Source organism: Sorex araneus, chromosome 1 (genome assembly GCF_027595985.1).
Source record: "Sorex araneus isolate mSorAra2 chromosome 1, mSorAra2.pri, whole genome shotgun sequence".
Lineage (NCBI taxonomy): Eukaryota > Metazoa > Chordata > Mammalia > Eulipotyphla > Soricidae > Sorex > Sorex araneus.
The window spans coordinates 156,056,940-156,167,813 of record NC_073302.1 but is presented as its reverse complement, the minus strand read 5'-3'; the positions used below and the strand labels follow the sequence as shown (position 1 = coordinate 156,167,813).

The 110,874-nt window shown below is 40.6% G+C and overlaps 3 protein-coding genes across 6 annotated transcripts in view; 2 read left to right on the top strand and 1 right to left on the bottom strand.

Moving 5' to 3' along the window:
- Positions 1-5,995: 5,995 nt before the first annotated feature.
- On the bottom strand, positions 5,996-29,323 carry BHMT2 (betaine--homocysteine S-methyltransferase 2). Of its 3 annotated transcripts, none has more exons than XM_055123709.1 (8): positions 22,956-23,047; positions 17,339-17,471; positions 15,515-15,606; positions 13,947-14,138; positions 11,269-11,416; positions 10,877-11,059; positions 10,384-10,612; positions 5,996-6,327 (listed from the first exon to the last, which is right to left on the bottom strand). In XM_055123709.1, the coding sequence occupies exons 1-8, from the start codon at positions 23,034-23,036 to the stop codon at positions 6,240-6,242; spliced, it is 1,146 nt and encodes a 381-aa protein (XP_054979684.1). In that variant the 5' UTR covers positions 23,037-23,047; the 3' UTR covers positions 5,996-6,239. The 3 variants fall into 3 exon arrangements, with proteins under 3 accessions (XP_054979684.1, XP_012789209.2, XP_054979685.1); XM_012933755.2 differs by lacking the exon at positions 22,956-23,047 and adding an exon at positions 22,695-22,852 and having other exon boundaries at positions 5,997-6,327; XM_055123710.1 differs by lacking the exon at positions 22,956-23,047 and adding an exon at positions 29,185-29,323 and having other exon boundaries at positions 5,998-6,327.
- Positions 22,721-97,865, top strand: DMGDH (dimethylglycine dehydrogenase). The gene is made up of 16 exons (XM_004613214.2): positions 22,721-22,973; positions 29,165-29,339; positions 36,145-36,243; positions 38,582-38,746; positions 42,706-42,910; positions 51,760-52,008; positions 53,722-53,920; positions 55,854-56,023; positions 57,167-57,320; positions 59,048-59,213; positions 59,696-59,826; positions 61,088-61,305; positions 62,703-62,860; positions 65,297-65,356; positions 86,528-86,662; positions 96,576-97,865. The coding sequence occupies exons 1-16, from the start codon at positions 22,873-22,875 to the stop codon at positions 96,789-96,791; spliced, it is 2,601 nt and encodes an 866-aa protein (XP_004613271.1). The 5' UTR covers positions 22,721-22,872; the 3' UTR covers positions 96,792-97,865.
- A 12,447-nt stretch (positions 97,866-110,312) lies between these two features.
- ARSB (arylsulfatase B) overlaps positions 110,313-110,874 on the top strand; it is a 203,098-nt gene continuing 202,536 nt past the window's right edge. The window contains exon 1 of one of the 2 annotated variants that reach the window (XM_055118452.1): positions 110,313-110,874. This exon is cut by the window's right edge and continues 19 nt beyond it. In XM_055118452.1, the coding sequence (XP_054974427.1) occupies positions 110,603-110,874 (272 nt within the window). In that variant the 5' untranslated portion in view covers positions 110,313-110,602. The other variant, XM_004613146.2, reaches the window with a different exon arrangement.

Here is a 110,874-nt window from a genome sequence, read left to right as displayed (position 1 = left end):
GACATTTAAAATTATTATTATTATTATTATTATTATTCCTCTTTGCTTGCATGGGCAATGTACAATACACTTTTCCCTCCCACCTCCAACAAGCGTGCTTTTGAGGAAAGAAGGCATAATTTTCCACCCATTACTTTTGGTCTAATGTTCTGTTACAATAGCAGTGCAAGAAGAAAGAGGGTTTTTCAGGAAATCTTAAAGGTTAAAAAAACTTTCAGGGGACTGTAGAGATAGCATAGTGTGTAAGATGCTCGCCTTGCACGCGGCTGACCTCAGTTTGATCACAAGCACCTTATATAGATCCCTAAGCCCCACCAGGAGTAATCCATGAATGTAGAGGCAAAAGTAAGCCCTGAGCACCACTGAGTATAGCCCAAACAAAACAAGCAAGCAAACAAAACCCCCTTTCATGTATATGCATATATTATATATCACTGTCACCGTCATTCCGTTGCTCATCGATTTGTTCAAGCAGGCACCAGTAACGTTTCCATTGTGAGACTTATTGTTACTGTGTTTGGCATATCGAATATGCCACGGGTAGCTTGCCAGGCTCTGCCATTCGGACGAGATACTCTTGGTAGCTTGCCAGACTCTCCGAGAGGGGTGGAGGAATCAAACCCGGGTCAGCCCTGTGCAAGGCGAACGCCCTACCCGCTGCAGTATCACTCCAGCCCATATATATATATATATGGGCTGGAGTGATACTGTTTGTAACATATATATATACTTTATATATAAATATAATAATAAAATAATAATAAAAATATATATAAATATATGTTATTTTATATATATTTTTGTAAAGTATATATATATGTTTACAAACAGCAATTTTCATGGACGTTATTTATACCATAAAAAGTTATTTATGGCCAAGATGTGATCCCGGGGGCCGCACGCATGTGCGGCCTCTCCGCAGCTGCATGAGTGTGAATCCAGACCCAGCAAAACCTCTTTCAGCATGGGCAACTCCTCGCAGAATGTCTCCAGCCTGAGAACTAAGCCTCGGCCCCGTGCCCGCCCAGGAGGGGAAAGGTATTTCTCTCTCTCGCCTCTTTCTCTCCGGGGATGAAGGGCGAGGTGTGCGCCATATTAAACAGTTATTTATAGTCAAGAAAATAAGAATTCCAAATGAAATTAAGCAGCACTGAAATATTCGTGTCATAAATCTAAAATAAAATGTGTACAAAAGTAAATATCATTTGACTAAATATTCTTAAATCCAGGCTATAAAATAATCTTCAGGGAAGACACGGGGTGAGATAAGTGCAGAGGATGGAGGATATCAGAGCTGATCTCCAGAAGTTGCCCAAGAAGAGAGAAGACCCATTTCTGGAAAGTAAAGAGTTGTGGGAAGCCATGCAGGTAACAGGGTTGATATGTCAATGCTCAGAAGCCACCTGAGCTCCACACACTTGCCTCTGTGGCATCTCACATCACTATACTTCCTGAAGCAACAGCCCAGTTGTCCTACTCCACACCAGAACAATGACTGTCAACAGGGTGATGCTGTATGCTGACCCTAGGCTCTACTTGGTCCTCATGTGGGTGTAGCTTCTCTTGTAAGACCTCTAAGTCCAAGAAAATGTATATGCTTGAATATATAAATACATTAATCTGCCACTTTACTGAATTCTCCTATTTTCTGCTAAAGCTTTTCTAATGATCCTTGGATTTTCAGCTAAAAAATATTTCATCAGCATAAAAAAAATTTATCATTACTTTCTCACTATGCAATGGTCTAAATGTATGCACAAATATTGCAATATAAGGATAAATTAGAGTGAGTGGTTGAATAAATTTCCTTGATTTTATTTTGGCACAACTATTAAATTGAAGTTGGATTTGAAATACTTTCCCAAAAAATGTTTAATATTTAAAAAAATTATCCAACATTGTTTAAATTTTGAAGGCTTTCAGTGTATAAAATTTACCTCTTAAAGACTTGATTTATTGATCACTTTCCTGACACTCAACTTCCATTTCATCAACAACTTACTCCAGGTTTTGCATTTACTATTTTCTTTTTTTTTTCTTTTTGGGTCACACCCCTGTGATGCACAGGGGTTACTCCTGGCTCTGCACTCAGGAATTACTCCTGGCGGTGCTCAGGAGACCATATGGGATGCTGGGAATCGAACCCGGGTTAGCTGTGTGCAAGGCAAATGCCCTACCTGCTGTGCTATCACTCAAGCACCTGAATTTACTATTTTTAAAAGGAATAATATTTGTCTTGTTCATAATGTTCATCAATGCACAAACAATTAATTCAAAGTGATTGAGTCTTCTTTTAAAAAATATTTATTTTGGAGAAGTGATACAGTGATCGTAATTGCTAATCTGAAAAGTGAATGACTTACTTTAATCTTTCAAAGATGAGGTGCTCAGGATGGAGGTACAATACAGGAGGCACTTGCCTTGCATGTGACTGTGGCAGCCATAACCCTGATTCAAGTCCTTCGCACCACACATGGATCCCTGAGCACCTCCTGAGCACAAAGCCAGGAATAACTCTTGAAAACTTCTGAATGTGGCCAAAAGAAAAGAAAAAGAATAAATTATTTCAAGAACAGGTGACTTACTGCTGGAAAAGTTCAGAGACTGAATGACCTGGGAGAGGGAGTGGGGCCAAAGATAATCAGGCATTTAGTGGTTTGGATTAGTCCTTTAAGGTTTTGTGTGGATAATAAGTGGCTAGCTTTATTGCAGCAGGTTGAGCTTGTGTATTAACAGGTAAGTGGTCCCACTGAATGAATTCCAAGTTATCTACATTATAGAGACAAGAATATAGGGGTTGAAGGGTAGGTTCACATTAAGTAAGGTTGATTTAAACATTTATGCAACAGAAAAATTTGAATAAATTCATAAAAGCAGCAGCCATGTGTATGAAAAGAAATTGTGCAGTATAGAGACTGCGAAAACAAATTCCAGAGCCAGGGCATGTGGGCAGTTCTATTACTTACATTTATGTGCCCTCAGATAAATCACTGAGCTATGTTTTGCTTCATTTCCTTCTTATGTAAATACTGCATTAAAAACATTATCTTTCTTTTTAGTATATAAGTTAATATAAATAGGTGAGAGGGAGGAAAGCAAATAATACATGTTTTTTATTATTTTTAAATATCCATAGGGTTGGAGCAACAGCACAGCGGGTAGGGCATTTGCCTTGCATGCGGCCAATCTGGGTTCGATTCCTCCGCCCCTCTCGGAGAGCCCAGCAAGCTACCGAGAGTATCTTGTTGGCATGGCAGGGCCTGGCAAGATCCCCGTGGCATATTCAATATGCCAAAAACAGTAACAAGTCTCACAACGGAGATGTTACTGGTGCCCGCTCGAACAAATCCATGAGCAACGGGATGACAGTGACAGTGAAAGTGATCCATAAAATTTTAAATATTTAAGCACTGAAAAGGTAAATTATCCCTTAATATTATAAATTAATACATTATTTAAGGGCTGGAGCGATAGCACAGCGGTTGGGCGTTCGCCTTTCACGCAGCTGACCAGAGTTCGATTCCTCCGCCCCTCTCAGAGAGCCCGGCAAGCTACCAAGAGTATCGAGCCCGAGCGGCAGAGCCTGGCAAGCTACCCGTGCGTATTGGATATGCCAAAAACAGTAACAATAAGTCTCTCAATGAGAGACGTTACTGGTGCCCGCTCAAACAAATTGATGAGCAATGGGATGACAGTGACAGTGACATTGTTTAAAAATTTAGAGAAATTAACACATGGTGAGTAATAAATATAAATAAAATATTAGACCAAGACAGATTTGAACTTTGAAAGTTTTCACTTTTTATTGATTTACAATATTATGGAAGTTTAGGAATTCAGCTCTCATTGCTACATGTGTGTAGTACTCACCATTCCCACTACCAAAGTCCCAGTACCACCCCATCACCAAGAAGACCCCTGTGCTCCTTCCTCCACCCATCTCCACTTTTCTCTGGCAATAACATCATAGCACTGAGTCTGAAAGTCAGGTTTGTTGTGTTTTATGCCAGTTCATTTTTTTTTTTTTTTTGCTGTTTTGGGTCACACACAGGGTTTACTCCTGGCTCTGCACTCAGGAATTACTCCTGGCGGTGCTCAGGGGACCATATGGGATGCTGGGAATCGAACCCAGGTCTGCCGCGTGCAAGACCTACCCGCTGTGCTATCGCTCCAGCCCCTATGCCAGTTCATTTTGATTTAGTTGATCATGGTCCACAGAAAAACCGTCCAGTGATTGTCTTCTATTTTCTTAGTCACATCCTTTAACTTCATCATCTCTAGGTCCGTTAATTTTCTTCAAGAAGGCATGACTTCATCTTTTTAATGATGTAGTAGTATTCTAGTGTGTGTGTGTATGTGTGTGTGTGAATTCCAGGGAATATATACCACAGTTTCTTTATCCAGTTATCTGTTTATGGGCATTTAGGTTGATTCTATGTTCCCATTATTGTGGAATGATGCTGCTATGAGCAGAGGGATGCAGACATCCTTTCATTAGTGCTTTCAGAGCCTTCTCACATCTTCCTAGGAGAGGAATTGTTAGATCATATGAAATTTTCATTTTTATTAAAGTTAAAAAAATTTTTTGCCTTTTTTGGGCTACACCCAGTTGTGCTCATGGTTCTGTGCTCAGAAATCACTCCTGGTGGAGCTTACGTGACCATACATGGTGCTGGGGATTGAACCTAAGTTAGTCACATGAAAGACAAACATCCTACCTGCTGTACTATCTTTCAGGCCTTATATTTTTATTTTTTGAGAATGTCCATATTATTCCCCACAGAGGCTGTGCCAATTTACATTCCCTCCAAGAGTACCAGAGTTATTTTCCCAATGTTCTTGTCAACACTTATTGATATAGGTCATTATAACTTATGTGAGGTGACATTTTGTTATAGTTTTGTTCCATATGGGATGCTGGGAATTGAACCCAGGTCAGCTGTGTGCAAGGCAAACACCCTACCTGCTGTGCTATCGCTCCAGCCCCCGGTATTGAGCATTTTTATGTGTTTGTGAGTCATCTGTATATCTTCTTTTGGGAAGCATTAATTCAAAATTTTTGTTCATTTAAAAATTGAGTTATTTACAATTCTCTTTGAATTATTATTCTTAAAAAGGTTATTTAAACTTTTAGTATTATACCCAGCTTCCTTCCTTCCTTCCTTCTTTTCTTCCTTCCTTCTTTTCTTCCTTCCTTCCTTCCTTCCTTCCTTCCTTCCTTCCTTCCTTCCTTCCTTCCTTCCTTCCTTCCTTCCTTTCTCCCTTCCTTCCTTATTTCCTCCCTCCCTTTCTCCCTTCCTTCCTTCTTTCCTCCCTCTCTCCCTCTCTCCCTCCCTCCCTCCCTCCCTCTCTCCCTCCCTCCCTCCCTCCCTCCCTCCCTCCCTTCCTTCCTTCCTTCCTTCCTTCCTTCCTTCCTTCCTTCCTTCCTTCCTTCCTTCCTTCCTTCCTTCCTTCCTTCCTTCCTTCCTTCTTTCATTCTTGGAATTAAAGCTAGTACCTCACACAAGCAAGGTAAGCATTCTGTTGCTGTGCTACAGTCTCAGCTTCCTAAATACTTTAAGGAAAAAGATAAGGTTCATACCAGAGTCTTTCTCCTCAGATCGTTTGTGATCTAGCTCTCTGTAACTACAAAAACACATTAAACCCGTTCTAGGACCTAACTTCATTAAGTAAACTCATCTTCGAAAGCAATCATGTTGGAGAGTTATACAGTGATTTAATAGTCCTTCCATTGATAAAAGCATTGCTGAAACTTTTGCTCTTTGCCATTGGGATGCCTTTGGAGTCATAATACAAATAATTTAAGCAAAACAGTCTCATTGCTTTATTTTTTGTGTGTCTTCTATATTTTTTAATTAAATTTTATTTATTTATTTATTTATTTATTAGTGAATCACCATGAGGGTACAGTTACAGATTTACACATTTTCGTGCTTGTATTTTCCTCATACAATGTTCGAGAACCCATCCCTGCACCAGTGTCTATTCTCCACCACCTATGAACCCAGTATCCCTCCCACCCTCATTGCTTTAGTATAGAATTAGCTTAACAGCAGCAGGAGCACACAATTGAGTGTTGAGCATCGTGGACCTGTGGCATCTTAATTGTTAAGTCACTGAGGGAGTAGCAAGTAGATAGAGGACCAAGGCAGGGAAGGGCTCTAGGACGGATGCAGGGTTTTCTTTGTTGTTCCTCCATGACTGTGCCACTACTCCATCACTACTCCTTCATTACTTCCTTACTCTGAGGCATCAGGCTTTGAGAGTGAAGGACAAAATGGTCTGCCTGTAGCTGGCAGCAGATTTTCCCAATACTCACGCCTCGCCCTGCAATTAAAACAATAAGTAATGAAAGAGTCATCTTTACCTGAGAAGTCCCATACATACATACACACATAAATGTATATATTTGTTTTAAAAATATGTCTAACTGCTAAATCCATGGAAGTCTGGTGAGTGATCAGGCTGAAGTAGAGTTTGTGTTAGCATACAGAAAGCAAACCGTGTCCACACCCTTTACTGCTAGAAGCCTCTTTCATATTCCTGTCCTCAATGGCAGGTTTCTTGCCACCTTTCAGAAAAAGAATTGTGTTTGACTTTTGTAAGTTTTGTGAACTACAATCATTATGGAATTTAGCAGTGACTTCATGGCTCTAGTCTATATTTAATAGTAGTGATAAGTACATGAAGATACTTCTTTGTTAGTTTGGTTCACACCTGGTGGAGCTTGGGGACAACTCCCAGCTCTGCTCAGGGGTCACTCCTGGTATTATTCTGGGGATCATGCAGTGCAGGGGCTTGAACTTGGACTTCCTGCATGCTAAAGGATGTAAAAGCCTGTCCTGAAGAGGCTTTTAGAATTTAGTGAATCAATTAATTTTTCAGTAGCAGGATCAAACATGCAAGACAACTGCCTTGGTACAGAGTCTCAGATCTGGCCTGGAATATGGTTTTTAATGCAATAGATGAAGGGTACTTCTTTAAGAAATAACTGTAAATATAAAACAAAGAAGTCTGCCAGCAATTTTCCTTAAGGATATAAGTTGAATTTTAACAGTTTTCCCCTCTTATATAACAATGAACATGCCCATAAATTTGAATGATGAAAATGCCAAAAATTCTGTATACAGCTTCCTGTATAATTTGAATTCTCCAAGTTTAAGATGTAAGAAATATCTTTATTGGCTTTATTCTATACAATGACTGTTTTGTTTTGTTTTGTTTTGGGACCCCCAGGATATTTCCAAAGGTCACAAATAAAAATCTCTAAGTGAGGGGCCACACCATGAGAGTAGGGAGCCAACAGTAGGATGGGGTAGGGGGAGAGTGGGGAGAGTAGAGGGAGGCATGAGAAGGAAATAAGATCAGAAGGACCACGGTCAGGAAAAGGAAAAATGGGCTGGAACCTGTCAGATGCCCAGCCTCACTTTCCACTGAAAACTCCAGCTCAGACCCCCTTGAGTCAGCTGCTTGGCTAGGAAGCACAGAGGGTGTGGCTGGGTGCCCAGCCACTCAGAGAGAGTCTGCACTAAGGAAAGGGGAAAGTTTTTCCAGTCTTGAGTCTAAGAGGAGAGTCATTTTGGAGATATTTAAAATGTGGCCATGAGGAAGCACAATGCAATCTCCCTTGCAGGAAATCTGAGTGACCTGTTGAAAAAGCCAAGACCTGAGGGCAGAACAACCTTCAGAGAGAAACAAGGCCTAGGGCAGGAGCAGGGTGGCTCTGAAAGGCTGGTGCGGATGGCCAGACCCAGATCCTTCCAGGGTTCCAGTCAAGCAGTGGTGAGATCCCACTTTTCACTCCCTTCCTTCAGCTTTGAATGTGATGAGTCCAGAAACCACAGTGAGGGATATGGATGAATGGGAGGGAAGCAGAGGGAGAGAGAAGGATTCAACTGGTCTTACCTGGATTTGTCCCTTTGGAAGACCACTACTGGAAAATGGGTAAGTTTTAGCTTTGAAACATGTTTCAATTATTTTTTTTTTGGCTTTTTGGGACTCCACTTCACTGATGACATCATTCTAATAACACCAAATATCAGACAAGCGGCATGAATGCTGGCCAACTTCGACCATGAGTGTGGAGAGGTCGGACTACAGCTGAATCTCATGAAGACAATGTTTATGAGAAATGGACTAGTTCCTGATGTTCCATTTGCCCTTAACAGAATGAACCTCTCCGAATGCAGCAGTTATGTGTACCTAGGTGGAGAACTCAACATGACAAATAACCTGACACCTGAACTGCACAGGAGGAAGAGAGCAGCATGGAATGCCTTCAAGAGCGTCAAAGAAGTGGTTAAGAGGATGAAGAACCTCCAGCTCTGGGCAGATCTTTTCGACTCCACCGTTCTTCCTACACTAACATATGTCTCAGAGACCTGGGCCCTACAAAAACAGGATGAGAACATTATCTGGGTATCTCAAAGAGGAATTGAAAGAGCTATGCTTGGAGTATCACATTTCACTCAAGTGAGAGAAGGAATCCGGAGTTCTGACCTCTGTCAATGATCAAGAATCAGGGACGCTGCCTCGTTTGCCAAGGAGTTGAAAATCAGATGGGCCGGACATGTAATGCAATTTAGACCGCTGGACTAGAGCTGTTACTGACTGGATTCCACGGGACATCAAAAGACCTCGTGGCCACCCACCTACAAGATGATCAGACTTCTTTGTCAGGACCCTGAATGAACTGTTTGAGGCTCTTGGTGTCCCTGGAGTGAGCAGACGCCATTGGGCTACATTAGCACGCGACAGGGATGAATGGAGATGTTACTGGTGCCCACTTGAACAAATCAATGAACAACGGGATGACAAGTAACAAGTAACATACTTGTCACACCTGGCAATGCTCAGGAGTTATTCCTGGCTCTGCACTCAGGAATTACTCCCAGTGGTGCTTGATCATATGGGATAATGGGATCGAACCCAGGTTCAATGCAAGGCAAATGACCTACTTGCTGTACTATCGCTCCAGCCCCACATGTTTCAACTTTTCATTTTACATTTAACTGAATGTGTTTTATTATTGTTGTTGTTCTTGGGCAACATCTGATGGTGCTCAGGGTATTTTTACTTCTAGCTCTGCACTCAGGAGTCACTCTTGGCAGGCTTAGGGGACCATGTAGGATGCTGAGGATTGAACCCTGTCAGCCACATGCAAGACAAACACCCTACCCTCTATAATACTGCTATGATTCCTTGACTAAATGGTTTAAATTCCTGGACTGTATTAGCTAAGTCAAGTACTCCTCGTGCTATGACCTAAAAGTTCCTAAAGAAGTTCTGGGAAGGACCAGAGAGGTAGAACAGGAGATCAGTGTCTTGCCTTGGATAAATTCAACTCTGGTTTGATCCCTGAAATTAAATATAGTTACTTGAGCCTACGTAGAGAATACTCTTGAGCACAGAGTCAGGAATAACCCCTGAGCACAACTGGGTGTGGTTCAATGCCCCACCCCACCACCAAGTAAAAAAGATGCCCTATGACATATTAATAATTCACCCATTGAGTAGATCTAAGGGGACCGAGGGAAAAAAAAAGTAAACTTGAATTCTGATCATATTTCATGAATTCTGCCTGTTTAATGTGACCATTAGAATAACATCATAAATGTTATTCACTAGCATTGCATTTTGCAGTAAATCCACAGACAAAGCTTAGGAGTATGGATTATAATCATAGAGCAGAACATCAGGGTAATAAACCATGATAATGCAAAAGCAATAAAGCCAAGAGGTAAACGGGGGTGGGGTGGGTGATGGGAAGGATAGAGGCAAAGAAAATTCTTTCACAGAGAGGAGACAGACAAGAGATACTGCCTCTTACGGATAAATTTTTAAAAAGGTGGCTAAATACTAATTTTAAACTTTGGAAGAAGATCAAAAGAAGAAACAAAAATGGAATAAATGAAAACATGTCAGAGAAGGCCAGAGCAATTAGATAGCAGGAAGCGTGCTTGCCTTGCACGTGGCCAATCTGGGTTTGATCCCTACGCCCTCATATGATTCCCCAAGCCCGCCAGAAGTGATTCCTGAGTGCAGAATTAGGAATAGCCCTGAGCACTGCTGGGTATGGTCCCCCAAACAAACACAAAAACAAAATCCTATAGAAAAACAGAGAAAAGATAAAGATTGTGTGATTTAACTTCTTCAGTTTTCATACAGGATAACTCTTGCTTTTATTTGATAAAAACAAGATCTAGGGGTTGAAGGCTTCCAGATAAGTTCTTAACTCAGGACAGAGGAGCGCTGGTGCTAGGAGGGGGAAGAGCTTTTACTTTTATACACCTGTATACTTTTTGAAGCTTTTTTGTCACGCATGTATGTAGTGTAACAATAATGAGTTAGAGGAAGATACAGTAATAATTCAAAAGTTCTTACCTGGCTCTAACCCAGGGCTTGGTGTGCATGTTCAAACCACTTCCCCAGCTGCCGTGTTTTTCTGAAGCGGGTGGTAAGAAGCCCCTTTCCGGGGCCAGCTCCTCTGCGATGGCCCTAATGTGGTAGGGCTCGAAGCCACAGCACCCACCGATGTACCGGACCCCCAGGTTGTAGGCGTCTCGGGCGTATTTCTGAATGTCCCACCTGGTGGCAACTCTGGGCTCCAGGGCTGGAACACAATAGTTACAGCCTTTGTAAAGATCTTTTACTTCAAATGACAAATGCTCTTATGGGTGCTTTGCTACCCCCCAATTCCTCCCCCCACATTGAAAAATTATAGACTTTAGATAGTTTTTTCTTCAAATAGTTCATTTTTGGTTAACATTATTTTGGCCTTAAGACATCTGGCCGTGAGACACCTTTGTTTTGTAGAGTTGCTTCTGTTTTGTCAGAAGAGAAACCACAAGGTTCTCCAATATGCATCTGAGCTTACCAAAGGGATATTCGGGGAGATCCACAAACCCTCCCTTGCCACAGTCAGGCATGTGGAACCCCAGGGACTGCACCATCAGATGTGCCTTCAACCCTGCGTTCTGCAAGCCACTCTTCAGGAGCGCCACCGTTTTCAAGCTGGTCTCGGGTCCGAATCGACAATTCACACCAATGATGGAAGCCCCTGGGAAGGAAATACTACCTTTTACTCATTTGCTTCTTTCTGTCTGTTAATAATTGAAGGTATAATCAAGATGGGGATGGGCTAGCCCTGTGCCACTGCTCAGGATTTACAGATCAGGAGCGGATTCTGGTAAGTCCATCCACCTCTGAACATCTCTCCCAATATTAAACAATAAAGTAATTTCCTACCATGTCAAGAGTCCAAATTACCTGCCTTCACCAGCTGAACGGCGCAGTCTCCCGGGGCCACCCCATGCACATCTCCCTCTGGGCCGATGCACATAGTGGCAGCCACTGGTTTGCCTGATTCCTTTAAGACTTCCACAGCCCAAACAGCTTCTTCAGCCGACTCAAAATACTAAGAGAGGGGACAGAAAGAGGCTCTGGGTGTTAAGTCAGCTTGTCTTGCTTGCAGGTGGCAGGAATGGTTCGATCCCTGGCATTGCCTTGTTCCCCAAGAACAAAGTCAGAAGTAACCTGTGGGCACCACTGGTGTGGCTCCTCCACAAAACATAGTTAGAGAATTTTAAGAAATTTTCTATTTGTCTAAATTAAAAAGCAGATTTTTGAGTAGCAGCAGCGTGCAAATATTGGGAAAACAGTCATTAAACCAATCTAATGTACGCGGAAATGTGCTTCAGAATGTGACTAAAGAACAACCTTTCAATTATTTAATTCCTTTAACAATAATATCTGCATTTTCATGCAGAACCATTGCTGTCAGGAGATGACAACTATTTCTAAAAAGAATAAAGTAAAACAAACCCACAGAGAATTTTTTCTTTTCAGTAACTGAACACTTAAAAATTTGTAATTTTGAAGAAATAAGTCTTAAATTTTGGGCACATCTTTCTTTTTCATAAAGCAATTTTAACCAATCAACTAATTATTTGGGGTCTGAGGTCCATTCTCAGTGGTGCTGAGGACCTACTCCTGACTCTGTGCTCAGGGTTCTCTCCTGTTAATGCTCACGTTACTGATAGGATATGAAGGTCTAGAAACTTCTATTCCTATGCTCACGTGCCCATATGTGGTCCTGGAGATCAAACTAGAGCCAGTCATGTGCCAGGCAAAACAATGTGCTCTCTCCATCTGCAATATATATTTTTTAATTATAGTGTAGGCAACATGTTTAGAGTAGTGTTAATGCCCTGGGTATTGGGGTATGGCTACTTCACCCGCCACTGCCACAAAAATGCCTACAACTCTCCACCAATGTTCCTATGTTGGACACATCTTTTATGGAACTAGGCAGTCTCTAAAACATAATGAAGTTCATCGTGCCTTATCTTTCAAAATGTGCTGTTTTGTTCTTTCCCCTTGTTGGTCCTGTGGTTTAACACAAGGGCTCAAGGATGTCGTATTGCTTGGGTCCTGCGACTGGGGACCATCAGGGCCACATTTCTCAGTGCTGGGATGGGAGGTGCAGGCTGGAGGGTATGTGGTGCCAGGAAGCAAACTGGGATTGGGGCATGTACATTCCCTAACTTCTGTGCTATCTCCCTGCACCCACAAAGTGTTTTTCTGTTTATTTCAAATAAGATACATAAGTGCTCTTTATAACGTAGGAAGGGAAATAATGATGATTTCTTCCCATGAGACTCTAAGGCGGAGTGTGGAAGGGCTCGTCGGTGATAAGGGAGAGATTTGTTTTTGGCTTTGTATTGCTTTGTGGCAATAATGAGCAGGAGTCCTTCTCTGCTGAGCCATGTCATTTCAGAGGTGCTTCTCCAGAGCTCTCCAGTGCCACCGCTGAAAGTTTTAGTGGAGGAAAGCCCCCAGAAATTTCCTGGATGGTTTCATTGTTTCCTCTTGGTTTAGAAACAAAGTTTGCAAAAATGCTGTGATGGAGGAATGAGAGCCAAAGTCAAAAAGCCAGCTGATTCCTCAAGAACAGAGAGGGCAGGGTTGGTGCTGATTTCTACAGATAAGGGTTTCTGGGTGGGCAAGCTGGGCATGGGATGGGCTGAGACCATGACACGGTGCCTTCAAGAGGCTGAATTGTTCAAAGACTTGGCTTGACCCCACTTGGTAGCCATTGTGATGGGACATGAGGAGTGAGGGCTCTTTAATAGTCAGAGGTGGAAGGAATAGAAGCTTCTAGACCTTCATATCCTATCAGTAACCAATTCTTTTTTGTTGTTGTTGCTTTTTGGGTCACACCCGGTGTTGCACAGGGTTTACTCCTGGCTCATGCACTCAGGAATTACTCCTGGTGGTCCCCAGGGGACCATATGGGATGCTGGGAATCGAACCCGGGTCGACCGCATGCAAGACAAACGCCCTCCCCGCTGTGCTATTGCTCCAGCCCCAGTAACCAATTCTTACTAATTTTTTTTCTTCAAAATATCACTCACATAGCTTACGTGCAAACAAAAGGATGGGAGTAAGCAAGGCCTGGCTGAGGCAGAGGAAAGAATGACCCAACTATTGGATGTCATGGGTAGGCCTGGTGGGGGGTGGTCTGGGAGCCCCCTTGACCCAGGGTTTACTGTCTTATGATTTCTAGGGGGTTCCCCCATAGGTTCTTCCAGCTTGACCCCTCTATTTGGAGAAAATGTCCCCTAACTCACTGCTTCTTTCTTTTCACCCCATGTGGTCAGTCCCCCCTTTTCCCTCAGCCCCCTCCATCCCCCTGACTCCCCGGAGTTAGCTGCTGCAGCCTTAGAAAACCACAGGTGACAGTCAGGCCTTTCCTGACTGTTCTTTGGCTTCATGGAGAACCTAGCCTGCAGGTGAGAGAATACTGGCCTTGACTAGAGGGCATTTAAATAAACCTTTGGCCACCTGCACAGGAGGAAATGAGGGCAGAAGGCCGGCCAGCACTGCAGGAAAATAGAAAACTTGCCCAGATGGGCTTCAACTTTTCCCTCCACCACTGGGCTTACCTCAGCAATCAAGAAGTCTACATTTTTCCTCATAAACACCTCGAGTTGGAGCCGGAAAAGCTTTTTAATTGCAGCTTCATCCTTGTGGTGTTTGTACATGGATGTCCGGCAGATGCCCCCGGCCACCAGAGCATCGCCTCTGTCAGCTACTTCTCTCGCGAGATCGCAGGCAGCGGCATTTACAGCTTCCCACTGAGGCCAGAGACCAAAAATTCAGAACGTAAACTTGGCATTGTATAGGTAAAATAGCGTCAAACAACAAAGGAGTGGACAAGCAAGTCAGAGGGGTGGAAGTGCCTGATCCACAGTGCACTTGAAAAGACCACAAAGTGGATGTCTTCTCTGCTGTTAGGAAACCTGTACCTCCCCCATTGTGTTTCTATACTGCGTTGTAATAAACAATTATTGGCCTCCCACACTGGACCCCGAGACCTGAGTTTGAACTTCTGTATCATCTTTCCATTTGGCACAGAGAATGTACTATAATAGGTCCTCAATAAGTGCTACTCAGTTGCATAAATAAATGGACACTAATGTTTCTGAATATTAACACTTCCCATTTTTTTTTGCTTTTTGGGTCACACCCAGCGATGCTCAGGGGGTTACTCCTGGCTTTGCACTCAGGAATTACTCCTGGCAGTGCTTGGGGGACCGTATGGGATGCTGGGGATTGAACCCGGGTCGGCCGCGTGCAAGGCAAACACCCTACCCGCTGTGCTATCGCTCCGGCCCCACACTTCCCATTTTTTAGATCTCAGGAAAATTTTACGTCCCTCACTTGTCTAACAATCAGATAGGGTTCAGTAGAAGTTATTTCCACTTTGCAGAGAAAGTGGCTCACAAGGTCACATGGCCAAGAGGTGGCCAAGTTGGGTAACAAATCCACTTCTTATTGCTTGTTCAGGTCTTTCTCTAGGACTACTCTGTCTGCAGGTGGATAAGTCAGAATAATAACGATATGAGAAAGTAAAAAGAGAATATATAAAGTACTTTTACTCCAGTAATAATAATAATAATAATAATAATAATAATAATAATGGTCTGGAGCGATAGCACAGCGGTTGGGTTTTCGCCTTTCACTCGGCCAACCTGTGTTCGATTCCTCCGCCCTTCTCAGAGAGCCCAGCAAGCTACCGAGAGTATCTCGCCTGCATGGCAGAGCCTGGCAAGCTACCTGTGCTTATTGGATATGCCAAAAACAGTAAAACTAAGTCTCTCAATGAGAGATGTTACTGTTGCCCACTCGAACAAATCAATGAGCAATGGGATGACGGTGACAGTGATAATAATAATAATAATAATAATAATAATAATAATGAACAGAATGGTGGCCCACACAGCCAATAGCCAATCTTGCCCAGTCCTATTTGCCACACTCTTTGTTTATGAGACAGTCTAAGCCCATTATAAATATATATATATATATGTGATTACTTAACAGGTGGTTTAGGTTTGATTGTTAGAAGTACAATATCAGATCAATTCCATAGCTTTCCACCAAGATGTAGTTTCTCTTATAAATGAACCCTGCACACCTTCCTCCTCATATCAGTGGCATTATAGTTTACCTGGCTCTCCAAATTGTCTTCACTGGCAGAAAAGGTGAACGTCTGCATGACATTTGCTCCTGCTCTCAGGAATTCTGTGTGAAGCTGCCGAACTTCAAAGTGGTGGTTATTTAAAGTAGACATTTAAAAAGTCAGAGCGGCTATTATCTTCAGCAGCAGCTGCCTAGCCATTCAAGTCTCTCTCAGTCACACACAATTCCAAACACAGTAATTATAGAAACTGCCGATGACAGTTAGTAGAATTCAAGGACAGAAAGTGGCAGATGGTAGCCAATCAGGGCTGTCTATAGTAGCCCAAGCCTTTCAGAGTCTGGAGACGGTATATCCCTTTACCAGTCAGGAATGGAGCTAATCTACTCATAGCCAACACTGGGCATTCCTCACAGTAGATGGGGAAGATTCTCCTAGCTGGCTACATGTATGTGGTGGGAAGCCACATACATGTGGTGGAGTTAAGTCCATTCCATAGCAGCTGGGAGGACTCCATCTGGGAGGTCTTCATGTCCTGTCACAAAACCCTTCCTTAATCTTTTTTTTTTCACACCCAAACCCCACCCCTACTCCTTTCCTTGTTCTTGCAGAACTTTTGCTTTGCAAGGAAAGACCTAAAAGGGGAAATTTTTGCTAGGACCAGATGAAAGCTTTCTGCACCAGAGAGATGACACTTTGTCCTCTGTATCACTCTGGTGTCAGATAAATTAATAATACGTAAGAGATGTGGAACATTTCCTAAGTGCTCCCTCATGAGTCCTCACAGCTAGCCTGTATCAGGCCCCAGTTGGGGGGTTGTGGGGAGGAAGATGTTAGAGATGTCAGCCTTCAGCAAGGAGGAAAGACAGGAGCCAGTTTTGTCAAGTTACCATTTGTGTCTGTGAGTCAAGTCTGGAGTGAAAATTCTGGTTTGTCCTGAGTCACCCATTTCATCCCCTTCGTTTTTATTTTCCACTTTAAGAGAGTGATGTACACATTAAAAATAAATAAATAAATAAATCTAGAACAGAAGTTCCAATTTGCCGTCTCAGGCTAATCCTATCAGTTTCTTCCTACAACTCTTCTTTTAATGGGGGTGGGGGTGGGGGCTCCTAAGTGGTACTCAGGAGGGGGTGGGAGGTGCTGGGACCTCCAAGGCTGCCTTAGACTATCACTCTAACCTGCTCCTCATTTTGTTTGTTTTCTTTAAAGCCTGGAGAATGAGGTAGAATTGTTTTTTCTTTCTGGAGGTCAGAGATATACAGCACAGTGGGCAGGGCACTTGTTAGCATGTAGCCAATAGGGATTCAATCCCCAGCATCCCATCTGGTCCCGCAAGCATTGCCAGGAGTGATCCCTGAGTGCAGAGGCAGGAGTAATCCCTGACTACCATCGAATGTGGTCCAAAAATAAGCAACAAAATATAAAATTGGCTCTCTTTTCTTTACCATTTTCTCTCCTCCTAAAGAGCCTGGCTATCTAATTGTCACCGCCCTGTGGCTTATGGCAGTTCCCACCGTCTTTACCAACCATACAGATACAGTGACATCAGCACACTGTGAAGCAAAGAATGGTATTACTACATTCAGCAAACTCTTGAATATCTACAAGGAATAGAGTGAAATGTTTATTTTAAGACTTCCTAGAGAGAGAAGTGAGAAGGAAACAGAGGGAGGATGGGGGGGGGTGCTCTCTTCTATTGGCTTCCATCCATGTCTGTCACTGTCTCTACCCCTGGTCGATTTTGGCAGGTAGGAGAGTCCTGAGGAAACAATAGCTGGTATTTCTTTATCTTCTCTTCGTCAGCGTTAAGGACAAGGTCACCCTCAGCAAGGCTCAGGTTGGAGCACCTACCTGCTTCCGGATGCTCCACCACTACCTCTGGAGTCCAGAGCCCAGCATTTACATAGCCCCTCTTCTCCAGGCTTAGGAGAAAGCCGCCATCTCCGACCACCACCTCCCCACTGTCCAGGCGCTCCAAAATACCCTGGGAAAGAGCAGAAAAAACATTTATGGCCCCCTCAAACTTCCCCCTAAGTAGTTTCTTATTTTATTATTTTTTAAATTTTCATTAAAAATTATTGTGATTAATTAATTTAGGGTTTATTTTTGGGCGACTACACCTGTTGATAGTCAGGGCTTATTCCCAGCTCTGCACTGAGGGATCACTACTATGGTCTTGGGGGGGCATAGTAAGGTGCTGGGGACCAAACCCAGGTCATCCCTGTGCAAGGCAAGCATTCTCCCCCTGTACCATCTCTCCAGTCCTTAAGTTTAGGAAAGGAGGTACTTACTCAGATAGTACCAGTGTTGATAAAATTATCAATGACTAAGAGTAAAGATTTTCAGAAAGATTGAGTTTACTGTAAATATCGGACAAACACAGGCAAGTACTTGTTCTTTTTCTGGGACTAAGTAAGAGGCCATGCCCAACAGTGCTCAAGGTTTACTCTTGGTTCTGTGCTCAGTGATCACTTCCGATGGTGCTCAGGGGCCACACACAATGCTGGGGATCGAACTGTACTGGGGGGTCCGATGCATGCAAGAAGAGTGCCTTTCTTTCCTGTATACCCTCTGTGCCCGCTCCACCCCACAGGTACTTGTTCTGTGCAAAGCACTGGGATTATTTTTTCCCCCTCAAATAACATTTAATGAGCCATATTTTTGTGACAGTTCTAATTCCATGTGAGTTATTTTGGTTTTCCATTTGTGTCAGACTCTGCTAGCTGCCTGCCTGCCTAATTGGTATACACTCTTTCCATTGCTAATGTATTTCTTTTGGAGAGAAAATGTCCCCTATTGAAAAACAAAACAACTCAGGCTCTTTTACTGCTAGGAGTATCCATGTGACCTTGTGCTGCCTGATAAGACCCAAGTGGAAGTCTGCTGAAATTTCCGGAAAAAAAGGGTTGTTTTTCTGACAAAGAAGTGCCCTCCCCTCCCCTTGTTCCTTTTTCTGCTCTGTGGTTGGAATTTCAAGAGAAACCCTGGAGGTTTAGCCACCACCTTCCCAGTCACACCGTCAGGGCTAGCTGAGGCCACTGGAGTTCATTTAATGGCTAAGGATTGGTGAGGGAATGAGCTTCTTTGTGAAAACCACTGAACACAGTGGACACAGTGTTTCATAATTATGTGCCACATTTCCCAGCATGTTCCTGGACACAGTGTTATTTGATGCTCCCAACAACTCCGTGTGCAGGGCGGAGAAGTTCATTTTCCCATTTCATAAACAAGGAAAGAGGTTTAGTTAAGACACAGTTAGGTTTAAAAAAATGACTTCATATTTTCTAAATCCCTACTTTAGACTCTTTCTGTTTTACTCCTTTTCTATTCATCCTCCTTCTAATTTAAATTAGATGTTGGAGTTGAGCAACTAGTTTGGGCTAACCTCCCTTGCCCAGAAACCTGCAGAGTTCACCCTCTCACTTCCCCCAGGTGTTTGTTGGGGGGTGCAGGTGGGGTCTTTTCAATATCTTCCCTAAGCCCTGTACAAAAACTGCAAACTCATCCCAGTGGAGATTCTGGTTCCTCCTGTGGTGACTGCAAACAGCCATTTATTAAAGGTGTGACTTAAGGTGGTAGAGTATTTACCTCAGGCATGTGAGGTCATGGGTTCAATCTGTGTCAGCATGCCATGCCTCCCCGCCACCTACCTCACCCGCCACCCACCTCATACCCTGCCCCCTCCACCAGCATTTTAGTATGGATTGGGGACAAAAGCTTCAAGTTATTGTTTGAATGTTTTGTCAGGATGGTATATTGAAGTGTACATGGACAGCTAAGTACCAGACCTTTCATCGTCTATAAGGAAGTGGTATGGAACCGAACTGTATTCACTGTATTAGCCATAAACACTGTTTGATAGAGTGGGCTCCTCATTCTGGTCAGTTCCCCATAGTTTATATCTAAAGATGAGCATTAGCTGAATGTAGAAGAAAGATTAATATTTATTATGATGTTCACCTCTTCCTCCCACAATAAAATGTAATACTTTTTTAAAATTTTCTTTCTTGGAAACATAAGAAAGGGTGTAAGTCTTAGAATTTGGAGTAAGTTCTTCCTGCACAGAAGGTAGAATTCTAGGGAGAGGGATAAAGTTTGGAATTTATTTAAAGGCAAGGTCCCTGCCCTCAAAAAGCGCAAACTCTAGATGCCTTGGGGAAGGCCAGTGGGCCAACGGATCATCACAGAACCATGGAATAAACATGCTAAGAGGGATCCGAGAGAATCAAGGTAGAGTTCCAATTTGAAATGCGTACCTGTATGTCTCATGTATACCTTAAAATTATGTCTGAGTTGAAAAAAATAATGAGACTCAATTGTTTGTTGGTTTGTTTGGGGCCATTCCCTGCAGCTCTCAAAGCTTACTTCTGGCTCTGTGCTCAGGGGTGATTCCTGGTGAGGCTTAGGGAACTATATCTAGTTTGGGACTTGAATAAGCCAGTCACATGCAAGGCAAATGCCTTAACCTCTGTACTATCTGGCTCTAATGCTACTCTTTAAAGAAAATCAGAGAGAGGTTTAAAGATAATTGTAAGGTATACATGCTTATACTTCAGAGGGGTTCTGGGCCACACCAAACAGTAAGCACTTGGTGGGCTCTCAGGACTATGAGATGCTAAGAACCAAATCTGGGCTCCTATATACCCACCATGTGCTATAGCCCTGTAAGTCATCTCCAAGGCCAAAATCTATATTTGGATTGTGTCTTTTTGATATTAAGTAAAGGTAAAACATTTTGATGTGTTATCTGATTTATTTATTTATTTGTGTTTTTATTCCGGCAATAATTACATCCCTGTGGTTTTTATTTTTCAGGTAATTTTAGCTTTTTCTCTCTTTCCTGACCCTGATGCTTTATTTTTATCATTGTGCACCTGGAGGTGCTGGTGGGGTGTTGGTGGAAGGAGTTTTAAGGTTCAAACACAGTGTCTCACACATGCAAGCCACGAGCCCTACCATTTGAGCCACATTCCTAGCCCCAGATCTGTTATTTGGACTTTTGTCCAATATTTCCTATTGTTTGGGGTGCCAGGGATCCAACCTAGGACCTCCCACATGCAAAGCAAGCACTTTACCCCTGAGCTATATCCTCAGTCCTGTCCATATTTAAAATGTTGTCAGTTTTCTAAACTGTCATTAGGAAAATAATTAACAAGATTTAAACTCAGTGCCCTCCCCCTTTTTTTTACTGTTAATACTTGCCACTTTCATTAATTATTAGACTAGTATACTCTAAAGATGAGTCTGGAATGAGAGAGGATGGCGAGGACGACTATTAACTATTATTTTGCAGCAAGCTTTATTCCCATTTCCCTCTCCCTTTCTGGCTGCCAGTGACCTGCCTCAGGTTTGACTGGGAGTTCAGAGGGACATCAGAGCCTCTGTCCTGCAGGTAGAGGGTGGAAGTAAGTGAACACCTGTGCTGGAGCTCAGTCTGGCCGCCCGCAGCTCTGACTTGGCCCTGGGGCCAGAAGCAGCCTGAGGTCCAGTCTGCCTACAGTTTCTCCCTATCTGCCTGGGATTGCCACCACCGTTGCTCTTTGGGGTTACAGAAGCAGAGGTGGCCCCTCTGGCAATTAGATACATTCTGACACCATACCTGTGATCTGAATAGTGTGGCAAGGGTTATTCCGACCCACTAATATGCTGACTTGCAGGAACACAGTGACACGGTTATCCTAGGATGATCTCGGTGTTGCAAGAGCAGAAGCTGGAGTGAAGACTCAACAGGAACAGCATGTTTTATTTCTGCATTTATTTATTTTAAATTTGGGAGCCACACCCAGTGATGCTGGGGGGCTACTCCTGGCTTAGTGCTAGGGGTCATACCCTACTAGAGGGACTAGAGGGACCAAGTGATGCTGAAAATTGAACCCAGTCCTCTGTCATGCATGCACTCAGCCTGTTGAATTCTCTCCCCAACTGGGGACAGCATATTAAAAACTTTTATTCAAAAACTGTAGTAGTGAACATAGTATCACAGAAAAAATTTAAAATCAGCACAATGCTTTTTTCTTTTTCTTTATCCGTGACCATCCTTAGCTTCCATGACCACAGCTTACTTTTATAATCAGAAAAACATATTGAAAATATGTTGGGTTTTGCCCCTCTTCCTCCTCACTGCACATTCTATGTGACTGTAATCATCACTATCTAGTCCTTTCTATGCTCTGGTAGGGTTAGGATCAATCTGTGCTCCATCTCCTTCTGTAACATTGCCAAAGCTCTTGGCCTGTTTCCAAATGAGTTTTAGGAGGTGGGAGTCCACACCGGGGGTGCTGGAGGATCTAACTAGGGTAGCCACATGAGCTCCTTAAGCGCTCTACTCTCTCAGGACCCTTACTTGACTTTTTAACCGACTAATAACTTATTAAGGAAGGGGGTTACTTTAGGGCATCTTGGTTGCTCCTAACATTTTAGCATAAATACTCTCGCCTCCATCACCTCCCCCATCTTCCATCTGAATTATGGGGCACTGGTAGGTTGGCTAGAAGGTCTTGGAGCAGTCTCACGTCCAAGTCTATGCCCTTCCTAATTGTAGGGTCACCTCTCTCCCCACCATGCACATCCAGCGTGAAACTTGGAAGACAAAGCTGACAGCTGGAGACTTGGAGATTTGGGACAGGCCTGGAGAAGGGGCAGCCGAGGGAAAAGGCGGAGGGCTGGTCCCCTGTGTCTCCAGGGGAGCTGGGGGACTGGGAGGCTGGGTGAAGGGCTGGTTTCAGGCCAGCCAGGGGCTCACAAGGTCAGACTTAAGCCCTTCTCCAAAGGTGAAAGGACGGGTGGGGCCGGGGGTTTTGATGAGCTTATGATCTGAGTGAGGGTTGACTGAGGGTAGAAAGAAACTCTGAGCGCCTCTTGAAGGCTGGGCTGCAAATCCCTGCTCCAGCCTGGACTAGTTCAAGGACTCTGAGCCAGTCTGCGGACTCTCTGAGCCCCAGTTTCCTCACCTGTAAAATGGGGGTGATTGTGCGGCTAAGATCATTTGCATAAAGCCCGCTATTCAGTGTCAGCAAGTGAGTTACCCAAGGTCGTTACCTAATTCTCGCTAGAAGCGGCTTCTACGTCACCCGCGCACCCTTGCAAGTCGCCATCGGGTAAATCGAGGCACTCAAGCCTGGCTTCAGCTGTTGAGCTAGACTTAGAGGCTGAGGTGGGACCCGAACTCCAGGCGCTGGGAGCCCCAAGAGGACCCCCCGACACTTACCTTCTTGGCCGGTGTCATCTCGCCGCGGCTTTGCGGCCGCCGGGGAGCGGGAAGTACGCCTCTCCCGGAGCCCGCCCCTCGCCCGGGGGAGGGTCCCACCGCCGCCCAGGCGCACCCTTAGCCCCTGGCTGTCGCCGGGTCGCAAGCAGGTGCCAGCGCCCTCGGTCTCAGCCTCACCATGCTCCGCCCGAGCGCACGGTGGCTGCGGGGCGTCGGGCCGCGGAGTTTCCTGCCGCCCGGCTGCCCCGGCCGCCCGCGCACCTTCTCCAGCCGCAAAGGGTAAGTGGGGGCCGGCACAGGGGCTCTGGGCGACTCGGGACGGCTCCTGCCGTAGAGGGTCATCGCCCCCGACACCTGCACATTCGGTTTCTCTGGAAAGATGTTTCCTTTTCTGAGCACAGTTGCTCCAAGTGAAACAGTAGCAGAGGGTTTTCTGGTGCAGTCTCCCAACCCTTCCTTTTTTCTCCCAATCAAGGTTAACTGCCTCTTTCTTAGGCGCCCTCTTCTTTGTCTTGCCTTTTCCTGTCTTGGTGGTTATGCCCATCAACACATCTTGATACCTTGTTCTTAGTGATGGCTACATAATCTTCCATCATGTCAGTATTCCACAACCTCATCGAGTAGTTAACATTTGTTTAGATTGTTTCCAGCTATCCATTAATGTAAAAATAAATAAATAAATAAAATAGCACGTGAAAATTCTTGTGCACATATATTTGGATACACATGTGAGTTTGTACACTGTACGGCACTTTTTTTCCTCCCTTGAGTGCAATTGTTGGGGGAATGATATTGTGCTTTTGAAATATAGCACCAGATTACTTTCTAGATGGACAGTTTGCGTGTCCCCTTCCAGAGAGTGTATTTTCCACATCTGCCCTGGTACCTGGTGTAACTAGGTGAAATGGTATTTCCTTGTTTTAGCTTGTATGTAATCAAATAGAGGCAATACTGAGCACTTTTTGACTCTTCTGCATTGATAAATTAGTCATATCTGCAGAGTTACTAGGACCATGAGTTGATCCAACATTTGTTTTCTACCCAAAGAACAGAAATTCTCCAACTAGAAGCTCTGCTTGGGAGTCCCACCCAGCCACCTCTTTGCTCTTCACATCATTTACTGGGTGTCTGTGACAAGCTCAGCTTATCTTAGAGGCTAATACCACAGCCTCCAAGTCTTGGTCCTCATTCCATCAGTTACAGAGAGTGACCTTCCACTTGCCAAATCTGGTTTCCCCATGTGAAGTGCCTTGTAAACCATAAAACAGCACAAAAATACTATACTAATATATAATGGATTGTGTGTAATAATCATTCAGTGAAAAATAAAATAGAAATTTGACAAGTTAACCTGATTGGACAAATAAAAGGGAAAATTCAGGACTATCAAAAATATTTTGCAAATTTGTTTACAAATGTGTAGTTCTATATTAAACAAATCAAAATCCAAATGTTTTTGCTTCTGTTAGATATTCTTTATCTACCCAGATTTTGAACTATCAAGTTGTTTTATTTTGGAATACAGTGGGGCAAGTATACAATTTTCAATTGTCCATTGAAGATTGAATAATCCAATTTCCCATAGAGTATATTCAATTTTATATAATAATTTTAATATAATATTCAATATATAATTGAATATATTTAATTTTCCATTGAAAATTTCCATAATAGAGATGGTGGGTGATTTGAACTATTTTGGTATGACTCTTGATTCATCTGGTTACATTTACAATATACTTAACAAATTCTAGATAGAATTTAGCATAGCTATTTTCATAATTTAAAAAACACAATTTATACTTTATTTATTTATTTATTTATTTGCTGTTTGGGTCACACCTGATGATGCATAGGCATTACTCCTGGCTCTGCACTCAGGAATTACTCCTGGCAGTGCTTAGGGGACCATCCATATGGAAGTCGAACCTGGGTCGACAAATGCCCTACCTGCTGTGCTATTGCTTCAACCTCCACAATTTATACTTTAAACCATGCTGAACAGAAGTGATATTATAAAAATTATAATGCTTTGTCATATATTTTATTTTTAATTAATTTTTAATTGAGGAATCATAGTTTATAGTACTCTCGAGGTAATATTTTTTTAATAGATACATTCCTCAATTAAACTGACACAACCCTATTTTGCAAATAAGGGTGTTTTGAGAGTCAGAGTTCTCTAAAACAACTGTCCAGTTGAGTTTGGATCTCAAAGCAAGGTTTTCTAATCTTTGATTGCTTTATTCTTTTTGTTTAAACGGTCCATTATAAAAGAAATCCTATTCATTTCTTTTGAAAAGTATTAATGCCATCATTTATAATTATTGTTATCATTTGTAATTTATAGTAATACAACAGTTCACCAGCCATTTAAACTTGGATTTAAATGTCAAATAATTGGACATATGTGCAGTGTTTAATGCAGTATATAAGGAGATGATAAAAGGTAATTTCAAAATTAGCACGGTAGCACTACTGTCCTCCTGTTGTTTATTGATATGCTTGAGTGGGCACCAGTAATGTCTCCATTGTGAGACTTGTTGTTACTGTTTTGGGCATATAGAATACACCACCAGTAGCTTGCCAGGCTCCACTGTGCGGGCGGGATACTCTCAGTGGCTTGCCAAGCTCTCTGAGAGGGATGGAGGAATCGAACATGCATCTGCTGTGTGTGAAGCAAACGTCCTACCCGATGTGCTATGGCTCCAGTCCACACACAATAATATTGTTCCTTTTTAAAAAAGAACACGCCCAACAATGCTCAGGGCTACTCAGTATCAGGGACTGCTGCTGGAGGTGCTCAGGCGACCTTGCAGTGCCAGGGATCAAGCCCAGGCATCCTAAATATAAAGCATGTTCTTCAGCCCTTTGAGTCACCCCCTGATGTTGTCTATCTGAAGAGCTGAAGAAACTGAGGCTCTAGTTAGAAATTTCCAGGCAACTGGGGCTGGAGAGACAGAACAGCGGGAAGAGTACTTGTCATTAGTTAAACAAAAATATTGGAAAATATTGTTGTGCCAGAAAATAAGGAAATGGGTAAAGAATCATGCAACCATTTCAAAAGGACACAAAGGTCAATTTAAAGAATGACTTGCTGGTCAAGTCCGGGGCAATTTGGTATTAAAATAAGTGGTGATTCATAAGAAATATCTCGAAGTTTATAATAAACAAACCAACCAATGGGGTAAGGAAGTAAGCAGGAGAAAGGAACTATCTTCCTTAGAGTAGAATCCCACTTGATAAATGTAAAAGAAATAGGGAAATTTGGAATAATATATAGATGATAAAACTACTCAGTGAAAGTTTGACAAGAAGCAGATTTTTTACATGATCTTAGAGCAACCTCTATGTCTCTTTCATTTAAAAACAAGAAATTAGTACCTTTATTCATATATATGGGCTATAGCGATAACACAGCAGGTAGGGCATTCGCTTGCATGAGACCGACCCGGGTTCGATTCCTCCGCCCCTCTCAGAGAGCCCGGCAAACTACCGAGAGTATCTTGCCCACACGGCAGAGCCTGGCAAGCTACCCATGGCATATTCAATATGCCAAAAACAGTAACAACAAGTCTCACAATGGAGACGTTACTGGTGCCCGCTCAAGCAAATTGATGAGCAATGGGATGACAGTGACAGTGATTCATACATGTATATAACAGGTTCACCTCAATTGAATCATCAGACATAAAACACCTCCAAATAAGGGCCAGAGTGATAGCACAGTGGGTAGGGCATGTCCCTTGAATGTGGCTAAGCCAGGTTTGTGTCACATGTGTTCCCCTGAGCCCGGCTAGAAATGATTCCTAAATGTAGGGCCAGACATAACCTCTGAGGATTGCCAAGTGTGGCCTAAAAACCAAAAACCAAAACAAAACAAAACCCCAAACATTTCCAAATGATAGTATAGAATGTACTGGGAAGGAGACATTACCATATTAATAGTATTCTTGCCCCCTCCCTTGCCTGCCAAACATATAACTGGACTGGATAACCTGTGAGTAAGATGTATTTCATAAATAACCTGGCCAGTACTCTTCAAAATATCAGGGTCACAAAAACCCAAAAAGTTAGGAAAATTGTTCTAAAGGGAATCAAAAAGATAAAATTCTGGATTTGATCCCTAGCTAAAAAAAGTAGCTATAAGGCATATTACTAGGACAATTTATTAAGTTTGTTTATAGATTATAGGTTAGGCGATAGTATTTAGGTGATAGTATTTAACTAATGTCAAATCTACCAATTTTGACAGTTATAATGTAGCTATGTAATAAAATATCTTTGGGGGGTTTTTGGTTTTATTTTGGTTATTTTTGGCAATGTTGGAGGTAGGCTCTCCAGGGATCACACCCAGAGCCTCACCTATGTGTGGAATGTGCTCTGCTACTTAAGCCACATGCCTTGTCCTAAGAAAGCCTTTGTACTTAGGAAAATCAGAACAGGAACAATTAGATACAAATAGACATGATATCTATAATTTACTGTAAAATTGTATTCATATTGTATATGGATTCATATATGTTTACTATGCATCTGTGTATATACACATTCATATGTATATGTGTACATATATATGTTATGAAATAGCAGTTGTTATTTAAATAAAAGTTGAAATAGCTCTGTATTTATATCCCCTCTATATACATACATACATAAACTATGTATCTATGTCTATATACATGCCTGCATATTTTTTATATATATTCTGAGAAACTTAGAGTAAATAGATATTATTTTCATTTCCTTTTCATTTATTTCAGTAAAGAAAGGAATAGAGAGGAGGGGAGGGATAAGGAAGGAAGGAGAAAATAAGGGGGAAAAGAAGAAAGGATATGGGGGAAGGGAAGAAGGGATAGAGAAAGAGGGAAGGAAATGAGAGAGGAAAGAAAGGAAGGAGGAAAAGAAGAAAGGAGAAGAGCAAGGAGGGAGGGAGAAAGGAGGAAAGGAAAAAATGAAGGAAGGTAAGATGGAGGGAAGGAGAGGAAGAGAAGAGTGATGGGAGGAAGGAGAAAAGGAAAGTGGCAGGAAGGAAAGGCAGGGGGAAAAGATGGGAAGAGGGAAGGGTTGGAGGAAGGAAAGGAAGGAAGAATTGGAGGAAGGAAATAAGGAAGGAAATAAGGAAGGAAGAATGAGAGAAAGAAAGAAAGAAGGAGGAAAGGAAGAAAGGGTGGGAGGAAGGAAGAAGAGGGGGAAGAGAAGAAAGAAAAAGGAGGGAAGGAAGAAAGAAGGGATGGAGGAAAGGAAGGAAAGAAGAAAAGAGGAAGGGAAAGGAAGGGAAGGAAGAAAGAAAAAGTGTGTGTACTAAAATTATTACTCATAGTATCAATCGCTAATACCTTACTAATCACTGCCTCTATTAGTATTGTATTCTTTTGGCAACTAATTAGAAAGGATAAGTATAATCAAGATAGATAAATAGGAAATCATAGTCATTATCAGATTATTCATGCAACACATTTGCTAGATGTAAGTGCGGTGATGGGGCTGTAGATCACTGATAAATAAGAGACTGTCCTTCTCTTCAAAAAGGTCATGATTCAGCTATCAAGATAATTATTTAAATAGAAATCCTAACCAATTAGGAATTCTGACAATTTGAGAAGCCTGTACATGGTGAGAGGCAGTTAAATGAAAACCGTTTTTCTTCATCTGGCTCTTTTCAGCTGGGGAAATATTGGAGGGAGGAGGTGATCAAAAATTTGCAGATGCTGGAGCTGGAGTGATAGCACAGCAGGTAGGGCATTTGCCTTGCATGCGGCTGACCCGGATTCGATTCCCAGCATCCCATATGGTCCCCATAAGCACAGCCAGGGGTGGTTCCTGAGTGCAGAACCAGGAAAGATCCCTGTGCATCGCTGGGTGTGACCCAAAAAGAAAAAAAAATTGCAAATGCTAAAAGTCATTATTATTATGATTTTTTATGGAATAGAATGATTATATGTATGTTTTAAAAGCAGAATGAGAAAAACTGGCTTCTATATTCTTTGCGGGGTGAGGAAGGGAAGTCACCTGCTCAGTTATTTAGATCTATTAGTTGGCTACAATGGACCAGGATCATATATGAAATATGATTCGAACGTACCCTCCCCTAAGCCCCACACTAGGTGATTGAAATAAAGTACAGATACCCCAAATGATTATATAAATCATCACCATGTAAATCTCACAGGCACTAGTATTAAGTTCTAAAGCAGGGTGGGGAACTTTTTTTCTGACAGGAGACATCTGCATAGTTATCACATCGCTCATGGGCCACACAATATAGGCAGATGGACTGTGGGCAGTCAATGAAAAGCAAAGTGTCTATTCTGTCCTGTATTACTGCCAGACCACAGATACCCTTGGGCTGAATTTCCCTGTCCCTGTTCTAGAGAAACAAATAGGGAAGAAAAGCACATTACCTAGGAAAACAAAACGATAGTTACCACAGTCCAGTAAGATCCCTTGTTTTAAAAATTGTCTTCCAGAGAGGAAAAAGCACCCTTACCCACAGATACCAGATGGAAGGACCAAGCTGAGACCGTGATCATTGGAGGTGGCTGTGTTGGTGTCAGTCTGGCGTATCACCTGGCCAAGGCGGGGATGAAAGATGTGGTGCTCCTGGAGAAATCGGAGCTCACTGCAGGCTCTACCTGGCACGCAGTAAGGAAAGCACCTGGCTCTGTCCTCACACTGACGCTGCGATGCAGTTCTTTCGCTTCACACCACCCACTGCAAGCCCTTCATGCATGTTTACATTCATTTTAAGTTTCAGTTTTCACCAAAGCATGGTTTATAACATAACAAACAACACATATACTAAAGGAAGCATCATTGAAAGTCAAATTCTTCCACTATTCTATTAAATCCTTGACTCAATTCATCCCACTTCCTTTTCTCCCCCCTCCCTTTTTAAACCAGTAATTTGATCACAGAATGGAAATTTTTGTTTTGTTACATTAAATGAGCGAGTCAGAGAAAGACAAAGGCCATATGATTTCACATAGAGAAATGGAACACGTGAGCTCTTTAGAGTTCCTTCCCAATAGTTTTGGAATGTGTCATTCTAGTTTGGCTGGTGTTTTCCCAGGAAACAACATCAGTGATATTGCTAGCTTGAATATTTGGCTAATGGATTCCAACCCTATCCTGCTGTTGTCTACTCATGTGGCTTCTTAGGGACTCCAGTTTTGATGTGAAACTGTGATGAAGATGGACTTAATTTGTGTAAAGTTATTATCACCTCAAAAGTGTTTAACCAAACATTAGGTTTTGCATTGAAGAAGAATGTCTGGTTGATCCTGAATCCAGCCTGAGATCTTTATCTAATTTCACCTCATCTAGGTTTAATGGTTCTTCTTAGGAATTTATTTATGATTTTGATTGTGTTGAGACATCAGCCGGGCTTCATGATGGCTGAGAATGTGTGAGACTGCTTTCATGCTGTGTTAAATGAAACAGATTTCCAAGTCAATCTCACTCATATTTAACGACACATAATTATTCTGGTGCATTATACATAATTGGGCTTAAATGGAAGCTGCTCAGGTGAATGAGGTGATTGACACTGTTTTCGTCCTGCCAAACCAATTATTTCTGAAGTAATCTAAGGCTGGGAGAGGGAGCTTTTATGGTTGCTGGTGCACCATTCATTTGGAGTAGCACTGACCACTGCTCATTGTCATTAGCTTTTCTTTAGTGGACAAGAGGGGACCCTATTTTAGGGATTTGTCCAGAGAAACTGCTCAAGATAAGAATGGAGCACTAATGGGGCTGCTTGTGTCAGACTGAGTTTGGGGAAGAATATGGCTAAGATTGAAGCCCAGTGGGTCCCAGAGACCCTTTGGTCCCAAAGTCCCTTTGGTCACTGGTTGAATAGACTTCTGGGAAAATGGCACCAAATTTCTCCATTTTCTTCTTCTTGCAGTTCTCTCAATCCCCATTTGGAAGCAGGTTGTCTGACCTGCATATATTTCAACATCTTTGGAGACTCACATGTGACTTGTTTGAGTAATTCTTCCTAAGCTCACACCCGTTGGGTTGCAAAGGAATCCCCAAAACGATCAGCACCCCTGATTTCTCTCCTCTCTCCAAAATAGACTTCTTATGTAAGGATCTTCCTAGCATGTCAAGGAAAAGATTTCTAGAGCATATCTACAACTCCTCCTACTGGATATTCTCTCCTGGGTGCAGCCAGCACTGTTTGAGGAGGGGAGGATTCACAGTGACCAAGAGTCTAGTGCCCTTACAGAGCCACCCTCTGGGGCAGGCAGGAAACAATGTAACATGCCAGGGAGCAACTCATGCCAGAAAAAAAAGTGGGGTAGAGGGATGAAGAATGACAGAGCCACTGGGCTTGGGAGGCTTCTTGTGAGAGATGGCTCAGGAGCAGAACTGGGAGGTCCTGGGAAAAGAGTATGAGGACAGGGTCAGAGAGACAGTACAGGAGGTAAGGACCTTGCTTTCGGTGGCTGACCCAGGTTCAATTCCTCACTCCCATACGGTTCCCCAAACCTCACAAGGAGTGATCCCTAAATTCAGAGCCAGGAATAGGCCCCCCAAACATTATTTTCAACGTTTAATTGCATTTTTTGTGCTTCTGCTAATATTGTAAAGCATACTTATAATTCATGTGTGAATAAGAATACACATGTTTTAGTTGTTATGATCAAATTGTTTTATTAGATGTGAGTTAATGGATAAAAGATTTGTAGTTATTGTGACATTTGAGTCATGGGGCTTTTGTAAGGCTGGAGGCTCAGACAAGAGGGAGGAGGCTTATGGAGACAGCAGGGAGAGCATCACTAGCTTTAATACTCGCTGATGCTTTTTCTAACCCCACTGTTCCTTTTGTATTTAGTGGTTTTCATTTTTCTATAAGGAGAATCTTATCCTTTAAAATTTCACATCAAACAAAATCCATGCATTTTATTTTTACTCAAAATGTTACACTTCTTAATAATTATTTATATCTATTTCCTCCTCACTCTTATTTTCTCCACTAACTAGAATTATCTTCTCTCTTCTAGGAAAAGGTAACCCCTTTCTTGTCCTCCTTGAAAGCTTTTGTGATTCTTCTTGCTTCTTCTATTATTTTAGGTCTCTTAGTTCTTGTATCTTTCATCAACTGATTTGGTGCTTAATTATATACTCTTGATTTAGTTGTTTTGTTCTGAGTTTCATGACCTCAGTACAACTATAAATCCTTAAGGAAAAGTACAGCATTTTCTCTTTCTCCAAAGTTTTCATTTGTTATACCCTCCCAGATGTCAAGAATAGGTTTCCCTGAAATGACCATCGGACCCTTCTTACTTCTCTGTCACAAGACTGGTGCATAAATTAGTGGTAAATCTCATGCAATATATTCACATAACTTTTAATAAAAGTACATACATAGTTGATATTAATTTTTAAAAAGATTAAGAGATAAATATAGTTTATCTTAAAAGGATACAAAATATCTCTATATCACTGTCATCCCGTTGTTCATCGATTTACTCGAGCGGGCACCAGTAATGTCTCTATTTGTCCCAGTCCTGAGATTTTAGCAGCCTCTCCTTACTTGTCTTTCCCAATACTGCAGTATTGGAGGCTCTTTCAGGGTCAGGGAAATGATACCTGCTATTATTACCATTTCTGGCATATCGAATATGCCACGGGGAGCTTGCCAGGCTTTGTCATGCAAATCTTAATCCTACTTCTTAATATTAGTCATTTTATATGGACACAGTAAGAGGGGCATTGATCTTATAGAGTGATTCTCCTGGGTACATCTCGCTATAGATCTCAGACTACAGAGCTCAGGCCAGATGAACCCTTCTAACCTCAAGCAGGGTCCTTGTCCAGTTGTGGACCATGACAGAATTTGTCCATGACCATGCTCTTAACTTATAGTTAGGTATTATGGCACTTGGCCTGTCCGTTTCAATGCCAGGATAGCTTAGAGCTTGCCTTGTGTCCATTCAGTCCCTTCGTCAGAACCCTGCTTTGGGGTGGTAGAAACTAAGGGCAACTAAGGATTCAGTCAAGTAAATATGACAGATGCCTGTTAGTAAACGTTATTTGGAGTCAATTAACCCCCAGGTTACAAAAACATAGCATCAACTGTCTTGCTGTGTCTACACAAAAAGAACATTGCTCTAAAGTAAAACTTGCAAAGGACATAAGGGAAAGAGATAAGCAATATTTCACTTACAAGTACAAAATTCAGAGTCCTTAGAAGATCTGATCTTACAAGTCCCAGAGTCTGATTTGGGGATCTAGGTGATTAACAGATAAGAGAAGAGAGTACAGAGAGATTACACAGCACACTGTGATGGGTGTCATCCAATAACACCTTGCAGCAGAGGAGAAAGGACAAACCAATGTAATCCTACATCTCCCTCTTTTCTGTTTAGAAAAACACAAAAACTTGAAAAAGAGGAGCAATTCCAATGCCAAAACAGTCCCATGACAAAATTTTAGAATAGGCTTATTTCTGACTATCCTACAGCAAGGAAATGAGAATAGTATAAATTATTCAATTTGTTGTTCTAAAACTTCAAACCGCCCCTGAGCCCAGAGCAGTCTTGTTGTAAAGTGTCCCATGGTTCTGCCCTGTCCTAGGATGATGAGTCAATTTAGTCATGTTTTGAAGAAATAATGTGTTTAGATCAAAGTTTGCGGCAACAGTAGCAGTAGTGGTCACAGCAATGAGTACCAGGAGAGCAACTATTAGGAGTCTGATGTACTTCTGGGAGCACTGGGTCAGGAGCATCACAACTTTTGTCAGGAGTCCTTCAGCAGGGGAATTTTTTTTAATTTTTTTTTTATAAATTTTATTGAATCACCATGTGGAGGGTTACATAGTTCTCTCAGGATTATGTCAGTTATACAATACTCAAACACCCTTCCCTTCACCAGTGCCCATATTCCATCACCAACCACCCCATTATACCTCCCGCCCCCTCCCGCTTCCCAGTCCCCGCCCTTGAAAGTGATAAATTTCACTTCGTTTACGCTTTATCTTGGTTACATTCCATGTTTCAACACATAACTCACTATTGTTGCTAGGGCGTTCCCCCAAAAAAGAAAAGACAGTCCTACTGTCAAGGAAGCATTTGATAGCTCTCCATTGCTGAGAATGTAGAGATATTAAGTCCCGCTGTTTGTTACATAACTTTTCTATTTCCCCCCCCCCCTCGTCCCGCGCCACCGAGTTCACGCCTGTTTAGTAATCACCACTCAGCAGGGGAATTTTGTCTATACATGACAAAATTTTAGACTAGGCTTATTTCTGACTATCCTACAGCAAGGAAATGAGAATAGTATAAATTATTCAATGCAAATAGGTTTATTATTTCCATAAGAAAAATTTTTCTTGACCAAAATTTCCTATAGGGATTTGTTCCTTAAGCCATGTACATTGGTGTATTTTGAATTCTATAAAACCAAACCCATGTGATTCTTTCATATGAAAGATTATTAACTCATGATTCTAAAAAAATAACTTTCTATGGTGGTAAAAATAAGCTTGATATAATGTAGATGTACAGTATGCTTTTGGGCCATCTGACTAAACCAGGTTAGAACAGCTTGAAGAGTGAACAGTGCACAAAGCCTTAGTCTGTGCTTTTGAATATTACTCTCTCAATTTCTGGGTGTCCTCTGTAAGACAACATTGACTTTCTTAACAAATGCCTGGAGATCAGGAATTCTTAATTATTTAATTAGAAGAAATCGTGAGTGCACTGGATTCAAGCATGTAAAGGAGTATGTTTGAGTGATACATCCCCAAGAGCCTGACTGATCACTTTGTTCCATGGGTCTGTACTGTGAGAGTCTCGATAAGCTAAGACTTTATAAAGAATAGTTGTGTGTGTGTCTGTATACACATGTGTACACATACATATACGTATATGTGTATACACACAAATGCCTGGACTAGTTCTCGATAGAATCTTGAGAATTCTGGTCCACAAAAGATGATTGATGAACTTTAATAGGGCTGCATTTCAGTTCAGGAGAGCCAAATGCCATCACTGCGATAGAAGACCTTTATCAATACTCATAAACAGATTTTATTTTAAACATATTGTGCTCCGATGAACTTCCCAGGATACATTAGCTACCCTATGAGGTGCCATACACTCACCTAAAAGAGCGACTTTCTATTACCACTGAGAATTTTTTCTGTTACTACATTGCCTCTCCCAGTGTTGAGAAAGGAATTTGGGCACATTAATATTGATGTGATTGTTGTCCTGAGATTAAATCATTGTATATTTGACAAATATTTCTAGGGGGACAATATCAGGGCAATCTGCAATACTTGTATAAGTTGTTTCGACAATAGTCTTTCATCAATTAACCAAACACTGTTCTTGAATTTTGGAAATCCCAGTAAAGGTGTTAGAGTGAAAGTGAATTTTCCTGAGCTCATGGGTTCTTGAGAACTGTATGAAAGATTTGTACATGAAACTCAGAAAGTAAAGAAACTATGGTTTATTATACAGTTCAAGTAGACAGGACCAACTTCCTCCCCGATGCTAGGCCTCTCCTTTTACATGTGTACAATGTCACTGACTTTGTCCATAGATGCCTGGTTCAGTGTACGACATCCTAAGTCCTGCCCCTTGCCATCTGCTGGCCTCAAGTATATGATGACATGGTTTTGTCCCCTCACCATCCAATGTATGCTGTCACAGTCTGAAATCTGCAGCTGAACCCTGTCCCCTTGTCTCTTGCTTGGCCTGCTGCTCTGTAACCAGTCACTGGGCCTCTCTGGGACTGTGCCCCAGTGGCTTCATGGATCCTTGAATTTCCTTAACCTCTACTGAGGACACATGCATGTGGCTGTTGTTCTATCTTCTGTCTGGGCAAAGGTGAGGGGGCAAAGAGAAAGCATTACCTGGTGTGGGCTTCCCTTTTTCTGCTGCTCTCTCCGGCCCAGAGCCATCCCATTACCTACTTTGATTGAATAGCTTTCCAGAGGGTGAGGTTTGAAATGACCAATGAAAGGAACTACCTGGCTCTCCACCCTTGCACTCCACTGTTTCAAAGGGAAGATGAGAATGGTGGGGACCCGGTCATGCAAACTATTCCAGGTACTTTCCCTTTTTTCTATGGTGCTTCTCCTCAGCTGGCTGGAGTCTATGTTGTTTGTCATATCCCAAGACCTTCAGTAGCGTCCTTGTCTTTAGTTCCCATCTATCCCATCCCACTACTGAGTCTACAAATAGTTCTTTGCCTTGTAATGTTTAGGAACTTCATGCATGTGTCTATTGGTTGCACCTCACATTATCATGGTTCAGGTTGGGACTGAGAGTTCTGTCCTGAGCCTCCTCTTCTGGCTTCTGGTGGCTCAAAATGATGCCGAGGTATCTCCCCCGGAAGGTCTGTCTATAGGATATTCTGCTTAATGAATTAATTATCAATGTTTTGCTAATTTGGGTGCCTTTTTTCCTAAATATTTTCTTTCACTTTTAAGGCAGGTTTAACAACTTACTTTCATCCTGGAATAAACTTGAAGAAAATTCATTATGATAGTATCAAACTTTATGAGAAACTGGAAGAAGAAACGGGACAGGTAAATGTATTTTACCTTGAAATTATCTTTTATGTTAGTTTGTCAGAAGTATGTCAATTTCTGAAGAAGTTTGAATATCATCATGTATAGCAGTGTGTAGCGACATCACTGGCTTGTTCAATGTCTGACAAAAGATTTGAGAGGACTTTATTTTTTAGTAAAGCAAGGTAGTTTTTATTGAACAAAACTTAGATGTGAGGGGAGAAAGAAGGAAAGAAATATGTGTTCGGGAGAGAACACAGGCCTGGAAGAGCAAGCAAGGAGATTATTCCTGGCTTTGTACTCAGGAATCACTCCTAGTCGGCTCCGAGGACTTATGGGGTGCCGGGAATCTAACTGAGGTGGGAAGCACGCAAGGCAAGCACCCTACCCACCATGCTATCTCTCTAGCCCCTAACTGCTTCTCTTGATAGTGTTTGGTTTTGTTTTATTTTCTTTGGAGGGAAAGGCCACACCTGGAAGTGCTCAGAGGCACTCAGTGTGCTCAGAGTTTCATGCTCAGATGTTGCTCCCAGGAGGGAGCACACAGCATTGTGCATGGAACCTGGACCTTCATCAATGTAGAGCATGCGTTCTAGCTCTTTAAGCTCTCCTTCTGGCCTTGTCTTAATTTTTTAAACTAAGAAAGAATAAAAAGCGTATTTCAAAAATACTTTAAAACATTAATACATGTAGAAACTGGGGAAATAACTCATACTCTAAGCCCTGAGTTTGCTCTAGTACCACAAGACTGCCCCCACCCCAAGCACTGGAGATGTAGCCCTGGTGGCCCCCAGCACTGCTGGATGTGGGTCTGGTGACTCCACGAGACCTGAGCAGCACCACATCACTGGGTCCAAGCACTGGCCTATCAAGATGGCATAGTCAACCTCGATATCATTGGAAGCAGACCCTGGGGGACCCCCAAATCAGAGCTGTGGTAGATTGTAGCGGCAACAATTCCTATCAGGTGTCATATGGGTTTAAAAAGGACTTCTCTAAAGTAACTCCACTTTTACATTTACTTCTTTTCATATTTGTTTAACTGTCATCCTGTTGCCCATCAATTTGTTCCAGCGGGCACCAGTAACATCTTTCATTGAGAGACTTAATGCGTGGTCGCCTTTCACGTGGCCAACCCGTGTTGGATTCCTCCACCCCTCTTGGAGAGCCGGACAAGCTACTGAAAGTATCGCGCCCACATGGTAGAGCCTGGCAAGCTATCTGTTGCATATTGGATATGCCAAAAACCAGTAACAATTTGTTTAAGATTTTCCAAAATTAAGTGATAGGAGAGGAGTTTTGATCCTTAGGCTAAGACTGCAGTCTTCACAAATGTCATGTGTTTTATTTCCCATTTTCCTTGCCTGAAACCATCCAATCCACTCCCTCCATCTCCATTCCTGTCTACAGAACCTATACGAAGAACAATGGTCATCAACAACAGAGCCCTGCCTGCCCTTCCAGCGTTTTCTCTGGCTAGTCTTTGCTCTGCACACATGCTTTAGCTATTCTTACTTACGTATTGGTCTGGAATCCACTGGATTTGCAACCTGAAGAAACATTCCCTTTCCTTTCCATTTCAGCATTCACCCTCCCAGGGGTCAGCCCTTTGAGAAGCTGGCTTGAACTTGCTCCACCCTCCTGCCAGCCTGGTTCATTTTTTTTGGTTCTAAGAAGATTTGTGTGTATTATATAATCAATCTGCTGTGGTTGTTGGCTTTACTAACTGGTCTTCCCTACAGTCAAAACCAAATAAGTGGACCGGGATAGCATCTCTCCGCTTCGTAGTTTGTGGTGCAACTGGGTGCTTGGCCAGCTGAAGGATGGAGTAGATGTCAAATTTACTGCTGATTTCACTTAACCCAATCTCAGCAGTGCAACATTCTTGTCCTTCTTATCTCCTCCACACAAATATTTTGCCTTTCTTGTTTCCCCACAAATATTCTTTTACTCTGCCATGAACACTATCCTATATTATAATTACATTCCACTGTCTACTTTTATTTCATCCACACAGGTTTTTTGTTTCTCTGATCCACCCAGAATCTTTGGGGTTTATCAGAACACCCCAGAGAAGACATTTTGTATTTAGTTACTGAACTGATGTCTTTTTTTTAAAGATTCAGATGTGTTTGTGTGACTGAACCCCAATTATGAAGAACTTTATAACTGTGTATCTCATAGTGATTCAATTAAAAAATAAATGAACTTTTTAAAAAGATGCAGATGTGTTGAAATAGTTTTACTCTTGCTGCATGGTAAATCTCATGTACATCTTGAATTTTATTGTGCTGGAGAATGTTTGATTGGTAAATAATAATTAAGTTTTGTGCTTCTATTGAAATTATTACTACAGGTCGTGGGATTCCATCAACCAGGTAGTATCAGAATTGCCACCACTCCTGTCAGGGTGGATGAATTTAAGTATCAGATGACTCGAACTAACTGGCATGTAACTGAACAGTACATTATTGAACCTGAAAAAATTCAAGAGATGTTCCCTTTGCTCAACATGAATAAGGTATTTATCTGAAAGATGTTTTCACCATTTGTTGACTTCAATCAAGATTAAAGGGATATTTTAAAAAGTTAATTGGAAAGAGAAAAATGGTACATACATTTAAATGATAAAATTAAATATTAATGCCGGAATTAGGGTAAATTATCTACCAGGTACACTAAATAAAATATTAAAAGATAATGAAAAATCTTTTTAGTTTTCCAACTATAACAGCTGAGGAAATTCTCTTTCTTTCTTTCTTTCTTTCTTTCTTTCTTTCTTTCTTTCTTTCTTTCTTTCTTTCTTTCTTTCTTTCTTCCTTCCTTCCTTCTTTCCTTCCTTCCTTCCTTCCTTCCTTCCTTCCTTCCTTCCTTCCTTCCTTCCTTCCTACCTTTCTTAATTTTCTTCTTTCTTTCTTTCTTTCTTTCTTTCTTTCTTTCTTTCTTTCTTTCTTTCTTTCTTTCTTTCTTTCTCTTTCTTTCTTTCTTTCTTCCTTCCTTCCTTTTCCTTCTTCTTTCTTTCTTTCTTTCTTTCTTTCTTTCTTTCTTTCTTTCTTTCTTTCTTTCTTTCTTTCTTTCTTTCTTTCTTTCTTTCTTTCCTTCCTTCCTTCCTTCCTTCCTTCCTTCCTTCTTTCTTTCTTTCTTTCTTTCTTTCTTTCTTCTCTTTCTTTCTTTCTTTCTTTCTTTCTTTCTTTCTTCTTTCTTTCTTTCTTTCTTTCTTTCTTTCTTTCTTTCCTTCTTTCTTTCTTTCCTTCTTTCTTTCTTTCCCTGCAAGTTCTCAGGCTTACTCCTGGCTCTATACTCAGGGAAAGCACCTTAACTACTGTGCTATCTCTCTGGCCCTCCAGGAAATATTTTCAATACTTTTCTATTACTGTGTTTTCCAGATTTAGACCTTCCTATCCATAGACTTTTTATACATGTTTGAGCACTAAGAGAAAAAAAAACCGATATAATAAATATGTGTAAGACAGCCTTCTATTAATGTTTTTTTATTAAATGAAATTAGAAATGCCATGTTACATTGCTACAGAAATATCACCAGGCTCAAAACTATGCTTCATTTCTAGAATTTATATCAAATATTAATCTAGTTTTAGCCAAATATTTCTGAGAGAATCCACTTGGTAATTTAGTTATTTTTTTTTGGTCGTGTTTTTTGGTTTTGCTTTTTTGTTGGGTGATAATCCCATTTGGATAATAGTTACAATAATTAACTATATATGACCAAAGACTAGAGCATATATTTAGGTACCAGTTCCTCAGCTGAACCCTTGATGTACATAATTTTATTTAAGATTAACAGAAGTATCATCAAGCATATAATATTACTAAAAGGACAGCAGTTGCTTAGTAGGTACTGACCCCAAGCTCATTCCATTAGGAAGAGTTGGAGCAAACATTTGATCCCAGGTTCTGTGACTCCTTGGCACACCTGATATAAATTTTTCAGGTGAGACTCCAGGGGGAAACAGATGCTTAGGTTTCTTCCTGGTGACAATTCAGCACCTCTGTTCCTTGAAGATTTGTATAATTAATTTGAGTGTGAAGATTGTTTTTCTGGAAATTGCTAACCTGTTTCTTCATAAATAGTTTTGTGTGAGGGGAGATGAGTACTACATTTCATTGTCTGAGTTGAAGATCTACCCCAGCTACTAGTGAGGATATGCTTCTATCTATTTATCAATCATGTGATGCTTTTCTGAAAGTTCTTATAATCCAGTTCTCTCAAAGGCTTCACACAACAAAAATATGTGGGAAGAGAATTCTCAGGTTTAGGGGTAGCACTGCACTCTAACACTTTTATCCTGTTGTTCTTCAATTTGCTAAAACGGGCACCAGTAATGTCTCCATTGTAGACTTGTTGTTACTGTTTTTGGCATATAGAATACGCCACAGGTAGCTTGCCAGGCTCTCCTGTGCAGGCGAGATACTCTTGGTAGCTTGCTGGGCTCTCCGAGAGGGATGGAGCAGTCGAACCTGGGTCGGCCGCATGAAAGGCAAACGCCCTACCCGCTATTCTATCACTCCAGTCCTCAGGCTCAGGGCTAAGATGTGAAATCAAACAGATAAGTGATCATTGCAGTGAGGACAGACACAATACAAAACATGAATGTGTCATTTGGAAATCTATAGTCATGAAAATGTATTAATATCAAAAGTCTTTTTCCTCTAAGCCTAGCAATCAAAAACAGGAAAATTTGGGCCTAGGCGGCATCATGGGTTTTCTAGTACTCCATCTGAGCTTTGATCCAGGAAAAAGCAAAAGGAAGCTCAATCTCATACTATGAGGCACTTTTAAAGTCCAGCTAAAAGAATTGCTGGCAGGATATAGTGATGCTGAGTAATAACATCACAATAGACTTTTAAAGATTGAATCTGAATTCACAGTGCAGGGTAGATACTCAAAAGGGCTGTAGCCTGCTTTCTCGGGACCCAGAGTTCCTCCTCCACACTCCGTTCTTTCTCCCCAGCACTGTTGGGCCCAAGTATCACCAGGTGGGCCTAGCACCTTCAGGCCAAGCAATGCTAGGAAGGTGTCCCCCAAATACAACTTCTCAAACAATGCCAAATGTAGAAGTAAACATCCCCCAATTCAAAGGCATCACAGCATCATGACTATTGTTCATTTTAAATAGTGCAACAGTTCTTAACAAAACATTAGCTATAATAAAAATGGATATTCATATGTAGAATAATTAAATGAAATTTATCCCCGGAATTCAGGATTGATTTAACAACTAAAAAAGAAAAAAATTACTATAATATGTAAGATGAAGAAAATTAAAGAAGAAAATACATGACAAAAGCATCTGCTTGTGCTTAATAGATTTTTTCGAACGGCTAATAAATGACTATACTGTTCACTGTTCATTCTCATAAAACTCATTTGGAAGTTATCCAGCTTTCATTTTTATTTCCTCCAATAGAACCTTGCCTGAAACCCTAGCACAAAATAGATATTAAGGAATTTCTAGTGAATTCTTGATTTTTTTTTAATTTTGGGGACACACCCGGTGAAGTTCAGGGGTTCCTCCTGGCTCTGCACTCCAGAATTACTCCTGATGTAGCCAGAACCTGGCATCAGGCTACATGCAAGGCAGGTGCCCTATCACTGTACAATTTCTCTGGCTCCTGTTGTGAATGATTGAATCAAGCACTCATTTCCCTAATAGTATTAAGTACCTGTGAAATAATTGGTGGTTTTCAATAGTTAATGATGACTGATGTACATGTTAATCTGAAATCTGAGGGACCAGGGAAATGGTTCAAATGGCTAGTGAGCATGCTTAGCGTGTAGACACCCTTTTTGGGTTCCAAACACTTCATGGTTCCCTACTCGCCTCCAGAAGAAAACCCCTCCCATTTGCAGCAAGGATGCCAAAAGTAGTCCCTGGGCACTGCTGGGTGTGGGCCCAAGGAGAAACAAAATAAATTAGATTTACCTGTGAATGTCATGATACCAAAGTGATGCTTACAAAAGATAGATTATTTCTCTTTCCTTTAGACAGTTCAGGATTAGAATGGTGACTCTTAAATCATGTGTTCCCGAATGGCAGCATAGAATAAATGGTATATGAAAAGTGTCAGGTGACCATTTTATTTGCTTTTATTGATCTGAACTTAATAAGAGTTCTAGTTATGAGCTGAAATGAATGGCTGCCCAGCAGATTGGAGAGTTTTTGTTCTTAGTGGCTCTGTGTTTAAAAAAAGATTTGGTTTATACTGCTATTGGGGAATGGTGAGTAGAAATTGGAGACAACCGCAAGTTCTCATCAAATAATTTGTCTTATACTTTACTCTCAGGGTGAGTCCTGTCTCCATCTGAGCTTTGATCTAGGAAAAAGCAAAAGGAAGTTCAATCTGATACCATGAGGCACTTTGAAAGCCTAGTTTTTAAAAAAATTGCTTACAGGATATAGTTATGCTGAGTAATAGTGTATGTTGGCTTGAATATTGACTCTTTACTGATCAATATAGGTTTTAGCTGGACTGTATAACCCTGGAGATGGTCACATTGATCCTTATTCTCTAACCATGGCCCTGGCTGCTGGAGCTAGGAAATATGGTGCCCTATTGAAATATCCAGCACCAGTGACTTCGTTAAAACCTAGGGCAGATGGAACATGGGATGTTGAAACATCGCAGGGATCTGTAAGAGCAAACAGAGTTGTCAATGCTGCTGGTAAGTTTTTATTCCTATTTGTGACTTTTAAGTAGTAAAAAAAAAGCTACTGGGGCTGGAGCGATAGCACAGCGGGTAGGGTGTTTGCCTTGCATGCGGCCGACCCGGGTTTGATTCCCAGCATCCCATATGGTCCCCCAGCACCGCCAGGAATAATTCCTGAGTGCAGAGCCAGGAGTAACCCCTGTGCACTGTTGGGTGTGACCCAAATAGCCAAAAAACAAAGCTACAAAGTAACATGTTATACTGTTATTATTGAGATGAAACACTGTGGTATTAAGTCAGGCACTTTTATATGTTTCCAGCTACAATAGCTTCCTTCCACCATTTTGCACTGTGTGTGATACTGCCCTATCCTTACGTATTTTTACAAAGCTGATGTTGATCTCCATTTTCCATTTTTCCTAATTATGTTTCTTGGGAGAGGAGCTCTCAAGTCGTGTTCAGGAGGCCTTGGAAATCCCACCAAATGTTCTTGGCCATGTAGGCATGTGGTACAAGGCAGGAGCCATAGAATAGGGTGTTGCTCAGGTCCTGCAGTACTGGGGATACCTGGGCTATCCTAGGGCCCTCTAGGGCAGCACTGTTGATGCTCAGAGGACCACGTGGTGTCTGGAATCAAAGCCTGGTTGGAGGAGTACCCAGCATGCCCAAAATGCATCCTGTACCAGTCCCTGAACTATGCTTCTTTTCTTCCTATGTTCACTCTTTACTTTATTTATTTATTTATTTATTTATTTATTTATTTATTTATTTATTTATCCTTTTTGGGTCACACCTGGCAATGCACAGGGGTTACTCCTGGCTCATACACTCAGGAATTACTTCTGGCGGTGCTCGGGGTACCATATGGGATGCTGGGAATCAAACCCGGGTCGGCCGCGTGCAAATCAAACGCCCTACCCGCTGTGCTATTGCGCCAGCCCCCCTATGTTCACTCTTTAAACTATGTTCACTCTTTAAAATTAGTCACCAACTCCCAGTATTCAGACTCATGAGCATCTTCTTGGTTCTCAGTGTGCTTTTAGGGCAGATTGCTCATTTATGTTCTTGCTCACCTATTTCAATTATTTTTTCACTCTTCAAAAAAACTTTTAACAACAACAAAAAAAACTCTTTAACACCTTTCTTTTCAAAACTTTGTTAAACATATTTCACAACCTCTTCTTTAGGTTGATCTGTTGCAAGTTAAACAGACAGTAGCAAGGTCAAAAGGGATATTTGAGATACTGTAAGCAACCCATTCAATTCCCTTTTGCAAAGACCAAGGTCCAGAGGCAGGGCTCTGCTACTTGGCAAAGTGATATAGTTATGTCAGTCAGACTGGGAACTGGAGCTTTTGCATTTTGATTTAATACACTTCCCCACAATTCACTTGCATGAAAAATTATTTTCAACTGTCACACATACAAAAATAAATTTTGTGCAAGTGAAAGTGCCTGTGCAGTCTAAACCATACTAACAATTTATTTTACCTGTAATTTATAGAAGATAATTTAAAATCTAAAATAGGTGTGAGGAAGTAATTAATTTTCTTGTAATCTACTCTTCAAATCATTGCTTGAATTATATAAAAAATTATTTTTATCAAATCAAATGATATGCTATGAGGACATGCCAGAAACTTCTACCCTTACTATTCTTTCTTCTGAATTAAATCTCTGGTTTTTGTTATTTTTATTGTTTATTTGTTTTGTTTGGGGGCCATACCCAGCTGTGCTCAGGGTTTACTTCTGGCCCTGGGTTCAGGAATCAATCCCAGCTGGGTTTGAGGGACCCTAAGGAGGTGCTGGGGATCCAACCTGGTAAGAAAAATGCAGTCAAGCGCCCTACCTGCTATACTGTCACTCTGTCCCCAGATAATTTTCCTTTTCTTTTCTTTTTTTTTTTTCATTTTTGGGCCACACCCAGCTATGCTCAGGGGTTATTCCTGGGTCTGCACTCAGGAACTACTCCTGACGGTGCTTGGGGGACCATATGGAATGCTGGAGATTAAACCTGGGTTGGCCATGTACAAGGCAAATGCCTTATCTGCTGTACTATCTCTCCAGCTGCTAATTTTATTTTTCAAGCAAAACATTTTAGTGGTCCTGGAAAATGTATTTCAACATTTAAAAATTTAAATTAGTATTTCTGAATCTCTCTATCCCAGCACCACAACTTAAAGAGCAAAACACTCTTGTGCCTTCTTTGCTTATTGACCAAACCCAGGAGTGCACAGGGGCTAGTCCTGGCTCTGTGCTCGGGAGTGAGCCCTCATGGTTCTCAGGGGACCACAAATAGTGCTGGGATAGAACCAGGGTTGGCAGCAAGCAGGACAGTCTTGGTATCTGTTCCATCTCTCTGGGTGGGTCCTCAAGCCTTATTTGAAGTATCACTGTATCACTGTCATCCCATTGGTCATCTATTTCCTCAAGCGGGTGCCAGTAATGTCTCCATTTGTCCTAGTCCTGAGATTTTAACAGCCTCTCTTTACTCGTCCTTCTCAATGGTGCCGCATTGGAGGCTCTTTTAGAGTCAGAGGAATGAGACCCATCATTGTTTATTGAATACGCCACGGGGAGCTTGCCAGGCTCTGCCATGCAGACAGGATACTCTCGGTAGCTTGCTGGGTTCTCCGAGAGGAAGAACTAGACAATAATAGGATCTCTGTTTTATAGTCTCTGGATCTTGGCCATTGATAGGATTACACGGTGCCGGGGGCAGTTTGTGGGTGTGACTGCCAAGCTACTGGAAAAAGGGTGGGGGGGGGATCTGGTTGGAGGAGGCCCAGTCTCAATCTGAGTAGGCTTAGAGATCTCAAGTTCCGGGTCCCACACACCTGGGTTCCGCTGCCAGTTCCTTCATGCGTTAGGCTCGTCTGAGTATGTGGAGAGTGGCCTTGAGCATGGTTGTGGCTGGGTTCCGGAGGTCTTCGGCTTCTGGGGCTCTGCTAGGGGCAGGGAAGGAAACTCAACCCGCCCTGCTCTGAGGGGCCCTGGTGAAGACAGCCAGGCATGGGGACAGGTGACTCTAGCTATCTCCTCTGGCTACATATTTGAAGTAATTAAAAATAAAAAATAGTATCAAATGACTTGCCTAATAATAAAAGGCAGAGGCATATGACATTATTTTTAAATTTTATTTAACTGTTTCCTCCCTCTCTTCCCTGATCACTATTCCCTCTGTCCCTAACCCTCACAGCCCCCTACTTGACCTAAGGTAGTAAAATCATTCACCCTTCTCCCTGCAAGTACTAAGGACTGTTATTATCTTATGACTTTGTTTATGGTCTAATGATTTAAGTTCCTGAAAACATTTGTTATCATGGCGACCCAAATATTAATCCAACGTATTACTCTACATCAACCCATGCAGTCCTTGGTAATCTATTGCTCACTCATTTCAGAGGGGTTTGGACAAGATTGCTCCACTTCTTGCAGCCTGGTGCATCTAGAGGCCACATACTCCCAACTGATATTTTTGGTATGTTGTTTTTTTAGTGGGTGTTTACACCTGGTAGATGCTAGAGGCACCATCTGGTGCAAGGATGGAAGCCGGGCCTCCCAATTGCAAAAACGTGTGCTCCAGTCTGTTAAACTTTTTTTTTGATCAAATAGATATTTTTTGGTCAGTGCCAGGAATCCAACTGATATTTTTACACATTAAATATGCCTTACCTACTCTTTTTCCAAAATGGATGCACTCTTTTCCATAATAAATTGTCATTGTAGCACTTTTTATGCTAAGCCATAAACTGTGAGGAATAAGGAATCACTTAAGAGAAATAACTATCCAAGAGGTTGTTCCAAAGTTAGGATACTGGTTACGAGTTGAAATTTTCTCTGCTGTTGTGAAATCTTACATAGTGATCAAGGCATGGAAGGATAATGGCAGGAGGTCATAAAGAGTAGATTTTTCTGGAGCTGGTCTTGGGGAAGAAAAAATACGTAGATTAGTGAGTTTCAAAGTGAATCCAGCATGGAAATACTCATGATAAATACTCAGTGATAAATATGTGGATTTTACAGTCCACAACTACTCCCTTTCCCATTCTTAGATCTTGGTCTCTCTAGGTGGCTGCTTGCTGATCGTCACATGTAACACTGTGCTACCTTGAACCTTCTTATTCAGATCATGTCTTTGTCACCAGTGTAGGAGAGCTGCTAGGGCTTGTGGTCTATTCCTGACTTCACAAATGAGAACAAGGTTCAAGACCGAATCAAAATAAAGAATAGACAACAAGCGAAATCTCACCCAAGATGAGGAGTGTCTAGAGAAGTTAGCAAGAGACTAGCCACATGGGTTCTGAGTGAGGACTCTTGTAGACAGTGCTAGGCTTTTCAAGAGCAGGAGAGGGATTGGCTCATAGCACACCAAATAACCATTGGCTCATTTTGTACTGGCCTGCCCTTGGGTGGGCAGCTATGCTGAGCAGACTAGACTGTCTTCTAGCACATGAAACCCTGGAGAGTTGAAAGGTTCCCTGGGCCTTGTGTTTGTTACTTTAGAAAGAAACCATTTTCTTTTTTTCTTTTCTGTCTCTGTCTACCAAGCCCCTCCCCCCCCTTTCATCTCTGGCCTGTATCTTTCCCTCTCTCCCTTCTCCTATGTGTCATCTCTTTCACTGGATAAAGTTACTAGAAAAAAGTATAACAGATGTTGCATTATAGTCCATGTTAGGTATGAAGGTATGTATCTGTGTGCTCAATTATGTATCCATCTGTCTTCAAAAGGATTTTGGTAAAGGTATAAAAGCCCTCTCTCTAGTAAGCCTCAGTAATTGGGGATAAAGTTTTGACTATACCCTCTTCTAGCACTGAAGTTAACGAAGATCAATTTTATAAAGAGAAGTAACTGTGTGAAGAAGGCATCCTACTAGCATGATCTGAGACTGTGAGGCTGGTGGAATGTTTCTCTTAGAATTTCAGAGAAATCAGAATGCCTCACAACTCACCTCTCCCCATCTCTGCAATCTAATTAAAATAGCCATTTTATATGGATATTTTATATAAATGTTGTATATAAATTTTATATATATAAATGGAAATATAATCAAAAATTAAATGATGGAATGCCCACTGAGATATACTGTTACTTACCAGGTGTTTTTCTATGTGGAGTTAGAAAAAAAGATTACTGAGTCTTCAGGATATATATGAAAAGGGAACTTTAAAAGGAAAGGAAAGTGTCCATTTGCAGAGGGAGGTTTCTTGTATTGTGCAAAGCAGTGGAGTTTTTCTGGCCCCCCAAAATGCATGTGCCACCAATGGTGTGGCATGACAAAGTTCTCTTTTGTAAAGTGGGGATGGATCTGTGCTCAGAGATCACTCTTGATGGTGCTTGAAGTATGAGGTATTGGAATTCAAACCTGGGTTGGCCACATGTAAGGCTTTGCTCCTGTACCATCTTTCCATTCAGCAAAATATCTTTGGAGAAATGCTACTGTCTAGGTATTTCTACTGATAATGAAATCACCTTATTATTAATCTTTTTTCATCATGAGTGAACTTGGGCTGTTTTGGGAAATACTCAGAGGTGCTCAGGGGATATTCCTGACTCTGCTCGGGAGTGTCCCCTGGTGATGCTCAGGAAAAATAAGTGGAATTAGGGATCCAGTAGGCTATACACAAGGCAAATGCCTTACGTCCTCTATTGTCTACAGTTTTAGTCTTGAGTTAGCCAAACTGAAGAATAGTTTCTGACACTCCATATCTCTTTCCCGCTCTCTCTCCCCCAGCCCCCTCTCTCTCCATGTCTCTTGAAGTGCAATAATACAAGATGCCTTTGGTTCTCCAAACTTACAAAAACTGTTTTATTCTCCTTTTACTCTACTCTACCCTTTTCCCCAGGAAGAATTTTAGGGCCTGGGCAGTTGCTATTTTTTTGCACACAAGCTTTTTCTTTGCACAGTGATACATGTTTCTCTTAACCTCACTTCAGATGAACTCATTAAACCTGGGATAACTTACTAAGTTTTACCTAAGAATTTACCTAACATGATTAGCCAAAAATGTGATTGACTCATGGCAACATAAAGCCTATTGTCTAGCCAAAAACAATTGCTTTGTTATGCCTAATGTTTTGTGTAGGAGAATGAAATTATTACAGCCACTATGTGAAGAGAGTACTAGAAAAGTCAATTTGTCCATGAACTTTGACTTTTCATTCTGTCCCCGTTCCTATTAATCACTATATTAATATCACTTCTATGACAATTTTTATTAACTCTTCATTATCAACCTTTCAGTTGTTTTTTCAGGTGAGAATATCAGATTTTACCTTGGGCAAGATGCTCACCTGTTAGTGCTTGGGGACTTCTCCCAACAGATCTCAGAGAACAATAAGTAGAAGGGCTGAAACCCAGGGTTCCTTCATGCGAACTATGTGCTCACCCCTTTGAGCATTCTTCCAGTACAATGTGATTGTAGGTTGTAGAACCACTGATTACTCCACATTTTCCTTCTTCCTTTTTTTGTTTCTTTTTTTTTTTTGAGGGGGATCACACTTGATGATGCACATGGGTTACTCCTGGCTCATGCACTCAGGAAATCACTCCTGGCAGTGCTTAGGGAACCATATGGGTTGCTGGGAATCGAACCTGGGTTGGCCGTGTGCAAGGCAAACGCCCTCCCCGCTGTGCTATCGCTCCAGCCCCTTTTTCTTCCTTTTGAACTTGGTGGGTGAGTGATAAAGCAGGGGTCAGAATGATAACACCAAGTAATCTAGCTAGAGTTAGGTTAACTTGATTGACACATGGAGAAAAAAATGCCAAGAAACACCATCATTTTTGGATGAAGCACTATAGAGCTTGCTGCTGGGTTTGAAGCAATGCAATTAGTAGAGTTACATGATACTTATGAGTACCTTTCTATTTTGTTTTAATGAAGTGCATTAATAAGCAAGTAATTAGATTTAGAGATTCATAAATATGTTTAAATAGAACAGAATAATTTTTTTCAATTTATGATTTTAATTGAAACAAGTATATTGAGAATATTGCAGTAGTTTGAATTACTAGAAAAAAACAGTTTAGCTTTTTATATTTTAAGTCTGTTTGAGTACAACTAGAATACATGCCTTTAGTAGATTTTCATTCAATCTTTATATTAGTAATCTGCTAGCAAGCACAAAATAAATTTCTACATTATGAAAGACCAGCAAGCAGTCCTAATGCTCATAGTTAGAGATTTTGAGTTTGCAAATAGGCACTCATTTCTGGGATTATTATATGACTGTGAGCATCTAAGACATTAGACCAAAACAATAGAATACAAGGGTGGTATTTAGATGGTCAAATAGAAGTAAACATTGACACATAATTGCATAATCTGGCTTCCCAGACTGATGATTCCCTGGTTAGTTCTGAACTTCATAATGATAGACTACAGAACTCCTTATTAGGTTCTGAAAAAAGCAGAGGGCAGAGAATGTGATTCAGTGGTAGAGTGCCTGCCTGACACGTGTGAAGCCTGGGTTTGATCCCAGCACTCCAAAACAAATAAATACAGAAACAAAAGAAATAAATGGTTAAAGTTTTAAAATGACATTTTCTAAAGAAATGACTTAAATCTGAGAAATCATTTGAATCATCACTCAAATTATTTTGAAATAAGCATAGAAAAATCCCTCTTAGGTCACAAAGTATCTATTTTCATTTTATTTTTTTGCATAGGTTTTACACAATTTTACATTTTTTAAAAGGGAAAAAGAACATGGGTTTCCACCAGTAAGACATAGTCCACACTCCATGTGGAGTGGTCAGCAGTGGTGTGGGGACACCGGCTGTCTATGTTCTCTCCCTGTACCTTGGCATTTCGTTCCTCTGACTCTGGACTTCTGATAACTTCATGTCCTTTGCAAGAAAGGATCTTACAAAATGTATTCAAAAAAATTTCAAAATAGCATAAAATTTAATATGCTTTCTTAATATGCTTTATTTTTCTTTTTGGGTCACACCCTGCGATGCACAGGGGTTACTCCTGGCTCATGCACTCAGGAATTAACTCCTGGTGGTGCTCAGGGGACCATATGGGATGCTGGGAATCAAACCTGGGTCGGCCTCGTGCAAGGCAAATGCCCTACCCATTGTTCTATCGCTCCAGCCCCTTAATATGCTTTTTTTAACGGTAAGGTTTATTGGAAAGTAGAGGAGAAAGGAAAAGAAACCTTAATATAGACCTTAATATGAACTGAGTTCTTAATATGCAAATTTTAAGCTAAAAGAACTCTCCTATGTTTGTAGAATTTTAGGCGTCAACAACTTGAGGAGTGGAAGAGTCAGAAATAGCAAGGGGACTGCCCACACATGTAATTATTATGTATTGTGATCATTTCAAATGGGAGCCTCTTCCTTTGTTTAAAGATCCCTTCCAGAAGGTCTCTCACTACCAGCTCTTTAGCAACATTTGTGTTGTGTTATTTTGTGGTGCATGTGTACTGGTGGTGGTGTTAGGGACCAAACTCAGGACCTGCGGCTGCAAAGCCAGTGCTCTACCACTAAGCTCATATCCCTGGCCTATATTTGTGGGGTTTGTTTTTGGTTTTTTTTAATTTTTAATTTATTGGGTTGTCTCCTTTTCCTCCAAATAAAATTTTTTCTTTCCTCATCATGTTTACTTATGGGAAAAATACTTTTGCTTGAAATGGAGTTCCCTTTGATTACAGGTATTTTCAAAACCCTGAGGTCATGTAAAATACGTCTTCTCTTCTCTAACCCCATTCAACTTTGACATGATAAAACCTTTCACTTTGTTATGACATTCTTTAGACTTTGCCATGAGCACTCCAGTCTTGTAACTTTTCTTTAAATCTTGATCGATGTTTCTGTACGGTGACAATTTTTAATGACTTTTTTTCTTTACTTTGAGGATTTTGGGCTCGGGAAATCGGTAAGATGATTGGACTGGAGCATCCTCTAATTCCGGTGCAACATCAGTATGTTGTTACATCAACAATACCCGAAGTGAAAGCTTTGAAGCGAGAACTCCCTGTGCTCCGGGACCTGGAAGGCTCTTACTACCTCCGACAGGAACGGGATGGACTTTTGTTTGGTCCATATGAAAGTCAGGAGAAAATGAAACTCCAGGACTCCTGGGTCACCAAAGGAGTCCCTCCAGGTAAGTTTAGCAAATGGAAGTGAGTGTGCGTCAGGCAGGCGAGTTTTATCCTGTGACTGGGCAGTGCTTAAAATAAGATAACTGGTGATGGTGTTAGGGACCAAACTCAGGACCTGCGGCTGCAAAGTCAGTGCTCTACCACTAAGCTCACATCCCTGGCCTATATTTGTGGTTTTTTTTTTTTTAATTTATTGGGTTGTCTTCTTTTCCTTCAAATAAAATTTTTTCTTTCCTCATCATGTTTACTTATGATGAGTAAAATAAAATTTAAAAAATTATTAACATAATTACATAATTATAATTATCATTATTTTGAGTACAACTAGAATATATGCCCTTAGTAGACCAAAAGATTATTAAATATCAGGTGAAAATGATATAATAATTAATATCATTATGGTGGAACGATAGGACATTCCATAGGTGGTGCCGGCCCCACCTCCACCTCCTCACTGCAGGCACAACCGGCCTGGGCCACCCCAGATGGGAAAAAGTACCCATCCACCGCCTTTTCCCCCTGGCGCCTCCGGAGCCACCATCTCCCAGAGGTCAATGGACAGACAGGTTTGGGCCCGCAGTGAGGAGGCGCAGGCCCTCATGGAATGGGGGTGGGGCCAGCCCTTTCCACCCCCACCCCAATGAGACCCCGAGTCGCTGCCCACAAACAGCCTCTCTGGCTCCTCATCGAGTTGCTGAAGGGCCATGATCTCAGACACTCAGAAACAAACCTCGGAACCCAGGGGCTTTTGGCAGAAAAGCATCCAGATATCTGCCTTTAATCTCTAAAAGGAACTAAAATATTACATGCAGAAGTGGAGGGGAAAAAAAGAGGAAACTGCATGTAGAATAGGTAAGCCACTTGAATTAGGAAGGGATTCCCTCCCTCCCACTCCTCAGAGAGCACTATGTGCCCGTGACCTTCTCCCTCTGTCCTTCCTTTGTGCTGGCTGCCTTGCCTCCAAATAAAGGTGAAGCAAATATGGACATCATTTCACTGGGATAAAGAAAGAGTTAGATTTATAGCTGGCCCCGGGCACTCACAGTGTGGGTCACTTCCTAGTGGTTTGTGTCTCTAAGACACTGAGCAGACATGGAGTCTGCTTGAGGCACAAGCAAGAGTTGGCTGGTTGCAGTATGGAAAATCACCAGTCATGGTAGAGAGATTCTTTAGAGCTTGTGCACACTTCTGCATTCAATCACAGAAATCACAGAGCCTTTAAGTACCCAGAAGATACCGACTCTCTAAGTCTTGGACCTGGCTGAAAAATTAGTTCGGGCTGCTCTAGAGATGTTTAGATCCTATAGTCGCTTTCATATATCACCAGAGTCCTGACATGCCTTTGGAAGCACCCTCCCCCCGTTCCTTATCCTCCTTTGAGATGACAAAATAGGCTTGTATGGTTGGTTAATTTAAGGTGAAAAGATCTTTCTTTACAAGTCAAATGATTGTCTGGTTTTAAAATTATGGTTGGATTACATACTGGGAACTACCTTAGAGTAACATCTTCTATTTAAAAGGTTGACTTTCATGATTTGATTGTTTCAATAAAAATATTATTGCCCTCAGCATATAATGGGTATCTATTACTAGGTAACATCACATCTAGATATAGAGAAAGAAGACGTGTCTTCCTAACACTTTTCAGATAGGTGAGATAGAGCTCTTGTTGGTACACATGTGGGGGCTAAGCACACGCATGCATGTCTCTTCAGGCTTTGGAAAGGAGCTCTTTGAGTCTGACCTGGATCGGATCATGGAACATGTCGAAGCTGCCATGGAAATGGTTCCAGTCTTGAAAAAAGCTGACATAATCAATGTTGTCAATGGCCCCATCACCTATTCTCCTGACATCCTGCCCATGGTAGGGCCTCATCAGGGAGTTCAGAACTACTGGGTTGCCGTAGGCTTTGGGTAAGTGTGTCTCTCTTTGGGTAAATGTGTATCATTCAACTTCTGTTGTAGAGCCACACACCTTAGATGAGTCCTGTTCTGTATTCACAGACCTCACCATGGAAAACTGGGGAGGGACAGAGGCTCCTCCTTTTCATGATCTTTGAAAGGCAAAGAATAAAAAATTTCAACCATCAAACTCTAACTATATAATGGTTTAATCACTACTATAGGGTTTCAAGTTTCATGCAAAAGGGCAAGGATTTCCCGTAACCTTCTCTTTGCATATTCCTGCCACTTCTGTTATTCATCTCTTTCCATGCTGTGTATATTCAGATAGGTCAATTTGTGCCAATTTTACAAGAATGTTTTCATAACATGATGTGACAAAGATAATTCAAAATATCAAATGTATAACTATCTAATGCAGTTTTCACCATAATTCATGTTTGTCCAACATGATTTGTTTCTTGATGATTCCTCAGGCTGGTTACTATTTATGATTCCATTACCCATTTGATAGTTCATCTTTGATATTGGTCTCATTAACTGGGTGAATATGAATGTCAAGCCCACTTTACTATCACTTCACAGCTCTAATATTCTATTTTTCTTTCCCATTTTATTTGACCATTTAGTCAACTAATATTTAATGATCTAATTTCACTTAATGATTCCAACTCTGTGTGAGGCCTTGTCCTAGGCATTGGGCTACAGCAGAGAACAAGACAGGAAGGCCTGACTGAAGTGACAAGTTGACTGGGGTCTTGTTTGCTTACAGAGTAAAGAAGCTGGGTTCTAAACTAAGAAAGCAAGAGATTGAGAGAGATAAGAGAAAAATGTTTGGGCCTTGGTGACTGATTGTGTTTATAAATTTTACATTAGATCTTAAAGGGAGAAGGAGTAAACGATTACAGTGAAAGGGTGTCAGGGGTCCAACCCAGGAATTCACCACTGAGTCAATCCCTGACCCCATGGCAACCTTCGAAACATCTCCAGTGAGATGCTGGGCACATGGGGAGACAGTGCAAATAGTGAGTTTCATTTCTTTTTTCATATTGACTTGAAGGATATGCTTAGTGTGTAGGACAGCCAGAGGGAGCAAAGCCAGGTGGAGGTGTGGAGCTGAAAGGTAGAACGTGAACCGAGGACTTAGGTAACCACCTACTGAGTCTGTCTGTCACATGTATGTGTGGCAGTGTTTCTCATCAACCTTGTATGTCTTTGGAGAAATGTGTTTGTTGTCCATTGAAAGTTCAGAGAGCCGACTCCAAATTGTGTTCTTGCCACCCTGCATCAAAACACCTTAATTACCACAAACACCTGGTTAGTTTCAAAGAATATTCCTATGGGAAATAGAAAACGACTCTAACTTCGAAAGGACTCATTAGTTACAAAACACACATCCCAGTGCTCCTTTCCACCACTGTTCCACAAGTTCCTGGGTGAGTGATCTCTGTTTCAGTGCTTCTAAGTTAACCAATGACCCAAGCTCCTTGCTCAGAAGTCATGAAGGAGACCTGAACCAAACCAAGTCTGAGAAAAGATAGGCAAGAACTTACAAGTTCAGTGTAAATTTTGTACTAATTTCCTCCTCCAGTGATTTCTTTTAGTTCGATAATCATAGCTTAACAAGGGCTGATGAGGTATCAGTCACATCTTCCTGTTTGCTTCCTTTTCTCCTTTTCTCTCAGAAGCAAGGGTGTTTGCTAATAGAAGTAGTGGGTTATTTTTCAGATAGACATCTCTTGAAACCATGGAAACTAGGTATCCAGCTAGACATCTCTTATTTGAATACCTAAATATGGCATTTTGTAGGAAAGATAAAGATGATGTTTGTCATGTATTTTAAATAGTGCAAAACACTTGAAACCTTGATGTCCACTAAACTATCTGGGCATTTGTTATTTGGAGACAATATGTTAGTAACAGGATATTTATCTGTCTTTGGAAGCTATGGCATAATCCACGCTGGTGGGGTGGGGAAGTACCTCAGTGACTGGATCCTGCATGGAGAACCTCCTTTTGATCTGATAGAATTGGATCCCAATCGCTATGGAAAATGGACAACACCTAAGTACACTGAAGCTAAAGCAAGAGAATCATATGGATTCAATAATATTGGTAAAGTTCAAATTTACTATTGTCAAAAAATTTTTATTGGGGCTGGAGCAATAGAACAGCGGGTAGGGCTTTTGCCTTGCACACAGCTGACCCAAGTTCGATTTCCAGCATCCCATGTAGTCCCCTGAGCACCACCAGGAGTAATTCCTGAGTGCAAAGCCAGGAGTAACCCCTGTGCACCACCAGGTGTGACCCAAAAAGCAAAAAAAGGGGCTGGAGCGATAGCACAGCGGGTACGGCGTTTGCCTTGCACGCAGCCAACCCGGGTTCAAATCCCAGCGTCCCATATGGTCCCCTGAGCACTGCCAAGGGTAATTCTTGAGTGCAAAGCCAGGAGTAACCCCTGTGCATTGCCGGGTGTAAAGCAAAAAATAAAAAATAAAAAATTTAAAAACAAAAAGCAAAAAAAATTTTTTTACTATTGTCTACAAGTGTGTACACAATTTTCACAGTACCTATGACTTTATGCATTTTTAAAAATCAGCTCATGGTGCCTCTAAGACACAGCAAGGAATATATATGTATGCATACATCTAATATGTCAGGTCATTAGATTTTTACTTTATCCTGTATGATCAATATAAATAGCAGCTAAGTTACACACAGAAACACACTCACATACACACACACTCCTGTATTCTTCCTTCTATTGATGTTGTTTTGGCAGTGACTCTGTGTTGTACACAACCTTACTTGTGGTAATTGCACATTTAGTTGTGGTGTGGTGTTGATGCATCTTCTAGTTGTAATGCTCACCAGGGGCTACACCCTGTTTCAGGTGCCGTATTTTTCACACCCCAGGCTGCCAGGCTACCACTAGCAGAGCTGGGGATCTCAGAGCACAGAGAGGCCAGACACAAGCAGCAGAGTTGCCAAGATTTTGCTTGGTACCTGCAGTTGTACTAGGAATCATACTTTGGTCTTATGCTTACACGACAGCAATTTCAGCTAGTAGGTCACCTCCTGACCCCAGCTTCAAGTTAAAAAATTTAAAACTATTTATATATGCTTATATATGTACATATGTGTGTATGTGTGTGTATGCTTCTGGGTTTTAAGTAACATGTTTCTATTTTTTAGAATCCCTTTAAATTATTGTATAGTTGTAGTTCTGTGCTATTTACAGTTTTCCTTTATTTTTAGTTGGTTATCCCAAAGAAGAACGGTTTGCTGGGAGGCCAACTCAGCGAGTCAGTGGGCTTTATAAACTGCTGAAGTCTAAGTGTTCTATGGGATTCCATGCAGGCTGGGAGCAGCCACACTGGTTCTACAAACCAGGCCTGGACAATGAGTATCGGTAAGTGTCAGCAGCACTGCCTATGAGGCTAAATGATGAAGAGGGGTGGAGGGAAGCAGAAAAAGGATTATTTCCACGGTTATTTCACTCTGTTCAAGGAGCACTGGTCCTTTTCTTACCAAAGTTATTTTCTGGGAGTAGAGGCATTCTCTTAACCCATACAAAACTGGCCCACATCTAAGACTCCTATTACTCCGGAGAGTGCTATTACCAGCTGGATGAAGACTCCACTTGTCATCTTCCTCAAACTTAGAGGATCTTTCTCACCTCCTCTAAATTCTCAAGTGGTTTCAGTTGGTTCCTAAAGATTTGTTGTGGTTTTGGATGGTTGGTGATTGGTGGAATCACATAGTATTATACCAGAAAATAGATAGATTCACATCATTGGTATAGAAATATTTGGATTTTTTCCAGGAATAGTTTAGAGAAACCACTTTTTTATAATTTATCTGAACAGAGTTGTGTAATTATATGCACTGATGATAAATTAGGGGGGTGTCACTTACTTGGCATTTGGGGTTAAGCTAAAATACAAAACATATCACTAAAGCAATTATCTGAATTCCTCTAAAGCACAACATGATATTGTTGTACTTGGGAATAATAGATTATTTTTATGCAGAGAATTCATCAACTAAGAGAAAACAAATAACAAATATTGATATTAAGTTATTTTTTTTCTAAACTGCCATTTGGCTTATTTGAACAGGTTTTAATGTCTACTTTAAGATGGAATCTAAATGGTGCGAAGCACTGGAGAGGGCTTGTTGTTGATGAATGGAGTTGGGTTCAGTAGGCAGCCAATCTAGATTATCTGGGGACAAAACACTGCTTTGATTTTTCCTAAATGACTCAGATAAATCTCTTCCATGCTTTGTGCTACTTGGATCTGGTGTTTCTTCTACCATTTTAATCATTAAACTACTGAAAACTCATTTCTCAGACTTAACATCCTGCTCTGAAGTTAAATGCCACATTAGCAGTCCACTTCATAGTGTGGAAAAGACTTGCATAATGAGTCAGGAGACCTTTGTTCCAGGGACAACTCTGTCATTAACTATTGCAAAGGCCTTGGCTGTCACTGTGCTTTTGCTCTAGATGTTGAAGACATCGGACCTTATTCACTTCAGGTATGGAATGTAAGCTCGAGTGCCACACAGAGGCTGTTAGAAATGTAAACTCTTGACCCAACTCCAGATGTGCTTCAGAACCTGTCTTTTAATAAATGCAAGTGATTTATATTTCATTGGTATTTGAGAAGCTCTGCACAAGGCAGCTCCACTGTTATATAATCTGATATAATTGAGTTCTATAAAATGGTAGCTTCAAAGTGCCCCCTGGATAATTTTAATACACAAGCAAGGTTGAAACTACAGGAGTGATTGACTTCTAAGCTCTCTTTGAGATCAAAGAGCCCACATGCTCCATCACTTCATTTACTATGAAATAGGGCAAAAAGGTGAATGAGTAACTTAAAAGACCGGATTTCAACAGATATATACAATTTGCAGAGCAGAATGGTAGGTTGCTCTTTAAATATTTTTCCCTCCCATACGGACTTTGCTAAATCAGCAGTTTGCAACCACCGATCCATGGAGCTGTGCTGGGCTGCAGATATGGAAAGATTAAAGCACACTCTTCTAGAGGAGTAGAGTTCGTTAGATATCTGTATTCTCCAATTTTCTGAAAATGGCAGTATTTTTGTGATACTAAACATTGTGTTTCAGGCCAAGTTTTCGCCGCACAAACTGGTTTGAGCCTGTGGGCTCTGAGTATAAACAGGTTATGCAAAAAGTAGGGGTGATTGACCTGTCACCATTTGGCAAGTTTAACATCAAAGGTCAAGACTCCATTAGATTGTTGGACCATCTCTTTGCAAATGTCATTCCAAAGGTAAATAACCTTACAGGGGTACAAGGTCCAGGATTCTTAACTCTGCTTACCTCCCCATCCTTGATTCTTAAAAATGGTATTTCAGTCTGCCTCATGATTTCTGTATGAATATTAGAACTCATTCACTTTCTAGTGTCCTATTGGCTAAGTTTCATATTTAAATTTTTTATTGAATAAAGCATTTATCAAAGATAATAGGACTGCTTAATTCAATAAGAACTGAAAAATCAACAGGTGTGCATTTTTATAACAAATAATTACAATCATTTTAATGGAACACTTCAAAGTTAATCTTGGGTTTAGGTTTATAATCACACAGATAATATCAATGATGAGATTCAGATGTTTTTCACTGTTGAAACATACATTTTTATTAGCATGCTGGTATTTAAATCTAAGATTTTTATTTCTGGGGTTATTTAAATTTCAAAAATTATTTTAATTAATTTAATTTAATTATTTTAATTATTTCTCTTGTGTAGGTGGGTTTTACAAATATAAGTCACATGTTGACACCAAACGGTCGCGTGTACGCTGAGTTGACTGTTTCTCACCAGTCTCCTGGAGAGTTTCTATTAATAACAGGTTCTGGATCAGAACTTCATGATCTCAGGCAAGTACACATCTTTCTGTATCCTCAACTAAGTCCATCTTGCACTGAGTTTTTCTTTTACCAGTAATAGTTTAAGTGCAACCCTAATTCAATACACTTCATTGTGGCATAGGAAATTATTATTTTTTTAAATATGAAGCAAAATGGTTTGTTGAAAAAAAATAGAGATGTGTGTGAGAGAGAGAGGGAGGAAGAGGGAGGCAGGGAGGAAGGGAGAGACATGTTTTAGAGAGAAGACGGACTTGAAAAAGCAAGGAAGTTTATAGTAAATTATGTGAAGTTCCCCGCAACCCAAAAAACTCTCAAAAGGTAGTCCTCTCCCCAAATGGTTTACATGTTAGAGTTTGGATAATAGTAACTCCTAATTATTAAGCAACATCAATGTGCCAGACTCTTTTATACAGTATTTCAATTCTTTATCTGTCTAGCTAGTTTGCTAGGTACATAAACTACATATCATTGCACTTGAGGAAACTGCAACTTGAGTTATAGTAACTTGTTTGAACCAATCTTTTCAAATTTCTTGCTTGCATTTGTTCCACCTCTGTAAACTGCTTCCCTGAATTATGTTCACCTTTCCACACTTAGTATTCTCTGGTGCACAGCTGTAACTCAATTGTTGACCTGCCTACCTTGTATGCATAAGGCCCTGAGTTTGATCCCCAGTGATGCTACATGTAATCCCCAGCATCAGCCTCTACCAGCATGCAGACTCCTGGATTACCAAAACCAACTATGTGACTTCTGACACTTCAAAAAGTGAAAACTCCCATACCACTACAAAAACAGTGATATATGTATGTATGTAGATAGATAATCAGTCAGCCCGTTAAGTGGATTTCAATAATTCCTAAGGACTTAAAGTTATTTTTCCCTTGTAATTGTCAGAGCAATTATGTGTCTGGCGGTAAACATTATTAACCTTTATTAGAGAAAATTTGGGTCTAGATTAATTTTCCAAGATTGACTCATCAGTCTAAATGCAATAGGGCTGCCACTACGAAAAAGAATTGTGTGGCGGAGTTCATCTGAATTCAAAGATTTTGTATTGTGAAACATAATTCCCCAGTTTACAACTAGGTTGATTTAAAGAGAATTTGCACAAATTAACATCCCTGGGACTCAGTTTCCCAGTTAAAGCTAGCTAATTATGTGAATTGATACTCTGGAGACTTCCTGGTGAATGTAGACATAATGTCAGCAGAAATAATATGATCATATTCAAGCAAGATTTCACACAATCTTTGTGACTCAAATACAGATGGATTGAGGAAGAAGCAATCAAAGGCAAATACAATGTTGAAATTAAAAATGTAACAGATGACATCGGTGTCCTTGGAGTTGCAGGGCCATATGCAAGACAGGTCCTACAGAAACTGACCTCTGAAGATCTAGGTGAAGATGTTTTCAAGTTTCTTCAAGCCAAGTCTTTCAAGGTTTCCAACCTTCCTGTCACTGCTATCAGGATATCTTATACGGGTAAGAACTAGAAAACAACCTAAAATGTGGATCTAAAATTTTAAAAGAAGCGATAAGAAACGTGTGTGTGCACACACATTCTCTGCTGTCAGTGTCACTTGGGGGGAAGTTTTGTCCTGCTAGCTTTTAGAAAATTATGTCTGTTCATTCTTCGACTGAGAGTTACTTCAGTGATTTTCAGGTATTGCACCTGTCCCAGAGCTGTTGGCTATTTGACACCTGGATGAAAAAGCTAGAATAGTTGGAAGGGCTAACAGAATATTCAGGCCTGCTGAATCTCCAGGAGCATTCAGATTGATGTCCCACAGGAAGTCTAGTTCGCAGGGACCAACTCAAATGTAATCAGGCACCTCTCTTTGAACATGATCACAATCCACCTTCCATGCCAGACTGTAAGTGCATCAGGGACATTTTCACAGAATTCTTGAGTCTCTGTATTGTCCATATTTAATACAGAGGAATGAATGGAATTCTGTTCTCCTTTGGTGCCCAGAGTCCTAATTTCCTCCAGACATCCTTGTACCTTCACAGGAGTAGAGTCCAGACATTGGTTTAATGCATGATATTCATGTTTGGGCTGAGTCCTGTAAAAACACATTGATAGAAAGTCATGATCACTTTGGTCATGGTGGGGAGGTGCAATATCTTTGTACATAGGTATCATGGACTATAGCACTATTTTAACCATGTTACTTAAAGTATAATGAAAAAAGACTGATATTAGACTTCCACATTGGGGAACAAAGAGAACATACAGTGTTGACGGCTAACAGGTCTATATTAAGTGTTGGTTTCACCTCTTTCTACCTTGCATCCACCTACCCTTGACAAAATTTTGGCTAGAATAAAACATAAGCTGAAAGAAAATGTAGTGGACTTTTTGGGTTGGGTTTCATTCCTTTTGGTTTTGTCCATCCATAGCTCTGACAGTGAATGAAATAACCACATGGGGAGTGGGGTGTGTGTTTCTGTGTGTGTCTTTAGATACTATGACTATCTTACAATGAAGAGTAGTTGACTATGTATTTATTGTGTTCTCAAGCTTTTTAATTCTTGAACAAGGAATTAGAAAGAGGATAAATAACCAAACCCTCAATTCTATATCATAATAAAATATGCCATGTTAACACTTGCAACGTTATAAGGCTGAGGTCAGAGGTCGAGACAATCTTCTGTATGATAGACTTTTTTGACTCACAGTGTCCTAGATATTGTCTTTTGGATCGTAGACAATCTGGGGCACAAATGTTTATGAAAACTGGAGGCTTTTGTTACAATTTTTTAAGAGCTCAACATCAATAAATAGAATCTCCCCACCTACTTATGTTTTGGTTAATGCGTGATAATCCTACTGATGATTATCTTTATTCTGGTGTGACTTTGTGAATTTATTTCAGGTGAACTGGGATGGGAACTGTACCACAGACGAGAAGATTCTGCAGCCCTTTATGAAGCAATCATGAATGCAGGCCAAGAGGAGGGAATTGACAATTTTGGAACATATGCCATGAATGCCCTGAGACTGGAGAAAGGGTTCAGAGCCTGGGGGTCAGAGGTTTGAAATGCTGGCATCTTTATCAAAAACTGATACTTAGGGGCTGAAGTGATAGTACAGCAGCTAGGGCATTTACCTTGTGCATGGCCAACCCAGATTTAATCTTCAGCACCCCATGTGGTCCCCTAAACTTACCAGGAGTGATCTCTGAGTGTAGACCAGGAGTAAGCTGTGAGCACTGCTGAATGTGATCCCATACACACAAAAGAAAGACCAAATCAAATTTTCCCAAACTGATATACATTGTATCTGGTTCTTTTCTTTTTTTCTTCTGTTTTTTAACTGCATTAACATTGACTCTGGACAATAGAGAACTTCTGTATTACTAGGTAACTTTACTTGATTAGAGGAAGGTGTATTGGTTTCCCAGTTGAGTTTTTAGTGGAATTCTGATACCATGTTTGTCTTTCCTTATTTGCTTTGTGTTTTCAGAAAGACCTGGACATTCTCTCTATTTGAGGGAGGTGTCTGTGGGGTCAGGCCTGCTTGGTGGGAGGCTGCCCACCCCCCAGGATTCAAGAATCACTTTGCACCTACTGCTTTTCTTCCAGTCCTCATTTCTTTCTTATGGTGCATCTTTCTTGGTGGGGGTGGGAATACCAAGTCTTCTGGGGGTGGAGGATTGATGTTCAAGCATGTATTGGTCCAACCAATATCAATGGAGCCTGGATTTTCTACTTATATATTTATATGCCATTTTTCATTAGCTTGGTGTAATCTACCTTCTCAACTCTCCCAAGCAGCTATTACTGGTGATCCTTGCACATCAGTTAGGAGTCCGGTTTGTCCTATAAATGCTCCCAGTTCTACTACACAAAAGTCACCCAACCTGCTTCAAATTCTTTTCTTCCATTTATCTCCAATATGGCAGGCTCTCTATGGACTCTCAATTTTTTTGAGGGCTGGGGGGATGCACCCAGCAGTGCCCAGGGCTTACTCCTGCTCTGCTCAGACTCTGTCTGGTGGGACCCAGGGGACTATATCTGATTCTCAGGATTGAACTGGGGTCTGCCACATGAGCCAGCTGTACTATCTCTCTGGGTTGTCTGGTCCTAATACTCCAGAATGTCTGTGTGTATGTGTCTATAATTTATATATATGTGATTTCTATATATATGTGTGTAAATTACAAAACAGATCATGTTTCCCCACAGTTATCATAGCTCTTAGAAATAGCAAATAAGGTGCCTCGCATTTAACAGTATGACTTTAACTGGAGGGCAAATGAGCAGGAGCAAGTGAGCTTTAAGATGGAGAGAGCAGCCTCTGGAGACACAGAAAAGGAACTTTTTATTGCAGGAAAGTTGCTCCATTAAGGGATTCTCAGTCTATAAATGGACTTTTAATGAGGCTGCCACGAGGAGAGAAATAGAGACCATCTCTTTCCCACTCTCCTCCACTTGCCAGCTTGGTGTCCCTCCACCCTTGCCTTTTATTTGTGGCTCTTTTCTTCCCAGCCTAGTAAGTGCGGTCTCCACCGAGGGCTTCAGATTTCTCAGCAGTGCCAGCACGCCCTCTAGTGTCAGTAGAGTAATCACGCTAGACAGCCTCCTTTTAATTTTTGATTCAGAATCATTTTCAAAGATTGAGCTGATTTTTTTAAAAACTGATTTTAGATATCAGATATATTAGGAATAATGAAATAAACTTTAATACAGCATGATATATTTTATATTACTCAACAGGTTTATTTGAATATGGCTGTCTTCTTGTGTTGTTTAGGGTCTCCATGGTGTCTTGGGGATGAAAACCAGGCCCCCTGCTTGCAAAAAGCATGGGACTCTCACTCTGGCCCAAGTTTGGCTGAATTTTTATTGGGTCCTCTCAGAGAAAAGAGAAGAATAACAACAAAATAAATGAACAAACACTACCTACTCTAGGTCTAATCCTATATAGTAGCTTTCACTCTGACTTGAAGTATATCGTAACTTTTCATCTCTTTAGATTTGAAAAGATTTAGATTCAACCTCTATTTTTGTCCTTTTCTCTTTCCTGAACTCTTGAAAGCCATCTCTGACATCTGCATTGTCTTCTATATAATTCTTAGCTACGTATAGGTTACATAAAATACATAATAATTTTCATGTACAATTATGTTAAAGTATTACATAAAAACAGATGATTGTTTTGTTTCTTGAAGGAACATTATGTCATGATCATTGTCAGATGTTTATTATACTAAAAGAGCCATGGAAACAAACTGGGAATTTTATTTTTTAATTTGCCATTTAGCAAACAGTCATAGTAGAAAGGCTACATTTGAATTTTAGTTGAAAAAAAATGCCTTTGGGGCCAGTCTATCATCTTTCCTTTTCAGAATATTTTCTTATTCAAAATCAAAATGTATGTTCTTATCTATGAAAATAACGCATGAAAGTGATATGACTAAAATAATTTGCACTCATGGAAGATGTAAAATGTGTGCTTGCCTTTTAGATGAACTGTGATACAAACCCACTGGAAGCCGGGCTAGACTATTTTGTGAAATTAAATAAGGTATGTTGACATTCCTAAAGTGCACTTGAAATACGTCTTCAAATGATCATGCTATCTGTTGAGAATCTTGTTTTAAAAATGTAGCCAAGTGTGATGTAGAACAAAGGAGCTGAACATAAATTTGAAGTGTTGCTCAAGTGCTGCGTCATACAAAGCTTTTGTCAAAACGTGATACCGGTTTAAACTAAGACAGCGTGCTTGTGGGTATAAGAGAGCAGAGTGGAGCAATTTTAAGACTAAATCTACATTTGAACATAACAATGAGTAAAACTAAGGTGCCAGCCAACTTTCTTATACCTCTCAGGGATTTGTGAAGTCACACATGAGCTCATCAGCATAGCACCTTCACTGGGTGGATCCTCCCGAGCTGCTCTGTCTGTCTCAGCAGATCTGTTCATCGGCTTCCCAAGCAGGGTTTAGGATACCCGCCTGCGATTCTCGGTTATCCTGTCATCAATCTAGCGCAAGGGTCCATAGACGTAATGCTGCTCGAGCTCTTGGTACTGGAGACACCTCTCAGGCTGGGCACAGGTGATGCCTGGGTGGGGTGGGGTGGTGCCAGGAATTGAACCCATCTAAGTCATTGGCTGCATGTGTCCTAACTCCTGTACTATCGCCAAGCCCTACTTCTTAAGCGTGTATATGCAACATCTGTTTATGAACCAACATTCCTTCTCTTTCCTATACCTGAAATTGGTGCTCATCCACAGACCAGTCGTTGAAGACCACTGGTAAAAACAGTAACAACCAAACTCAGTTTGAATGTTAAGAGATAGTAATCTTTATCTTCAGCTTAAAATGGGTCTTAACCTACAAGCCAATTGATAATAACATTCCGAAGGGAACCCCTACACTAGTGGCTCTCAAAGTAAGATCCTCAATTCATAAGTAGCATCACCCCAGAACTTGTTAGAAATGAAAATTCTCCAGTTCCAGCCAGATTTATTAAATCTCTGAGAACTTAGCCAAGACATCTGTTTTAATAAGCTGCGGGGGATTGTGACACATCTAAAGTTTGTGAAGTACTATACCACCCCACACCATTATTAAGGGAAAGTATATTGTGAACCAGTTTTTACAGCCTTTTTCATCTGTCCTGCTAATATAAATAAGCAGATCCCAGTGTTATGGAGGAATGTTTGGGTCCCTCCAAAATTCCTGTGTTGAAACCCTAACTCCCATGTGATGGGTTCTGGAGAGTGGCTTTGGAGAGCTAAGGGGTGGTAACTGGATTTGGATGAGGATGGGCCCTATGGTGTGACTGAAGCTATTATGGAAAGAAGTGGTAGTCTCTTTCCATTGTGTCAGGACTTGGAGAAGGTGGTCATTTGAAAGCCAAGGAGAAGGCACCAACAGGGATCCAAAGTGGTCAGAACTATGACCTTGGTCTTCAGAGCCTCCACAACTGTGAGAAATAAGTTCTTGTTGCTTCAGTCCTCCAGCCTGTGAGTCCGTTTTGACTCAGGCCCCTTTTGCACCATGCCTCAGTTACTACAGTTAGTTATAATATTGTGGAGTAGCTGCTTTGGGTCTCTCTTATGTTGTTCCACAGCTAAATTGTCTTGATACCAGTGATGATAAGCCAAAGCGAAGGGCTGTTTTCCCATGCTAAAGAAATATGTGGACACATGTATGTGAGTCAGGCTAAGAAAACTAATGCCCACTCAGAGAAGCGATCACCAACTACATTGTAGTCGAAGGCCATGTGGGGGAAGGGAGTTGCGGGCTGAATGAGGGCTAGAGACTGAGCACAGCGGCCACTCAACACCTTTATTGCAAACCACAACAGCTAATTAGAGAGAGAAAACAGAAGGGAATGCCTTGCCACAGTGGCAGGGTGGGGTGGGGGGGAGATGGGATTGGGGAGGGTGGGAGGGACACTGGGTTTACGGGTGGTGGAGAATGGGCACTGGTGAAGGGATGGGTTCCCAAACTTTGTATGAGGGAAGTATAAGCACAAAAGTGTATAAATCTGTAACTGTACCCTCACGGTGATTCTCTAATTAAAAATAAATAAATTTAAAAAAAAAAAAGAAAACTAATGCCCTGCATCCATTCTCAAACTGAAACAAAGATATGAGCATAAACAGGTACATTTAGAGTATTCAATTTTAGGAAAAAGAACCTTCTCGGGGTCTTAAAGGGACTATCGTGCTGTACATTTTCCCCATGACTTTTATTTTTATGATGTGCCATCTGCTTCCAGACCAGAGAAAGCAGGTGCTTGGAACTTGGGCAGTCCCGAGCAGCAGATTGCTTCTTCTGACAGCAGAAGTTTCTTTTGAACTGTTTGAAACAAGGTTGGAATAAGGTTCCTGACTCTTGTAAGCAGTAAAGTTCTGTTGTTGGTCATCACTAGGTAAATTAAGCGATTCTTCTGACTCTTTGATTTTAGTGTTTGGGTATTATTTCTTGGATAAATGACAGAGATAAATTATCTTTTTATGTTGAAATTTTATTTTTTAAAACTCCCTTTATGATTAAAAGCAGCTGTGTATTGTAGCGTTTTTTCTTTTGTAACCAAAGCTCACTTTAATATCATTCAATAATTCATTTTAATTTAGAGTATGTTTTATGATTTCTGAACTATTGGTTCTCATTTCGAGGCCACAGATTTCATTTCTAATATCTCACCAAGTGAAGGTCTGTGTCACCAGCAAAATTGGAGGCCCAGTGCTAGTTCAACCCAAGTGATGCTGGCTAATCTCTAAACCAGATGAGGAGGTGGGATTGACTTTATTAGGTCTAATTTGGTGCTTTCACCGCTTTATCTTGGTTTTGTCACAGTCTAAAATGTGGAACAGGTTTCAGGAAAAAAGTACTTAATAGTTTTTTTTTTAAAGAAAAAAAGGAAGAAAGAAAGAAAAAAATAAAAGACCAGTGCCACCCACGTTCATGTCTTTGGAGTATTGATGCTCTAGGAAAACCAAAGCAGCAGCGAATTACAGAGGAATATTTCTAGCCATTACCAATAAAAACAAAATATCTTGAAAAGTCCTGATCTTTTTACAGCTGTTTTTAATCAATCCTTGCCTTTCCTTCCCGTTGAAACAGATGCGTGGCAAACTCTGTGCTGCGTACGCATTGATACTGTGGTAATGTGCGCCACGGAGAGGCACGTGACTGTGCTAGCAGATCCCTGAACACGCCCAGCACCATCACCTTCACCTTGTTCGCAGATGAGCTGGCTGCAACACGGTGCCGTGTTGTGACCCCAGTGCGGTCATCTTCATGAGTCCAGCTTGAACTCTGCTCTCCCAGAAGTAAAGGCTCCCAAACTTACTTGACTTACTTCCCCCCCTCCTTTTTTTTAAGGCTTTGCACAAGGGTTACTCCTGGCTTAGCACTCAGGAATTACTCTTGTCAGTGCTCTCGGGGACCATACGGGATGCTTGGAGTCGAACCCCGGTCGGCCCTGTGCAAGGCAAACGCCATACCCGCTGTGCTATCGCTCCAGCCCCCTCCCCCATCCCTTTATAGAAGGAAGGTGGAGGGGCGAGGGGTGGGGGGCGGGGGGGTACTAAAACAACAAAACCTCTGCTTCTGCCTGCATACAAGTGAGCAAACAGAAACCGCCACCCCAGGTGCACCAGCGCCCTCCAGAGGGCGGTATGACCACTTGGAAAGGACTGCGGAAAAGCTTCCTTAAGAGTCTCTCTTCCAAGCAGTCCTTTCCCCAGTGGGATTCTCAGCCTTGAGGAAAAACTCTGGTGACAAGTGTCACTGAATTTGCTCTGCATGTAGCTGACCCCAGTTCCTTCCTTGGCACCACATTTTACCACTGCCAGGAGTGATCCCTGAACGTTCCTGGGTGAACCCGCCCTCCCAAAAGAATTTGCAAGGACTATATTTGATTAATTGATCACTCCCACAGTCATGTTTTTATTATGGCAAGTTTTGTGATTTGGGAGAGTGTCCGGCTAGCAGCTTTTCTCATTTTAAGAAAAAAAATGAGTTGGTGGGGAGACAAAAGTCTCATGTGTTCTAGTCAAAACTGCAACAAAAGTAAGGAAAAGACAAATAGTCTTATAATGAGAGGTGGCAGCGGAAGGATGAACATTCTCGATTTGACTTTCTTTAAACCGTGATTCCCATGTGACATTGGCTGATGGGAAGAAATACACCCGTGTGCATATATTCATCTAGTCACCGGCTTTTCAAACTTCCACATTTTCCACCTCTTTCCACCAGATAAATTTTCATGTGACCCTGAGTGGATAGATCTGTAAAATAAGTATGTACACCAAACATTTGCTGATAACAAAACATAAAGAAATTTGTTTTAAAGCAAATTTTTATTTTATTTTTGTTTTTTGGTTGGGAGCACCCTGGGAATTCTCCCGGGTTACCCAGGGTTCTGTGCTCAGGAACCCATTTTGGCTGTGCTGGGGAGATCATACAGGATGCTGGGGATCAAACCTGGGTTGGCTGTGTGCAAGGCAAGTGCCTTACTCTCTGGACTGTTGCTCCGGCCCCTTAAAGCAAATTTTTTGAAACTGTGGTCTATGACCCACAGTTTAAGAAGCTATAATCTAGCCAGCATTCTATTGTGTATCGATACCACAATTTCCTTATGTGCTCATCTGTTATTGGATATTTTGGTCATGTAATAATGATTCAATGAATATAGGTATGCATATGTCTTTTTTGGTTTAGTGTTTTTGTGTTCTTGGGGTAGATATCCAGGAGTAGAACTGCAAGGTCGTATGGATGTTGTGTTCATATGTTTTGATAAATCTCCAAACCATTTTTCCATTGAGGTTTAATCATGCAACAGTCCCACCAATAGTAAATGAGTTTCTTTTTTTGCACATTCCCACCAGTACTGGTTGTTTCCAGAGTTGAAGCCTTACAATCTGGGGTGAATTCTGAAACTTTAGTTCAGCTGGATAGAGATTATTCACAACAGTGGCACCTGTGGGGAGTGAGCATGTGGCCTGATGGTGAATCAGAGTAGATAGGTGAAAATGCTGTTACAATAATATATATATATATATATAGTTACATTTTTTCAACTAACTCACTTGACCTGAAACAATTTATGGCATCATTAAAACTCTAAATTTTAATTTGAATTACCATAAATTTACTTTTTTTTTTTTGCTTTTTGGGTCACACCCAGCAATGCACAGGGGTTACTTCTGACTCTGCACTCAGGAATTACCCCTGGTGGTGCTCAGGGGACCATATGGAATGCTGGGAATCAAACCTGGGTTGGTCACGTGCAAGGCAAACGCCCTACCCACTGTGCTATCTCTCCAGCCCAATAAATTTTCTCTTTTAATGTTTATTTTTATTAAGTTGTTCACAAAAATTTGTTACATTCACTGTTCCAACATTAATCCCATCACCATTATACGTTTCCACCACCATTATTTCAAAATTTCCCACCACCATCCAAGCCTGCCCCAAAGGCAGATCTTAAAAAATTTATTTTATATTACCTGTTATAAATAATCCTTTAAAAATTATTCAAAAAAGTTTCCTCAGAGGAAGATATATGAAGATTGTTGTGTCTCACCCTGGAGACATTAAACCCTTGTATAAGAGATTACTAACATGTTGTTTACAATGTTGAGCCTTCTGTGCTAATATATTTTTTTTCTGATCGAGGTTGGTTGTCTTCTACTTTACACTTCATCAAATGTGGTGTGCTACTCCTGCTAGAGCAGTTGCTTAGAGAATGAGATGTTGCTCCAGGAATTCTAAAATTTTAAATAGGTTGATAGAGCTGGGGTTAAATTTTTAACTGAATGGTGACTTTGGGGTCTAGAGGCATCTGTGCAACTTGTTGATCTCTTCCAAGATTTATTTGTGAGTCTCTGAATCATGGCCATTAATGAGCTTATATGGCATGAGAGACAGTTCATGAGTGTAACTGCCAGGCTCCCAGAAGAACAGAGAGATGTGGAGAGGTTGCCCATTCCCGACTCCATGAGAGCCTGGAGATTTCTATCACAAATCCAGCATACCTGGTTTTTTCATCAGATTCGTTCTCATGCATCAGCTTGTTCTGAGTGGAATCACCATAATTTATAATATGGTTGATGATAGGGTTTCATGCATCTAAGGGTCTAACTTCGCACCTTCCACCAGAATCTATGCACTTCCCCGCACCATTGTCTCAGGTCCCACCCACCAATCCTCAGTTGAGTTCTCAAATTCTGTTGCATGTGATCATTCTTACTGGCATATTTTCCTTTACTTTGGAAGGAAAAATTAGTGGCTTTAAAAAGAAGTCAAAAAGGGGATATATTAAGAGCAAAAGGAAAATCAGCTGTCTTAGGATGGAGTCATGCTATTCTTGTAATTTTCCTCTTGGAATGACTGAATCCTTGTCCATTTTGAAGAACCCCTGCCAAGATCTATGGAGAATCAAGAATTAAGAGTAATGTATTTGAATATACCAGAGGAATACTGTTTTGTTTTGTTTTATTTCCATAAGTTCTCTCCCTCTCTCTGTTTTTTCCCTTTCTTGGCTTCTGGTCAGTAGAAGCAAAATAAAATGTGTTATAGATTAACCACAGTTGGAAGACAGTGTTGATTCTAAGAAATACAGGATCTCTCTTTGAGGAAAGACTGTTTAAAGCTAAACAAAGACAATGTTGACTCTAGAAAATACAGGATCTCTCTTAAAGAAAGATTATTTAAAACAAAACAAATAGTAAGAAGAGCCAGCATTACCACCAAGCCTACTATATCCTAGGCATTCAGTAAATGTTAGCATTATGAAAACATCAAAGTGGGAATAAATCATTGTCAGACAGCACATTAGAAAGGAATGCATGCTGGAGTGCAGTGTTTCCCAAAGTGGGGGATACTATTCCCCCTCCAGAGGGTGCTGGAAGGATTGGGGAGGGGAGTATTCTCTGGTGTAGGAGGTCTAGAGTTGCTTTCTATTTGCTCGCTTAAAAAATTAGATATCTGGGGCAGTGGAAATGAATAATTATTTTTTTCTTAAAAGAGGGTGGTAGAGGGTGAGTTTGGAAAACTCTGTTCTAGTGGCAAGAGTTCTGGATGTTTTAGGTAAATAGTATTGGGGTTTATGGGAATTATGGAAGCAGAAAATTTTCAGTGACTCAATCTTGGCTGCACATTAGAATCTGGGGCAGAATTCTTTTAAGTGATAGAAAGTGCTTTTAAAAATTCTTGTGGCTCTGAAAAGTCCCTGATTGAGTAAAAGAAGCTGTGGAGTAAGAACTCAGACAACAGTACATACACATACTAGCACGTGTGTGTGTGTGTGTGTGTGTCTGTCTGTCTGTCTGTCTGTGTGTCACAGTTGATTCAGAAACGCTCAGAAATGATTGTCTTAAAGCAGTGATTTTCAGTGGACTATACATTACTGTCTTGAAGAACTGAGGACTTACCTGAAGTGTGTGTATTTTGTTTAATTTCGAAAATCTCAGTGTTCTCCATGATCACTGTCAAGTTGATCAATACATCAAGGAATCTATTAGAAACACAAGTTATTGGGCACCATCCCAGACTCCCCAAACCAGTAGCCTGGGCTGAGGAGTAGAGAATAGTTTGTTTTGACAAGTTTTTCTGGTGACTCTGATGCTTTTGTGGGTTGGAGAACATGAACCATCTGGGTCAAATCTGTGAGTAAGGTCTGTAATTAGGGGTCTTATTATTTAGTTGTGATTGAGTACATTGTGAAACATTATTTTTTGATCTTTTAACCTAAGGTCTACTGTGGTATCTGAATAGATGGTGAAGTAAAAAATAATGGGTGAAGTAGTCTGAGTAGGATGTTGTGGCATCAGTAGTCAGTAGACAGAGAATAGATGTATGACCTATATTCTGCTCTATATCCTTTTTAAAAATTATTTGTTCAGGGGGCCGGAGCGATAGCACAGCAGGTAGGGCATTTGCCTTGCATGCGGCCGACCCTGGTTCAATCCCCAGCGTCCCATATGGTCCCCCAAGCACCGCAGGAGTAATTCCTGAGTGCAAAGCCAGGAGTAACCCCTGAGCATTGTTGGGTGTGACCCAAAAAGCAAAAAAAAGAAATTATTCGTTCATATATTTGTTTATAATAATGCTGACACTCATGTTCCTGGTGTGCTTTTTCTTTTGTGAGGGAATAGAAAATGGATTTTTTTCCTGGTTACCAAATTTGAGCTGTGTGACCTCAGGAAAGCCATTTAACTTCATTTTTCACCTGAGACTGCTAATTTGTAATATGAGGGCACCGTGCCTTGTCTAAATTTGTATGAATTGAAATCCCATCCAACAGAGTTGTTGAAAACACTTGTGTTATCTATATGAGTTGTATAATTGTGTCCTTTAAAGGAAACCATCTTTATTCTCTCACCTGTTTCTACTGCTGAATGATAAAGAAAGAGAAAGGAAAAGAAAAAGGGAAGTAAAATCTAGACTGAACTTTGCTAGATTATTTCTAAAACATGTCAGAGCAAATTAAGCTGGTAACTGTGGAAGCATTATTCTCCCATATATCCAATTTCTTTTATGAAATAGACTCAGTTTCCACCCTAAAAACTGTTTAGATGACTGCTTTAAAACTTGGAAGTTTAGGAAAGCAAGTGTCTAGGAATAAATCAACAGAATTTTTTATTGTTTTTGGTTTATTTTTAACTTTTTCCTTTTAGTATTTTTTTCAGGTGGGACACTCTTGGTGGTATAAGGGGCTACTCCCATCCTTGTGTTTTTAGGTTCTTAAGACAGTGCTAAAAGGGCCATGTGATGCTGGAGATCGAACCCAGGCCTCCTGCATGCAAGGATTGAACTCAGTCTATTAAGCTAATTTTCTGACTATTATTATTAGCTTTGGGGGTCACACTTTGTGGTGCTCAGGATATATTCCTGGCTCTACTCTCAGGAATTGCTCTTGGTGGGGCTTAAGGACTATAATGGGAGCCAGGGAGTAAACCTGGGTCAGCTGAGTGCAAGGCAAGCACCCTACCTACTGTACTTTCTCTCCAGTCTTCAAATGGTATATTTTAAATGTGCAATTTGGTAGGTTTTAATGCAGAAAACACTGTGGAACCATAACTGCAATTAAGATGGTGGGAATACAAGTAGACACCGCAGAGGAGGACAGGGTGCTGAAAGAAAATATAAGGGAAATGTATGATATTCTCTCATAACGGTACTGTAAACCAAAGCACCTAACAAAAACAAAAACAAAAAGACAAAAAAACCTGTCTCCCTTAGAGGCAGGTGGAGGGAAGTGGGCACTGGTGAAGAAGTTGGTGTTGGAACATTGTATGCCTGAATCTCAATCGTGAATTACCTTGTAATTATTGAGTTATTTGTGACTCAATAAAAGAAATTAAAAGAAAAAAAAGAATGTTGAGCATAAGCCTTATCCCTAGTTGTTCTTGCTCCTTTTGCCTTCCCAACCTCCATCTTCATCTTGCTCTAAAGCAATCACTTAACTGCATTCAGTCAACACAGATTGCTTTGCATTTTCCAGAGCTTCTTATAAATGGAATCACGTGTTTTATACTTTTGTTTTGGAGAGCCTAGATTCTTTCGCTTAGCACAATTGGTTTGAGATTCACACTTGGGGTTTTCTGTTACAATCATATAGTCTTACACTAATCACTTTATATAGAGAGAGATGCTACAGTTTGTCTGAATGTACGCTTGTAGAGCTACTATACAAAGTTGTACAGAAATGGGTGTGAATGTCCTGTCCAAGTATTTATATGGGCCTTTGTTTCCTTTTCTCTGGGATAAATACCAAGTTGTAAAACAGCCTCTTTATGGTTTAACTTCTCCGAGTCAATCCTTGAACTTTTATTTTAAGAAATGAACAGGATGGGCCTGGATCGATAGTACAACAGGTAGGGCTTTTGCCTTGCACACAGCTGACCAGGGTTCGATTCCCAGCATCCCATATGGTCCCCTGAGCACCGCCAGTAGTAATTCCTGAGTGCAATGCCAGGAGTAACCCTTGTGCATCACCGAGTGTGACCCAAAAAAGCCAAAAAAAATAAAATGAACAGGACTATATTTTTATTTTTGCAACAATTTGCTGTTGAACATCCTTTTCTTTAATTGAGGTAATGTGGTTTCACTGCAGCATTAAAGTTTATGTTTCAGGCATATGCTGTTACTGCAGCACACTGGCGGGCCCGTATCCACCCCCCCCCCATTGCTGTCCCTGGATTCCTTCTCATCTGACTCCTTCCTTCCTACCATCCACCCAACTCATCTTGGTAAACATAGCTCTGTTGGCAGAGTCTGAGGTTTCTTTTAATAGGATATTGTCGCTCCCTTGCTTTGTTTCTTGATTTCCCACCTGAGTGGAATTATTCATTATTTGTCTTTCTCTTTTTGACTTATTTCACTTAACATGACCCCTTCTAGCTCAATGTCTTTCTATTCACATGTCTACCATTCCTATCTCTTGTGAAGTATCTGATCAAGTCATTTTATTCATGATTAATAGGGTTGGTTTTGTTCTTCTTTGAAATTTGGAACTTATTATGCACTCTAAGTACAAATTTTTATCAGATGTATGCTTTACAAGTATTTCTTCCCCTGACTATTTGCTGTCTTTTCATGTCTTTTTTTAAAAATATTTTTTAAGCAAATTTTTTTTTGAGTCACATGAATCACAAAGTTATTCATGATTGAGTTTCAGGTTTGCATGTGTCTTAATAGTAGCTTTCAAAGAACAGAAGTTTAATTTTTGTTTCTGTTAGTTTAATTTTGGTTTGGTTTTTGGGCCACACCCAGCAGTAGTGCTCAGTGATTTCTCCTGGCTCTTTTCTCAGGGGTCGTTCTTGGCATGGCTCAGGAAGTTATATAGGGTGCCAGAGACTGAACCCTGAACTGTCATGTGCAAGGCAAGAGCTTTATCCACTGGAAGTTTGCCTCTTGGAAGTTTAAGTTTTGAATCTTGAAAATCATCATCAATTTCCTTTCCTATGGTTCCTGCTTTTGATATTGTATTTGAAATCCGCGTCAAATCTCAAATTATAAAATTTCTGCCATATTTTCTTCTAGAATTAAAAAAAAGGCTTCTAGTTCATTTTGAGTTAATTTTTGCATGTGGTGAGAGACACTGATGAAATTAATTGTACTTTTTTTAGCACATGCTCAATTATGTCTTTGCCACATTGTTGAAAGACTATAAACTCTGAACAACATTCTCATTGTCCCTTTGTCAAGAATCAGTTTTGTTTCTGTACTCTATTGAGTTCTATTGATTGTTTTTTTTTTGTAATACTAATACCACATTTTTTTGATTACTGTCGCTTAAATAAAATTAAGAATAGACCTGCAACCTTATTCTTTTTCAATGTTACTCTGGCTATTCTAATCCTTTCGAATTTTCTCAAATTTTATAATCAGCTTGCAATTCATACAAAAAGTCTGCTAGGATTTCGATTGAAATTGCATTCTGTCTATAAGTCAAGTCAGTCTTATGATTCATGAACAAGGAATCTCTCTCTATGTAATATTTAATTACAAATATTTTTCTTGTAGCTTACAGGCCTGTGCTTACCTTTTTGTAAGTTTAGCTTTAAGTATTTTGCATTTTGATTGTATTGTAAATGGTATTTTAAATTTCAATTTACCATTGTTTATTGTTAGTATGTAGAAAATATTCATTTCCCATTTTTTGGTCCCATTGCTAAATTAAGTCAGCAGTTCTTATACTTCTTGTATATTTTGTCATACTTTCTACATGTTGTGTAAAAGTAAAAATTTTCTTTGTCTTTCCTAAACTAGATGCATCTCCCCCATCAACACCCCTGTGTTTCTTCTTAACTGTTTTATTATTTGGAAAGCTGATGACTAAACTTTCAGTAAAGTTGATTCGAAGTGCCAAGAGCAGATATTTCTTATGGAGGAGAGAATGGGACCATAACTAGCTGTTCTCAGGGCTTATTCCTGCCTCTGTTCTTAGGGATCACTCCTGGCAGTGCTCTGGGGACCAAATGAGGTTCTGGGGATTGAGTCAGAGTTGATTATGTGCAAAGTAAGCACCTTAGCCCTGTACTATTTCTCTGGTCCAAGAGAGAGCAGAAATCTTATTGTTGTTATTCCTCATCAAAAGTAGAAAATATATCAGTCTTATATTATTAAGAATAACGCTAGATGTAGGGTTTTTTTAATAAATGCTCTGTTGAACTATGGGAATACATAAATTACCACGACCTAAGAAGATCGAGTCCAAGTACAGAAGCAGGCATATCCATGGAAATTAATGCTGAGGTTTGTCAAGGGAAAGTTATACGGAAGAGTCTTGACACCAGAGATAATGGACAGCTCTTAGAATCAAGAGAAGATCCAAAGCCATCTATCTCATAAGAGTCATATTGCCCTCATGGAAAGAATGTCTCTTTTTAATATCCAACTGAGAAAGGGATTATATAAACATTCTGATGCAAAGCCTCATAGAGATGTCATGGTTTTATTTGTCCTACCCAAAATTAATGATTATGTTTGTATTTTATGGGTACCTGAGTGTTTCCATTGCTGTTACAAAATATGCTGGCTTCATTCCTGGAATAAAGTTACCATTGGGCATGGGCTTGTTTTGCTTGCAAGGAAAATGGAGTGCCTTCTGTATAGGTGGCACTCCTGTATAGGTTCTTTATAGGTGGAGGACATTCTTTCTATAAATAGCATGGAATATTTAAAAATATAATTGGGAATATAAGATTTTGGTAAATGATTTTTGTTTGTGTCTACTGAAATAGACATGATTTTTGTTTTTGCTTTGTTATATGGCAAATTATAATGATTACTTTTTAAATATTAAACCAGTTTTTGTAGGGGTCTCCCAAATAACCCTCGGGGCCCCAAGGCCATTCATGGTGGTACTCAGCCAACTTGATCAGATGGTTCAGTGCTCTGGCTGGGCACTGTGATGTTGCTCAGACCCAGCTGACTTGGGAACACTAGGGACACTCAGCAGTGCTCTGCAGAACATGTGCTCCTGGGATTGATTGAACATGGGCCATGCATCCGCAAACCTTAGGCTCCAGCCTGTTATACTCTCTCCCTGGTTCCCCAGTTTTTAATCTGGGGGACAAATCCACTTACTTTTTTTGTATAGGATTTTATTTGACAAAAAGTTTTGGTAGAAACATCCTCTTTAGAGTTAGCGATTATTTTCTTTTTCCTCTTAAATAGAATGTGAGCTTTTAAAGTGCAAGTCTGGTAATTAAAAATAGTTGTTTTGCTTACCATTATCTCCTTAATTTCAAGCTCAGGCCTAGCACATAACAGACATCTTACAGCTTGTTTTGAAAGCAGTTTCACGCACAGATACTGGAGATATGCTGGTTATGAAAGATTTTTATCTGCCAGGCTAAGGGGATATGAAGTGTTTACTAAAGACTTTTGAGAAGGAACACTTAACCTGTTTGTAGTAGTTTTGATCACAAAAATTCTAGATGGATAGTTTTCTTTTGAATAGTGTAGGGCTGATAACAAAAACTATGTGGAAATGTTACTGACAAGTGAATAATAACAGACTTGAAGTTTCTTAACTAACTAATAGTATTTGGTAATAAAGAGATATTGACCTTATGGTTTTTCTAAACTTCTCTAGTTATAAAGTTTTGCCTGGTGAGAAAGGAAGAGAGCATTGAGGAGCCGGGGTTTGTCCTTCAGGAATGCCCTTAAGTTCAGGTCTTGATTTTCTTGTTTGAAAAGTGAGGTTGTGCTATGTTTCCTGCCTGGTTGAAAACTGTGATTCTGGCTAGCAGTGTTGTTGAATAGTATTTGCCTTTCATGTGTAAATCTCTTGTTTTGATCTTTGGCACCACCAAGCAACAAACAAACCAGGGATTGAAAAGCTTGCATTCACATAGACCATGGGTTAGTAATGGTGACATAGTTTACAAAGAAATCCTCATGGGGATTGCCCTATTTTGTTTTATTGGGCTGGAGCAATATAACAGTGGGTAGGGCATTTGCCTTGCATGCGGCTGACCTGGGTTTGATTCCTTCGCCTTTCTTGGAGAATCCGACAAGCTACCGAGAGTATCTCGCCCACATGGCAGAGCCTGGCAAGCTACCCGTGGCATATTCGATATGCCAAAAACAGTAACAAGTCTCAAAATGGAGATGTCACTAGTGCCCGATTGAGCAAATCGATAAGCAACGGGATGACAGTGACAGTATAAGTTTGAGATATTTTCTATGTTGGCTTGATATATTTATTTACTAATAATTTGATTTGGACTGGAGCAATAACACAGCGGGTAGGGAGTTTGCCTTGTATGTGGCTGACCCAAGTTCAATTCCTCCATCCCTCTCAGAGAGCCCAGCAAGCTACAGAGAGTATCTCGCCTGCATGGCAGAGCCTGGCAAGCTACCCATGGCATATTCAATATGCCAAAAACACTAACAACAAGTCTCACAATGAGACATTACTGGTGCCCGCTCAAGCAAATTGATGAACAATGAGACGACAGTGCTACAGTGCTACAGTTTGATTACCACCTTAGCTTTTGCTAACACCATCACAGTACATAATTATCATTTTATTGTGGTGTGACTAATTGAGATCTACTCTTCTTTGCAACTTTGAATTTTATGGTCTAATATTTTGACTATCTTCACTATGTTGTATATTTGAGATCGAGAACTATTTATCCCCAACTCAAATTCCCTAAACTCCCTAGAGCCACCATTCTGATTCCACAACAGATGCTGTGCTGATGTCTCAGGTGGTGGGGAAGGGAGGCTGTCTTTCTGGGGACCCAAAGTGTTTCACTGAGGGTTTTTTTGTTTGTTTTGCTTTGTTTTGTTTTAACTTTGGAAACTCTTGGGCTTAAGATTGAAACAAGTTTGGCAAAATAAACAAACAGATAACCACACCCTCCCTAAACCAAACTTGGGACTTCTTTGAATTTTGTGATAGATTTTAATTCCAACTATATGGAACTAAAAAGTCTGAGTAGAATTTCCTCCCAGATCTATGAAAGCCACAACTGTGACTCCCTTCAGAGCCTCTTAACACCACTACAGTCAAATCCAACTTCAGTCAAATCCAACTTCAAGGGCTGGAGCAATAGCACAGCGAGTAGGGCGTTTGCCTTGCACGCGGCCGACCCGGGTTCGAATCCCAGCATCCCATATGGTCCCCTGAGCACCGCCAGGGGTGATTCCTGAGTGCATGAGCCAGGAGTGACCCCTGTGCATCGCCGGGTGTGACCCAAAAAGCAAAAAAAAAAAAAAAATCCAACTTCAACCATACACGTGAGAACTCTCCAGAAGGTCTCTGAAGATCATGACCCCAAATAGAGTACTTAAATTTATTTAATTTCCATTTGCTCTTAAATGAAGATGAGTTTTTATTAGCCATAATAAGAGATGAGTAATTACATTATATTTAAAATCTACTTAATGTTTTCATTCCTGTGATGGTTATATTTAGTCTGTACTACAGGTAGCTGTTTTAATAGCTTTTATTTCTTCATAAAATTAATAAATTTTTAAAAGCCAGCACTATTTTTAAGCCATAGTCTCAATGACCCAGAAATGTATATATTTTTTTAGAGACACGAGCAACTATTTATATAGTTAATTTAGCAGTGACTCATTAAAGAAATGTATTTCTGTTCTCGGGTCATTCTGAAAGCACTAATTTTAATCACAGCATTAACCTTCAGACATTTTCCTCTCTTGTTTGTAATTAATGTCTATGTAAGAGGGTGAAGTGTACAATCTGGGGAGGAAAGCAAGGTAAAATGAGAACAAAGTGTCATCACCCCTCTTCCAATATTCCTGCTTTGGGTCCAGGGTTAATCTGGGAAGAGAGAATTGTCTCAGGGGATAGGTGTCATCTCTTATTTGTGTTTTAAGTAGAGTTTCTTCACTTTTAATTATGTTTTGTGTTGTTTTTTGGTAGGATATTATTTGTATTCCTGTCTGGGGTTGATATTACCAACAAGATCACTTCCTAATCCAAGGACATACAGATACAGATGACAAATTTTATTATTTGTAACCTGCAGGATGTTTTCTAATTCCATCATAGAGTGCAAAAATTATTATTGTACAGTGAATGTCATTCAAAGCAGGCTGAGGCTACCTATAGGTAATTTAGGAAAAACTGTGTTCCAAGTACTTCCGACTGCTGTGCCTTCCTTCTCTTGGTCCAGGCGTTAGGAAGATGGACATGTGAACAAGGGCTAGTACAAGCTCTCAGGTGCTTGCTCTGCTCACCATTAACCCTTTTTTCAATCACCAGTACCACATACGGTCAGCACAAAGCCAGGAGTGAACAAGAGCTTTTCTGGGTGTAGTCCAAGTGAACCAAAAAAAATTGTTTTAAACATAAAAAGATGAATTAAGGCCTGGGAGATAGTGCAGTAGCTCAGGTCCATGCCTAGTATATGCCAGGTCTCGGCTTCATCCCTGCTAGTACCTGCTCTCCCTGGGCATTGCTGGGGTCTGCCCTGGAAGTCCTCACCCACCACCGGGGTAACCTTAGACCCTCAGCACCAAGGCCCTGACTGGAACAGGTGGGGGCCCCCTGGGCCTCTTGAGCATTATTTGGGATTCCAAACAAAATAAATAAAAATATGGGTACAGTCTAGAGTTTCTGATTCATATTGCCTCATAACTGAGTCTCAGTTTTCTTCTCCATAAACTGGACATAAAACCATCTGCTACAGGGGCCTGTACTGAGTAAGTCACGAGTTCATAAAAGTTATAATCTCAGCATAATGCCAGCTATGTGACAAGTACTTAATACATTTCAAGTACCATTCATATTTTTGACAAAATTCTTTTTTTTTTAAATTTATTCTTTTATTGAATCACCATGTGGAAAGTTACAAAGCTTTCGGGTTTAAGTCCCAGTTATACAATGCTCGAACATCCATCCCTTCACCAGTGCACATATTTTACCACCAAGAATCACAGTAAACCTCCCCCCACCCCTCCCACCTCCCCAGCCCCCCAGCCCTCCTGTGTAACTGATACATTTTACTTTACTTTCACTTTACCTTGATTAAATTCAATATTTCAACAAAAAGACCTCACTATTATTATTTGGAGTTTCTCCCCCCTAAAGTCGGACCTGCTGAAAAGGAAGCCTTTGATAATTTGTTTTCCATTGCTAAGAATGAAGAGATATGAAGTCAAGTGGCCGCACTAGCGGCCGCACGATTTTGGATTTCTTCGACAGAATTCTTACTTTAAAAAAATCCTAAACCAAGTTTTCTGAGTCTCCTTCCTTCCTTCTTTCTTATGATTAACTGATTAAAATCTCATGGTTCCAGACATTCACTTTATCTTCCGGCTTAGTGGATTGTGCTTTGGCACAGTTAGGTTAGCACTCCCACAACAGATCTCATTCACCCCACTTCACTCTCTGCTTTCCCAATAATTCTTGTCCTCCCCCGCCAGTAGCTCTTGTCCAGCACCTTAGAAAGACCCCATTTCTAAGAAGTGTGATTATGGCCAGCATTAACCACAGGAAGTGTGGCAGAGACTGGCCAAAGTGGCACAGAGAGGTTACTCATAGGGACAAAGGAGGCTGGACTCCTGAGCGCTGGGTTCTTCTTGACAGCTTTGGTCTAAAATCACTTTTTTTATACCCCAAATTCATGCTCTGTGTATTATCATGAGGATCAACTTATCATGTAAGTGTTTTAATCTTTGGGAAAGGTTAATAGTTACCATGAAACCTGGTCATTTTTCAAAACTCCCTTCAAACTTTATAAAACTTGCTGACAGAGGCAGTCCAAGCTCCACTCTCCCACCTCATACCGAATTGGCCGGACTCTTCCTGACCTGCACTGCAAAGGCCCCTCTCAGCCGGAGCATCTGTGTCTGAAATGCACCAAACACTTGTGCTCTTGTGCTTTTCAACACTCTCAGAGAAGCAACAGAAGCGACCAGGAGTCATGCTTCAAATTGGAATAGACGACTCGACATGCTGTCAAGCGTCATGTCCTGCCATGGTCCCCAGCTCACATGGGTCTTTTCTCCCCTGAGGTGTTCAGACATGGAATAGACCCTGTAATTTCAGGACAGGCGTGTCAGGATAATGGAGGAAAGAGATCACATCTCCACCAGGGCTTCCCAGAAGCCTACAAGACCAATTGTCTATGTCTCTGGATGCCTCTGCCTGACACAGTCTGAAAAATGAACTATTGTAACAACAGTTTAATATACAGTCAAAAGAAAATTCCTTGGTGCCAGGGAGATAGTGTAGGGGTCATAGCATGCATTGGGCCTTCCAAAACCAAAGTGTCCTCTGGGCACTGCTGGGTGTGGCCCTATTGGTCCCCTGCACCCCACTGGGCCCCAAAAGCACACAAGTCTTTGGACTCTGGCTCTGATCTATCAAACTCTGTTTACTCCGTACAGCTAGATAGAAGTGGCCCCTGGGCCTCCTGAGCAGCGCTTGGGAGAATCAGCTACCTCGCCCTTCCACCTACAAATCATACTTAAAAGGAACCTGAAGAATCCTAACCTTCAAGATCTAATGATCTCTAATGGCAGATTCCGATTCCATGGCAGGAAGGGAGAATGATTTAGGATCTCCTGGTACTCCACAAATGTGCTGTCAAGTACAGCCCACTCAGTGCTGTGCTGAGTGAATGCTGTGATTATCACTTAATGTTGGAAACTGTTTCATTGTAGTCCTTGACTCCTGTAAAGTCAGGCCTTGTGTCATCATTCATCCATAACAGCAAGTCTTCTTTAAAAAGATAACCAAAAAGTCGGTATTATAGTAATAGTTGGTTTTATATGTATTATTTTAATTCAATTTAATTTGTGGCATCAGGGATCAAACCCAGGATCTTATACATGCAAGACATGTTCCACCACTGAGCCATATACGCAACGTTTTATTCTATATTTAAAGATTTTTAAAAATCTATGTTTTAACATAGATAGTGATATTTGGTTTGTTATGACTTTTGTTGTCATGAATTTATCCTAGAGTGAATTTGAATCATCAAACTTTTCCTGGGAATTTGTAATTTGTTTTCCCTCTGAAGTGCTCTCTTAAATAACATGGGTTTCAGCCTTTGAATTTTTATCTGATTGTTGTCTAATTTTTTATTGGACTCATAACAAAGCTTTACAGTTGGTTTTCATCATCTGGATTGATCTGGCGAAGGGAGAAAGCAAATTTTTATTTTGCACATTATTTTAAGCTCAGTCAGTGGAGACTCTCTTTGGCTTCTTAAGCAACTCAGCAATTTAGAGTTGCAATGACCTCAGAAATCATCCTTCCCTGTCAACATATCTAGAAAATCTGAATCAATCTAAGAGTGAATGAATTTGGGGTGTCTTAGGCAGAGGGCCTGTGAGGACTCCTCCTACTAATTTACTGTGAGTTTAGTAGAACTTATTGCCCTTAATCCTTAATGTTTTATGTGCAGAAAGTGTCATATAAGTGGAAATGCTTGGTGGCTGGCAGAGAACATCTTTGGCATGAAACAGTTTCCTTCCTTCTTAGTGCAAATGAAAAATGTTAAAGTTGTTTCCAGTTATTCCCTTTCCTTGTTGCAGTCTTTCCCTCACTCTCTCAACTGCAGGACCTTTGCAGTGTGGCAGGAATCAAACCCAGAACCTCACACATACAAGACAAGCTCTCTACTGCTGAACTATATCTCTTAACCTCTCTTTATTTTATTTTTAATTTTCCCTTGAAATTAAAAATATCACTATTACAATTGAGGGCACATATTTATAATTGTGTTAACATTTATGATTTGGATGTACACCATTACCACAAATTCTTTCTCTGTCTCTGTCTCTCTCTCTCTGTCTCTGTCTCTCTCTCTCTGTCTCTCTCTCTCTGTCTCTCTCTCTCTGTCTCTCTCTCTCTGTCTCTCTCTCTCTCTCTCTCTCTCTCTCTCTCTCTCTCTCCAGCCAGGGCTTCGTCTGTATGAGAACTTTGTTTTCCAAGTTGTAATCTGGTTAGGGAGCTGGAGTGATAGTACAGTGGTTAGAGCATTTGCCTTGCACACAACCAACTCAATTTCAATCCCCAGTTAAACCATAAGATCCCCTGAGCCCACCAAGAGTGATCCCTGAGCTGAGAGTCAGGAATGAGCCCTGAACACCACCAAGTGTGACCCCAAAACAAAAAAAAAAAACAAATTGTAATCTGATTAAATTTTATTCATCAGAGATATGACTTGTTTAAGACAAAACCCCCTCTTCCCTCCCCCCCTTTTTTTTAACCTATAAGAGATGCTTCTTTGAGAACATTTATGCAGAATGCTATCCAACACCTACCAGTGCCCCCTTCACGGCTCTTAGCTCCTGAGGACTCTCTGTCTTGTCCCCTGGTGAGAAGTACTGTGTTTCCCTTACCCACTTGATATCTCCCCAAGTAGTCTGTCTGGATGGCTGAGATGTGAGTTGTGAGGGGTCTCACAACAATGAATGTGCAAGTCCTGAAGTCTGTATGGTTTTGAAATGTGGGGTGTACAAAAGTGGATTCCAGGTTATTCCTAAAACCCCATTCCTCCTACTCACTGCACTGGGAATAACCCTGAGTGTGCAAAGGGAAGAGTATTTGGAATAGATCTATGTGTCTCGTTTTGCATAAAAGAAGAAAGGAAGACCAGAAAAGGTTGGGAAAAAAACCCAACGTTGGAGAATAAGCTCCTTGATCCTAAAGCGTTTGTCAATAATTTTGCCACCCATCCATGTGTGCCATGTCTCACACATCCTAGAGACTCAATAAATGTCCTGAATGAACTAAAGAACACAACTCAGTAGGTTTATACAGTCTCAGGACTGAGGGGGGAAAAAAAGATAAAATGTAGCATTTGGTTTGGCTGTTCTATTTCCCCCCAAAATCAATTTCCTTCTTGTGAAAGGCTCACTGTAGGTGAAATTGAGTTGTGTGTTGTTCCCTGCCAACCAGCACCACTGTCTAAAACCCATAGCTGTAGGGTCACTTTCCTAACCCATCATTGAATAGCAGGCCAGATGCCTTTCTGCCTAGGTGGTTCCGGTGAAATTGTTCTGACAAGTTATTCACCTAAAGACTAACCTATTCTGAAGGAAGAGATGGCTGACACTGTCATCTGTGGACAAAGTAATCGTCGTCTGGACGTTTGAGCCAATCTGTATTTTTATTTCATGTGTAATTGGCGAGAAAATAGCAAAGACAAATTTAAATGCTTGCATCTCTAACCTTGTCACCATGTCTGAGCACTCATTCATCATCATTATCTTGCATTCCTGCAGCCCGCAGACTTCATAGGAAAGCAAGCACTGAAACAGATTAAAGCCAAGGGTCTGAAACGAAGGCTGGTCTGCCTCACCTTGGAAACGGACGACGTGGATCCAGAGGGAAATGAGAGTGTCTGGCATAAAGGCAAGGTGAGTGTGAGGCCTGAGCCCAGCCCCCCCCCCACCCCGCAGCCTCGTGCCACAGAAACTCTTCCTGTTCCTGGTTCCTTTCAGGTTTTGCTCTTTATTTTGTAACGTTTTGTTTTATGAGAGGAGTTTGTGACCCATTCGAATTCTGAGCTGACCGTCCAGGAAACGGAAATCAATGAACTAAATAGGGAAGATGAAATGCTCATTAATTTTTTTAAAAAAAGGATATAATTCTTTTTGTTACACAATTCTAATGTATTTAGATTAAAGACAATACATTAAGGCCTAGAAATGTGTGGTACAATGAGGAGGATGTGATTTGGAGATAAAGTAGACTATTTGCTTATCACATTCCATTTGTGAATGCAAATACGTTTTTATAAATCAGTTAATACTCTGATTTAACTTCTCAGAGATGTTTCAGAAGGAGGCATTTCTGACCACAACACATTACATAACAGAAAAATAATTTTATAAAGAAAAAATATATGTGATATTAAGGGGTACTAGCATAGAAAGTAAAGTGAGAGGTGGAAACCATTTGGTTCTTCGGGAAGAGTAAAATTGACATCATCTCACTTTGGAATGTTACAACTCATTCTGTTTCTTGGCATTCAAAAACAAAACAAAATGAGAGTCCAGAACTTACCAATTGACTTTAGTTTCCTCCACTTTGTTTGGGTCCCTCACCACTGCTGCTACCCAGCTCTATGCTTGAGGGTTACTCCCAGCAGTGCTCAGAGGACTGATCGTACTGTGCCAGGGAGCAAACTTGGGCCTCAGGCTTCACCATGCCTAATGCCCTGTTTGGTTCAAGATTCTGCTGGCTTTGGGCTGGTATTACTAGGTAAGTGTGGAACACTCATTTGAATCTCAAGAGAGGGCACAAAATCTTCAAAGTTTATGAAAATAGTTGCTCCATATTATTTTGGTTTGGGGCCACACCTGGAGATGCTCAGGGCTCACTCCAGGTTCTTCATTCAGGGATATATGGCAGGGATCAGGGTATCATATATGGTGCTAAGAATTGAACTCTTGTCTGCGGCATGCAAGGCAAGTGCCTTACCTGTTGTATATCTCTCTCATCCCAGATGTTCCTTAGTAAACAGGCTTGGGCAGAACCCAAACACTCAAAAATTGCATGCTAGAGATTTTTTTTCCTTATTCACTGTAACTGACTTGATGCTTGTTTGCATGTCCCCATCAATAATAGCAAGAACAGGGGTGAGAGAAGCCAGTAGTGTAAATCTCTGTCTTTGGATGACTACAGAATTGGCCTTGAGGGCCGGAGAGATAGTACAGTGGGTAGGGCATTTTCCTTGCATGCAGCAGACCAGGGTTCTATCCCCAGTATCCCATAATGTCTGCTGAGAACCGCCAGGAGTAATTCCTGAGTGAAGAGTCAGGAGAACCTCTAAGTATTGCTAGGTATAACCCCAAAAGCAAAAAAGTAAAAAATCCCTGGCATCCCTTATGATCTCCCCACATCCCGGACCCCATGAACCACCAAGAATAAATTCTGAGTGAAGACCCAGGAGTGACTTCTGAGCATCACCCAGTGTGACCCAAAAGCTTAATTTTTTTTAATTAAAAAAAAATAAAATAAAAGGCCTTTTAGATTCTGCCCTGGATCAATTTGATAGAGAGCAAACATCTATTGAGGATTTTAGTTTGTGGTGGATATTGTTCTTGTATTATCTCATCTAATTTTATAATACACTTTCAGTGTCATACCCATTTAAAAATGAGAGTTTAAAAAAATAAAATAAAAAAATAAAAATGAGAGTTTGGGCCTCAGAGGGGTTAAGTGATTTTTGTGAGGTGACACAAGTAGTGAATGACAGATCTTCTTTTTGACCCAGGTGGAATTGGACTTTTTTAGGCTTAACCTTTCTTCTAAGCCATGCTGACCATTTCAATTTGCCCCATCTCTGTTACTGTCTCATGCTGTTCTTTTTTTTTTCTTTTTGGGTCACACCCAGCAATGCACAGGGGTTACTCCTGGCTCTGCACTCAGGAATCACCCCTGGCGATGCTCAGGGGACCATATGGGATGCTGGGAATCGAACCCAGGTCAGCTGTGTGCAAGGCAAATGCCTTACCCGCTCTGCTATCGCTCCAGCCCCTTAGACAAATCCTTTGTGCTTCAATTTGTTCACAAATCCTTGCTTAAGCGAGGAAAGAAACTTAAAAGAAATAGGCTCATATTCCCCTACCTGTCTTTTTTTTTTTTTTTTGTATATCAGGATTACAAACAACTGGAAAAGCCATAAATTGAGCGGGCTGTTGACTCAACTTTGCTTTATATAAAGGAGCTCCGTATTTTTGCATCAAAGAATGCAACTCAGGAGTAAGCTTAAAACGGCAACACAGAGATTTCTCTTCCCTATTCTTAGATAAGTGAGGGGAAGGAGCTGCCAAAGGGTCAGGATCAGTGATACCCAGTACAGCAGGCATTATCCTTCTTTCAGAGGTTGGTGCATATCAAGGTACTTGATTTGTCTAATTTATCTAATTTTTTTATTAACTTTTCTCAGTTATTGGGCGCTTACAACCTCTTTTACAACCGAATTTTCTGTGTCCGACTTGATGCTGTCAGACTCAGACTGGGCAGGTGAATCATCAATTTGATAGGATTCACCAGACAAGACAGATGCTGTTGGCTTAGCACAAAATTTTGGCAATATCAAAGACTCTTCCCCACTTTTCTCCTCTAACACAGGAGTTTCCCTGTAAGTTGCCTTAGAATTTGATGAATTAGCGGAGAGAGCCATATTAGAAAACAGTGGAGAGAGCCTTATGAGAAGATGAGAGAGAAGGCTCCTCATACTCAAAGTCAACTGTGAAAAATTCAGGGCAACAGCAATACAATTGTACATTCTCCATTCCTTTGCTGGGATCAAATCTCCATTTTTCTGTGCATAACACCGTTCTCTCCCTATTTTTATCCATAAATCTAGATAGAATTGTTCTATATTTTTTGGCTTAAACCAATGACAATACTTTTGTATTGTCTCAAAGAAGCATCTTATTATCTGTTCCTTTAAAGGCAGACCAGCTGCTTTTCTTAGAGAGTTCGAAGTGTCAACATAGGCATCCTGCTGAGACTTACAGAATTGCCCATTGCCCCTTTTTCTTTTTCTTCCTTTATTTATTCTTTCTTTTCTCCCTTTCTTTCTCCCTTTCTTCTTTTCCCTTTCTTTCTTTCTTTCTTCCTGCCTATCTTTCTTTCTCCCTTTCTTTCTCTTTTTCTTCTTCCTTTCTTATCTATATTTCTTCTTTCTCCCTTTCTTCCTCTTTTTCTTCTTCCTTTCTTATCTGTATTTCTTCTTTCTCCCTTTCTTCCTCTTTTTCTTCTTCCTTTCTTATCTGTATTTCTTCTTTCTCCATTTCTTTCTTTTTTCTTCTTCCTTTCTTATCTATATTTCTTCTTTCTCCCTTTCTTTCTCTTTTTCTTCTTCCTTTCTATTTCTTTACTTTCTTTCTATCTATATTTCTTCTTTCTCCCTTTCTTTCTCCTTTTCTTCTTTCTTCCTTTCTCTCTCTAAACTTCTTTCTTTCTTTCTTTCTTTCTTTCTTTCTTTCTTTCTTTCTTTCTTTCTTTCTTTCTTTCTTTCTTTCTTTCTTTCTTTCTTTCTTTCTCTATCTATATTTCTTTATTCCCTTTCTCTTTTTCTTCTTTCCTTCCTTTCTATCTCTTTTTTTTTTTGCTTTTTTTTGGGGGGGTCACACTGGTGATGCACAGGGGTCACTCCTGACTCTGCACTCAGGAATTACCCCTGGCGGTGCCATATGGGATGCTGGAAATTGAACCTCGGTCGGCCGCGTGCAAGGCAAACGCCCTACCTGCTGTGCTGTTGCTCCAGCCCCTCTATCTCTACTTCTTTATCCCCTTTCTTTTCTCTTTTTATTCTTTCTTTCCTTCCTTTCTTTCTATCTATATTTCTTCTTTGTCCCTTTCTCTTTTTCTTCTTCTTCCCTCTTTTTCTTTTTTCTATCTATATTTCTTTATTCCTTTTCTTTCTCTTCTTCTTTCCTTCCTTTCTATCTTTATTTCCTTTCTTCATCTCTCCCCTTTCTCTATTTCTTCCCTACGGAGTCTTTATCTTCAAGCCTCCCGTTGGGCGCCATATTTGCAACAATGTTGCAGTAAGGTTTAACTTGACATTTAAGACATACTCGGAAAGAAATATACATTTTTTGGGAGGATCACATAACTGTCTATGGAGTTTTTTGTGTTGTGGCCTGCCCGACAGCAGCCTGTTCAGCCCCCTTTTATTAACTAGGTTGATGTTTTAACCAATGATATTCAGCCACATAGGCAGAACATGCAAATTAACTTAGTAAACAGAAACAGTATCAAAGTCAGTTACACACCCGGAAGTATAGTCAGTTAAAGTAACAGTAACAGGAAAACGACATTTACATCCAAGTGTAGCTAGGCCTGAGATTATGGGATGTTGTACACCAACACTCCCATTCAGAGAAGCCTGAAGTGTCCTCTGATAATCACTTCTGCTTTTAACCGCTTGACCGATTCTCAGCCTCTCAGCCTACAAATCAAGCCACTGATGAGCTCACCTCTAAACTCCTTTGCACCACAAATTAATTTTTTTCCTAGTTGTCATAGATCCCTCACCTCATCTTTGTTTGTTTTGTAATTTTCACTCTATTTTTGTCCACCCTTCTTCTTTTACTTTTTTTTTCTTTAATTTCTTGGAGCTACACCAAGTGGTACTCAGTGTATACTCTTGGCTCCATGCACTGGGGACCTCATACTGTTTCATGGATGAAACTGGGGTTAGTTATGTGCAAGGCCAGTACATTAATCTCTGTATTGTCACTGAATCCTCATACAACTTTTCCAGTCTCCTTACAAACTGACTCTGCCTCATTGGACCATGGAGATGACTTGGCAATGGAATAACTATGCTGTGAGGTTCTGTCTGCAAACCACATTAGCCACGTTGAACTAACTATCTTTTATTTTTGCTTTTTGGGCCACACTGTTAGGGGGTTACTCCTAGCTCTGTACTCAGGAATTACTCCTGGTGGTGCTTGGGGATCTACTGGGGTGCTGTGGATCAAAACTGGGTTGGCCGCACACAAAGCAAGCATTCTACCTGCTGTTTATCACTCTGGCCCAAGACTAACAGGCTTTTAGCTATCAATATTGATTTTATCTGAAATTAAGAAGCCTGGAAACCTACATATTCAAATATGAATCAGTTTAAAGTGTAGATACATTAGATATTAATCAGTTTCACCTCAATACATTAAGTAAACAAAAGCTATACACCCCATTTAAAAAATTATCCTTTCCACGTCTGTGCACGAAGTTTATATGCTGTATTTTTAAATTGTTTTCTACCACGTATCATTTTCTTTTAGAGCTGCAGATCCAATGGTAGTTTCCTCTGTTAGTGCTCTCTCTTCCTCTCATTCTTCCTGATATTATCTTATGGGCTCTCTGGTGCTCAGAGGGCTCATTTGATGACCTAAGGGCCCCCTTAGCTCTTTTTTTGTACTCCTGAATTGAATGACGTAATTTTTTCTTTTTATTTCCTGACTTTGTCTGGACTTGTGCTGCCTTTGGCATTTGATATTCTGTTCTTGAAAATACTTCCAATGCTAGAAAACACAGGTAGTCAGGTAGTCATTAATTAGATTTTTTTTTTTTAAATCAAGCGTCTACTATGTGCCGGCAATAATCGGGTATTTGGAACATAATAGCCAACAAAGCAGACAAGAAGCCCTGCTCCATGAAATTTATATTTCAGGGGAGGGCGAGATAGACAATGATCAAAGTAAATAAATGGCATGTTAGAGGGTAATTAATGCCCTGGGAACAAATGCAATTTATTGCGAGATGAGCAGAGCTGAAGGGAAGGATTTAGCTTCAAAATTAAATAAAGTCTTTTTTTTTTTAAAAAAAATCAATGCATAAAGAACTGAAGATACAGTTCAAAGGGCCGAGCACATGCTTTGCATGCAGGAGTCTGGTCTGGTTTTCCAGCACTTTCCAGTTCCCCAAGCACTGTTAGCATGGCAATGGGTGCAACCCCGGAGCACTGCAGAGTGCACCACTGCCCACCCCCAAATCGCAGCATAAAGGTTGGTATAAGAAAGACTTAACTCCATTAATACAAAAGCAACTTTACTGGTACATTTTGAAGAAAAGGTTTTAGAGAAAGGGCATTTTGAGAGTCTGGAATATTTTCTTTCTCTATAAACAAATATCCAGGAATAGTGGAAGAATCACAATACATCATCCAAGTTAAATTGTTAGCTCCTTCAGAGGGCATTTACCACGCTATCTTCTCAAGTCAGTTAGAGGCGTCTGTAAGCCATATAATTAAGAGAGCAATGAGAAAAGACTAAAAATAAATGGGACCGATTTACATTGGCAAAAAGAAAACCGATGTTTGATTTCACAGAGAATATGAGAATTGGCTAGGCGGAGTGTGGGAAAGGTCGTTCTGTGACTCACTGAGGGAACAGAATGTAGCTGGAAGATTGCAAGGTGGAATATGAGACAGATCCTGGGGGAAATCTTTCCTTAGAGATTCGGTAATGAAATGAAGGGCAAAATTTCTACCCTTACTTTAGGCTACTTTTCTTGCATTACAGAGAAAGTAAAGGAAGAAGAAGAGTATTCAAGGAGAAACCAAAGCTCTTAATACATTTTTTTTTTGCTTTTTTGGGGTCACACCCGGCGATGCTCAGGTGTTACTCCTGGCTCTGTACTCAGGAGTTACCCCTGGCGATGCTCAGGGGACCACATGGGATGCTGGGAATCGAACCCGGGTCGGCCGCGTGCAAGGCAAATGCCCTACCCACTGTGCTATTGCTCCAGCCCCAAATATTTTTTTAAAATTTATTCTTTTATTGAATCACCATGTGGAAAGTTACAAAGCTTTCAGGTTTAAGTCCCAGTTATACAATGCTCGAACACCCATCCCTTCACCAGTGCACATATTCCACCACCAAGAATCACAGTATACCTACCCCCCACACCCCCACCTCCCCAGACCCCCAGCCCTCCTGTGTAACTGATAAATTTCACTTTACTTTCACTTTACTTTGATTACATTCAATATTTCAACAAAAACCCCTCACTATTATTATTCAGAGTTTCTCCCCCTAAAGTCGGACCTGCTGAAAAAAAAGCATTTGATAATTTGTTTTCCATTGCTGAGAATGAAGATATATGAAGTCAAGCGGCTGCACTAGCAGCCGCATGGTTTTGGATTTCTGTATTTTAGTATTTTAGTAACTAAGTCCAGAAAAATATCTGCCAGAAATTGCATCATTGCAAGCTTGTACCTCTCAGCTACTTTATATTCCACATATAAAGTGCAATCTTTCTATGTCTGTCTCTTTCTTTCTGACTCATTTCACTCAACATGACACTCTACATGTTGATCCACTTATATGCAAATTTCATGACTTCATGTTTTCTGACAGCTACATAGTATTCCATTGTGTAGATGTACCAGAGTTTTTTTAACCAGTCATCTGTTTTTGGGCACTCTGTTTTTTCCAGATTGTGGCTATTGTAAACAGTGCTGCAATGAACATAGAAATGCAGATGTCATTTCTACTATACCTTTTTGCCTCTCCGGGATATATTCCCAGGAGTGGTATTGCTGAGTCAAATGGAAGCTCAATTTCTAATTTTTTGAGAATCGTCCATATTGTTTTCCAAAAGGTCCAGCCCCAAAATATTTTTTAAAATAGCACTTAAAGATCAGAGAGACAGGATAGCAAGTAAGGCACTTGCCTTTGATCCACAGCACCATATATCCTTGAGTACTCCAACGAATGACCCCTGAGCACAGAGGCAGGAGTGAGCCCTGAGCACTGCAGTAGGGTGTGACCCCCCACCCAAATAACCTTTACAATTAGCATATTGTTTGTGTAAGAGAATACAGAAATCACTGCAAGAGGAATCTCTGGTGGGCTATTAAAGGAGGAGAATTGAAGAGACAGTACATAGTCTCGGAAGGGTGTTGACTGTGCTGTGTCACCTCATATGTAGGAATTTGGCAGGGAGACATGCTCAGGCAAATCTGTTTTCTTAAGACTTACACACAAGCAACTGTGCTTACTCTCCTAAGACTCCAAACATGGAGCCCTTTTTTATAGGCTGGGCAGTGAAACCCATGCTGCCAACACAGTCTTTTAAGAAGCAATGATGATAGCTTCCCACCCTTGATCCAATCCCTACCTTCTGTCACTGAACCAGTCAGCTGTAGCTTGGTCGTGAGGAACCTGTGAGAGTCAAGTCACCTTAAGCAATGATGTGCTCCCATTGCTTCGGAAAATAAACAACTGGTTCTCATTGGAGCGTGTTCAGACATGCACAGCTTCTGATTGGGATTCAGGGAGACCATTCAAAGCTGCGATGGTATCCATCAAAGCTTGCATTTAGTGCCACAACTATGTGAGTATCCAAAAGACCAGATATGCTGCGACTCAAGTGTAGCTGAGTCGTGCCCATGGTGTTTCTCATGGACAGCTCCCAGCAGCCAGTGAAGGGCTGGCATAGACCCAAGTCACTTTGAATGGGGTTTTATACCCTGAGTTGCTTTTCTGGTTTTCCTTTAAGTTTTTGTTATTTTTTTAATGTGGTACTTTAACCTCATGTGTATTTTGAGGTTATATTTTTTCATTTTTCACGGATATCTCCTCCCTTTTGTCTCTTTTTGTTTTTAAGTAAAATCTGATTTTTGCTGACTCCCTTCCTTTAAATCACACTTGTGATAGACATTTTTTTTTGAAAGCCCGTTGCTTCATGGTGAGTTTTGAGTCCTTGTTCAGACCTTTTCTCTGATTTGCCATCCCAAATTTTCCTAAATTAAAAAAATATATATTTCTATCTAACTCCATGTCTCTGCTCATCCTGGAAATTTCCCGGAAAGTTTCATCCATTTTATTTCTACCATTTCTCACAACCTAATTCCAATAATTCTATCTACCTTCAAAGTGTTGAGCAGTTCTTTATGCATTATGTTGGTCACCTCTGTTCACTGGTTAGGGTTTCTGATGTCACTATGTGAATCTCTCCGTTAGGCTAAAAGCTTGGGAGGGAATTTTAGCTTTCTAAAAATTCCAGCAAAATATTTTGTATACAGTAGAGTTAAAGAAGGTTTAGGTTACATTTTATTTAGGTACTTAGCAATTGTAGGGAATTGTTAAATACTACATAGATTCAGATAGAATACTATGAATATACTAATAACCAGTTTTACTCCTCACTATTTGGGCAGGCTAGTTTTAAGCCCCCTCAAGGAAAGGGGGTTAAATTTGAATTTGGGTTCTGAGATTTGTATACTTTATCTCTATCATTACCATGCTAATTAGAGAAAGGAGAAGAACCCTTTATGTCTAAAATGAAAATATTCAGTTGTTGGTCCTACCAGATCTCTTGACCTGTAGTACAAACGTAATGGCCAAAAGAACACGGAGTGTGGATGGAGGAGTGGGGAGGAAAAGTGCCTGCCAAAAAGTCAGACTTGGTGTGAGAGGTGGAAGGAGGAAAACTGGGGATATTGGTGGTGGGAAATGGAGAGTGGTGAAGGGATGGGTGTTGGAATATTGTATGCTGGAAACCCAATCATGAACAACTTTGTAACTATGTATCTCATGGATATTTAATTAAAAGAAAAAAAGAGTTGTTACTACTTTGAAATTAGACATTTCAGAAAATACAAATGGATACATGGAGTTACTTTTTACAATTTATAAACTTTGATTAACAAAAGAAAACGATGTTTTTCTTCCTGATGTTTCCCCATAGACAGCCTATTATAAAATATTCCAATTGTGAGTTGTCTCTGTTCTGTGTTTTCATCTGGAGGAGCAGAAAGCTGCCTCCAAGATCTAAGCATGGGCGGGGCTTGTCTTTCAGGTGATTGGCAACACCACGTCTGGATGCTACAGTTACAACATCCAGAAGAGCCTGGCCTTCGCTTATGTCCCCATGGAGCTAAGTAAAGTAGGACAACAAGTGGAAGTAGAACTATTAGGCAAAAATTACCCAGCCGTCATCATTCAAGAACCCTTGGTACTGACAGAACCAACCAGGAACCGGCTTTTGAAAAAAGGTGGAAAGGGACAAATTTGAAGACCTTCAGCGTTGCTATGTGACAGTAGTCGATGTGATCCTCAATTTCTGGGGGGATGGGGGAAGTTGAGACCTCATGTCAAAATCATCAAAATTTAGGTTTAGAACCCAATCCTTCTGCAAATTACTTTCTAAGCAATATAGAATAATGGATGGGTAGTTTTCATGGTTATTTCAAAGAGGCTTAAAATGGAATGTTATTATTTCCCTATATTATTGTTTAATAAATCAGCAGAACATTTATCTAGGTGGTTGCTAATATGCAATTCTTATAACTGAATTAAAGAATGGTATATAATTTTAAGAATGTTGCATATGTTTCTTGGTAGCTCTAAATAATAAATTGTTTTACATAAAACAAATGCAATGCTACTGATAAGTTTCAATGAGAAATATTTTCTTATAAGTGAATGTTGAATAAATGGTAGTTTTAAATTTTAATAATATAATCTATGATAAAAATAGTAAAATTTCTTATTGATATATTTTATTCAATGCCCTGAAAATATTTCTTTTTTGATGATTTCTCTGAAAACACTTTTATGGAACATTATTATTCTCTTTCAAAGGTTGTTTTAGAAGACAAATGGCACAAAAAGAACAAAGTCTTCCAAGGGAAGCAGCACTTGTAAGCCTTCCTAAATGAAGCTGAAACATAAGTAGATTGTGCCAGTACAAACACAGTTTGAATACTGAACACCTCTCCTTGGGAAAAAATTAATGCAAGTTGACACCGCATTGTGCTGTTCTGAATATCATTTCAGAAAGCATTTGACAAAGCAGGTCAAACAAGCGCTTAAGAGCTGTCAGAATTGCCCTTAGCTCAATGTACAGCAAGGAAAAAATTTCATTTAGAAATAATCCCCTGATATACTTTTGGAAATTATTTGAGTAGGGTTATCTGAATGCATTAAAAAATTGTAAAAGATAGCCTATCATTTATAATGTGTTATACATATATACTTGTTACATATTTATTTAACTTCCCTAGGTAATAAAAATATGAATCAGTAATTAGAATAGATATGAAAGTAATTTCTTGTACATTTTGAAAAGCTGACAAATTTGTATTTGAAAAATTTCCTAAATATAATCATGTATTAGAACTCTTCAGCGTCCCATTATTTCTCTTTCATCTTATGTGAGAAAGAGGGGAAATTCCCTTGGTAACAAACATTTCCTAATCACCAAGACCACCCCCCACCCCAAGTTCTGGTATTAGGTGCTGGTTCTAGCCTTTGGGAACCAGGAAATCCTACTTGTCTTTCTCCACCTCTTGTAGTATTATAACCTGAGCCTATTTATTTAGCATTTTTGGATTTCTTCTCTGAGAATATACTCACCTTGGTTTTTTTTATGTTATAATCTCAGGAAGAATCATGAAGAAAATATACATTCCATATAGTTACAACAGATCAATAAGCAGGACAAAGTATTTAGATCAATATGAAGATTTTAAAGAAATTTACTCTTAAGGAAGTAAGGAGGTTTACTTTCTAGTTTCTTTACTATGTTGCTCTCAATCCTCTTTTTTTTTTTTTTTTTTTTTTTTGCTTTTTGGGTCACACCCGACGATGCACAGGGGTAACTCCTGGCTCATGCACTCAGGAATCACCCCTGGCGGTGCTCAGGGGACCATATGGGATGCTGGGATTCGAACCCGGGTCGGCCACGTGCAAGGCAAACACCCTACCCGCTGTGCTATCACTCCAGCCCCCTCAATCCTCTTTTTTTGTAAATCAGCTGCAATTAGGTCAGCCCAGGTACCCTACTTCCAGCAGGCCCGGTGGTATTCTACGTACCAGATCCGGCATCAGCAAGTCCAGAGAGGGTGACCAGTGATGTACAACACACCTTAACCATGCAAAGATGAGCCAAGTTACCCAGATTTCCTCCCATGGGATTTGAACCATGAGAGAATAAAGGGATTAGTACTAAAGTCAAACCTAGAAAAATGCATAAAGAGCAACTCCCAGGAGCCTTGGTGATGAGATGTCCCAATGCAAAATAGGCCCTGTTAGAGACTAGGAGTGCAAGACCGTAATTCACAGGATTCAGGTCTCAGATTAGAAACTGAACTCAAAAGAGCTTGACAGGAACCACAGACTTCCAGACAGTGATCCCAGACAATGGGAGAGGGCTGAGTTGCAAGTTTGTGCTGAGAGGAGCAAACAGAACTTCAGTGATGTATGGAAATCCATGAAGACTGACAGTGAATGATAGGTAACTTCTTCCCTTGAGCCAGGAAAGCTTTCTGTAACTGCAGAAGCGCTTTGCCATGAACAAGTTATCAAAACGTTTATGGATGCTGTTATGCTGCTAATCTGTGCGCCCTAATTTATTTATGTCTTTTTTTCCTTTTCTGATAGGAAAGGTGACAGAACAAAACATTGTTTTTTATTCACTGTGTGAGACATTTAAACAGCAGGCAGTTTAGGTTCTGGAATTTTACTGAGAGGATTTTGTGCACATTTAAATGGAACCAAAAGAAAGGTTGATATTATTAGGAAACGCAGCAGCTGTGAAAGGAAGAAAATTTCAGCTACACAAATAGCATCTTTCAACTAAAACCTTAAAAAAGCAGAGAACCAAAACTTAGGTAAATCCTACCTTCTTCTGGTGTATCTTCATATAAAAATGACTATCCTGCCTTTGTCTCTTTGCCATTAATGACTTTTTCGACTAGTGTATTTATAGATGTCATTGTGAATTCTAACATAAAACACTACTTACTTGTATTTTCCCCAGATATAACATTTGGATATATGGCATACATGAAGTAGAGAGGAAATGAGGTGGTATAAAGGCTATTAGATGTAGGGGTCCAGAGATAGCAGTTAGTTGTATATCTGGCATGCACCTCATCCAGGGTTAATTCCAGGTATTGCATCATACCCCAAGCATCACAGATTCAGTCCCATAGGCCCCAACCACTGCTAGGGTGGATCAGGTATCCCAGGCACTGCAGGGTCTGAATAATATTATGTCCTTGGACCTTTGCACTGAACCACAAGCCAGGTTGGTTAAGACTCTTGCACTGGGACTGCCTATGCTTCCTAAGCACACTTGGGAGCATCCGCCACCTCACCTCCTACCCCACAAAGGCTATTAGATGCAAAGCTGGAAGACTCGCTTTTCCCAACTCTGTTGTCAGCCAAGTTCAGATTATATAATCATCCATTCAAGCCTTTCCTGTATTTATAGTTCTCTAATAATTGCTTTTCTTAGTGTTCACTTGTCTGCACATGTTCAATGAACACTTACTGCAGACCAGACATCTGAAAAGCAGAAAAGAGACATGGGCCCTTCTTTATGGAGTTTAGATTATGGAGGTCAAGCATTTAAGTAAAACAAAACAAACAAAAACCTAACAATAGTATCCAACTGAGGTTCCATGGAAGCTAAGGAAAGAGGAATTTTTGAGAAAGGGATAGGAAAAACTGTCATAAGGTCAAGTTAAGATTGAAGGGTGCAAAGAGACTTTGGATATTAGGCAACAGAGCGTCAGTATGCCTTTGGCCTGAGCTATTTCAAGAAGTAGGTGAGTGCAAAGCCTCATCGCCCTGGGACTAGAAAGGGAGGTAAGAAGTTGGAGACAGGGAATGTGGAATCTGATGTCCAGCAGAAGTAATGGAAGGTCTCAGCTAGGAAGCTCTCGGTTGCAAGTAAAACAGTGCCTAGCTGACTATAATTGAAATAAATCACGTGCAAAATGTCTGAAGGCAAGCTCAATGCCTTTCAGTATCTCAATTTTCTTTTTTCCACTCCATCAAATCTCCTTCTCTTCCCCAATATTTTTTCTTAGTTTAAGGCTGTTGTCATTGCAATTATTGATGCTTTGATTATATATGCTTCAAGTTAGCATGTTTTTAAATTATTTTTCTTAAGAGACAATGTATTCTAATTTGGAGAACTTCATTATATCATAGACACATAACAATCAGAGATCCAGCTACAGACATTTAATTAACTTTGGGGCTTTTGGGGGGTCACATCCAACAGTACTTAGGAGCTATTCTTGGCATAATGCTCAGAGATCACTCCTGGTAGTGCTCAGGGGACTGTGTGGGTGCTGGGGATCAAACTGTGCATATATTTATATTAAAAATAAATTCTTGAGGGTGAAGTACAGCAGGTAGGATGCTTGCCTTGCACACAACCAACCCAGGTTCAATTCCTGGTACCCGATATGGTCCTCCAAGCCTGGCCAGAGTGATCCCTGAGTGTAGAGCCCAGAAGTAAGCCCTCAGACCACTGGGTGTGGCCTCCAAATAAACAAACACACACAAAAGAATAAATTCTTTACTGCTAGAATCAATGATATTTATTACATAGCATGGTTCTTCATACTCTGTAGAATTTAAATAATAGATTAAAAAAACAGGAATAACAATGTGATAATAGAAGGCAGAAGTTTAGTTTCTTCAATTCTTTCATCTTATGTGGTTGCTTAGTTTCTATTTGTATTTATATTATAAAATAGGGAAATTGCAGAGTGGAATACTGTGTTTAGTAAGTGCAAATTTTAGGTCATACATAAAATATCTTACTGATTTTGAATGAGGCCCATGACCTCTGGACTAGAGCTGTTATTGACTGGATTCCACGGGAAGTCAAAAGAACGCCAGGTCGCCCACCTACAAGATGGTCAGACTTCTTTGTCAATACCCTGAAAGAATGGTCTGGTACTGTTTGTGTTCCTGGAGCGAGCAGATGCCATTGGGCTACACTAGCAGGTGACAGGGATAAATGGAGATGTTACTGGTACTGGCTTGAGCAAATTGATGAGCAATGGGATGACAAGTGATACTGATTTTGAAGATTCTTAAAATTTTAAATTACAGGGGATACTACAGTGGGTATAATCACCAGCATTGTATGGTCTCTTAAACATTGCAGGGTGCAGCCTTGGAGGCCCCCTCAGCACTACCAGGCCTGTCATTGAACTGCTGCCTAGTTGGTAGAAATTTCTGGTGGGGCCCAGGGCCTCCCAAGCACAGTTTGGGAGAACACATCAAAAATTAAACAGTTAAAGTCCAAGTTTCCCTTAAAATTCTTAGATGTGTTAATACATACTATATCAGTAGCACAATTTAATGAGTTACCTAGGTGGTTACTTTTTGTTAACTTATTAGTTATTAAATACAATTTTTATATAAAATAATATGTCAGACCTTAATCAAAGGAATGGCACGCAGAAATTGTGGAAATACACAATAACAAAAATCTAAGGAATTGGTCATATATTTGGGGAATGAAATCACGTTTCAAAAAAAGCCAGGACAAATTACTAAAAATGGTCTTCTATTGCTAGAAAAAAAGGTGCATAGAGCAGCCTTTGATTGCCTTATACTTTCCCACCAACAGTCAGTCATTTATTCTACAGCAAAAGCTGAAGTAATGTTAATATTTGTTGTTATTCAGCCATATCCTTTGCTTTGGGGTGTGGAAGTGGCACAGCCAGTGGGACGAGGGGTATTCCCAGCTGTGGCCTCCCTCATCTCACACAGGCACTCCAGCCCTTTGAACCATCTCCCTGGTCCCATTTTCTCTTATTTTACAGATGAGGAAAAAATCCATAAGTTTGTTTCTGAAACCATCTATAAAATAAATGTGTGATTAATTTTTTGATGAGGACATTTTAGTGGAAAATTTTCAACTACAGAGACATTTTAAAGCCACCATAATTGTTCTCAAAGAAACAAAGATGTAAATGGCATTGCAATTTCTGGGGTTTGTTGTGAAAGGAGATGTTTATGAATTGCTGCCAAACTTATCATTATGCTAAAGCCTCTTCCTAATTACTTGTACATCTGTTGCTCATGTGAAAAAACAATTTTGAAATTCAAGGCTTAATTTTTTTTCTTCAACAATGTGAAAAAAATAACTTGATTGATCTGGCTAGATTGTTGATAGAACATTAATACATGAAGATAAATTTCAATGAAGTCACAACAGAGATTAAATAACAGTGACTTTATTGTTTACAGACACTTCACCCATGTATCACAGCAGACTCATGTTTATTTTTCTCTTAAAACTTACATGAATATAAATTTTAGAATGTTAATTCTTCACTTTCTATATTTCTTTTTGTTTTTTATTGATATGATTATATAAACGTGAAGTTTAAACAGTAGATCCTTTTCATTTCGCGTTCCTTATTTTGTGATTATTACTAAAACATAATTGTGTTCTATAATGTAGGGAGTTTTGAATTTTTTGATTTTTGTTTCTTGCATGCCAGGGATCCGCCTCAGGGTTTCACGTATGCAAAGCAAGTGCTTTGCTACTGAGCTACAGTCTCAGCCTAATATCTAGACTTTTTTTTTTTTAATTCCCATGGTTGGTGTGACCCAAGATAATTATTTCTTTTCCCTACATAGCACCTCATGAAAGGTGACTCCTAAGCCGGAACTGACAGAGCACCTCTGCCCATGACATCTCCATGTGACTCATTTGCCAGGTCTTTCCAGAGAGGGAACTTGGCATGGAGAAGCAGGGAAACAGTATTTATACTACAAGCACTCTCAGGAGGGCCACTGGGGCCATTCCCAGCCTTACTTAGTCAACCCGGCCAGGCTGTTCAGTGTTCAAGCCCAACTCACTGCTCTGCTTGGAACCAACAGTGTCTGAGGCCACCAGAGCTATACCCTGAATTGCTCAGGGGACCTTCAGGGCTCCACCTGCTGGTGACTAGGTGGCAGAAATCAAATTCAGAGTTGTGCATAGGTAAGGCTTGATAATTAATCACTGAGCTAATTCCCAATCCCTAAAGAAATCCTTTCCAAAATTTCTTTTCCCTATCAATATAAATGCATATGCTAACACCTGCAACCTTTATTAACCAAAGTTACAGCAACAAAAAACTTCTCCAAAGGCAGGACAAATAAAATAAAGATGGTTGTAGTGAAGAATTGCCTTCCTATATGCCTGGAACTTTGGTGAATTTCTATTTTGCTGGGGTGGGGAGGGATGCAAGGGCTGGGCCATATTCATCAGTGCAAGGGGTACTCCCATTTCAATGCCCAGTGCTCACTCCCAGTGGGACTCAGAATTGTGTTGTGATAGGGATCAAATCTGACTTCCTGCTTTCAAAGTATGTACTCAGCCCTTTGTGTGATCTCTTGGGCCCTCTTTGGTGATTCTTAGTGCATGACTAGTAATTAATACTAGTGATAGTTAGTACATAACACTCGTGTATATAACTGTAGGCTCCTCTAAAAGTGCAGCAGGTAATCTTACAAGTCTTTAAGAAGATCAACTGCTCACCAGATGTGGTAGAAACATCCATTCCAGATCAGTTTCCGAAACTAAATTTATCATGAAAATAATAAAAGACAAACATCTAAGTAATAAAGATTTTTTTCTCTGACATGAGTCTCTTTGCTTTCCAGATAATTCAGGCCAGTAATGGGGCAATAAGTAACACCAACCACAACTGACCACATTAAACAATGACTTTCAACTTTTCCATCTGAAGAAAGACTTCTAACCGTTCTTATCTGTACTCTATTGACTAATATTGCTTTGTCTTTTGTACAACATTTATCACCTTCAAAAAGTCTTAAATAAAAACAAGTTGAGAGAAGAATGAAAACATAGGTATCCTTACTCTTAAGCATAGCTTACAGCCTGTTATAACCATGTTAAGAATCCAGAGGGTTTGCAAACCACAGAAATCAAGAGCATGGATAGTATTTATACATTTTTCTTAGTGTGTGGTCTTTGAGCATTACAAACATTTACACTAGGAGATAATTGTTTTTGGCACTCTCTTCTCATATGCATTTTACTTTTTGTAAAGTGTAAATTGTTCATACCATATTGCATACTACTATTAGAATCAGATAATATATGCATAAGGTTTAAAACCTAGAAGGTTCAAAGGATACATGGTGAAAGTGTCTCTCACCCATCTCTACTGAAGTCAAGCAATGTACCCAGACTCAACAAACTTGATCATTTCTTCTTTATCCTTCCTGAGATACTCTACAAGTATATAATGTGCAAGTCTATATCTCTACCTATACATCAGTCATATTCGTAAGAAAATGAAGGCATACTTAGCAAAATGTTCTTTGCTTAACTTCAAAATATGATGAAAGTAGGGGTAAGACTGAGGTGACTGATTAGAAAGAATTTATGTTTACCACCTCCTATGACCACAGCAAATCTATATCAAATCTACACTTGGGTTAATCTCCACACACAAAAATGACCTGAAACTGAGATGAGCAACACATTGGAACAGAGAGCACCCACACAGACTGAAGACAGAGCCCTCACCAAGAAAGAAACCTCACGAGTAGGTAACAAGCTGCAAACAGAAGATATTTGTTCATTTTGCTTTGTTTTTCGAAACCACCCCCGCAGTGCTCTGGAGCCACTCTCTGGTGGTACTCAGGGGACCACGTGGTATCAGAGATCAAGCCCAGGGCTGACATGCAAGGCATCTACTTCATTTCTCTGAGCTTTCTCCCCACCACCATCCCGCCCCCAGAAGAGATTTATAAGGTGTGGAACTTTACTCTGGGAAGTAATGGGAACAGGTTGTAACGAATAGTAGGTACCACATTCCTAGGATCCTGTATTTACAAATCTAGGATGGAAGGCAAGAAACTATAGGGTATAAATGGGTCAGAGTTGCTAACAGGCACCACCTTGACAACTTTTCACAACTTTGCTGCCTTCTGTTTCCTTTGACTCTTTCCTTTAACTCTGTTGTGTTAAGGTTAGAGAATTTTGCATTTCAGATTTTACACTTTTCAGTTCGATAACTTACATTTGAAATAGGTTCTTATTAAGTAGATATTAAGTTTCTGTTGAAATCTTGTATGTATTCATTTGTTATTATTAGCATATTTTCCATTCCATCATTGAATGTAATTAGAATAAGTGTTGGTTATTCTTTCTTTCTTCTTTCTTTTTGGGTCACACCCAGCTATGCTCAGGGGTTACTCCTGGCTCTGCACTCAGGAATTACTCTTGATGGTGCGTGGGGGACCATATGGGATGCTGGGAATGGAACCCGCGTCGGTCGCATGCAAGGCAAACACCCTACCTGTTGTACTGTCGTTCCAGCCCAAGTGTTGGTTACTCTTTTGCTCAAATCAGTATTAGGTGTAAGTCAGGGAGGTTCTATATTGATTTCAGTTTAGTTTTTTTTTTAGTATGGATTTTGTTGACCTAATTCTTCTTTGCTGAATAATTTTGTATTATATTTTAGATATTTTATATATTCTACTCTCAGTCTCTAGATTCCGTTTTATTCCCTTGGGGAATAGCGGTGGGGTGGAGGTGGGGGGGTGGTAAAGGGGAATAGAGTAGATAATTCGATATTATCTGCTTTCCAGTGGTAAACCTTTAGAACATTCTGCTAAAGAATCTTATTTTTATTATAATTGAAGACTTTATTCTTTTATCTAATATACCACATCTTTTTAAAGAAAAAAGTCTCAAAGAATCTCCATTGCTTAGTATTTCTCTATTGTTTTATAGCCTGGGGGGGGGGTTAGTTCATATTCTGTGAAGTGCTACTTCCTACCCATTCAATTTCAAAGATGAGACAAATAAGTATGAATATACATTCATATACATTCTATTCATACTTTAGGTGTATAGCTACTGCTTAGTAAAATTGTTTATTAGCGTGCATGTAGGTTTAATGAATTCCAGTGTACTAAATTGCTTACTTTAATAATTCTAGAAGCTATTCTAGACTATGAATTAGATAGTTTAGGCAAAAAACACCAGGCAAATAAGATTTAGTTAAAAATTGTAACTTTAATAAAAGCTATGACTGGAAAACTTAATAGCATATCTTGTAGATTATGCCCATATATCTTTTTCAGTGATTGCTTAGTATCCCATAACTAATTTGACCAGACTCAATTATTTGCCTTTTTCAATAAAAATAAGGATAAAGTAAATATTGTGATTTATATTATATTTTTCACATTAATTAAATGTAAGTGATAAATTCCTATATTTATAATATATATATAATATAATTTTGGCAAATGTGCAAAATTATTTTCCTTAGATGTTAGATTGTTTCAGTGTTAATTTTTGCATCTTTAAACTGATTGGAATGGTTTTTATTTATATGATTATATAACTGGGACCCCACAAATAAATATTTTAAAAAATTTTAATTTTTAGTTAGGACACTGTGATTTGCAAAATTGATAATAATAGTTTCAGGCATATAATGTTTCAACACTATCAAAATCAATAATTAACCTAATTAAGTGAATAAAATGATTTGGTATTTGACAGAATATAAATTATCAAACAGAAGTCAGTAGCCTTCTTATTTTCAGGTAATAACCAGTTAAAAGATATAATGAGTCTGTTGACTGAAATTAAAGATCTCAATGAAAGTTAGCTGAAGAGTTTATTAGATAATTAAAGTGGGGATTCAAACCTGGGAACAGATTTTGCCCTGGAAGCTGTTCCACCACTTACAAGTTGGAGTGAGATGATACTTTAGGTAGGAGAAATAAAGAGAATAATCCATTTCTGACATCAAACAGTATCAAGATCAAAAACAAGAAGTTCTTACTAGACTTCTGTTTTTTGTTTGTAGGGTTTGAAGTTGAACTTTCGCTGATTGTTCTGACAAGAATAATTTTGTTAATATATATAACATATATGTATACTTAAAAAATACATGTATGTATATATATGTATATATATTTGTCTTCCACATATGAAGAGATGAGCCTTACATCACTGTATCATTGTATCACTGTCATCCCGTTGCTCATCGATTTCCTTGAGCGGGCGGCAGTAACGTCTCCATCCTTCCCGTTCGTGTTCAGGGTCAGGGGAATGAGGCCCATTATTGTTACTGTTTCTGGCATCTTGAACACGCCATGGGTAGCTTGCCAGGGTCTGCTGTGTGAGATTCTGCATTGCTCTTTTCTGGGAGCTTTTTTTTGTAGTGTCTGGATCTTGGCTGTTGATGAGATTACGTGGCACCCAGGGCAGTTTGTTGGTGTGACTGCTCATCATCCAATCTCTCCCTTATGGCGCAGTTGTAGTCGTCCTTACGGCCATAGTCTTGGTCATCAGAGTTCCATCATCCTAGTCTCCTGGAAGACTGCAAAGTCTCCAAAGTCTCAGTTTTCCCCCTCATCTTCTTGTTTTCTCTTCGTTGCTGTCCTCTCTTTCTTCTTCCTTTGAGCTCTGCTTCTACGTGTGTCGTTGTGCTCTTGGCTGAATGTGTCTTCTGTCTCTGCTGACCGTGTAATTTTCTTACTTCTTCCAACCTTCTAACTTCGTAACCTCGTAACTTCACTATCAGACTTTCTTTGCTGTCTCACCCTGTGGCTTCTGACCTGACTTCTTCAATGACCGATCTTCTCACTTCGTAACTTTGTCTCCTGACCATCCCAGTCCCTTATATAGTTTATATAAAAATTGGGGGCTGAAGCGATAGCATGGAGGATAGGGCTTTTGCTTGCACGTGGTTGACCTGGGTTCAATTCCGGGCATTCCATATGGTCCCTTTTACTTTACTTAGCACCACCAGGAGTAATTCCTGAGTGCAGAGCCAGGAGTAACCCCTCTAGCCTTATATATAAAAAGAAAAATGCAAAACCCAAACCAAAATCTTTCCTGAACTACCTTTCCTTCTACCAGTGGGCAAAAAATTAAAAGGCTTAGATTCTTTTACTAGCAAGGTTGCAATAAAAAATGGATGGAATCCACATGCATATGGAATGGGGAAAATGGCAGTGTTCTCTGTAATCTTTTATCAATACATATATATTGATATAGTCACACACTAATATGTATTGTATATATTCACATACAGTACAATACACTGTATATTTTGCACATTCTCCTGTATATGGGTCTGTGTGTATGAACTTTAAATTTCATCTTCAGTGAGGTGCCTTTGGTGTCACTGTCCAGTTGCAGTGGCAGCCCTTACAGCCCAGATGGTGGTTTCTAGATTGTCACATACCACTTTAAGGAACTGGGTTTGGGAGGGAAAATGGCTTGTTCCAGGCACAGAGAACCCCATAACCTGAATCTCATTGTCAGGCAGCATCAAACTTTGAGAGATTCTACAAGTCTCTACAGTGGCATTTTCCAGGTTCTACATGAAAAATATACCTACATAAAAAATACAATCAACTCTCTCCTTTGCCTATTTCCAGAGTAGCCTGAGCATAGCAGAAGCTTTCATCTGTAAATATGCAACCTGACTACTCTGCCCTCTGACTCTTCTAGTAAAGCGCCTTGCTTGGAAATAGTGTTCCTTTCTTTGGGAAAAGGTGGAGAGGGAGGGGGAGGAGAAGAAGAATGTAGGACACCAAAGGCTGGGTGCAAGCTGAGCTAGCTTTGGAAGCAGCTGGTCAAAGGAGAAATTGTTCCTGCAGATAAGCAGCCATTGTTTAGGCAACTTGGTTTTTATTACTGAGGCTAGGGAAGAAAGATGTGAAAGACCCTCAGTGGGAAAATTATCAGTTCTTTCTTTTTTTCCTTTCATTCCTTTGTACCTTTGTATTGTTGTCTCATCCACAAGTGCTGGGGAGGGGCACAGTTGCTCCCAGGGGGCACCGGGTCCCTGATGAGCTAAAGCCTGGCCTATGTACTTGCTTTACTGCTTGAGCCACGTCCCTGGCTCCAAACTCTCAGTGCTTCATAGTCTCTTGTAATAATGATTTCAAGGCTTAAAATGATAAAAATCAAATTAAGTTTTCTTTTTTAATTGAATGCCAATTAAAAATATTTTTCCTCTGATAAGTTTTGTTGACAGCATCAGAAGTGAAAAGTAAATGTGACCTATATTAATACACTGACAGGCCAAATAATTCCAAGAGGGAACTAGTTCGTGCGTGAAATAATACTCCGGAAAGTCTAACGGAATTCGGTCGTTGTTCTTCTGTCCCTTGCTTTCAATTTTGACTGCTTGTGGGCAAGACCTGAAAGTCTGAGGCCACTACAACACTCCCCTCTGCTTGCTTGAAGATGGAATTGTTTTGCCAGAAATGGATCTTGAAATAGTTAAGAGGGGCCAGAGCCGTGGTACAGTAGGCGTCGCATTTGCATTTGCCTTGCACGCGGTTGGCAAGAGTTCAACCCCCGACATCCCACCTGGTCCCCTGAACTCGCCAGGAGTGATTCCTGAGTGCAGAGCAAGGAGTAAACCCTGAGCACTACCGAGTGTGGCCCCAAAAAGAAAAAGTTCTTTACAGCGGTCTTTAAAACTCAATAGTTAAGTGTCTGGGATGTGGCGCGGCTCAAGGGTAGAACATGCCTTACACAGAGGAGCCCCTCACATTACAGACAAACCAAACAAATCATCATTGTTCAGAATCTGTCAGAACTAGATTCAGATTCCGTCCGTTTGCCTACTTGTTTAATCTGAGAAAAAAAAAATTAGGGATGGGGGGTGGGGCGTCCATCAGTGCTAAGTCCTAGCTCTCAAGATATTTGCAAGATAGGGAGAGAAGGGATGTGGAAACGCTTCGAGATGCTTTGGTAACCCTGCGGAGTGCTTCAACAAATCTGCTGCTCTTTCCGCAGGCCACATGGGCAAGTTCCCTGCGGGAAAGCTAAGCGATGCTGGGAAGCTCTTGCCGGGAGCTGGGCAGCCCGGGCCCCAAGAGCTCGTCTCGGCTGGCTCCTCCCCCGCACCCCGGTCAGCCCGGGGCTCGGTAGCAACTGGGGCTGCACTGGGCGAAGTTCCGTGCCTGGGCGGGGCAGGCGCGATCGCCCAGTTCCTGCTTCTATAAGCGGTGCTGGGGCGGCCGGTGGCGCTAGCGGCGCGCGGGGGCAGCGGGCAGCGGAGAATGGCTGGGCGCGGGGGGACGGCTCGGCCGCTGGGCCTGGTCCTCGGGCTGCAGCTGGGGCTGCTGGGCCTGCTCCTGGGCCCCGGCGCCCGCGCGTCGCCGCCGCCGCCGCCGCACCTCGTCTTCGTGCTGGCCGACGACCTGGGCTGGAACGACGTGGGCTTCCACGGCTCCAACATCCGCACGCCGCAGCTGGACGCGCTGGCGGCCGGCGGGGTGCTGCTGGACAACTACTACACGCAGCCCCTGTGCACGCCATCGCGGAGCCAGCT

What these genes read in the sequence shown, in the direction of transcription:
- BHMT2 (XM_055123709.1), bottom strand. Translation starts at nt 23,036, where the DNA reads ATGACCCTCTACGGCAGGAGCCGTCCCGAGTCGCCCAGAGCCCCTGTG. An exon ending in TAGACTTCTTGATTGCTGAG is followed by an intron (nt 11,417 to 13,946) that starts GTAAGCCCAGTG and finishes CCCCTCTCTTAG; the next exon opens with TATTTTGAGTCGGCTGAAGA. An exon ending in TCTCCCCGAATATCCCTTTG is followed by an intron (nt 10,613 to 10,876) that starts GTAAGCTCAGAT and finishes ATTGTGTTCCAG; the next exon opens with CCCTGGAGCCCAGAGTTGCC.
- DMGDH (XM_004613214.2), top strand. Translation starts at nt 22,873, where the DNA reads ATGCTCCGCCCGAGCGCACGGTGGCTGCGGGGCGTCGGGCCGCGGAGT. An exon ending in CACCAAAGGAGTCCCTCCAG is followed by an intron (nt 52,009 to 53,721) that starts GTAAGTTTAGCA and finishes ATGTCTCTTCAG; the next exon opens with GCTTTGGAAAGGAGCTCTTT. An exon ending in TCAGAACTTCATGATCTCAG is followed by an intron (nt 59,827 to 61,087) that starts GCAAGTACACAT and finishes ACTCAAATACAG; the next exon opens with ATGGATTGAGGAAGAAGCAA.